Source organism: Carcharhinus amblyrhynchos, chromosome 1 (genome assembly GCF_965287045.1).
Source record: "Carcharhinus amblyrhynchos chromosome 1, sCarAmb.v2.hapA, whole genome shotgun sequence".
NCBI classification, from domain to species: Eukaryota; Metazoa; Chordata; class Chondrichthyes; order Carcharhiniformes; family Carcharhinidae; genus Carcharhinus; species Carcharhinus amblyrhynchos.
The window spans coordinates 21,160,556-21,304,734 of NC_137324.1; the positions used below are offsets into that span (position 1 = coordinate 21,160,556).

At 45.6% G+C, this 144,179-nt stretch overlaps 2 protein-coding genes across 2 annotated transcripts; one reads left to right on the forward strand and one right to left on the reverse strand.

The window, feature by feature from the left end:
- Positions 1 to 41,782: 41,782 nt before the first annotated feature.
- Positions 41,783 to 82,850, forward strand: adra1d (adrenoceptor alpha 1D). Its single transcript, XM_080197224.1, has 2 exons — positions 41,783 to 42,859; positions 82,183 to 82,850. The coding sequence occupies exons 1-2, from the start codon at positions 41,896 to 41,898 to the stop codon at positions 82,800 to 82,802; spliced, it is 1,584 nt and encodes a 527-aa protein (XP_080053350.1). The 5' UTR covers positions 41,783 to 41,895; the 3' UTR covers positions 82,803 to 82,850.
- Positions 82,851 to 117,258: 34,408 nt separating this feature from the next.
- Positions 117,259 to 118,332, reverse strand: LOC145348637 (trace amine-associated receptor 1). Its single transcript, XM_080196806.1, has one exon. It carries the CDS (start codon positions 118,330 to 118,332, stop codon positions 117,259 to 117,261), a length of 1,074 nt encoding a protein of 357 aa, XP_080052932.1.
- Between the last annotated feature and the right edge of the window lie 25,847 nt (positions 118,333 to 144,179).

The window sequence follows — 144,179 nt, forward strand, 5'->3', positions numbered from 1 at the left end:
AGTGACCTCTGAGACCTGAAGGCTGATAGCTAGCACAATGGAAACCCGCAAACATTTCCATGTCTGTCTTGCTACCCTTCATGTGTTTTATTCATATGTGGGACATGGGCATCGCTGGCTGGCCAGCATTTATGCTGGCTGGCCAGCATGGGTACATCCCTGGTTGCCCGAGGACAGTTGAGAGTCAACCACATTGCTGTGGCTCTGGAGTCACATGTAGGCCAGACCAGGTGAGGACAGCAGATTTCCTTCCCTCAAGGACATTAGTGAATCAGATGGGTTTTTCCATCAATCAACAATGGCTTCATGGTCGTTAGTAGATTCTTAAGTCCAGCTATTTTTTATTGAATTCAAATCCATCACTGCCATGGCGGGATTTGAAAAGGGGTCCCCAGAGCTGAGTTACTGGATTAATAGTCTAGTGATAGTTCCACTAGGCCGTTGCCTCCCCCAAGATGCTAGATTGTAGACTGTGATTTTGCTGCCAGTTTGATAAAGCTGTGACTTTGGAAGAGCAAATTTGGCCACAGGAGAGGGCAAGGGCAATTGGTTTTAGTTGCTCTCCAAAGTTGGAGTTTGGGATTCTGTTCAAAATGTGAATAGGGATTGTGTTGAGGGTTGAAGGCTTATTAATAAACTCACTGAATTGTCTAACTCTTAATCTGTTTAATGAAGATTGTGAAGCATTGTAAGAAGGCTCAGGAGAGGCTCAATTACATCAATCACATTGATTTTCATGACGCCTTCCTATTGGGCTGGGACATTTTGACCTCCCCTGCCGCAGCCCCCTCCCCCCACATTGCCCACCATTGGCCGACAGTGGGATCTACCAGTCCCAGTGAAGTTTATGCCATTATGTATGACTCACCTAACCCACCACCAGGTATTGACAACAGGACACTGCCTTCATTGGGGCTGGAACACTTGATTTGATTTGAATTGAATTATTGTTGGGTGGCACAGTGGCACAGTGGTTAGCACTGCTGCCTCACAGCTCCAGGGACCCCAGTTCAATTTCTGGCTTGGGTTACTGTTTGTGTGGCGTTCTCCCTGTGTCTGCGTGGGTTTCCTCCGGATGCACTGGTTTCCTCCCACAGTCCAAATATATGCTCATCAGGTGCATGCGCCATACTAAATTGCCCCTTAGTGTCCCAGGATGCATAGGTTAGAGAGATTAGTAGGGTAAAAATGTGGGATTACGAGGATAAGAACTAGATGTGATTGTTGTCGGTGGGGACTCAATGGGCTTAATGGGCTCCTTCTGCACTATAGGGATTCTATTGTCACATGTACTGGAATACAATAAAAAGCATTGTTTCTTCCACACTCTACAGACAAAACATACTGTTCATAGAGTACATAGGGGAGAAGGAAAGGAGAGCGTGCAGAATGTAGTGTTACAGTCATAGCTAGGGTGTAGGGAAAGATCAACTTAATAAATGGTAGGTCTATTCAAAGGTCTGACGGGCAGCAGGGAAGAAGCTGTTCTTGAGTCAGTTACTACGTGATATCAGACATTTGGATCTTTTCCCCAGTGGAAGATGGTGGAAGGGAGAATGTCCGGCATGGATCAGGTCCTTGGTTATGCTGGCTGATTTTCTGAAGCAGTGGGAATTAATAGATGGGAGGCTGGTTTGTGTGATGGACTAGGCTATGTTCACAACCCTTTGTAGTTTCTTATGGTCTTGTTCAGAGCAGGAGGCACACTAAGCTGTGATATATCTGGAAAGAAAGCTTTCTACGGTGCATCTGTAAAGATTGGTCAGATTCGTGGCTGGTGTGTTGAATTGCTTTTGCCTCCTGAGAAAGTAGAGGTGTTGGTGGGCTTTCTTAACAATAATATCAGAGTGGAGAGACCAGGACAGGTGATCTCGACATCTAAAAACTTGAAGCTCTCGACAATTTCTACTTTGTCCTCATTGATGTTGACAGGGGCATGTTCTCCACTACGTTTCCTGAAGTTGATGCTTATTGCCTTCGGTTTACTGACACTGAGGGAGAGATTATTGTTGCCACATCAGTTCACCAGATTCTCTATCTCAATCCTGTACTCTGCTTCGTCATTGTTTGAGATCTGACCCACTACAGTAGTGTCATCAGCAAAACCTGAAAACTGAGTTGAAGGGGAATTTGGTCACACAGTCATAGGTGTATAAGGAGTAAAGTAAGGTGCTGAGGTTACAGCCTTGTGAAGAACCAGTGTTGAGGACGATCGTGGACAAGGTAGTGTTGCCTATCCTTACTGATTATGATCTGTGGGTGAGGAAGTCTATGTTCCAGTCACAGAGAGAGGAAACACACTGGACAGGTGGGAAAAACCCATCCCAAATATTTCCTTCTAAAATAATAATAAGAAAACATGTCATTTTATCCATGATATGCCATCCTCCTCTGAGATCCATGCCAGGATGGTTCAGAGACACCATTTCCCTAGCCCTGCACTCAACCCTGGAACACTTAGATGCCAAGGACACCTATGTTAGACTCTTATTTATTGACTACAGCTCACCTTCAACACTATGATTCCCACAAACCTCATCTCCAAACTCCCTGGCCTGGGCATCAGCACCTCCCTCTGCAACTGGATTCTGAACTTCCTAACTTTCAGACCACAACCAGTAAGGATAGGCAACAACATCTCCTCCATGAGCATCCTTAAAACCGGTGTCCCACAAGGTTGTGTTCTCAGCACCTCCCCCCACCGCCGATACTCCTTATACATCGACCAAATTTCCCTCCAATTCGATTTTCAAGTTTGCCGACAACGCCACCTTGGTGGGTCTGATTTCAAACAATGATGAAACAGAGTACAGGAATGAGATAGGGAATCTGGTGAACTGGTGTTGAACAATAATCTCTCCCGCAATGTCAACAAAATGAAGGAGATTGTCATTGACTTCAGAAAGCGTAAAAGAGAACATGCCCCTGTCTATGTCAATGGGAATGAAGTACAAAGAACATAAGAACATAAGAAATAGGAGCAGGAGTAGGCCATCTAGCCCTTCGAGCCTGCCCCGCCATTCAATAAGATCATGGCTGATCTGTTGTGGCTCAGTTCCACTTTCCCGCCCTCTCCCCATAGCCCTTAATCCCCTCTCTTATCAAGAACCCATCAACCCGCTTCTTAAAAATATTTAGCGAGGCAGCCTCCACCACTTCAATGGGCAGAGAATTCCAGAGATTCACCACCCTTTGAGTGAAGAAGTTCCTCCTCAACTCCGTTCTAAACCGCCTCCCCTTTATCTTGAGGCTGTGCCCCCTAGTCCTACTGTCTTTTTTGAGCGGGAAGAGTCTCTCCACCTCTATCCTATCCATCCCATTCATCATCTTATACGTCTCAATGAGATCTCCCCTCATTCTTCTAAACTCTAACGAGTACAAGCCTAGTTTATTCAGCCTCTCCTCATAGCTCAATCCCCTCAACTCCGGTATCAGCCTAGTAAACCTCCTCTGCACTCCCTCCAGGGCCAAAATATCCTTGCGCAGGTGCGATCAATAGCTCAATCCCCTCAACTCCGGTATCAGCCTAGTAAACCTCCTCTGCACTCCCTCCAGGGCCAAAATATTCTTGCGCAGGTGCGATCAAAGGATCGAGACCTTCAAGTTTTAAGTGTCCAGATCACCAACAACCTGTCCTGGTCCCCCCCATGCCGACACTACAGTTAAGAAAGCCCACCAACCCCTCTACTTTCTCAGAAGACTAAGGAAATTCGGCATGTCAGTTACGACTCTCACCAACTTTGACAGATGCACCATAGAAGGCACTCTTTCTGGTTGTATCACAACTTGGTATGGCTCTTGCTCTGCCCAAGACCGCAAGGAACTCCAAAAGATTCTGGATGTATCACACAAACTAGCCTCCATCCATTGACTCTATCTATACATCCTGCTGCCTCAGCAAAGCAGCCAGCATAATTAAGGATCCATGCACTCCCGACATTTGCTCTTCCACCTTCTTCTTTTGGGAAAAGGATACAAAAGTCTAAGGTCACGTACCAACTGACTCAAGAACAGCTTCTCCCCTGCTGCTGCCAGACTTTTGAATGGACTTATCTCACACTAAGTTGATCTTTCTCTACAATCTAGCTATGACTGTAACATTACATTCTGCACTCGCTTGTTTCCTTCTCTGTGAACGGTATCTTTGTCTGTATAGTGCGCAAGAAACAATACTTTTCACTGTGTGGTAATACATGTGACAATAACAAATCAAATCAAATCAACTTGCCTGTGCCTATTTCAGTTGAAGGGTGAGTGAGACAAGATGTCTTCAATTTTCCACCAGGAATGTGGAGGAACTGCTTAACCCAAAGAAACACACACACCCCTACCCCTACCCCACAGACAGACAGACAGACAGACACACACACACACACACACACACACACACACGTATACACACAATACTGAGCAACAGATGTTCATTTTTGTTGCTGTCTTCAAGATATCTATCACATTGAATTACTGTGACAGCTGAGTCCAGCAAATAAAACAAAAAAATTCCTTTATAAAATGTAATCTGCGGAAAGAAAATCTGATTTCTTTATTTTGACATAGTTGAAACTATGATAAGTGCTTCAGATATTTACATTATTTCATTCCTTTTTACTCGCTTCAAAGCTACATATTTGGACACTGATCAACATTACATTCACATCGAAAATTCAACTTTGACGGGGAAACAAAGCAATCAATATTGGATGGAGCAGGAGGTAGCCTAAGCAGTGGCAGACTGGCGGCCTGTAAATCATCCAATCTGGATGGAAATTAATTCACATGAATTTCAGAGTCCAGCGAGCACTCCTTCACATTGGAATTAACTCTCAGGTGGGTGCAGGTAGCTGGAAGCAGGAGCTGCCAAATCCCTTTGGAGTTGGTGATGACACAGCAAGTTGAGACTGGTGTCCAGCAATTTGGTCCACTTGACTGGCTGAAATCTTTCCAGAGAATCAAGCTTTGAGGAGGTTTAGGCCTGAGACAGGCTTTGCTGAGAGCCTGAAGTCCTGCTTTGATGTTAACAGGCCAAATGTTTAACCATGGACTACTCTGAGAGTCCATGAATGTAGCATTAAAACATTACAAAAGCCAAAGGTGCTTAAGTTATGTGGTTAAATCACTGTGCCCACTGATGGACCAGTTTCAGAGTAACAATCAGTTTCCATGTCTCTGGTCAAAATCTACTGTTCAGTTTAGGAGATAGATAATGGTTATTGGCACCCTTACAAGTATAACAAGTTTTGATGTATCTGTCTTTATTATAAGTCCAGGCTGGTGTTACCAATAAGAGGGCAATTTTAATTTCAATAGCGTTTATTTTGCCTCTCACCGACAGCCATAAACAGAAAGGTGGTTGATTTGTTTCCCACTATGTAAGTGGTGACATATTTTCCAACTTAGGTTCAGTGAAATCCAATTTTCATTTAATAAGTCCATAGCAAACTCAAGATAAGATTAACTTAAAAGGTAACTCAAAATGTGAAAATAGGGTTCGCAATGTTCGCCTCACACTCAGATTGTAAAGGATACAAAGAAAACAAAGATTCCAAACACAGAAACCAGAGAGAAAATAAATATTGGCCATGATTTTCCCAAAACATTGAATAGGTGAGAAAGCTGTTCTAAATCCCGACTGTTTCCTCAGTTCAGCTTCTCATCTGAATCTCCACACTCTGTGCATTGCAGAGGTGAATATCAATAAATCCTTGGGGGCTGGGGTGGGGGCCTATTTGCGCCAAGGAGTCTGAAATTGGTGGGATGAGTGGGAACCTGAGCATGCGTACATCGCTGGGAGATCGTGGAAAAGACCTCCCAGCATCCAGATCACTGCCACCTAAGCCCCACACACACATCACTGGCCTCATCGCTGGCTCCTACAACCCCCCCCACACAGACATCGCTGGCCTCATCGCTGGCCCCCCATAGCCCCCCCACGCAGACATCGCTGGCCTCATTGCTGGCTCCTACAACCCCCCCCACACAGACATCGCTGGCCCCCCATAGCCCCCCCACGCAGACATCGCTGGCCTCATTGCTGGCCCCCATAACCCCCCCACACACACTGCTGGCCTCATTGCTGCCTCCCCTCCCCTCCCCGCCTAACCCACACACCCCCCCCCCACCCCACACACACACACACACACACACACACACACACACAGACATGGCTGCCCGCTCACCTCATGCCCCCGTGGATCCGGATAATGCGGGTATGCAATCCCTCCATCCCTTCAACATACTGTCCTCGCATGTCAGCACAATGCAGAGAACGAGCATTGTGCTGACATGCACAACCCCACCTTGTGATCATTCCCTCTCTTGAATGGGAGCCTTAAAAACTCATCATGGACATGGCAACTATTCGATTAGGAGTCCTGAATATTGCACCCGCTCTGGACACAGCAGCCTATTGAAGGTCAGCCAGTCAGCACCCTGGGGGATGAATGACACTCAACTGAAAGCAGCCTTCAAAATCTCTTGAATGGCCACACTCACGGCACTACCACTCCCCTTATAAGGCCCCGTACATAAGCTGCAGAAATGGACACACACGCTACAAAGATGGCTGCTGACCAGGAGCACCTGCTGATGCCTTGAAGGAGAGGCATGAGAGGATTATCCCAGCCAGGGGTCCTAACCCAAGGGGCGCATCTGCCACGACATTGTGAGAGGAGGTGGCAGAAGCGGTGAATGCCAGGAGCCTGACACCGCGCTCTGGCAGGCAGTGTCGCAAAAAAGAGAACAACCTTCTGCGAGCAGCAAGGATGAGCGAGCATCCCTCTTGGAAACTCACACATGCTTGGCACGGAACTCCAACCCTGCATAGACGGCTGAAGCTGACAACAAGTGACCATCCCCCCCAGGAACAGAATCTAACCCCTTCCCCTCGCCCCTCAATGAGCCCACCCTTCAGTGGTGACCGTTTTCCCCAGAACTGTCAACACAGCGCCCGAGACACAGGCACGCATTGCGCACCATGCGCTGCAATATGTTAATGCTTGAATTCACCTTATGTTCCTGCAGGAAAAGAACGTCCACAATGCACGGGATGTGACACAAACTGGAGGTGGTGTGCCTGACCTGCGACGGTTGAGTAGCATAGAGGAGCATACCATGGAACTGGCAGGGGGAGATGGGCCTTCCCGAATGGTCACCGACAGCCAGGTTGGAGTTCAGCGTGCAAGTGAGCAGAAACGCACCCTCAACCTTGGTCCTCCTCTCAGTAAGTGCAAAGCTGCGTGGAATGTTTTGCCTCCCTTCCCTGAATGTGAGTTAAGTTTATCCAGCTCTGGACCCAGAGGAGCTCGGCCCTTCAGGTGTCGCCGCCACCCCTGAGGCTCTGGAGCAAACTGCCCAAGACCCCCGGGATGACACCACGGAGGGAGGCACCGAGGAATCCTTCAAGGGCAGCACCTCTGAGGCGTCACCGGCATGTACCAACGCAGAAACCATCACCACAATGGGTATCTTTAGTGTTGAGGGTCACGAGCTGGTGAGCACACCACAGCCGCTGATGGGTTTCAGGTGGAGGCGGGCACATCAAAGGGCTCGGACACGCGGAGGTCTGCCGGAGGCCAGGATTCAGCGCTCCTCGAGCCAGTTACTGGCCCTCTGGGTTTGTTCCTCCCAAGGCTGGTGGAGAAGCTTCAGGAAACCCGGGGAGTTGCCAGCAACCCCATGCTGTGATTGCAAAGCTGTTTAGGGGAGTCAAGCAGAATGCTGTTGCAGGAGATGATGCCGACGCAGTGTGAGACCCAGGCCAACACTGCAATGGTGGCAAATGCAGTGGAAAGTCAAGCTTAGGGGGTATGTCCTTATGGGTGACAGGGTCTAGGCTATCCTGGGGACACAATGGGCCACGGGCGAGTGTGTTTCCAGGCGGCACAGCGTTCGATGGCCATGGGTGTCGGGGGGCATGTGGCTGACACTGCTGGCCATGGCTGAAAATCTCTCTAGCATCCTGGAGACACTGCAGGCTGTAGCTGTGAGCCTCGACAACTTAGCCCAGGCTCAAAGGACTACTGCTGAGGGGCTCCAGAGCCTGGCTTGCTCACAGAATGCTGTAGCGGAAAGGCTCCAGAGCTTGATCGAGTCTCAGAGGGCCAGAGATCACACACCATGGGACAGACATATCTAGGCCTCTAAGAATGGCAGAACCGGGTGACGGCGGAGCTTCTGGAGCTCAGTCCCGCTAAACTGGTGTCCCACCGAGTGCCCTGGGGCTTCTGGGCACCCCAAGGGAGGAGGATCAGCTTGAGCCCAATCCAGTGTCTTCCAACCAGGAGATCCCAGATGTTCAGAGACCTTGCGATTCCTCGTTTCCTCACGCCGGGGCAACTCAAGACTTCCAGCGATGGATGAAAAGCCGAGAGCCTGACCCTCCTGCTGTGCACGGCCCACATCAAAATTAATGAACTGCCCCGCATCTCTGACCTGCCGCATACATCTCAGGGCCAGCGAGATGAACAGGGTGGCACCGAAACAGTGCCATCCGCAAGTCAGCAGGGACCCTCCAGGTCCTGGCCATCCAGGGGACGTCCACTAAGGGCATCACAGGCAATGGGACGTGCATCACACCTCCTGGGATAGCACCGAGAAGAAGTAATAGACGGCACAAAGAAAGAACGGTGCAGTTCACTAGAAGGGCAGCATTCGTCAGGGTTTGATAATCATTTATGTTAAGGGCACAATAAACTGTTAATTGCACATCACACTGTGACTAATGTGTCTCTGATTCTCTTCCCCCCACCCCCACGCAGCTCAGTGTTCCTGACTCCCAAACATAGAGGTGTCAACTGTTGTACCTTACCTTACATGTTTCAGGGTGCGAGCCCTTCCTTCCCCAACATCCACCAGGCCCTTGGTGCAACTGTTCCCCACCCCCTCCACTCTCCTGACCAAAAAACATGTGCCCCCCAACACTTACGGTATGAGTATACGGTACAGTACGGTAATGGGCGGCACGGTAGCGCAGTGGTTAGCACTGCTGCTTCACAGCTCCAGGGTCCTGGGTTCGATTCCCGGCTTGGGTCACTGTCTGTGCGGAGTTTGCACATTCTCCTCATATCTGTGTGGGTTTCCTCCGGGTGCTCTGGTTTCCTCCCACAGTCCAAAGATGTGCAGGTTAGGTTGATTGGCCACGCTAAAATTGCCCCTTAGTGTCCTGGGATGTGTAGGTTAGAGGGATTAGCAGGTAAATATATAGGGATGTGGGGATAGGGCCTGGGTGGGATTGTGGTCAGGCCGAAGGGCCTGTTTCTGCACTGTAGGGTTCTATGTTCTATGATCTTACAGCTACATGGACCAGGGTGGCAACATGCATTTAGAGTACAGGTAGGAGTCAGACTTGAACTGCATCGGGGGCAGGGCCTCAGTTTGCACAACAGCAAGGCATCATCCTCCAGCCTCCAACCAAGACTCGCAACCGTCGCCAGCCCAGGAACATTAATATGGTCCGAGGTTTCTGGGGGATAGGGTGGTTGGATGACAGGAGCAGGGCAAGGGCAGTGTGGTGGTTTGAGGGCCCAGGTCGGTTTGTAGGGGGAAAAGCAGCTGCATTTGCTCCTGGGGTATGGTGGATGTGTGGTAGTTGCACCCCCCTCACTGCACAGCACCAGCCAAGTGAAGCGGACTCAGTCCGTCACTGCCCTTCCCTACTGGACACCTGCCATCACCGCCCGCCATCTTCTCTCTGGCTCTTCATATGGCGGGACGTCCACCCCACCCCCTCGCTGCTCCTCCTCCTCCTCCTCTTGCTCCAGCTGGTCTCCCCACTGCTGGACGATGTTGTGAAGAGTGCAGGAAACAATGAGATGATGCGTGAAGCACGCACAGGGTCATATTGGAGGGCCCCCCCCCCGCAGACCATTCCAAGCAATGGAACCACATCTTCAGCAGGCCGATGCACCTCTCAACGATGGACCGGCTGGCTGAGTGGGCCTCACTGTAGTGGGTCTTCGCCTTGGTCTCGGGCCTCTGCACAGGATGACCAGAGCAGGCAACCCCTTTTCATTCAATAACCATCCCGGGAGCCTGAGCTGGTCTTCAAAGAGCCTAGGGATGTCCGACTGCCACAAAGCTGTCATGGACACTCCCTGGGTGGCGTGCCTCGACCTGCATGATCTCCAGCCAATGGTCGCAGACAATTTGGACGTTCAGATTTTGAACTCTTTCCAGTTCAAAAATCGCTGCGGCCCTCTTGGGGGGGCGCCCACAAGGCAATGCGCGTGACATCCATTGCGCCCTGCACATTCAGAATTCCGGTGATGGACGCGAAGCCGAGAGCCTGGGCCTCCTGCTGTGCACAGCCCACTTCGAAATTAATGAACTGCCCTGCATCTGTGACCTGCCGCAGGCATCTGTGCACGGAGGCCTGGGAGACCCCAACTAGGTCACCACTGGGGACCCGGAATGATCCGGAGGCATAAAAATTGAGAGCTGCCATCACCTTCGCATTCACAGGGAGGGGGTGACCGCTAGTGCGTGTGCGTGTGTATATTGTGCAATTTGGGACATGTTTTTACCTTTTTAAAAAGACTTTTATTTTAACCTGCATGAGTTTCAACAATAAAAAGAACTCCTTAAACTTGTTTTCTTAAGAGATCTAGCTGGGCTATTTCTTTGTTTAATGTCACATACGGTCAGGTACATGCTGAATGGAAAAATCACCCTCTAATAAATTCAAACTTTATTATAACTAACCTTAGGAGTGGAAAAGAGAGAAATGCATTCAACCTCCCAGACTTGTTCGTAACAGTGAAGTTACCTTTAGAGGCAACAGTGCATGTGGTGGATATTTTACACAGAAAGGTGGTGGAGAATAAACACTTGACAGTCAGTCTATTGAAATGTAAGAGAAGATGGAGCATGAAATCTTTGCCACTTTAGTAAAAGTAAAAAGTGAAGTTTATTTATTAGTCACAAGTAAGGCTTACATTAACACTGGAATGAAGTTACTGTGAAATTCCCCTGGTTACCACAGTCCAGTGCCTGTTTGGGTCAATGCACCTAAACAGAACATCTTTCAGACTGCGGGAGGAAACCAGGGCACCCGGAGGAAACCCACGCAGACATGGGGAGAATGTGCAAACTCTACACAGACAGTGACCCAAACCAGAAATTGAGCCCAGGTCCCTGGCGCTGCGAAGCAGCAGTGCTAACCACTGTGCTACCATGCCGCCCCAATACATAACAAGAACATAAGAAATAGGAGCAGGAGTAGGCCATCTAGCCCTTCGAGCCTGCCCTGCCATTCAATAAGAATCCTAATGGAAAGAAAGTCTTCTCCAAACCTGTACAATACTGCGCACTGGAGGAACCTCAGTATTTGTCAGGGGTTGGAGGAGCTAAATACATCTGTTAATACATCACGGTGATAATGGCTTTCTGAAGCTCCCTTTACCACCTTAGGACATTAGGTGAGATCTCCCAGGATTGCTCTTGAAATTGGCCACCGATATTTTGTCTCTTATTTTTGCACCCCATTCAACACTCACTCACCCCCTCAGAGTTTAGCATTTGTAATGCTGAACAGAGAGTGATACATGAGGCCACTGCAGCAGTTACTGACAGTAAGCGTGCAGGTACAGCAGGCAGTGAAGAAGTCAACTGGTATGTTATCTTCAAAGCGAGAGGATTTGAGTATAGGGATAGGGATAGGGATGTTTTGCTGTAGTTGTATAGGGTGTTGGTGATGCCATACCTGGAGTATTTTGTGCAGTTTTGTTGTCCTTATCTGAGGAAGGATTTCCTTGCTGTAGAGGGAGTACACTGAAGGTTTACCAGGCTGATCCCTGGGATGGCAGGTCTGTCATATGAGGAGAGACTAAATTGGTTAGGATTATATTCACTGGAGTTTAGAAGAGTGAGAGGGGATCTCATAGAAACTTATAAAATTTTAACAAGGTTAGACAGGGTAGATTCAGAAGGAATGTCCCCAATAGTAGGAGAGTCCAGAACTAGGAGTCATAGTTTGAGGATAAGGGGTGAACCTTTTAGAACTGAGATGAGGAAAAATTTCTTCACCCAGAGAGTGATGAATGTGTGTAATTCACTACCACAGAAAGTGTTTGATGCCAAATCATTGTCTGATTTCAAGAAGAAATTAGATACAGCTCTCAGGGCTAAAGGGATCAAGGAAAATGGGGGTAGAGGGGATCGGGATATTGAATTTGATGATCAGCTGTGATCAAAATGAATGGTGGAGCAAACTCGAAGAGCCGAATGGCCTACTCCTGCTTCTATGGAACAGGTGCAGAGGGCTATTGATAGACTCATCATTTATTCTCATGCACTGCTCATATAACTATTGGTTTTATACAGCGCGAATCATCAAAATCCTTCTCAGCACAAGAGTTTGAATAACGGGAATTCTTCCAAACTGCATATGGATGAAAAGCTGTAGCAAATGCTGAATGTCAAAACCATGCAACGCAATGCAAACTCAGTGATAATCAATCTCAGTGATGACACATGAGGAAAAATTCTTCACTGCAGGCCAGCTGGATATCCCAGGAGTGCTGCTAATGCTCAGTGAGATAATGACTAAATCCCATTGTTAATAATGATATGGTAATTCTATCACATCACTTCCAAAATATCAAAACTATTTTATTCCCACAGTTCCTCCTGCCTGATGCTTAACGCTCAACACTCTCTATAGTTTGACTGGAAGGTAAAATGTTAATTATAACTTTACATAAACTGTAATCCATACCTTGTTTGAGAAACTGACTCTAAATGGCCAAGAGTTTCAGAGTTTGCCAATTTTCCTAATTATACTGTTGTTGAAATTTGTTCTGGACCCAGAACGCTGTGTTAATTTGATTTTACACAATAGTTGGGCCCAGACAATATCACTAATATAATAGTGTATTATTAGCCTGTTGTGATCTGAATTACTCTGGGTCTTAATTGTGTGGGAGTTCTCCCAATAATGGGAGGTTTGCAATTCCCAGGGAGGAAAGGTGTGGAATCTCTTTTTTCATCTCTTGTTGGCAGTGACATGAGCACAGAATCTGAGCTGGCACACTGGCTCTAATGTTTTTTGGATGAGAAGATAACCATGGCCTTGAGTGCCCCCAAAACATAGAAACTTAGAAACTCGAAGCAGGAGGAGGCCACTCAGCCCTTCGAGCCTGCTCCACCATTCATTATGATCATGGCTAATCGTCAAATTCAATCCCCCCTTCCCCCCATATCCCTTGATTCCTTCAGCCCCGGGAGTTATACCTAATTAATTTATTAAATCATGCAATATTTTGGCTTCAACTACATAGTGAATTCCATACTTTCACCACTCTCTGGGTGAAGAAATTTCTCTTCACCTCAGTTCTAACTGAGGTCCTCAAACTATGGCCCCTGGACTCCCCCACCATTGGGAACATTCTTTCCGAATCCACCCTGTCTAACCCTGTTAGAATTTTATAAGTTTCTATGAGATCCCCTCTCACGCTTCTAAACTCCAGTGAATATAACCTTAACCAACTTTGTCACTCCTCATATGGCAGACCTGCAATCTCAGGAATCAGCCTGGTAAACCTTCGCTGTACTCTGTCTATAGCAAGGACATTTTTCCTCAGATAAAGACACCAAAACTGCACACTATACTCCAGGTGTGGCCTCACCAATGCCCTTTACAATTGCAGCATCCCTACCCCTATACTCAAATCCTCTCACGATGAAGGCCAACATACCATTTACCATTTGCCTTCTTTACTGCCTGCTGTACCTGCACGCTTGCCTTCAGTGACTAATGCACAAGGATTCCAAGGTCTCACTGAGTATCCATCTCTCTCAATTTGCACACATTCAGATAATAATCTGCATTTCTTTATTGCCACCGAAATGGGTAGCATTACGTTTATCCATGTTATAGAAGGTGGTATAAATTATTTATTTAGTGAATACAGATCCATGGAGCTAACCAATTGCCCCCTCATGAGCTTAATTTAAGATAATTAGCCTGTCCCTTAGTCTGGAGAAGGGACGCTCCTCAGTAATGTGCAGCATTGATTGTACATAAGGGTTTGTGCTGAGGCTCCAGCAGTGGAGCTTGGCTGCATAAGGACCCCGACTTCTCATGAACCGAGTCGCAAAAACCCAGTCTGCAGGTGCAGCAGGTGATCAAGAAGGTGAATGGAACATTGGCCTTTATAGCGAGGGGGATAGAATATAAAAGTAGGGAGGTCTTGCTGCAACTGTACAGGGCACTGGTGAGAACATAAGAACATAAGAAATAGGAGCAGGAGTAGGCCATCTCGCCCTTCGAGCCTGCCCCGCCATTCAATAAGATCATGGCTGATCTGTTGTGGCTCAGTTCCACTTTCCCACCCTCTCCCCATAACTCTTAATCCCCTCTCTTATCAAGAACCCATCAACCCGCTTCTTAAAAATATTTAGCGAGGCAGCCTCCACCACTTCAATGGGCAGAGAATTCCAGAGATTCACCACCCTTTGAGTGAAGAAGTTCCTCCTCAACTCCGTTCTAAACCGCCTCCCCTTTATCTTGAGGCTGTGCCCCCTAGTCCTACTGTCTTTTTTGAGCGGGAAGAGTCTCTCCACCTCTATCCTATCCATCCCATTCATCATCTTATACGTCTCAATGAGATCTCCCCTCATTCTCCTAAACTCTAACGAGTACAAGCCTAGTTTATTCAGCCTCTCCTCATAGCTCAATCCCCTCAACTCCGGTATCAGCCTAGTAAACCTCCTCTGCACTCCCTCCAGGGCCAAAATATCCTTGCGCAGGTGCGGCGCCCAAAACTGCACACAGTACTCCAGCTGCGGCCTCACCAATGCCCTATACAGCTGCAGCAAGACCTCCCTACTTTTATATTCAATCCCCTTCGCTATGAAGGCCAGCATCCCATTCGCCTTCCTGACCACCTGCTGCACCTGCAAGCTGGGTTTTTGCGACTCATGCACAAGGACCCTGAGGCCCCTCTGCACCGTCGCCTGCTGCAGTTTTTCGCCACGTAAGTAATAGTCCTTCCTACCATTCTTCCTACCAAAGTGGACCACCTCACACTTGCCAACATTAAATTCCATTTGCCATTTCCTGGCCCATTCGCCCAGCCTATCTAGATCCTTCTGCAGACTCTCCACACCCTCCGCACAATTTGCCTTTCCCCCAATCTTGGTGTCATCAGCAAATTTCGACACCCTGCACTCGGTTCCCTCCTCCAGATCATCTATATAAATGGTAAATAGCTGAGGCCCCAGCACCGACCCCTGGGGCACCCCACTAGTCACCAACCGCCAATCCGAATAGCACCCGTTGACCCCCACTCTCTGCCTCCTATTTGACAACCAATCCTCTATCCACGCTAACACCCTACCCCCAACTCCATGTCCCCTGACCTTCTGCAACAACGCAGCTGGAGTACTGTGTGCAGTTTTGGTCGCCGCACTTGTGGAAGGATATATTGACCTTGGAGGGAGTGCAGAGGAGGTTCACTAGGCTGATACCAGAGATGAGGGGGTTCGGCTATGAAGAGAGACTAAATAGACTGGGTCTGTACTCGTTGGAGTTTAGAAGGATGAGGGGGGATCTTATAGAGACGTATATAAAATAATGAAGGGGGTGGATAGGGTAGAGGTAGAGAGATTCTTCCCGCTTACGAAGGATAGCAGGACTAGAGGGCACGGCCTCAAGATAAGGGGGGAGCAGTTTAGAACAGAGTTGAGGAGGAACTCCTTCATTCAAAGGGTGGTGAATCTCTGGAATTCTCTGCCTGTTGAAGTGGTGGAGGCTACCTCACTAAATATATGTAAGTCACAGGGAGATAGGTTTTTGATAGACAGGGGAATTAAGGGTTATGGGGAGAAAGCAGGAAAGTGGAATTGATCCACTTCAGATCAGCCATGATCTTATTGAATAGCGGGGCAGGCTCGAAGGGCTAGACAGCCTACTCCTGCTCCTATTTCTTATGTTCTTGTGTTCTTATGTTCAGGACTGGCACATTCCTGTAAGGGTGAAGGATAAGTATGGCAAGTTTTGAGATCCTCGGATAATGAGACATATTGTGAGCCTAGTCAAAGAGAAAAAGGAACCACTTGTCAAAGCTAGGAGGCTGGGAACACACAGAACAAGTGTGTAACACAAGGAAAGTAGAAAGAAGCTTAAGAAAGGAGTAAGAAGGGTTAAAAAGGGTCATGAAAAAGCATTGGCCAGCAGGATTAAGGATGATCCCAAGGCTTTTTATACATGTATAAAGAGCAAGAGGGTAGCCATGGGGAGGTTGGCCCACTCAAGGACAAGGGAGAGAATCTATGCATGGAGCCAAAGGAAATGGGTGAGGTATTAAATGAGTACTTTGTGTCAGTATTCACCAAAGAGAAGGATTTGGTGGATGATGAATCTGGGAAAGGATGTGTAGATAGTTTGAGTCATGTTGAGATCAAAACGGAGACATTGGGGTTCTTGAGAAGCATTAAGGTATACTTGTCCCCAGGGCCTGATGGGATATATCCCAGAATACTGAGAGAGGCAAGGGAGGAAATTGCTGGGGCCTTAAGAGAAATCTTTGTATCCTCACTGGTTACAGGAGAGGTCCCAGAGGATTGGAGAAAAGCCAATATTGTTCCTTTGTTTAAGAAGGGTAGCAAGAATAATCCAGATAATTACAGGCCAGTGAGCCTTACATCAGTGTTAGCAATATTATTGAAGAGGATTCTTCGAGACGGGGTTTATTCCCACTTGGAAATAAATGGATGTATTAGTGACAGCAACATGGTTTTGTGAAGGGGAGGTCGTGTCTAACAAACTTGATCGAGTTTTTCGAGTAAGTGACGAAGATGAGTGGTGAGGGTAGGGCAATGGATGTTGTCTTCATGGACTTCAGTAAGGCCTTTGACAAGCTCCCTCATGGCAGACTGGTGCAGAAGGTGAAGTTGCATGGGATCAGAGGTGTGCTGGCAAGGCGGATACAAAACTGGCTTGGTCAAAGAAGACAGTGGAACAGTGTGCTTCTGAATGAAGGGCTGTGAGAAGTGGTGTTCACTGTAAGAAGTCTCAGAACACCAGGTTAAAGTCCAACAGCTTTATTTGGTAGCACAAGTCACAAGTGGTGTTCCTCAGGGATCAGTGCTGGGATCTTTGCTGTTTGTAATATATTTAAATGATTTGGAGGAAAATGTAACTAGATTGATTCGTAAGTTTGCAGATGACACAAAGGTTAGTGGACTTGCGGATAACGATGAGGACCATCAAAGGATACAGCAGGGTATAGATCAGTTGGAGACTTGGGCAGAGAGCTGGCAGATGGAGTTTAATCTGGACAAATGTGAGGTAATGCATTTTGGAAGGTCTAAGACAGATAGGAAATATACAGTAAATGGCAGAACCCTTAAGAGTATTGATGGACAGAGGGATCTGGATGTATAGGTACACAGTCATTGAAAGTGGCAATGCAGTTGGAGAAGGTATTCAACAAGTCGTATGACATGCAGCCTTCTTCAGTCAAGGTATTGAGTTTAAAAACTGGTAAGTCATGTTGCAGCTTTATAGAACCTTAGTTAGGCCGCACTTGGAATATAGTGTTCAATCTGGTCGCCACACTACCAGAAGGATGTGGAGGCTTTGGGGAGGGTACAGAAAAGATTCACCAGGATGTTGCCTGGTATGGAGGGCATTAGTTATGAGGAGAGTTTGGAGAAACTTGGTTTGTTCTCACTGGGATGAAGGAGGTTGAGGGGCAACCTGATAGAAGTCTACAAGATTATGGACAGAATGGATAATTAGAAGCTTTTTCCCAGGGTGGAAGAGTCAATTACTAGGGGGCATAGGTTTAAGGTGCGAGGGGCAAAGTCTAAAGGAGATATACAAGGCAGATTTTTTACATAGAGAGAAGTGGGGGCCTGGAACCCGTTGCCAGGGGAAGTAGTAGAAGTGGATACGGTAGTGACTTTTAAGGGGCGTCTTGACAATACGTGAATAGGATGGGAATAGAGGGACATGGTCCCCGGAAGGGGAGGGGGTATTAGTTAAGTCAGACAGCATGGTCAGTGCAGGCTTGGAGGGCCGAAGGGCCTGTTCCTGTGCTGTAACTTTCTTTGTTCTTTATTCTTTGAACAAGCTCTTAGTTGAGCATTCTGCACTGGGGTACCACAAACCTCATTGCATCACTTTGCTGCTTTCTTCATCCCCGAAACTAAGATGATTACTTTTTTTGTTTGCCTTACAATTATAAAAGAGTTTTTTTGGCAGGAGCCTACCTCTCTCTGACCGAGCACGTTGTTGCACTCCCCCTACTCCCCTTCCCCGGCCCCCACCCTCCCCACCCTCCCCACCCCTCCAAAAACAATGATCCCAATGTAAGCTGATGAACCATACTTGGAGTGTACGACTGAGAACGGTTGTCACGTTACTCCAGGTCCAGGAAATTTTAATTTCCTGTCGCTCTCGGGTTAGCCCTCGGAGAAACATGAAGTGGTAGGGTGCAGCTGCAAACATGACAATAATCCCATCTTTATTCGGCAGCGGACGGGGGGAGAGCTGCAGTGAAAGAGAGCATATTCAAAAAGTCCTTTTGAATGCACTTGCAAACAAGGGTAACAGATTTTGGCAGGCGCACCAGATGTAAATCTATCAAAGAAGATATTTTTCTGCAAAAAGAAAATTGCATTTTTTTGGCCGCGGCTTCGTAAAGTTCAAAACATGTGTATTCAGGCTTCAACACTTAAGTTCCTGGCATGCTGAGAATGTACAGAATTAGCCCAGTCTGTTCGCACTCTGTGTTCAAGGAGTTCTACATCTGGGAAAATAACATGGACAGCAAGAGAGAAAATAAATTTCGACATTGTTTTAATCTGAGCCATCATCCTGTCAATGATGTGAAATGGTGTTCCTAATCAGCATTCAAATTCTCCCGGCACGCTTTGACAACATTACATTCATCTGTCTCACTGTCAGGGTCTTAAATCGCGGATTTAATTTGAGGGAAAGCATCTGCCGACAGCTTGCCAAGCTATTAGAATCGGAATACAATCCTCGCGTATCCTCTTCACCCCTGCTCCCTCCAGGTAGCTATACCGGAGTTAATATCAGGAAATGGGCAGTTGGGAGAGGAAATCGGGGACACTAATAATCATTGCTTAAAAACACTAAGCCAAACATAAGAACATAAGAACATAAGAAATAGGAGCAGGAGTAGGCCATCTAGCCCTTCGAGCCTGCCCCGCCATTCAATAAGATCATGGCTGATCTGTTGTGGCTCAGTTCCACTTTCCCGCCCTCTCCCCATAACCCTTAATCCCCTCTCTTATCAAGAACCCATCAACCTGCTTCTTAAAAATATTTAGCGAGGCAGCCTCCACCACTTCAACGGGCAGAGAATTCCAGAGATTCACCACCCTTTGAGTGAAGAAGTTCCTCCTCAACTCCGTTCTAAACCGCCTCCCCTTTATCTTGAGGCTGTGCCCCCTAGTACAAAGGAAGGGAGGAAACAAAGCTGGACGAGGAATGAGGCAACTGACAAAAATGTAGACAATAAATATAAAGTTTAAAGTTTTAAAGTTTATTTGTGTCACAAGTAGACTCACTGCAATGAAGTTACTGTGAAAATCCCCTAGGCGCCACATTCCGGCACCTGTTTGGGTACACTGAGGGAGAATTTAGCCTGGACAATGCACCTAACCAGTACATCTTTTGGATTATGCAAAGAAACTAGAGCAGACCGGAGAATGGGTGACCACCAGCTCCAGCAAGAGGACTAGGAAGGCAGTACAGAAATTTCCTGCAGCCATTCCCCTGCAAATTTATATACCATTCTAAATACTATTAGGAGCAATGGCCTCTCAGCAGAGGCAGCAGCAGCCAAATTGGTTGCATTCCGGTTGGTTCTGCTGCAGAGGGGAGGAGTACAAAGTGTGGGAATGCAGTAGTTATAGGGGATTCAGTTGTAAGGGGAAGAGATAGGCGTTTCTGCAGCCACAAACAAGACTCCAGGATGATATGATGCCCCTGTAGTACTAGGGCCAAGGATGTTTCGGAGCGGCAGCATTCTGAAGGGGGAGGGTGAACAGCCAGTGGTCATGGTATGCATTGCTACAAACAACGCAATTTTTAAAATGTCGAAGTAGAATATAGGGAGTTAGGAAGCAAGTTGAAAAGTAGGACCTCAAAGCTAGTGTACTCAGGATTATTACCAGTGCCACATGCTGGTCACAGCAGAAATAGCAGGATATATCGGATGAATGCACGGCTGAAGAGATGGTGCAAAGGGAAGGGTTTCAGATTCCTAGGACGCTGACACCAGTTCTGGGGGAGGTAGTACCTGTACAAACTGGATGGGTTACACCTGGGCAGGATCGGGACTGATGTCCTTGGGGGAGTATTTGTGAGTGTGGTTGGAGAGGGTTTCAACTAAAACGGGAACTTATGCAAGGACTCAGAGGAGGGGACTCAATGACAAGAGCAAAAGGCTGAAAGGGAAGATGCACTTCTGGAATAAGATTTTTTAACCATGTCAGCATAGGTTGGCTGTCTACGGACCCAATGTAATCAGCGATGTAACGTTGTGAGTAGTGAGGCATTTAAGTTAACAACATATTTTTTGTTTAAGGATTTGGACGGCCATAAGGATTCTTAGGGTTGAATAAGCTATTTTTTTCTCTTTTGACCTCAGGACATATTTTGAGGCTGGAGTTATGAATCGGGAATACAAACAAATTTCATTCAAACAGCACTTTGGCAGAATTTTTAAAAGCAGCTTCTCAGGACTGACCGCAGCCTGTAAGTTACAAAGATTTAGCTCACCCTTGTGGGCTCTGGACTCGGTATGCTGAAGCTGGACCTTCAAAGGACATTATGTGGAATTCTCTGCAAATTTCTGCCTTAAGTTCCCAGGTTCATCTTTCTGAAGCTTTTTCCAGCAAATTTTCTCAGCGTCTAGAGCTTTGGGCCTATAGCGAATACTGCACTACCCCTAGGATTGAGATCATGTGCCTTTGTACATCACAGTGTGAGTGGTACTGTACCTAGTCCTACATTAACCCTGTGTATACCAGCCTCTTATATTACATCTACCAGATCCTAACCACTTGCTGCTGAAAAAATGTTTCTTCATGTTGCCTCAGCTTCTTTTACAGGGTTCACAGCACCCTGTAAAATCGGCCCAGAATGATATTGGAACAAAGGGCCAAAAGCCTGGTTTTGAGGAGGATCTGAAAGAAGAAGTGAAAGATAGAGATCGGAGAAACTTAGAGGGTGAATTCCAGAATGGTGAGCTGAGGCCATGCTGTGGACAGTGGAATAATTAAAATTGGGGATGTGCAAATGACCAGAACTGGAGGAACATACAATGTCAGAAGGGTTTAGGGTTAGAGGAAGGTACAGGGTAGAAGAAGATACAGCAATAAGACAGGGTGAAGCCACGGGACTGAGAATTCAGATACAACTAAAAACAGCAACAATATGAAGCCGCAAAAAAAGGAAGGTAAAATCAGCTAACAGAATTCAGTAAACAACAGGAGTTCAAGGTAGATCAGGGGTGGCATGGTGGCACAATGGTTAGCACTGCTGCCTCACAGCGCCAGGAACCGGGTTTGATTTCTGGCTTGGGTCACTGTCTCTGCAGAGTCTTCAATTCTTCCCGTATCTGTGTGGGTTTCCTCCGGGTGCCCCAGTTTCCTCCTACAGTTTAAAGATGAATGGGTTAGGTGGAATGGCCGTGCTAAATTCTCCCTTAGTGTCAGGGGGACCAGCTCGGGTAAATGCATGGGGTTATGGGGATAGGGCCTGGGTAGGATTGGGGTTGGTGCACATTCAATGGGCTGAATGGTCTCCTTCTGCATTGTACAGATTCTGTGAGGGCAAATGTGACTGTTAGGGAGCTCACAAGCTGAAACTTGTATGAGTAACTTGCATTCCTGTTTCTTTCGCAGAATGGTGTTCATCTCTGCCAGACCTAAAGGCTGATTTATGTTGTGGTAACTCAATAATGTTACAGCCATTTCCTTCCAGAGAAATGAATCAGCCCAGAACTCTTAGACCTTCCATGTTGTCAGGTGAAGTGTGAACATTTGGAAACTCTGATTTCCTTCATTCGTTTCCTCAATCAATTCCACTCAATAGTGATCTAACCGGCAATGCCAGTACTGAGTGTAATGTGACACGCATTTAAACAGCAAGGAAAAGCCATTTAGCACAGATATTTCCCATTGAACGGAACAAATAGGTTTGATCGCACGTAGTCAATTATTTGAACTGGGCACTGCTCACCAATTTGGCAGTGGGGTGGACCCCATGCAAACCTTCCACAGGCACAGCTTACTGAAGTCTCACACTTAACTGAAAGAAATCACTGAGCTATGGTACATTGGGTGAGCTGGTAGGTCGTATGTGGATTAGTAATCATAAAGATCTACAAACGCCACAGAAAAGTGTCCGACACTGTCCCAACGACATGTTGGAACATCAAAAACAAATCATTGGCCTGACTTTTACAGAATGTGATCCTTCCTCTGTCCTTGGTCCTTGTCTTATGAACAGCAGAACCAGGTATCATAGAATCATAGAAACACTACAGGGCAGAAGGAGGCCATTTGGCCCATTGAGCCTGTACCAACAATAGTCCCACTCATTCCTTAACTCTGTAAACCCACATATTTATCCTAACTAGTTCCCCTGACACTAAGGGGCAATTTAGCATAGCCAATCTACCTAATCAGCAAATAATTGGAGTGTGGGAGGAAACTATTATTTAAATGGTAAAAAATTGCAGCACGTTGCTGTGCAGAGGGACCTGGGTGTCCTTGTGCAGGAATCTCAAGGAATTGGTTTGCAGGTGCAGCAGGTAATTAAGAAGGCAAATGGAATTTTGTCCTTCATTGCTAGAGGGATGGAGTTTAAAAACAGTGAGATTATGTTGCAGCTGTACAAGGTGCTGGTGAGGCCACACCGGGAATACTGTGTGCAGTTTTGGTCTCCTTACTTGAGAAAGGATATACTGGCACTGGAGGGGATGCAGAGAAGATTCACTAGATGGATTCCAGAGTTGAGAGGGTTGGCTTATGAGGAGAGTCTGAATAGACTGGGGCTATACTCATTGGAATTCAGAAGAATAAGGGGAGATCTTGTAGAAACATATAAGATTATGAAGGGAATAGATAAGAGAAGCAAGGAAGTTGTTTCCACTGGTGGGTGAAACTAGAACTAGGGGCACAGTCTCAAAATGAGGGGGAGCAGATTTAGGACTGAGTTGAGGAGTAACTTCTTCACACAAAGGATTGTAAATCTGTGGAATTCCCTGCCCAGTGAAGCAGTTGAGGCTACCTCATTGAATGTTTTTAAGGCAAGGATAGATACATTTTTGAACAGTAAAGGAATTAAGGATTATGGTGAGCAGGCAGGTAAGTGGAGCTGAGTCCACAAAAAGATCAGCCATGATTTTATTGAATGGCGGGGCAGACTTGAGGGGCCAGATGGCCTACTCCTGCTCCTAACTCTTATGTTCTAAACCCATGCAGACATGGGGAGAATGTGCAAACTCCACACAGACAGTCACCCGAGCCGGGAATCGAACCCAGGTCCCTGGTGCTGTGAGGCAGCAGTGCTATCAGCGTCAATCCATTTGAACCAGGAGTTGGCTCATTCATTCAGTCAATCTAAGCCTTCCCCACTCTAATCACTTCTTCTCCCCATATGCATAAATGCTTTGTGCATCAAACACTCCATGTAACATAGTAATTGATATTTTCACCACCCTGCATATATAAGAAACTTAATCTTAAATTATTTACTTGATGTGTTAGTCTGTTAATTTTATCTGTTAATCTGTATAGTCTTCCTGGACTCAGGAAGTGGAAACAGTTGTAACACTACATTCTTCACCCTCCCCTTCTCTGTAGTCAGAAGTCTCACAACACCAGGTTAAAGTCCAACAGGTTTATTTGATAGCACGAGCTTTCAGAGCGCTGCTCCTTCATCGCATTCACCTTATAAAGGGACAGTGCTCCAAAAGCTCGTGCTGCCAAATAAACCTGTTGGACTTTAACCTGGTGTTGTGAGGCTTCGTACTGTGCCCAGCCCAGTCTGGCATCTCCACATCATTCCTTCTCTATGAACAGTATGTTCTGTCTGTATAGCGTGCAAGAAACAATACATTTTACTGTATACCACTAGTTGTGACAATAATAAATCAAATCAGTTTCTCTACATCTATCCTGACAAATACTTTTCATAATTTTAAACACTTCTATTAGGTCTCTTTTCTGAATGCTTTCCAGAGAAAACATCCCTTGTTTTTCTCCATGTTCTGACTTCTCTCGTGATACATTGTTCATTCACATTTCTGGATAAATGGTTCAAGAGTATATTAACATATGGACACATGGGCCGGGAATGTTACCGTCCCACCCACCATGGAATTGTGGTGAGGGGTGGACAACGTCTGTTGATCTCGGGTGGAATTTTACAGCTTCAGGATGAGCGAGGCCGTAAAATCCAGTCCTTGGGGTTTGTGTCTGAGGACTCTGGCTCAGGAGTAGAGAGCCTCATCCAATAGACAGCCCTAACTGCTATAAGCCAATGAGTCCAGCCTCCTTGTTCCCCCATAGGCACTGGAACATCCAATGAAGTTGACTTTAGTGGATCCTGATTGGGCGGAATGGGAAGTTTATGTGGGGGTGGGTGGTTCATCAACGTATCTGAACTTACCTCCACTGTAGATTGAGAAAAGGCCATTGAACCCATCAAGTTTGTTTTTCCCAGATACCATGTATAATTTGTGAGGCAATTAATATGTAAATTCTGCTCCAGCTATTTAATCAGATGAGGGATACGTTCTGCATAAATATTCAGAGTAGTCACAATATGAAAAGAGAACTCTGAAATGTGCACCTAAAGTTAACTCATCCATTTTCCTGACTTGACCAGATAATTTTTCCACAAACCTACAGAAACAGGAACAATTACTTGCCTCGAAATATTTCATTATATCTGAAAGAGGGAAGATTTGTATTCACAGAGCACCTTGGATGTGTCTCAAAGCCAAACATAAAAATGATTTATCAAGTCGCCGTTGTGACGTTGGCAAAGCCTTGTCGCTAATTTGAGCACTGCAAGATCTCGCAAGCTGCAATGAAATGAATAACCAGTGAATCCATTTGGGTTGTGTTAGTTGAGGTAGGGATTAGAGCAACCTGATAGAATGGATAGGCAGAGACTTCTTCCCAGGGTAGAAACGTCAATTACTCTGGACATAGGTTTAAGGCAAAAGGGGGAAAGTTTAAAGGAGATGTGAGAGGCAAGTTTTTTTACACAGAAGGTTGTAAGTGTCTGGAATGCGCTGCCAGAGGAGGTGGTAGAAGTAGATACAATATAAAGAGGCATCTTGGCAGATACATGGATAGGCAGGGAGTAGAAGGATGTGGACTGCGTAATGTCAAAAGGTCTTTGGTTTAGAAAGGCATCTTGTCTCCCGCAGGCTTGATGGGCTGAAGGACCTGCTCCTGTGCTGTACTGTTCTTTGTTTAAACCAGGAGATCTCCCAGCCTAGTATTTAATGATCTTTAACACCCAAACTGGCACAACATTTACCACATCATTGAAAGGAGGAGGGACTCTTGACAATGCACTAGTCCCTCAAGTATCATCTTAGATATGTGACCAACCTAGAGATGTATATGACCCTGTAGCCTCATTACTCCTAATTTATGCTTTTATTCTGCATTTGTCCTTATTGCCTTCACTCCTTCCTAATTCTTGCTTTAAAGAACAAACTGTAGAAGTCTTAATTGTCTTTGCCGGGGTCTGTTCCAGGTGGGGAAAACATGCCTCTTCTATTCTCCAGAGAAGTACAAGACCCTGCCAGGTTTAGATAATATTGACAGAGAAAGGCTGTTCCCATTAGCTGAGAGTAGAAGCACTGGAGGACATGTTTCAGTGATTGAGTGACAAATACAGGTTGGAATGCAAGGAAGATCTCTTTAATGCAGCGAGTGGTAATGACCTGGGATTGTCTAACTACGAGGGTCATGGAGACAGGGACGATCAATTTCAGATTGGATGGGCACTTCAGGGAAATGAATTTGCAGGGCTGTAGGAATTGAGCTGGGGGTTGGGACTGAGTGAATTACTCTACATGGAGCTGGCATGGAGTCAATGATGACCTCCTGTGTCATAATGACTCCATGAACCTGACCCACTTCAGCATTTTGTACTTGTATCCTCGAGGCCTAAAGTCTGCATCATTTATGTAGTTCGAAGAGTTATAATGACATTAGAACATTCTTCCAGCAACAATTAGCTCTCACTGTGTGTAACACTAATGCACCTAATATTCAGCTTGGCTATCTTTGCTGCCGGGGAAGATTGGTCAATGCTGAATACACCTCAATGATTAAGAAATAGTCACTCCAGACCATGTTGTCAAACAAAATGTGAGAGCTAATATTTCTTGACAAATATAAAGATATTTCATGTTTTAAGCAATATGTAGAAACCATATTGTCTTCTAAAATTTCACTTGTCATTGAAGTTGCATTGAGGCAATAACTTGGGTCCAAACTGAGTTCTGCTTCAAGTTCTACCAAAACCAATTTTAATCCAAGCACAAATCATAGCCTTTGCCACAATATAAATGATCCAATATATAAAGTTCATTCATCAGTGTCACTAGTAGCCTTACATTAACACTGCAATGTAGTTATTATGGAAATCTCCCAGGTCACCATACTCTGGTGCCTGCTCGAGTACACTGACATGTGGGAGGAAACCGGACCACCCGGAGGAAACGCACACCGACACAGGAAGAATGTGCAGATGCTGCATAGACAGTGACCTCAGCAGGGAATCGAACCCGAGTCCCAGGCCCTGTTAGGCAACAGTGCTAACCACTGTGCTGCCATGCCGGCAGAAACAAAATAATAAGCGTGTTAGAAAATTACATTTATTTGCACCCTTCTATCCTTCTCTGTGTGGTGCTTACATTTCTTCTTCTGCTTTGCGTATGTTTTCTCATTGTTCCAACATTTGGAAAATATCAGTGTCAAATTGAATTCACAAGAGGTCTTTTACATGGATAAGATTTTCCCCAAGTGACCTTGGAGAGTGATCTCCAACAGACCCAGTCAGTTGAAAGGAAATGTGCATTAAATTGCGTCTGTCATGTGTCAACCGATAAATGGACTTGAAGGAACATAATAAAATAACTGCTGACCAGTGTAGACATGACGGACTGAAGGCCCTTTCTTCTGTGCTGTAGACCTCTATGGCTCTACCTTCTTATACTGGAACCCTAGAACTAATTTTCTTTCACTAAGATATAAGTGATAGAAAGGATCCCAGAGACCAATGAACAGGAGTGACTCCATTCATAGATCGGAATATACAAAGAAAATAGAAGAGGAGGAGGCCATTCAGACCTTCAAGCCTGTTCTGCCATTCATAAGGATCATGGCTGATCATCCAACTCAGTAACCTGTGTCCACTATCCACCGATATCCTTTAATTCCTTTCGCCCCAAGAGTTAAATCTAACTCCTTCTTGAAAACATTATTTTTTATTCATTCAAGCAAACTGCATGCAATTTGCTGGAATGCTCTGCCAAATTGTTTGTAGCTGATCTGCTCTAACGAGGGGCAACTCCATAGAAACCCCAAGGATGGACAGGCAGGCAGGACAAAATGAGCACATGACCAGCCTCCAGATTAACTGAAGGCAACATTGGGAGGCTGCTGGATGTGGCAGAGGTGAGGTGGGATACCCTCTGCCCGCCCAGCAGGAAGCAGACCCGGGGCGGGGGGGTGGGGGGGAGGGTGGGTGGGGGAGTGATGGCAATGCAACCTGAGAGGCTGTCTCGGTTAGTGCCATGGCACTGGCCCCCCAGAACAGGAAGAAGATCAATGACTTTATCCAGGCAGCAAGGGTGAGTGCTTAACCCCATCTAGCATCTTCCCCCAAATCATTCCCAGATCCTGGACTTGGTGGATGATGAGGCTGGGAAAGGTTGTGTAGATAGTTTGAGTCTGGTTGAGATCAAAAAGGAGGAGATATCAGGGTTCTTGAGAAACATTAAGGAAGACAGGTCCCCAGGGCCTGATAGGATATACCCAAGAATACTGAGAGAGGCAAGGGAGGAAATTGCTGGGGCCTTGGGAGAAATCTTTGTATCCTCACTGGCTACGGGGGAGGTCCCAGAGGATTGAAGAATAACCAGTGTTGTTCCTTTGTTTAAGAAGGGCAGCAAGAATAATCCAGGTAATTACAGCCTTACATCAATGGTAGGGAAATTATTGGAGAGGATTCTTAGACAGGATTTATTCCCTCTTGGAAATAAGTGGATCTATTAGTGAGAGGCAACATGGTTTTGTGAAAGGGAGGGAAACTTGATCGAGTTTTTCGAGGAAGTGATGTAGATGATTGATGAGGGTAGGGCCGTGGATGTTGTCTACATGGATTTCAGTAAAGCCTTTGACAAAGTCTCTCTTGGCAGACTGGTGCAGAAGGTGAAGTCGCATGGGATCAGAGGTGAGCTGGCAAGGTGGATACAAAACTGGCTCGGCCAAAGAACACACTAAGAGGTCTCACAACACCAGGTTAAAGTCCAACAGGTTTATTTGGTAGCAAAAGCCACTAGCTTTCGGAGTGCTGTCCCTTCGTCAGGTGAGTGGGAGTTCTATTCACAAACAGGGCATATAAAGACACAAACTCAATTTACAAAATAATGATTGGAATGCAAGTCTTTACAGATAATCAAGTCTTAAAGGTACAGACAATGTGAGTGGAGAGAGCATTAAGCATAGGTTAAAGAGATGAGTATTGTCTCCAGACAGGACAGTGAGATTTTGCAAGCCCAGGCAAGTTATGGGGGTTACAGATAGTGAGACATGATCCCAGTTGAGGCCACCCTCATGCGTGCGGAACTTGGGCATTAGTCTCTGCTCAGTGACTCTGCACTGTCGTGTGTCATGAAGGCCGCCTTGGAGAATGCTTATCTGAAAATCAGAGGCCGAATGCCTGTGACCGCTGAAGTTTTCCCCAACAGGAAGAGAACAGTCGGTCAAAGAAGGCAGAGGGTAGAAGTGGAAGAGTGCGTGTCTGAATGGAGGGCTGTGACAAGTGATGTTCCTCAGGGATCAGTGCTGGGACCTTTGCTGTTTGAAATATATATAAATGATTTGGAGGAAAATGTAACCGGATTGATTAGCAAGTTTGCGGATGACACAAAGGTTGATGGATTTGCGGCTAGCAATGAGGACTATCAGAGGATACAGCAGGAGAGAGATCAGTTGGAGACTTGGACAGAGAGATGGCAGATGGAGTTTAATCTGGACAAATGTGAGGAAATGCATTTCGGAAGGTCTAATACAGATAGGAAATTTACAGTAAATGGCAACACCTTTAAGAGCATTGATAGGCAAAGTGATCTGGTATACAGGTACACAGGTCACTGAAAGTGGCAATGCAGGTGGAGAAGGTAGTCAAGAAGGCATATGGCATGTTTGCCTTCATCGGCCGACGTATTGTGTTTAAAAATTGGCAAGTCATATTGCAGCTTTTTAGAACCTCAGTTAAGCCGCACTTGGAATATAGTGTTCAGTTCTGGTCGCCACACTACCAGAAGGATATGGAGGCTTTGGAGAGGGTACAGGAAAGATTTGCCAGGATGTTGCCTGGTATGGAGGGCATTAGCTACGAGGGGAGGTTAGAGAAACTTGGTTTGTTCTCACTGGAGTAACAGAGCTTGAGGGGAGACTTGATAGAAATCTACAAGATTATGAGGGACATGGACAGAGTGGATAGTCAAAAGCTTTTACCCAGGGTTGAAGGGTCAATTACTAGGGGGCACAGGTTTAAGGTGCGGGGGGCAAGGTTTAAAGGAGGTGTACAAAGCAGATTTTTTACACACAGAGTAGTGGGTGCCTGGGATTTGTTGCCCAGGGAGATAGTGGAAGCGGATACGGTAGTGACTTTTTAGACGAGTCTTGACAAGTACATAAATATGATGGGAATAGAGGGATATGGTCCCCTATTCTGTTGAAACTTTTTTTTCCAGAAGGAGGCCATTCAGCTCAACAAGTCTGCACTGACCAAATTCCACCCAGCCCCTATCCCCGTAGTCCTACGTATTTACCCTGCTAGTCCCCCTGACACTAAGGAACAATTTACCCTGGCCAATCAGCCTTGCTAATCTTTGGTCAGCGGAAGGAAATCGGAGCACCCAGGGGAACCCACAGAGATAGGTTGAGAATGTGCAAACTCCACACCGAGAGTAACCCAAGCTGGGAATCGAACCTGGTTCCCTGGCACTTTGAGACTGCAGTGCTAACCACTGTGCCACTGCGCTGCCCTGCCCTTAAGATTTCTTGAACTGCTGCAATCCCTGTGGTGTCAGATGTACACCCACTATGCTGTTGGGGGAGAGGGATTAGTTCCAGGTTTTTAACCCAGCGACAGTGGCAGTAGTTTCAAGTCAGGATGAGGTGTAAGTTGCAGTGGAACTTCCAGGCGGTAGTGCCCCCATGTCTCTGTTCCCCCCGTTGTCTCACTAGAAGAGGTTGCCGGTTTGGAAGGTGCTGTCACAGGAGCCTTATTGAGTTCCTGCAATGCATCTTGTAAATGGTACACACTGTTGCCAATATTCATTGGTGATGAAGGGAGCGAACGTTTGTGGATTGAATGCCAATCATGTGGCTGCTTTGTCCTGGACTTTGTCAAATTTCCTGCATTCATTTAGACAAATGGAGAGTTTTCCATCACAGTCCTGACTTGTAGCTTGTGGATGATGGATAGGCCTTGGGGAATCAGTTACTTCCTATGGAATTTCCAACCTCTGATCTGCTCTGATAATATTTATATTGCTGGTCCAGTTATGTTTCTCATCAATGGCAACTCCCAGGATATTTATGATAACAAAGAACAACACAGCACGGGATACAGGCCCTTCGGCCCAACGAGCTCACGCCGCCATTTCAACATTGTGAGTCCCCTCTCCACCCATGACCCTTGTCTGTGCTTATGACACTCCACATTGGAAACCAGATTGAGGGGAGACTAATTTAGGGACCATTTGTTACACCAATCAGCCTAAGAGCACATCTTTGGGGTGTGGGAGGAAACCAGAGCACCCAGAGAAAACCCACGCAAACATGGGGAGAATGCACAAACTCCCACAGACACTGGCCCAAATCCATGTATCTGCACAGCTAGCAGTGATAGTCACTGGGTTGTCGTGTTGCCCAGCATCTGGCCCAGTTTAAGCGTACACTAACGACGTGAAGTACTAGGCTACTCTCGAAACATCCAAGAGCAGCCCTCGTACGACCCACTGCGTGTATGCCCCTTGTTGGGCAACAAGGCGGACTGAAGCACCTGTGGATTAAAATAGAGGATCCAATTCTGTTGAACATCATGCAGACTCTTCCTTGTTGGAGATGGTCTTTTCCCGGCATTTGTGTAATGCGAACTTTACTTATCACTGGATATTGTCCTTTACTTGTCACTGGATGTTTGAACATATACTGCTTCAGTATCGGAGGAGTCATGAATGATGCTGTATTCACGAGCAAACATCCTCACTTCCACCCTTATGATGGAAGGAAGGTCATTGATGAGGTAGCTGATGCTGGTTGAACCTAGGACACTATCCTGAGGGACTCCTGCAGAAATGTCATGGAACTGAGATGATTGACCCTCCACAACCACAACCATCTTCCTTTGTGCCAAGAATGGCTCCAACCAGGCAAACCAACCAAAATCAGTTTTCCTCCTGATTCCCATTGACTCCAGTTTTGCTAGGCCTCCTGGTTTTGAGAGGACTAGAATACAAGAGCAGGGATATACAGCTGAAGCTTTATAAGGCTCTGGTCAGACCACGTTTGAAATATTTGTGAGCAATTTTGGGCCCCACAATTAAGGAAGGACGTGCTGGCCTTGGAGAGAGTCCAGAGGCAGTTCACAAGAATGATCCCAGGAATGTTTGAGGACTCTAGGTCTGCACATGACTGAGTTTAGAAGGCTGAGGGAGGATCTCATTGAAACTTATAGAATACTGAAAGGCCTGGTTAGAGTGGATGTAGGAAAGATGTTTCCATTAGTAGGCCAGACTAGGATACGAGGGCATAGCCTCAGAGTAAAGGGCAGCCCTTTAGAACTGAGATAAGTAGGAGTTTCTTTGGCCAGAGGGTGGCCGAAGAAATTCACTGCCTCAGAAGGCTGTGCAGGCCAAGTAATTGAGTGTATTTCAGAAATAAATAGGTTCTTGATTGGTAAGGGGATTAAAGGTTACGGGGAAAGATGGGAGAAGGAGGTTGAGAAACATATCATCTATGATTAAAAAGCAGAGCAGATTCGATGGGCCAAATGGCCTAATTCTTCTCCTATATCTTATGGCCTTACGCCAGTCAGTCAAAAGGTGCTTTGCTGCCAAGAGCAGCTGCTTCCACTTCACCCCTTGAATACTATGAAGTACCAAATATTGGAAACAAATTGGAGGCAGAAATACTGTGGAAAATCTGTAAACTGAGTGGCAGGCACAGCATGATGCTCATGGGAGAATTCAAGTACCCTCAAATAAACTGGCAGGAAGAAGTAGTGCCTATAGAAAAGGGAATTAAGATTTTCCCTGTAACCAGAACTGATTTCTCCCTCAGAATGTGAGAATTTCAACAGGTAGCCTTTCACAGTCTGATATTGTAATGGACAATGAACTTGAACAAATAAATCAATAGTGCAGACCATCTTAATAATAGTGATTACAACACAGTAAGGTTTAAAGTCTCAAGAGTGACTAAAACGGGACACATACTAATTGGATTAGAAAGAGAAAATTTGTGAAGAAATGAGAGCAGAATTTAAGAAGGTAAACTGGGGTAAAAACTTGAAAAAGCAAAAAAGGAAATCCTTAGAAATGTAATCAATAGAGTTCAAGAGAAATAAATTCCACTAAAAGCCAAAAACAAGCAAGTTAATTATAGGGCATTGGTGATTAATAAAGTACTGAAGGCAAAATTGAATCTAAACAAAAGACATTTAAAAAGTACTTAGACCCTGAAGGAAAAGAGTGCAAAGAGGAATATGAGGAACTTTAGAGACTTTTTTTTAAAATCTATCCAGAAGTCAAAGCGAAATCCTGCATTGAAATTATCAAAAAATATCAAAAGAAATAATGGTGTTTTATGGAACTTTACAGAATTGTTACAGCACTGAAGGAGACCATTCAGCCTGTCATGTCTGCACCAGCTCTCCACAAGAGCAATTCACCAAGTTCCACTCCCTATTGCCTGTGTCGAATTCACCACCACCAAATATAGTAGAGGACAAAACGTCAAGAAGAAATCAGATATCGCTCTTGGGACTAAAGGGATCAAGGGACATGGAGCAAAAAGGGGGGAATCAGGATATTGAATTTGAAGATCAGCCATGATCAAAATGAATGGTGGAGCAGGTTCGAAGTGTCAAGTGACCTATTCCTGCTTCTATTTTCTATGTTTTTAAGCTTCCCCCCACCCCTGCCCTCCCTCTTCTCCATAGCCCTGCAAATTCTTCCTTTTCTCAGAACAAAAACAGCACCTTCCAAACCCATGACCTCTGTCATTTAAAAGGGAAGAGCTGCAGATACATGGGAACACTATCCCTGCAAGTTCCCCTCCAAGCCACACATTATCCTAACTTGGAACTATATTGCTGTTCCTTCGCTGCAGCTGGGCCAAAACCCTTGAACTCTCTTCGTAACAGCACCGTGGGTGTACCCACAGCACATGTACTGCAGCAGTTCAACAAGATGGCTCAAGGGCTATTAGGGATGAGCAATAAATTCTGACCTGAGACTGGAATTGAACCTGGGTTCCTGACATTTTGAGGCAACTGTGAAGCAACAGTGCTAACCACTATGAGACAACAGGGCTAACTCCTGTGCCACCGTGCCACCCTCTTTGCCAAGGAAAACAGTCCCAACTTCTCCAAATTATTTACATAACTGAAGTTCCTCATCTCTGGGACCAGTTTCATGAATCCATAAATAACAAAGAAAATAAACAGCAGGATTAGTGCCACTAAAGGCTGAAAAAAATAAATACACAGATAATGAAAGCAAAATGGCTGGAACATTAAATAACCACTTTGTATCACTTTTGACTAGAGGAGCTATGAAATTGTGACAGAAAGGGAGAAAAATATTAACAAACTAACAAACCAAAAGAGGATATAACCTCAGGATGGTACGCACCTGCACATACTCGAGTGAATTATGAAGGAGATAACAAGAGTTTATTTAAATAAAAATTCTTTAATACTAGGGATAGTGCCAGAGGGCACAACAGTGGCAGAGTGGTTAGCACTGCTGCCTCACAGTGCCAGGGACCCGGGTTCAATTCCGGTCTCAGGTGACTGTCTGTGTGGAGTTTGCACATTTTCCCTGTGTCTGCATGGGTTTCCTCCGGGTGCTCCAGTTTCCTCCCCCAATCCAAAGAAGTGCCAATTAGGTGGATTGGCCATGCTAAGTTGCCCCTTCGTGTTCAAAGATAAAGCAAAGTTTATTTATTAGTCACAAGTAGGTTTACATTAACACTGCAATGAAGTTACTGTGAAAATCCCCTAGTCACCACATTCTGGCACCTGTTCAAGTGCACTGAGGGAGAATTTTGCATGGGCAATGAACCTAACCAGCATGTCTTTTGGATGTGTATGTTCGGGGGATTAGGAAGGTTACAAGGATAGAGCCTGGGTAAAATCTGTTGGAAAGTTAGTACAGATCCAATGGGCCAAATGGTCTCCTTCTGCACTGTTGGAGTTCTATGACAAGTAAACAATGAATATTTCTTCCTGTATACAAAAAGGAAGAGGAATCAAAACCTGGGAATTTAGAGATCAGTCATTTTAACATCAGATAGAAATATTATTGGAATCCATGTTAAAATCAGTGATAAAAGCGTATTTACAGACAGAAAATGTTATCAGTAATATTCAGTGTGGATTTTGTAAAGATAAGTCGTGCTTAAGTAACCTGAGCGAATTCTTTGAAGAGGAAATTCAATGGGTAATGCAATTGATGCCACATTCTTGGATTTTCAAGAGGTTTTTGATGAGGTACAACATGTTAGGTTTAGAACAAAGAAAAACTTTGTTATCCAGATTGCAGGAGGATAGAAAGCAGTGTTCAACAGGAATCAGTGCTGGGATCACTATTGTTCATAATTTGGATTTCGGGATGAGTAACCAATGTGCAGATGGTGCCAAACTAGGAGATAACCATGAAGTTAAGTGGTGAAGGAACTTTAAAGTAGATAAATATGAAGTGACGGCAAAATAGAAATATCATCCCGATCTTCGAAAATAAGAAGCTACTTGCTGTGGAAGAGCAAAGGGACCTGAGATACAGTGGACAAATCAACTCTGCAGGTCAACAAAGTAATTAAAAATGCTAACAGCCACTAAGGTTTGTTTCTAGGGTAGTGGAATCCAAAATCAGTGAAGTAGCATTAAATTCATGTACGGCTCAAGGCTGATGTACGTAGAACATTAGGACATAAGAGCACAATAAGAACATAAGAACTAAGAGCAGGAGTAGGCCATCTGGACCTTCGAGGTTGCTCTGCTATTCAATAAGGTCATGGCTGATCATTTTATGGACTCAGTTCCATTTACCTACCTGCTCACCATAGCCATTAATTCCTTTACTATTCAGAAATGTATCTATCCTTGCATTAAAAACATTCAATGAGGTAGGGAATTCACTGTGCAGGGAATTCCACAGATTCACAACCCTTTGTGTGAAGAAGTTCCTTTCAGCTCAGTCCTAAATCTGTTCCTCTTATTTTGAAGCCATGCCCCCTAGTTCAAGTTTCACCTGCCAGTGGAAACAACTCCCCTTGCTTCTATCTTATTTATTCCCTTCATAATCTTATATGTTTCTATAAGATCTCCCCTCATTCTTCTGAATTCCAATGAGTATAGCCACAGTCTATTCAGTCTCTCCAGAACCCTGAAGTCCAGAACATTGGATTTCACATTATAAAAGTTTAAAATTTATTCATTTGTATCATAAGTCAGCTTTCATTATCACGGCAATGAAGTTGCCACACTCTGGTGTCTGTTTGGGTAAACTGAGGGAGAATTTATCATGGCCAATGCACCTAACCAACATGTCTTTTAAACTGTGGGAAGAAACAGGAGCGCCTGGAGGAAATCCACGCAAACATGGGCAGAACATGCAAATTTCACGCCGACAGTGACCCAAGCCGGGAATCAAACCCGGGTCCCTGGCGCTGTGAGGCAGCAATGCTAACCACAGTGCCACCATGCCATCCATTAAAGTGTATGAAAGTATAGGAGATGAGAGTGTATGAAAAGAATTTGAGTATAGTATCTGAAATGAGAGATTACAGCTACCAGGAAGGTTTTAACATGTTGGGGAATGTCTTCTGTAGAAAAGACGAGACTTTTTGAGTTGACTTGTTCAGAGTTTGTACAATTATGGACTGAGCAATCTAAGCAGCGAACGTTTCAATTTCATGGAGAAAGCAAAACTAGGGCCATAATCACAAGAATTGGAAAATAGTGAGCTATTTATTTACCCGGAGAGTGGTATTCATTAGTGGTCAAGCAAAATTACTCAGACACTTGCAAAATGAAACTAGATATGAACGAGAGAGAGGGAAGGGAATAGAGAAATATGCTGAGAAGAGGTAGGTGGAATGGAAAGGCGGGTGATAACAACCTGGTTGGATTGAATTGTCTAGATTATATGTTATTTTAATGCAATTGAGTTTGGATTCATTCTGCAGAGAAAATAATAATCTCAACCCAAAGTTTACCCTCTTTACCCAGAGGGTGGTGAGGGATTGGAATGCCCTGCCTGCTGCAGTTGTAAATGCGCCTAGTTTGGGGGCGTTTAAGAGGTCTGTGGACAGGTTTATGGACGAAAAGGGTTAGGTTTAGGTTAGTGGGTCATTGTTGTTTTTTTTTAACTGGTCGGCGCAACATCGTGGGCCGAAGGGCCTGTTCTGCGCTGTAATGTTCTATGTTCTATGTTCTATGTTCTTTACACATGGAACTTGAGGACAAATGGTTTAATTTTATTTCCATCTAGTCTAAATGCCCTCCCCCATGAAAAGCACAGCTTGAGGTATTATTAAACCCTCTTTTTTTTATTTTGGACTGTGGGAGAATTTAAACTCCTTTTGTTTTGGGTGGAGTCAGCACAGCATTGAAACACATCAACCTCAGGGGAAATAAACTCCTCTGCACAGTTTCTGGACAATTCCAACCTTCAGTTTCTCAGATGTGGAGATGTCAGCGTTGACTGGGGTGGGCACTGTAAGAAGTCTCATAACACCAGTTTAAAATCCAATAGGTTAATTTGGAATCACAAGCTCCCAGAGCAGTGCTCCTCCCTCAGGTGAGTGGCTCAGTCACCCGAGGAAGGGGCTGCGCTCCAAAAGCTCGTGATTCCAAATAAACCTGTTGGACTTTAGCCTAGTGTTGTAAGACTTATTTCAGTTTCTAAGCCCTCTGTGTTTGGATAATTATAACCCTGAGGGGCAGTAAACAGAACACTAGGGTCACTTTGTTTTCTGGGTAGTTCTGTGAATGTATGATCTTAAGCAAGAGGCAGGGGAGCAGGGGCTTTCAGAAATATTGTAACTTAGCACAGCATTAATTTCCCACTAACACTTAGTGATTTGATTGATTTATTATTGTCACATGTATTAATATACAGTGGAAAGTATTGCTTCTTGTATGCTATACAGACAAAGCATACTGTACATAGATAATATATGGAGATGCCAGCATTGGACTGGGGTGGGCACAGTAAAAATTCTCACTGCACCAGGTTAAAGACCAACAGGTTTATTTGGAATCACAAGATTTTTGAGCACTGCTTCTTCATGAGTTGTGTCATCTAATTCACCTGATGAAGGACCAAAAGCTCATGATTCCAAATAAACCCGTTGGACTTTAACCTGGTGTTCATAGAGAAGGAGAGGATGAATAATGTAATGTTACAGTCGAGGCTAGGATGTAGAGAAAGATCAACTTTTTCTATAAACTATAGATTGTGTTCAACCCTGACAGTTCTCAACACGGAGAACGAAGGGAAGAATTTTTTTAAATAACTGGAACACAACAAATAAATATTAGGCAGCACAATGGCACAGTGATTAGCACTGCTGCCTCACAGTGCCAGGGACCCAGGTTCAATTCCTGGCTTGGATCACTGTTTGTGTCGAGTTTGCACGTTGTTCACGTGCGTTTCCTCTGGGTGTTCCAGTTTTCTCCCAGTCTGAAAGACCTGCTGGTTAAATGAATTGACCATGACTAGGGGAATTTCACAGTAATATCTTAATCTGTCACAGCTTAACTTCTCATTTTAGCTTCTTTGCCGTTTGGCCATTCATACCCTTTATTCTCTCTATGGACTGCCATTAGCAGTCTTTTCCCCTGGTCTCTGTGGCTATGACTCATGTTTTATTCTCTCCCCCTGCAGTATAAATAGCTCCCACTTTCTATATCTTTGAGCTTTGACAAAGGGTCATCTGGAGTCAAAACGTCAGCTCTCTTCCCTCTTTAACAGATGCTGCCAGACCCGCTGAGATTTTCCAGCGTTTTCTCTCTTCGGGATTCAAAGTAACTTCATTACAGCGTTAAATGTAAGCCTTACTTGTGACTAATAAATAAACTTTAATTTTATTCCCGAGCAGCTGCCTCCAGGATTAACGATTTGAGAATGAATTGGTGAATTAATGAATGAATCTGCACACATCAATCGCTGGGTGACCTCTGGAATTTGGCTCCCCCTCCCGTGTCCTTCTGAGCGAATGAAGCTACTCTGGGTCAAATGATTATTCTCCTCTCCGCCCCCTTTAAATAAATGAGACAGTTTGTTATCAAACGGTCTGACAATTCTGATGGTAAAATCCATCCCCTTAAACAGCCAACTCTGTATGAGTAAAACGGACAGCACAAGGGTGGGGCAGTCTAATCTTTAGCAAACACTGGGAAAGCTCAGCTGCTCCGGCAGTTTCTGTGCAGAGAATGTTTCATTGAATTCCCGACTAATCGATTCCCTAATTTAATGTCTCCCCTCCGCCTTTCCCGAAGTTTGTCAAGATGCAACGTGCGTTATAAGAGCTTGCTGCAGTCACTTATTACCAGCCTGCGATGGTATTCAGTGCTGTGGTTGGTGACTAATGTCACGTATGGTGTTAATCACTCAATGCAAAATATAACCCTGACCTGCCAGGCAGAGCGCGGTTTCATTCCCCCCTCTGTCTTATTTATTAGCGTCAGTCCCGTTGCTCTTGCAATGATCCTTGTAAATTGGACAGATTGGATTGGAGTGTGGCACGGCACACAGTCCCCGGGGCTCATATAAACAGAAGGTGTGTGTGGGGAGGGGTAGAAAGAAGTGGGATGCATACAGAGGTAACAAGGTGTTACAGACCTCTGGCGGTCTATGATCCAGCTGTAAAATAAGCAGCTGAAAGGGACGGGCTTGGGAGTCTAGTAACTCACACGCACACAGAACGACAGCAGCATAAACTAACAGTGAAAGAACGAATGCAAGTTCAAGAGGGTTAAAAAAAACGCCAGTGAGTAAAGGGAACACAGAGAGCGGAATCTGGAGTCTGAAACAGAGAGAGAGGGAGAGAAAGAGCGCGTGGATTGGGAACCCGAGATGGGTTTAGCACACAGAGAGGAATAGAATGAGAGCTGGAGACTGAGATAGAATCCTACAGTGCAGAATGAGGCCATTCGGCCCACCGACTCTGCACTGACCGCAATCCCACCTAGACGCGATCCCCATAACCTCCTGCAGTTACCCTATCTAGTCCCCCCTGACAAGGGGCAAATTAGCACGGCCAATCCGCCTAACCCACATGTCTTTGGACTGTGAGAGGAAACCGGAGCATCCAGAGGAAACCCATGCAGACACAGGGAGAACGCACAGACAGCAACCCAAGCCAGGAATCGAAGCCAGATCCCTGGCGCTGTGAGGCAGCAGTGCTAACCACTGAGCCACCACGCTGCCCCAGTTTGGATCCCCAATATCACACCTCAACTCCCGCACCCCTTTACCGTCCTATCGCTCCTCCCGCCCACCCTATTGTTAGATGCAGTAATTCAGTGAGCTAGAAACAGAGAATTGAAACAGAATAGTGTGTGAGAAAAAAACAGGGCTGTCAGGAAAAATAGGATTGGTTAGAAAGGTGTGGGCACAAAATAGCCCAGTGAGGGGGACAGAGAGAGGACAGAAATAGGGAGAGAGGGGGATAGAAATCAAGAGAGGATAAAGACAGAGGAAATATCAAATCAAACCAGAGAGCAGAACATTGTTACAAATTGTTTTCTTTCAGTTCAAGAATTTGTCACTTGTAGTCAATAGTAAATCAAAATACGTAAATGGAACTTCCCAAAAAACTACTTTGTAAAACAGTAAGAAGTCTCACAACACCAGGTTAAAACAGAGATGGCGTTATTTCCATCTGTGGAAGGTACTCGGTGCTGCCTAGGGTACATGTACCTACAGGATTCAGAGCGGTACTGCTAACTCGCATTGCTAATAGTCCAAATTGAGATTCTGTCTCTGCTTAATGTAATGTTTTACAGGGCCGTGTCATGACTGGAGTATTTCAGGTCAATGTGCGTTACCATAGAAACCAGTCGGGCCCCAAAACTTGTTGTAATGGTTTAATTTATTAAAAATGAGGGGCATTGGCACCTGCGACATTTGCATGAATTTGGCGTCACTTCTATATATTAAAAAAAACTCCCATTTTCAGTTCAATTCGGACGATTAAAACTGGAAGTTAATAATTTCCTTCCGAACTGAAACTCTCCTCGTGTTCTCCGCATGCCTTGAGAACACAGCCGGAGCCAGTGTGCTAATGGACTTCGCAGTAGTGGGCATCCTTCGTATTATTAAAGTATTGAAGTCTTATTAAAATAGAAACAGCCCGGTGGCGGGGGGGGGCAGAGGCCATTTAACAGTCAGCTTGTCACCCAGGGACTGGGGCGCTCTATGCGGCGGCGAGGAACAACTTAAGAGTCGTGAATTAGGGTTAGACAAGGATTATTGAAAGATAGAAACCATTGTCAATATTTATAGTACCGTCTGAAATCTCAGTTAAACCAAACAAAAACTGAAGAGATGTGGGATTAAGTTGGAAAAGCTAACAGAAAGGATAAGGTTCAAGATTGACATAGTGGCCACTACAAATACTTCACAAGAGAGGAGAATATAAATGAAAAACACCTTTCAGGTTTCACAGATGGCCATTTGAAAACCTGTTGATCTGTTGCTTGTCCGGCTCCACAGTCAGATCTCTGCTGCCCTCTATCAGTGCTCTCTCTCTCTCTCCCTCTCTCTTTTCTCTCTCTGTCTCTCCCCAGTCGCTCAGAATCCGTGACGTCTGGACCATCCCGAGGAGGCGAGGTTTAAAGTGATTGAAAAGTGATATTGAGGGTTCCAGCATCCAACTGTTTGGACAGATTTTCATTAGTGGTCAGTCTGCGCGGTATTTCTTACGGGTGTGCGTGTCTGTGGGTCTCTCTTTGTGTCTCTGTGAGTCTGTATGTGAGTGTGTGTGAGAGAGAGAGAGTGTGGCGGGGGGGGGGTGCATTTATTAACCTGGGATGGTTTGGAAGATGCTGACATTTCAGACCGGGTAGCGGACGAAACAAAAAAAGTTTCAGGCGAAATTCCATGGAAGATGGAATGGAGGAAGAAAATGTAACGGGAGCTGATGTCCATGCCGAGCAAACTGGGAGAGAGGGGAACTTGGATAAGTGTTCCACCAGATCATGGTGGTGTCTTTTTTTGAATCTGCCTGCACTGGGGGGGATTGTGGATACTGCTTGGAGGTGCTTTGTACAGGGTGCCATGCAGTGAGTGTGGGGACATCGCCCTGAACTTGCTCAACTCCCGTTCACATGGAGAAGGCAGCTGGTCTAAGATGACTTCTTCTCCGTTCACTAATCAGAGCTCCAGTGGAAACTACTCGAGGGACGCGGGCAACGCCACGGTGCTGATCTCCGCCCTGCCCCCCGGCTATGCCCAGAACCGGTCGGGGGGCGAGCCAGGCGAGCGAGATGCCAACCAAGCGGTGGCGCTGGGGGTGGTCCTGGGCGCCTTCATCCTCTTCGCCATCCTGGGCAACATCATGGTCATCTTGTCGGTGGCGTGTAACCGGCACCTGCAGACGGTGACCAACTATTTCATCATCAACCTGGCCATCGCCGACCTGCTGCTCAGCACGACCATTCTGCCCTTCTCTGCTAGCCTGGAGGTGTTCGGCTACTGGGCTTTCGGGAGGATCTTCTGCGATGTGTGGGCTGCTGTGGATGTGCTGTGTTGCACCGCCTCTATCATGAGCCTCTGTATCATTTCCATCGATCGATACATCGGCGTACGCTACTCTCTGCGCTACCCCACCATCATGACTGAGAAGAAGGCGGTGTGGATTCTCATCCTCCTCTGGGTCTCCTCCATTGTCATCTCGGTGGGTCCCCTGCTGGGCTGGAAGGAGCCAGCTCCTGACGATGAGACAGTTTGCAGCATCACCGAGGAGCCGGGCTACGCCTTGTTCTCCTCGCTCTTCTCCTTCTATCTCCCCCTCATGGTGATCCTGGCCATGTACTGCCGGATCTACATCGTGGCCAGGAGGACCACCAAGAGCCTGGAGGCCGGGGTGAAGAGGGAGAGGAGCAAGACCATGGAGGTGGTCCTCAGGATCCACTGTAAGAGTGTGATGGACGAGCCCAGCTCCACCTTCAAGAACAAGGGGCAGCAGTTCCGCAGCTCTCTCTCCATGAGGCTCCTCAAGTTCTCCCGGGAGAAGAAAGCAGCCAAAACTCTGGGCATCGTGGTGGGCGTCTTCATACTCTGCTGGCTTCCCTTTTTCACCATCTTACCGCTGGGTAGGTAGAGCCAAGCGCTCCAGTAGCTCACCCCAGGCGATGTTAAGATGCTGTAACATGCTTTCATCTCACAGATTTGCCTTTCTCCTTCATATTGTCATAGCATATTATAGAAAAGCGTAGATATAATAGCATATTATAGAATATGGTAGCATATAATAGCATATCATTGACTATCATAGAATATCGCAGCAAATCATAGAATATCAGCATATCATAGGCTATCTTAACATGCCAGAACATCATAGAATATTATAGCATATCATAGAATATCATAGATTATCATAGCATATCATAGACTATCATAACATATAGAATATCATAGACATGATAGCATATCATAGATTTAGAATGTCGTAGCATACGGCATATCATGGAATATCATGGTTTATCATAGAATATCAATATATATCATGGAATATTATAAAATATCTTACAATCCCGACAGTGCAGAAGGAGGCCATTCGACTCAATATTAAATTGGGTTTATCAGAGAGATGGAGATAGCTTCAAATCCAACTAATCTTCAGTGACCGCAGTGTAGAGCAGCTGGATGTGAATCTGTTATTGCAACATCCTCCGATTCTAGACTTTCAAACTCTCATTACTCTTTTTTTTTGCAGCCCATTATTCAAGTGTCACCAGCAGACACAGCAAGGGGCTTATCAACTATTCCGCCTCTACTGCACCTTCTAACCTGAGTGAGAGATATCCGGGCCACGAGCCAAAACTCAGGACCCAAACACTGCCCAATGTGCATGTCACCATTCCAACCTTCCAACCCTCACTCCAATGCCAAAACTCATTTGGAAGCCTCACTATTTCCCATTACGTCCTGTCACTTTGACTAATTCATGAGATCCAGCTCCGTGCCCTAGTTCCGCGGAAGTGTCAGGGGCTGCGGTTCACTTATTTTAAGGTCTGCTGTGGACTTTTTCTCCCCACACAAATGTGCAGTTGGATTGCAACTACGGCTGGGCACCCGGCAAGGGATGGCACACATTTCACTGCAACAGTTTCATCCGCTCAACTTTAAGCGCAGCAGCCGAGAGGAAGCATTCAGCACCCACCCCCCACCCCCCGCCCCGACAACATGGTATTAAAACATGCTCACTGGCGCGATTGATACTGACTGCACACACACACACACACACATACACGCCACCCCTTCGTTAGCTCCAGACCCCAGCCCAATCCCCGCAATGAATGCAGGAGCGCGGAGGACAGATTCGGGATGGCTGACATGGAGACACACGTGCACCTCTGAGGTGGAATACATACAGTATATACATATAGAGAGAGAGAATATATACACTGAATATATAGAGGGAACAGCACTTGCTTCTCATGTTGAGAATGAGACGCCGAGTTACTATCATGTGAAGGCTCGGCGCACGGGAAGATAAGGAATATAGAAACAGAAGGGTGCCTTAAACTTGTCCCGCCTGTCTCTGTGTCTTAACTCCATCTTCCCACCTCCGTTCAGTATTTTTTTTGCCTCGCTGAACACATTCCAATCAAACTCCTCTGCTATTTTAACAGGGAAATCTGCCTGTTTGCAGGTCACAATGGCAAACATTTCTGTTTTCCTAATCTGGTATGTTTATGTTATGTCATTCTATAATTTATATTGTACTGTGTTTGACGGCTATGTCTCCCGCACAGATACCAATCAGGACAATTGGGCAGCGCTGGCGTTTATTCTCCACAACAACCTCATCCCACTCTAAAATCACTCATCTATCTTCCCCTGAAATGTAGCAATGCTATCCGCTTCAACTATTGAGCTATGTCTTCCGCGTTCTTGCTGAATAAATAACATTCTCCACTGGATTTATTAATGACTATTTAGATAAAAGTAAAATTTTCCAGCCTTGTTTGTTCATTTTATTTCTAACTTTTATTCTGGTACTCCCCGCCCCCACCCCCACAAGTAGAAACATTTTTTCTACATCAAACCGTTTTACTAATATAAATACTTCTAGAAAGTTACCCCCTCAGCGTTTCATTTTCTGGATCAAATATCCGTTCAGTTCTGTTGCCATTGTAGAGAATCTCGCCTGTACCCATCTCCAATGTATCTGGTCTTTCTTATATATAATACGGAGGGCAGAACTGTAGAGTTATGTTTTCTCATTAAACTTTGAAACGAGTCGAACGTAATTCCAAATTCTGTTTCGCTACAAATTAATCCCAGCGCTTGGTTTGCCTTACTAACTAGAATCACTAATTTTAGTAGTTTTTTTTAATCCTTTAGTGATTTATGCATCTGTGCTCCGGATTTCCTCAGCTCCCCGACCCCATTCCGAACCTTATTATTCTTTGGGAATTACATAGAAACACATAAGCTAGAAGCAGGAGTAGACATTCATTTTGATTATGGCTGATCATCAAATTCAACGTCCTGATCCCCCCCCCCCGCCCCCCGCCTTTATTCTATATCTCTTGATCCCTTTAGCCCCAAGAGATACATCTAATTTCTTCTTAAAATCACACAACCGTTTTTTCCTCAGCTACTTTCAGTGGTGGTGAATTCCACACATTCGCCTCTCTTTAGGTGAAGAAATTTCTCCTCACCTCAGTTCTAAAAGGTTTACCCCTTATCCTCAAACTATGACCTCTAGGTTTGGATTCCCCCACCACTGGGGACATTCTTTCTGAATCTGCAGTGTCTAATCCTGTCAGAATTTTATAATTTTATAAATTTCTGAAATCCCCTCTCACTCTTCAAAACCCGAGTGAATATAATCCTCCTTATTTTTCCTTCCAAACTACACAACCTCACATTTAGTTACACTGAAACTACTTTCTCAGTTTGTGCCCATTCTGCGAATTTATTAATGTCTTCTTTGATTCAAATATTTGGTGACTTTTATCCTTTGTGTTCGCTATACCTCCCAACTTGGTGGCATTCCAAATTTAGGAACTGTTCTTTCAATACCCAACACGTTAACTAACAGAGGTCCCAGCACTGATCCCCGTGGAACACCACATCCCATCTCTTGCCTCGTTGAGTTAACCGCACTTATTCTGTTACTTGTTCTGGTACCACCTTGCTATTCATTTTGACTCCACGTGCTCCGACCTAAACCTACAATGTTGGACCTTATCGCACATCTCTTGAAAATCCAAGTATATTACACGAGGTATTAGGACCTTTGCTTACACTTTCTATTAAGCTTTGAAGAACCCAGTAAAGTTGGTTAAGAGGACCCCTTCTCTTTTGAAATCCATTTCCCCTACTATACTATATATTTTAGTCTCTAGATTCTTTTACCCATTACACTTTTTAGTAAGGATCTTAATTTCTTTCTGAACAAATCCAGACAGGTCTTCACACGAAACGTGTTTTAGCAGAGTTACAGATATTTAGATGCCCTCTGTTAACAGATTTTTATTTCCGACATTAGAAAGAGATGGTACTTTATATACGTGTCAATATTCACTATGTAATTTTGATACAGTCTATCAAAAGTATTTCATAGATTGTAACAGAACCTGTGATCTTAAAATGTGCTATAAACGTACAAGTATTTTCTTTAATTATCCATTATGGGGTCCTTCTTAATGTGTATTTTGTCCATTGCTGGTTTCAGGTTAGTCTAATTGAAGTACAATAGGAGACAAGCGGTGCATTAGACATCCAGGCGAGAAGTAACATTCATATTTTGGCGATCGGAACTCCGAACTTCATTATTAGGTTTCAGTTTGTTACAATTGTGGCACCAAGGAGTAAATATTGAATTACAGACATTCAAAAATATGTAGATAATTTAGAAGCAAATCAAAGTGACTTGTTATCCGACGTACCTGGATTGGAATCTAATTGACCATGGGAGTGAAACAGTCGGTACATTTTGGGATTAGTTAACCCTTCATAGCTTGGATTCCAATTCAATATTAATAGGATTATAGTGCTCAACCCATACTGCATGTAAGGATTATATCTAAAGCACGTTTGGAGAAGATTAGACTGTACGCACGTAGCATGGAAGTCGCTATGACACAGTGCAAAGTTCTCAATCTTAGGTAGATGGTTCAAAAGAATAACGGGTGAGAAAAGTGATGTAGTCATATCGATGCAATGATGCAGCTCTTCAGAATTTCATAGGATCGAACAGCGGATTCGGAGGCTATTCGGTCCATGGTGTCAATGCCAAAATATGAATGTTACTTCTCGCCTGGATGCCTAATGCACCTCTTGTCTCCTATTGTACTTCAATTAGTCTAACATGAAACCAGCAACGGATAAAATACACATTAAAAAGGACCCCATAATGGATAATTGAAGAAAATACTTGCATTAATTGGAAGACATATCCAATCAGTCCAACTCTTACATAAGAACATAAGAACATAAGAAATAGGAGCCGGAGTAGGCCATCTAGCCCTTCGAGCCTGCCCCGCCATTCAATAAGATCATGGCTGATCTGTCGTGGCTCAGTTCCACATTCCCGCCCTCTCCCCATAACCCTTAATCCCCTCTCTTATCAAAAACCCATCAACCCGTGTCTTAAAAATATTTAGCGAGGCAGCCTCCACCACTTCAACGGGCAGAGAATTCCAGAGATTCACCACCCTTTGAGTGAAGAAATTCTTCCTCAACTCCGTTCTAAACCGCCCCCCTTTATCTTGAGGCTGTGCCCCCTAGTCCTACTGTCCTTTCTGAGTGGGAAGAGTCTCTCCACCTCTATCCTATCCAAACAATTCATCATCTTATACGTCTCAATGAGATCTCCCCTCATTCTTCTAAACTCTAACGAGTACAAGCCTAGTTTATTCAGCCTCTCCTCACAGCTCAACCCCCTCAACTCCGGCATCAGCCTAGTAAACCTCCTCTGCACTCCCTCCAAGGCCAAAATATCCTTGCGTAAGTACGGCACCCAAAATGCTCTGCAGAAGGCACTAACATTGGCAAGTAAAATAAATAGAGAATGCCACCGTCTTTTTTTTTTGGCAGTTTAACATTGCGAAAAAAAAGATTTAGTTTGGACACTCCTTAGCTCTACATCATCTGCTCTAATATCTCCTCACCTGATTGTTGCTCCATCTTGCTGTTTTGATTTGATTTGATTTATTATTGTCACATGTATTAGCATACAGTGAAAAGTGTTTCTTGCACACTATACAAAGCACACTGTACATAGAGATGGAAAGGAGAGGGTGCAGAATGTAATGTTACGGTGATAGATAGGGTGTAGAGAAAGATCAACTTAATGCAAGGTAGGTCCATTAAAAGTTTGATAGCAGCAGGGAAGAAGCTGCTTTTGAGTCAGTTGGTACATGACCTCAGACTTTTCTATCTTTTTCCTGACAGAAGAAGGTGGAAGAGAATATGTTTGAGGTGTGTTGTTTGATACAAAGTCCAAAGATTGACCATGTTAGATGTATGAGGTAACAAGGAGAGGGCCTGGGTAAGATATTCTGTCAGAGAGTCAGTGTAGGCTTGATGGGCTGAATGGCCTCGTTTGCATTGCAAAGATGCTATGATTCTATTCTACGATGATAATGCTTCTGAGAAACACCTGGGGACCTTGTTAGAGGCACAACAGTGTAAGCTGCCATGGTGGCTATCATTGGCTGCCTTGCAAGTTTAATTGTACGAAAAAATTATAAACACCATATTGACACCAAAAATTCAACAATCAGCAATGATCTATTAAAAATATACAATTTGAACTTTAGTAAGCCACATAACTTAAAACTGTGATGAACAGAATGAAAAGTAGCTGACATCTTTAGTATCTAAGTAGTTTGTTGATATTGGGTTCCAGCAATCATCGCTGTTAATGGCAGCAGATAACGATAAGATGAATTTGAGAGAACTCTGTCATTCAAACCTACGGCAACTGTTAGTAACAGAATCACATAGAATACTACAGTGCAGAAGTGGACCCTTCAGCCCATTGAGTCTGCACCAATGCATGAAAGGCCATGACCTGTCTACCTAATCCCACTTACCAATACTTGGCCCATAGCCTTGAATGTTATGGCATGGCAAGTACTCATTCAGGTACTTTTTAAAGAATGCGAGGCATCCTGCCTTTACCACCCCTCTAGGCAACGCATTCCAGACCATCACCACCCGTTAGGTAAAAAAGTTTTTCCTTAAATTCTCCCTAAATCTCCCACCCCTCACTTTCAACTTGTGTCCCTTCATAACTAACCCTTCACTTAAGGAGAACAGCTGCTCCCTATCCACCCTGACCATGCACCCCCCCCCCCCCCACCACCACCACCACCACCACCACCCCTCAGCATCAGTAACCAGCATCACCTAAACTCTCATGGCAGAAGCTGCCCGTGATGTGTTTTGGTTGACAAAACCCACAAAGCTACACTTTAAAAACACATTTACTACCTTATTGTAATAGATGCCCAGAGAAAAGTTTCACCTCTTCAAACAATTGAGACAAAGATGCAAAAACCTCCTTCAATATAGTGTGTGTTCCATTCTCAGGACATCCCCAACCAGCTCTCAACCAAGGAATTATGTTTGAAGTATTGTCTCTGTTATTACATAGGCAAATACAGCAGCGAATACAGGTGACCAGCTAATTATGATTCTTGCAGGTTTGAGTGTAGGAACACAGGAGCAGAAAAAACCCATTTCATCCCTGAAGCCCATTCCAACATTTAATGAGAGCTGGCTGACTTATCATCTAACACTGGATACCCACCTTCACCCTATATCTCTTATTCCCTTTGGTTAACACATTATCAGTTTCAGATTTCAAATTGAGCTGCTCCATCATTTAATACAATCATGTCTAATCAGATTGTGATCTCAAATCTACATTCCCATCTACTCCAGATACTCGTTGACTCACTTGTTTGCTCCGGATCTATCTACGTCTGCCTTGAAAATATTCAATGACCCTGCCTCCTCCACCTTCTGTGAAAGAGAGCTCCACAGATTCACACCCCTCTGCAAGAAAACTAAATTACCCTCATCTCTGTCTGAAATGGGAAACCCCTTATTTTTAAATCGTGTTCTGTAGCTCGGCTTTCTCCCACAGGGGAAGCATCTTTTCAGGATCCACCCTGTCAAGTGCCCTCAGGATCTGCATTGATTGGGTATCAATTGCAATTTAGGGTCATACAGTCATAGAGGTTTAGAGCATGGAAACAGGCCCTTCGGCCCAACTTGTCCATGCAGCCCTTTTTTTGAAAACCCTAAGCTAATCCCAATTACTCGCATTTGGTCCATATCCCTCTACACCCATTGTACCCATGTACATGCTTTTTAAAAGATAAAATTTTACCCGCTTCTACTACTGCCTCTGGCAGCTTGTTCCAGACACTCACCACCCTCTGTGTGAAAAAATTGCCCCTCTGGACACTTTTGTATCTCTCCCCTTTCACTTTAAACCTATGCCCTCTAGTTTTAGACTCCCCTACATTTGGGAAAAGATATTGACTATCTACCTTGTCTATGCCCCTCATAATTTTATAGACCTCTGCAAGATCACCCCTCAGCCTTCTGTGCTCCAGAGAGAAAAGTCCCAGTCTATTCAGCCTCTATTTATAACTCAATCCATCAATTCCCAGTAGCATCATAGTAAATCTTTTCTGCACTCTTTCTAGTTTAATAATATCCTTTTCTATAATAGAGTGACCAGAATTGTACACAGTATTCCAAGTGTGGCCTTAACAATGTCTTGTACAACTTGATAGAAAAGGAAGGGAGAGAGTGCAGAATGTAGTGTTACAGTCATAGCTACGGTGTAGAGAAAGATCAATTTAGTGCAAGGTAGGTCCATTCAAAAGTCTGATAGCAGTAGGAAGAAGCTGTTCTTGAGTTGGTTGGTACATGACCTCAGACTTTTGTATCTTGGAAGAGAGTACGTCCGGGGTGTATGGGGTCATTAAATTTGCGGGCTGCTTTTCTGAGGCAGTGAGACACTAATGGGCAATTTAGCATGGCCAATCCACCTAAACTGCACATTTTACGATAAGATTGGTGACAACATTGTGGGGGCTTCTTCTACTCATCTTCAAATAGTTTCATGGGATCTTCCACTTCTACTGGGGTGACACAGCAACACAGTGATTAGCACTGCTGCCTCACAACGCCAGCAACCCGGGCTCAATTCCCAGCTTGGGTGACTGTCTGTGTGGAGTTTGCACATTCTTCCTGTGTCTGCGTGGTTTCCTCTGGGTGCCTGGGTTCCTCATTCCAAAGATGTACAGATTAGGTGGATTGACCATGCTAAATTGACCCTTAGTCTCAGGGGGACTAGCTAGGGTAAATATGTGGGATTATGGAGATAAGGCCTGGGTAGAATTGGGTGCAAACTCGATGGGCTGAATGGCCTCCTTCTGCACTGTAGGATTCTATGATTCCATGATTCTATGATACTCATAAGACAAGATCTCCACTGATCTCACAGTGGTGCACTAGATGAAGACTTGTAGGGCACTCCTTGACAATGGTGATCAGTATGTGGGTTTAATATTGATGGCATTTGTTGAGAAGTCAAATGCTAGACCACCAGACTTTTCCAAGTCAAATAAATAAGCTGTGATATGTACGTTATAAAGAAGAAACTTGAATTTTGCATTAAGTTCAATATAGTTCCAAATCTAAACAGCAGCTTATAGAGAAAGACTTGCATTTATATAATGCTTTTCTGAAATAAGGACATTCCAAAGTACAGCCAACTAAATATTTTTGAAATATGATCATTGCTGCAATGCAGCTGCTAATTTGTGCACAGCAAGATCCCCAAAACAACACTGCAACAATGTCCAGACATTCTGTTTTTGTGATTCTAGTTGTGGAATTAATATTATCCCGGACCATAACCAAAACTCTCCTTTGAAAGAGTACCATAGGATCTTTTGCATCCACTTGAAGGAGCAAAGCAGGCCTTGGTTTAAAATCTCACTCACAAGACAGCACCTCTGACCATGCAGCACTGCCTCAGTACTGACACTGGAGTGTCAGCCTTAATTTTTATGTTCACTTTCTGGAGTGGGATTTGAACCCCCAATCTTCATAAGGGATAGTTTGACTAAGCTTCTACTAACCAACCCACATCTCACATAGAAAGCAAAGCACATGGGAAGTGGAATACAGGACATTGTTATCTACCTTGGTGAACATTGTTGGATATTAAAGGTATGGAAGGAGATTTTTTTCTCAGTGATTCATACCATCTTGTAATACAATTGTAGGCCCTTTGGTCCATTAGATCTCTTTGTTGGAACAATCCGCAACTAATGCCCTGCTCCTCTTATAGCTCTGCATCCTCCACTGCTTCGAAAAACTAAGACTTGCATTAAAAGGTATAGGGCTCTCAGCCTCAATTAATCCCTTCAGCAAAGCACTGCAACCTACAATAATGTGAGCAAATGAAGTGGGGTTGGCACGATACAAATTAATGGTTGAAATGATTGTCTTTGACAAACATTACACATAATTTAAGTGCCTGTACTAAGGTCCTCTGCATGCACTTTAATCATCTGAAATGTGTATATTCTAAAACTTTTTGTTGATTTTGGATTTCTAGCACATTTCATTTATTGTACTTTACATTGTGATCTAACCATTACTGATAAAGAGATTTCAGAATCTCACTGCAGCTTTGAATGGAAACTTGCCACCACCAAGGTCTGATAGTGATAACAGAAAGAAGCCTTTAGGAGGGCACAGTGCGAGCTAGCATTTTAATAATGTGTGTCAAAGAGTATCGTGTGTGTGTTGTTGACCCCTTAATTGTTCATGTGTTGACTTCTCAATATTGGTCATGACATGAAAGAGATGACAAAGAAAAATCTCATGATAACCATACAGAGGCAGGAGGGAAAAAGCTGGACTGAATCAATACATTCACTCACCCTGACCCCAGTGTGAATAGAGTGACAACAAAGAGAAGGCAGACTGAGAAATTGATGGATTACCTGGCTTCTCACTTAACAAGGAGATGGAGAAAGGCAGAGAAGAATTGAAAAATAAAGTAACTAGGGGGGAAAAGAAGTAACTGAATAAGAAAACTTTGAGACCACCTCTCAAACCATTCATTTAATTTGATTTATTATTGTCACATGTGAAAAGTATTATTTCTATACAGACAAAACTTACCATTCATAGAGAAGAAAAGGAGCTTAGAAAGCTGAGAAAGGATAGCAGGACTAGAGGGCACGGCCTCATGATAAGGGGGGGGCACAGTTCAGATCAGAGTTGAGGAGGAACTTCTTCACTCAAGGGGTGGTGAATCTCTGGAATTCTCTACCTGTTGAAGTGGTGGAGGCTACCTGAAGTGGTGGAGACAAGGGAATTAAGGAGAGAAAGGAGGAAAGTGGAACTGATCCACTTCAGATCAGCCATGATCTTATTGAATGGCACGGCAGGCTCGAAGGGCTAGATGGCCTACTCCTGCTCCTATTTCTTATGTTCTTATGAGAGTGTGCAGAATGTAGTGTTACAGTCATAGCTAGGGTGTAGAGAAAGATCAACTTAATGCAGGGCAGGTCCATTCAAAAGTCTGATAGAAGCAGGGAAGCTCGGTTGGTAAATGTCCTCAGATTTGTGTATCTTTTTCCTGACAGCAGAAGGTGGAAGAGAGAATGTCCAGGGTGCATGGGATTCTTAATTATGCTGGCTGATTTTCCAAGGCAGTAGGGAGTGCAGATGGTGTCAATGCTTTGGAGGTTGGTTTGAGTGATAGACTGGGCTTCGTTTATGACCCTTTGTACACATTTATATATCCACATATATATACATTTAAATTATTCTTGGAACATGAGCATTGTTGGCAAGTCAACATTTCTTGCCCATGAGCAGATGGTAGTGAGCTGATTGCAACTGAATGGCCAGAGGGCAACCATATTGCTGTGGTTCTGGAGTTATCTGTAGACCAAACCAGATAAGGATGCCAGAGTTTGCCTCCTGAAAGATACTAGTGAACTGCATAGGTTTTGCATGAATTTGATAGTATTATAATTGTTATTAACAAGATTAGCATCTTCTCACAGATTTATTGATTCAGTGCATTTAAAATTACCCTCGTTGCCATGGTGGAATTTGAACTCCTGACTCTGGGACATTAGTCTGGTTCTTTGGATTGCTAGTCTAGTAACAAGCAGCTCCCAGGGCACTCAAGAAGCTTGACACTATCCAGGACAAAATAGCCTGCTTATTGGTACCCCTGCCACACACATTCACTCCCTCCACTACCAACACACAGTGGCAGTAATGTGTACCATCTACAAGATGCACTGCAGAAATTCACTAACACTCCTTAGGCAGTATCTTCCTAATCCAGGACAACTACTAAATAGACAACAAGAGCAGCAGAGACATGGGCACAACTCCACCTGAACATTCCTCTCCAAGCCACTCACCATCCTGACTTGGAAACATTTTGCCATTCCTTCTTTAAGTCAAAATCCTGGAATTCTCTCCCAACAGCCCAACACCACCTAGACTACAACAGTTCCAGAAGGCAGCTCACCACCATCTTCTCAAGGGCAATTAGAGATGGCCTGTAAATGTTCGCCTTGCCAGTGACACCCATATCCCTTGAATGATGTTTTCAAAAAGTACACTACAATGCCGCTCCCCTGGAAATTTACCATTGTTCTTCTATTGCTGCTTGATCAAAATCCTTGAATTCCTGACTGAATAGCACAATGGAAAAACCATAACGACACATTCTAAAATGGTTCCAGAAGAAGACACTTATCTGAGAAAGGATGTCCTTTCTATTGAGGGAGCACAGCAAAGGTTTATCAGACTGATCTCTGGGGTGGCAGGTCTGTCATATGAGGAGAGACTAAATTGGTTAGGATTATATTCAGTGGAGTTTAGAAGAGTGAGAGGGGATCTCATAGAAATTATAGAATTTTAACAGGATTAGAGAGGGTAGATTCGGAAAGAATGTTTCTGATGGTGTCCAGAATTAAGGGTCATAGTTTGAGGATAAGGGGTAAACTTTTTAGAACTCAGGTGACAATAAATTTCTTCACCCAGAGTGGGGTGAATGTATGGAATTCACTACGGCAGAAAGTAGTTGAGGCCAAAACATTGTGATTTCAAGAAGAAATTAGATATAGCTTAGGATCTGAAGAGATCAAGGGATATAGGAGGAAGGGGGGGATCAGGATATTGAATTTGATGATCAAAGTGAATGGCAGAGCTCAAAGGGCTGAATGGTCTACTCCTGCTTCTAGTTTCTAAGACCCAAAACCATCTTCCCATGGATAATGAAGGATGGGTTTAATATGTTGGCTTTATCAATAATGCCTCTATCTGCAGAGGAGACATTGAATAAAAGTCAAAAATGAGCACTTACAAATAGCAGTGGTGCATATAAAAAAGATCATATCATGTGAACCATCTCAAATTGCCTCGCTCGTTACTTTTCAAGTTCATTAAAGGTGGCCCCTTCCCATGAGAGTAAGTGTGTGAATCTGGGTATTAATTCTTCAGATGCTGCATGATGATTGCAAGGTCAAAATTCTTGCCCCACGATGTGAGTTTGTCTTGTTCAATTATTGTTATTTTGTGCAACCATGTAATAAGATAATATAAACAACATGTGCAGTGAAATGGCGACTTGCCAAAAATTGGCAAAGATTTCAATTCAGCATATCAGTGCTTCCGTTGTGCTGACAGTTATTAAACTGCGGTTTACAAGGTTGTTTACATTGGCTTCAGACATTGACATTGGAACAAAAAAAAAAGCATTATCTGAAAAACAGAATAAGATACTGCACTTTGATGTAAATTTCATGCAGTGTGTTTTATAGATTTATGTTTGTAATTCTTCAAGTATAGAAGATTAAAGCTTGACTTATTAAAAAACTTTTTTGCCTTATCCTACTCTGTATGCAGGTACAGCAGCTGTAAAGAAGGTAAAATTGTATGTTGGTCTTCATGGCAAGAGGATTTGAGTATAGGAATCTTGCTACAATTGTATAGGACGTTGGCGAGGCCACACCTGGAGTATTGTGTGCAGTTTTACCTGACTTTATCTGACAAAGAATGTCCTTCCTATAGAGGGAGAACAGCAAAGATTTACCAGGCTGATTCCTGAGATGGCAGGTCTGACATATGAGGAAAGACTAAGTCATTTAGGATTATATTCACTGGAGTTTAGAAGAGTGAGAGGAGATCTCATAGTTAGAGTTAGATAGGGTAGATTCAGAAAGAATGTTCCCGATGGTGGGATGCCCAGAACTGGGGTTCATAGTTTGGGGATTTGGGGTAAATCTTTTAGGACTGAGGTGAGAAGATATTTCTTCACCCAAAACATGGAGAATCTGTGGAATTCACTACCACAGAAAGTAGGTGAGGCCAAAACGTTGTGTGATTTCAAGAGGAAGTTACAGTCAGAAGTCTCACAACACCAGGTTAAAGTCCAACAGGTTTATTTGGTAGCACAAAGTTTTGGAGCACTGCTCCTTCATCAGGTGAGTCAATTGAAGGGCCTGATGAAGGGGCAACTCTCCAAAAGCTCGTGCTACCAAATAAACTTGTTGGACTTCAACCTGGTGTTGGGAGACTCCTTACTGCGCCCACCCCAGTCCAACGCCGACATCTCCACATCAAGGAGAAATTAGATACAGCTCTTGGGGCTGAAGGGATCAAGGGATATTGGGTGGATGGCAGGGTCAGGAGATTGAATTTGATGATCAGTCATGATCAAAATGAATAGCTTAGCAGGCTTGAAGGGCTGAATGGCTTACTCCTGCTTCTAGTTTCTTTGTTTCTATATTTCTATGTACGTTCTTTGACATCTTGAGTGGGGTGGACTGGGATGGGGGTCGTCTAGATTTGGGCGTCCTACCATTTTCTTTTATGAGAACATATTTGTTCTGATCCCTCTCTGTCTCTTCCTTGAATGCCTCTCACTGCTCTGACACTGACTTATTTTGGAGTGGCTATTTTCCAGTGTACTTTTATCAAATTGTATTCCACTTAGTGAAGTTTCCCTTTCCTGAAATTTAAAAATTTTACTCATATATCCTATATTATCTTTTTCAACAGTGCATCTAACTGAGTTATGATCTGTATCACCAAAATGCTGTCCTGGTGATATCCCTCCCTCCTGCCAACTTCATCTCCTAAACCCAAGTTCAAAACTGTCCCTTGTTGCACAGCAAGAAGTCTCACAGCACCAGATCAAAGCCCAACAGGTTTATCTGGTATCACGAGCTTTCGGAGCGCTGCTCCTTTATCAGATGATGAAGGATTCACCTATCCGAAACCTGTTGGACTTCAACCTGGTGTCGTGAGACTTCTTACTGTACACACCCCAGTCCAATGTCGGCATCTCCACATCGTGGCTTCTCTTGCTTTGTGCTGCCTGAAATAAAGCCTCCTAAAATTATTTTTTAAAATTCAGCACTTTGATTGCATTTTTTTTTAATATCAGGGTAGTTGAAATCTCCTGCTGTCCCTGCTTTATTGTTACTGTACATCTCAGCATTTTGTTGAAACATTAGCACTTCAATCATCCTCTATGAATATTTGGAGGTCTATAATTTACTCCCCGCAGTCTGATTGCCCCATTTTTGTCCCACATTTCAACTTTTATGGCTCTAATTTGATGACCCTTTTAGAAAATCCTTCTTCCTGGTAGCTGTGATTTTTTTTTCAATCAATTCTACAATGTCACTCCTGTTTTGATTCCCCCCCCAACAACACACCAGCCCAACACCAACCCCCCCATCCTATCCTTTATGCATTATGAAAGTCCTTTAACACGAATGGTTTGCTTGTTATTAACAATACTGGGCTGCCATTCCTGCCTTATTTTAAGCTGTTTCAGTAATAACCATGATATCCAACTTTCCATCAACCCTTGTCCTGACTCTTCCCTCCGTATTGTCTTATTCAGTACAACCTGTGCATTGAAATGTAGATCACCGAACTACTCCTTTTAAATATCCCATGTGCGAATTTTAAATCAGTTCCTTGAATTGGGCAAAAACATTACTTTGGTCTCCACAATGAAGGCTTGGAAGAGCAACATGTAATAACCTGTGCAATTAAGTGGAAATATTACTTAAGTATACTCTATATTTAGAGAAGTGATGACAAGGCAGGGACATGGACAACGGTCCAGGTGGCATTGTAAACTGTAAAGGCTGTGGCCTCGAGTTTCAAAGTTTAGTAATCCTTTTTGTTTATTTATTCTTTAGAGGATGTTGGTGTCACTGGCAAGGTCAGCATTTGTTGCCCTTCCGAATTGCCCTTAAACTAAATATTTTGCTAGTCTATTTCAAAGGATATCGCTGTGGGTCTCATACACAGTAAGAAGTCTCACAACAACAACAACAGGACACTGATTGGGAGGGTCTGTTAGCTGGCAAGTCCACGGTTGGCAAGTGGGAGGCTTTTAAAGGCAAAATGAAATGGTTGCAGGGGAGGTATGTTCCGGTTAAGAGGAAGGATGGGAAAGGTAGGATTAGAGAGCCGTGGATTACAGGGGGTATCGAAGACTTGGTCAGGAAGAAGAGGGAGGCGTATGTTAGGTCGAAACGACTGGGTACGGAGAGTGCGCTGGAGGAATATAGAGAGAGTAGGAGGGAGCTAAAAAGGGGAATTAGAAGGGAGAAGAGAGGGCATGAAATGGCTTTGGCTGGTAGGATTAAGGAGAATCCAAAGGCATTTTATTCCTATATTAGGAGCAAGACAGTAGTTAGAGGGAAAATTGGTCCTCTTAGGGACAAAAGCGGGGAGTTATGTATTGAGTCGGAGGGAATGGGGGAGCTCCTGAATGAGTACTTTGCGTCGGTATTCACGAAGGAGAGGGGTTCGGAAGCGTGCGGTCTGTTAGAGGGAGCTGAGGATCAGCTGCAGGAAATATCTATTACGAGGGAGGAAGTGCTAGGGCTTTTAGGTAGCGTAAGGACGGATAAAGCTCCGGGGCCTGATGGTATTTATCCCAGGCTGCTTAGGGAGGTGAAAGATGAAATTGCTGGGCCTCTGGCGCAAATCTTTGTCTCTTCTTTGGACACAGGTGAGGTCCCAGAAGACTGGAGGGTGGCAAATGTGGTACCGCTGTTCAAAAAAGGTAGTAGGGATAACCCTGGGAATTATAGGCCGGTGAGTTTGACATCGGTGGTAGGGAAATTAATGGAAAAAGTACTTAGGGGTAGGATGTATGAGCATTTGGAACGTTGCGGTCTGATTGGGGATACGCAACATGGCTTTGTTAGAGGGAGGTCTTGCCTTACGAATCTGGTGGAATTCTTTGAGGAGGTGACAAAAACGGTTGACGATGGGAGAGCCGTTGATGTCATCTATATGGATTTCAGTAAGGCGTTTGACAAAGTCCCTCATGGTAGGCTGGTAGAAAAGGTTAAGGCGCATGGGATACGGGGTCAGGTAGCTAGGTGGATTGAGAACTGGCTGGGCAATAGGAGACAGAGGGTAGTTGTGGAGGGGACTTTGTCCAGCTGGAGGCCAGTGACCAGTGGTGTGCCGCAGGGCTCGGTACTGGGACCTCTCCTCTTTGTAGTCTACATAAATGACTTGGAAGAGAGCGTAGGTGGTGTGATCAGCAAGTTTGCTGATGACACCAAGATGGCAGGGTTGGCGGGTACCGAAGTGGATTGTCAGGTGATACAACAGGATATAGATAGGTTGGTGCATTGGGCAGATAGGTGGCAGATGGAATTTAATCCTGACAAATGCGAGGTGATGCATTTTGGAAGGAATAATGTAGAGAGGAGCTATATGATTAAAGGTAGACAAATTAGGAGTATAGAAACACAGAGCGACCTGGGAGTGCAGGTTCACAAATCCATGAAGGTTGTGACACAAGTGGAGAATGTTGTCAGGAAGGCTTATGGAATGCTAGCCTTTATAGGAAGAGGTATAGAGTTTAAAAGCTGCCGTCTAATGCTTCAGTTGTATAGAACGTTGGTTAGACCGCATTTGGAGTACTGCGTCCAGTTCTGGTCACCTTACTACTGGAAGGACGTGGAGTCTCTGGAAAGGGTGCAGAGGAGGTTTACCAGGATGTTGCCTGGCATGGAGGGGTTGGGTTACGAGGAAAGGTTGGAGAAACTGGGACTGTTCTCTTTGGAAAGACGGAGATTGAGGGGTGACATGATAGAGGTATATAAGATACTGAAGGGAATAGACAGGGTCAATAGTGAGAGACTGCTCCCTAGATTGGTTACGAATACAAGAGGACATGATTTAAGGGTGAGGGGGGAGAGGTATAATTTGGATATGAGAGGAAGGTTCTTTACGCAGAGAGTAGTGGGGGTATGGAACGCGCTACCGAGTGGGGTGGTGGAGACGGGAACGTTGGACTCGTTTAAGGTTCAGTTAGATAGGCACATGAGTGAAACGAGGATGGAGGGTTATGGTAGGGGTTATTGAATAAGGGTTAGAACCTCGGGAGACACCGGAAAGGCAGGCTTGTGATTAACGTTTTTGTCTTTTCACTCCGCAGGTGGAGGTCCACCTCGTTGTCAAGCGAGGGGCATGCACACAGTGGGTTGTGCGTGGGCTGCTCCTGGAGGTTCCGGGAGTGGCCTAGTACTTCGTGTCGGTGTGTGTGCTTAATCCTGGACCGGTAGACGGGCGCCGCAACAGCTCGGTGACTAGCACTGCTAGCTGTGCAGATACATGGATTTCGGCCTGTGTCTGTGGGAGTTTGTGCATTCTCCCTGTGGTTGCGTGGGTTTCCTCCGGGCGCTCCGGTTTCCTCCCACACCCCAAAGATGTGCTCTTAGGCTGATTGGTTTTACCAAATTGACACTATTCTCCCCTGAATCTGGCTAAGTCAGGGGTTCTATTTGTAGATACGCAGGGTAGAATAGGTGTAGGGTGATGCGGCGGCGCGGGCTTGTTGGGCCGAAGGGCCTGTTTCCCGTGCTGGGTTGTTCTTTGTTCTTTGTTTTTGTAACAACAGGTTAAAGTCCAATAGGTTTATTGGTAGCAAATGCCACTAGCTTTCGGAACCTGCTGTTCATTCGTCACATCAACTTCCACCCACCTGACGAAGAAACAGCGCTCTGAAAACTAGTGGCATTTGCTACCAATAAACCTGTTGGACTTTAACTTGGGGTTGTGAGACTTCTTACTGTGTTTACCCCAGTAGAACGTGAGCATCTCCATATCATCTCATATGAAGGCCAGACCAGTTAAAAATGGCAGATTTCCTTCCTTAAAACTAGGGCCTCAGTGAAGGACATTAGTACTTATACAATAGTGCAGAAGAAGGCCATTCACTAACACATCGAAATAGCACTTTACCCAGGCCCTCCCTCCCACCCAATCCCCATTACTCTGCACATTTACCACGACTAATCCACCTAACCTACACATCTTGGGACAATTTAAGGGGCAATTTAGTATGCCAGTCCATCTAATCCACATAACTTTGGACTGTGGGAAGAAATTGGAACACAAATGTGAATTTGCCCACATTGTACCTAAAAAAAAATTATAGAACAGAGTACTTCCTAAAGAGTGAAATGCTGTAAAAATTCCTCCTCATCTTGGTTCTGTGCTCTCAGATCCTAATCTCTCCTACTAATGGAAACATTTCCTCCATGTCCACTCAATCCAGGTCTTTCATGTAGCACCATTCACGACACAGACTGTCCCAATGTGCTTGTCAGCCAATTAAATGTTTTTAAAGTGTGGTCCTGTTGCACTGTGGGGCCTCCAATCAGCAGATCATGATACTGCAGCTAGCAGTGCCATAAGTCTGAGATTCTTCTCATCTAACCAATCCCAAGCCCTGGTCCTCCCAAAGGTCACTGGTAATTGGGGACGTGGGGGTTTTAACTGTGCCAAGTGGGCCTGCAGTGGGAATAAAGGAACTTCCTGTGCAGGAAGCAAACCCATCTGAAATTTTAATCTGCTCGCTGAGTGTGGCCAGAAAGAACTAAATTAAAAAAGGAAGGACAAGTTGGAATGTCATCATTTCTTTTTCTGATAATCTGTGGATTGGGGAAGTCGATTTTCGAATACAATTTCAGAATAAACCAACATTTCAATGCAAAGATTAGGTTGATTAGCTATGTTAATTTGTCTCTTAGGCCTTGATTTTACTGGCACGCCTGCCCAAAATCAGGGCGAGAATGACTCACAGAACGGCATTCTCCATTTTCTCGGGTGCGATCTTACGAGCCTCCGGCCTTAGTGTCCAATATGGGTAGGGGGAGGAGTGGGGTAAACATGGAGTTACGGGGATAGAACCTGGGTCTGATGCTCTGTCAGAGAGTTGGTGCAGACTTGATGGACCAAATGCATTGTATGATTCTATGAAACATTTACTGGCTCAATCATTGACTGAATGTGAGTAAAACATTTTACTATCATCATGGTGGGAGGTAGCCTCTTCAATTATATCAGTGGTGGCATCAGGTAGGCCAACTGAGCTCCTTAAATGGGCAATTAATTCCCACTAAGTGGCCTCATTCTGCCTCCGCTGGGATTTAACCAACAGTGGGAAAAGGCTCGGTGCCAAATGCTCAGCTGAAAGAATTTGCCTGCTCAGGCTAACAGCAGGCAGGGGGAGTGGTCCCATACACAAAGCTTCTCAAATCCTCAGACCCCCAAACATATCCTCAAATCCCAATGCAATGGTGCCCATTTCTGTCCCAAATGTGGCAGGGAGCTGTTTCTCTCTGATTGGCTGGCAGCTCTCTGACGCATAACTTGTTGATCGAAAAGTCCCACCACCAACCTACTAATTGGCCATTAAATGGTTGTGGGCGGTCAACGTTGCAGCATGCTGTGACAATCACATTGTTAAGCTGATTGACTGGTAATCCAGGGACCACAGGTAATGATCTGAGGACCTGGGTTCAAATCCCACGACAGCAGATGGTGGAATTTAAAAGTCCAATGATGGCCGTGAAATGATTGTCGTAAATGGTTAAGAGAAAAGCAGAATCATTGCCCTGCCAAAATTGCAGGGCTGTGGTATGGAGCTTTTCATTTCCTTTGCACAGCCTCATGCCAAAGGGTGACACAGTGGTTAGCACTGCTGCCTCACAGTGCAAGGGGCCTGAGTTCGATTCCCAGCTTGGGTGGCTGTCTGTGTGGAGTTTGCACATTCTCCCCATGTCTGCATGGGTTTCCTCCCGGTGCTCCAGTTTCCTTCCACAGTCTGAAAGACATGCTGGTTAGGTGCATTGTCCATGTTAAATTCTCCCTCGGTGTACCCAAAAAGGTGCCAAAGTGTGGCAACTAGTGGATTTTCACAGTAAGTTCATTGCAGTGTAAGTGTAAGCCTACTTATTACACTAATATATAAACTTTAAGCCCAGAATCTTAGGCTCCCCTGGTAGTGGAAGTTCAGGTACACAGATCACTAAAACTTCATGAAACTAAGTAAAATAATCCAAAAGTGTGTGATGTAATGCTGACCATTATCCCTCAAGGACAGGAATACAGGAGATACAAGTTATGCCTCAGCTGTGCAAAGCCCTGGTTAGACTCCACCTTCAAATCTTAGAAACTTTGATTGTATAACCTGTTAACCGACCAAATTCCAGGGAATAGAACCCTAGTTTGTGTAGCCACCTCATATTTTGAACCTGAGAGTCCAGGAGTGAGATTTTTCAGCCACACTCGCCCAAAGACTGGAAAATTCCACCCGAGGTCAACAGACCTTTGCATACTCTGTGTCCTGCCTGCTACAGCTCCCATGGTGGGCAGGATGGTAAAATTCCCTCCAAGCCCATTTTATCCTTCCAATGAGAGGGTGTCCAGAACTGCTTGTAGTGCTGCTGGTGTGGTCTAACCAGGACTTTGTATCACTCAAGTGTGACTCCTACCCCCTAGCATTCCAGTTCTCTAGACATAACGGTCAGCATTCCATTAGCCAATGGGTGGGATTTTCCTCCCCCTTTGTGGCATGTTTTGTAGGTGGGGGAGGCGGCATGCCGCTCGCTGGCTAGAGAACCTTAAGGTCTCACCATTGTCAATGAGATTTCCTACTGAATACACCCCTCACTGTCAGGGAACATGTAACAGGAGTGTACCATTGGCAGGACTGTAAGATTCCACCAGTATAAGCAGCAATGTATTGGCATTTTTTTGATTATTTTCTGTTCCGATACATGATGTTTTAACAATCTATGTGGAGTCCTAAATCTCTTTGGACTTCCATTTTTCCATCAATTCGCAATTTCAGAAGTACAATATACTATTTTTTGGAGTTTAAAGGAGGTGGTTGCCCTCACATCTTTCTACAGTGAAATCTGCCTGTCATGATTTAAGGACCTCTTTGTACCAAAGGTATTGTTTGCAAGTATCCGCTAACCGGACTGATGAACTTGAGTTATACTGCCAGCTCCACATTGTTTCTTTTTTATTCATTGATGGGATAAGGGCATCATTGACCAGGTCATCATTTATTGCCCATCACTATTTACCCTTGAGAAGATATTGGTGAGCTGACTTCTTGAACCACTGTGGTGCACATGGTGTAGGTACGTCCATAAGGTGTTAGGAAGAGAGTTCCAGGATTTTAACAGAGAGAATGGCCAGTGGAGTTCTGAATGTTAGCTCCAGTTCATGGAGTGATGCTCATGTTAACATGTTAAAAACACGGTTAACTGGTCAACCAACTCTCTGTGAATATTAAAAGAAAAGTCCAATCTGCAATGCTTTAAAGAACTTTTATTCATTCAAGAGATATGGGCTTCATTGCAGAGTTACTAATGACAGAAAGTACAAGACAAACAAGCAACACAAAAAGCTGATCTACCAGTCTTTCATTCCCTCCTTTAAGTTTACACTTATTAACTTCAGTTTCCGATCCACCTAAGAAATTGTCAACAGACTCACCTGGTTCCTGACTCAGGCTTTGACATTCATATCAATTCGTCCATTGATTTGACTTTGACTGGAGATGTGTGCTGAATGTCTCTAAAATTTTGTCTGGCTTAATTTATGGTGTCCTCATTGATTTCCCGGCTAATAAATAAATTGAGGATAAAATTACTGCTGATGCTGGAATCTGAAAGCAAAAGAGAAAATGCTGGGGAATCTCTGCAGGTCTGACAGCAAAGCTTTGACAAAGGGTCACCTGGACTCGAAACGTCAGCTCTTTTCTCTCCTCACGGATGCTGCCAAACCTGCTGAGATTTACCAGCATTTTCTCTTTTGGTAATAAATGAATCTAAATTGATCTCTCCTGCTCACAAAAGGCAGTAGCTGGCGCTTTCCTCTTTGTCAGTGCCTTTGAGAAAGGTCAAACTTTTGGTTGAATTTCTCAAATGCTTCTACATCATTGGCCTCCAGGTCCACCCTGGGCTTGTGCTGTGCCTTCATTTCTGCTCCTGCGGCAGCAGCCATTTTGTCTCTGTGCGGCTAACTCGGTGTCTTTCTTTCTCCCCGCGGTTGATTCTCATTCTAATTCTGCACTTACTTTGTCTCTAATATCTGGGTTTTTTCACCCGCAGGCCTGCTAACACCATGCTATGTCTCGTGGTTCACCCAAGTCCAAAATAATCACACTCTTAGATTGAAACGTTTCTGTTTCAGCAAATGTGTTTCTCAGATCACACCATGTGCTCTGAATCATAGACTTAGAATCCCTATAGTGCAGGAGGAGGTCATTCGGCCCATTGAGCCTGCACCAATATGGGAGGGCAGCATGGTGACATAGTGGTTAGTATTGCTGCCTCACAGCTTCAGGGACCTGGATTTGATTTCTAGCTTGGGTGACTGTCTGTGTGGAGTTTGCACATTCTCCCCATGTCTGTATTGGGTTTCCTCCGGGTGCTCCGGTTTCCTCTCACACTCCAAAGACGCGTGGGTTAGAACATAGAACATAGAACATTACAGTGCAGTACAGGCCCTTCGGCCCTCGATGTTGCGCCGACCAGTGGAACCAATCTAATGACCCTCTAACCTAAACTAATCCAATGTTATCCATATGCCTACCCATTTGAATGCCCTTAAAGTTAGCGAGTTCACAACTGCTGCAGGCAGGGCATTCCACGACCTTACTACCCTCTGAGTAAAGAACTTACCTCTGACATCCGTCCTATAATTACCACCTCTTCATTTAAAGCTATGTCCCCTTGTGTTAGCTATCACCATCCGAGGTAAAAGGCTCTCACTGTCCACCCTATCCAATCGTTTGATCATCTTGTATGCCTCAATCAGGTCACCTCGTAACCTTCTTCTCTCCAATGAAAATAACCTCAAGTCCCTCAGCCTTTCCTCATAAGACCTTCCCACCATACCAGGCAACATCCTAGTAAACCACTTCTGCACCCTTTCCAATGCTTCCACATCTTTCTTATAATGCGGCGACCAGAACTGTACACAATACTCCAAGTGCGGCCGCACCAGAGTTTTGTACAGTTGTAATATGACCTCACGTCTCTGAAATTCAATCCCTCTACCAATAAAAGCTAACACACCGTACACCTTCTTAACAACCTTATCAACCTGGGTGCCAACTTTCAGGGAGCTATGCACATGTACACCGAGATCTCTCTGCTCGTCAACACTACTAAGAGTCCTTCCATTAGCCCTATATTCTGTACTCCTGTTATTCCTACCAAAGTGAATCACCTCACACTTTTCCGTATTAAACTCCATCTACCACCTCTCGGCCTAGCTCTGCAGCTTATCTATGTCCCTCTGCAAACTGTAACATCCATCCTCACTGTCTACAACAGTAGGTTGATTGGCCATGCTAAATTGCCCCTTCATGTGTAAGTTAGAGAGATACATGGATAGGGCCTGGGTGGTATGTGGGGAGACAGGGATGAGGCCTGGATGGCATTGTTGTCAGTGCAGACTCAATGGGCCAAATGGCCTCCTTCTGCACTGTCGGGATTCTATGACAAAAATCCCATCAGGCCCTATCGCGCCGTAACCCCACCTATTTACCCTGCTAATCCCCTGGACATTGAGGTCAATTTAGCATGGCCAATCAACCTAACCTGCGTATCTTTGGACTGTGGGGGGAAGCTGGAGCACCCCCAGAGGAAACCCACACAGACACGGGGAGAATGTGCAAACTCTACACAGTCATCTGAGGTCAGAATTTAAAGCCGGTCTCTGGCAATGTGAGGCAACAGTGCTAACCACTGTGGCACCATGTGCAAACTGATACATTGTTACTTCAATACACAGACTGTTGTGCATGATGGAGTACCTGGACGCTTAAGTATACATACACTTGAACATACGTTTCTAAATCATATTGCAATTATATAACAATGGAACAATTAGCAGCAGGGCTTTTTATCTGAAATTGTTTAACTCCGTGTTGAGTCATACTGATCTAAAATGCCTATTCAAATGACTACGTGCTGTTCCCTCGGCTTCCACTGAGTTCATTCCAGCAGTGCCGGAGGTTAAGCTCTGAGGTGGGAGTGGGTTGGACAATTAGACCCGTAATGTCAATGTTCTTCTTCTAACTGATGGAAAATGGCCAATTATTGTTCATTATTTCCAAACGGTTGAAACCATGTCTTTCAGTGTTAATACGCAAGAAGTATTTTACATTCAATCTGACCTGCATGGTCAAATTACTGATACAAATGAAGGGTGCAAATGTTGTTAACCTACAGTGAATTACTTTGAATACTAAGTGGTTTTCCTTTTTACCTGTCAACTGTTCCACTGACCAAAACCATCCTGAGAATCCTTATTCACCAATACCAGGAAATACTCTGAAGGAAATAAGAAATGGCAATTGACTGAGAGCTGCTGAAGTTGCCAGTCATTTAATCATAGAATCCCTACAATGTAGAAGGAGTACATTTGGCCCATCAAGCCCACACCGACAACAATCCCACCAAGGTCCTATACCCGAAATCCCATGTATTTCCCCTGCTTGTCCCCCTGACACGAAGGGGCAATTTAGCACGGCCAATTAGCCTAACCTGCACGTTTTTGGAGTGTGGGAAGAAACCGGAGCACCTGGAGGAAACCCACACAGACATGATGTGGGCGCTGCACATGCCTGTGAGCTTTTCTCCAGGAGACCCTGCACTATTCTGAGGTAACAGTCACTTTCCTCTTCAGGGTGTTGGAGAGAAAAGCAGTATTTCCAAAGGGCAAAGGGTCATCCAGACTCAAAACGTTGGATCTACTCTCCCTCCACAAATGCCGCCAGACCTGCTGAGATTTTCCAGCATTTTCCGTCCTTCAGTCACTTAGCCGGGTAGCCCTGGGCCTCCTGTTGGATTAGGTCCCCAGTGGGGTAGAAATCCCAGCCCCCGAAACTACTGGTCAATCAGATGCTGACAGTGCAAGAAGTGCTACCAGGAACAATGACCACTGCCTGTATTACAGTGGGGCCTACCACAGAGGTCGCCCAAATGGAGGGTAGTGTGGGCGGGGTAGGGGTTGCGAGAAGGGGTGGGGGATATGGGTCAGAAGCAAGGGGAGGGAAGTGGTTTTTAGGCCCCCCCCCGCCCCACAGCAATGCTGGTTCCCTCAATCAGGTGCTCACTGCCTGTGGATCTCCAGCCTGCACCCTCCCACCTGACAGCAGATCCTGCTCCCCTACTTTTGAACTCATCCATGCCAGGTGGATATCAAATCCTGCCCTGTATCCCTATATAAATGTCCTCTCAGTATTGATGTACAGCTATTCTTTATCTGCTGACGTTTCCTTGGCAGTCATTATTTAAAGCCTTTCACTGAAGATGTAACTTTAATTCACTAAAACAGCAAACAGATGTGCTGAAGGGTACCAGGCTCAAGAGTCTCTGCCAAAGACTGTCTGCCCTTTGTCTATTTTGCAACTGTGACGACACTTCAAAAGTATTCAACTGGCTGTGAAGCCCTTTGGGATGTCCTGATGCGCCAAGTCAAGCACGTTAAACCCAAACTCTTCTTCTGATTCAGATAGTGCACAGAGAAATTCCAACCCTTCACAACAACTTTATTTCCACACTATAATTTTTTTTTGATTCATTTGTGGGACCTGGCTGTCTGGCCAGCATTTATTGTCCATTCCTAGTTGCCCCTGAGAAGTTGGTGATGAGCTGCCTTCTTGAATCGCTGCAATCCATGTGCTGTACAATGCCGTTAGGGATGGAATTCCAGGATTTTGACACAGCGACCGTGAAGGAATGGCAATATAGAAGGTACACTAAGAGATAGGATTTACAGGCATTTAGAGAGGCAAGGACTGATTAGGCACAGTCAGCATGGCTTTGTCAATTGAGAATCATGTCTCACAAGTTCGAGATTTTTGAAGGGGTAACCAAGAATGTAGTTGAGGGCAGTGCAGTTAAAGTTGTCTACATGGACTTTAGCAAGGCATTTAACAAGGTACCACATGAGCTACTTTGTCCTGGGTGGTATCAAACTTCTTGAGTTGTTGGAACTGCACCCATGATAGGTTGTGGCATAAGGTTAAATCTCACAGGATCCAGGGTGAGGTAGCCAATTGGATACAAAATTGGCTTGATGACAGAAGTCAGAGGGTGTTTATAGAGGGTTGTTTTTCAAACTAGAGGCTTGTGACCAGCGGTGTGCCTCAGGGATTGGCGCTGGGTCCGCTGTTATTTGTCATTTTTATTAATTACAGGATGAGAATTTAGGAGGCATGGTTAGTAAGTTTGCAGATGACACCAAGATTGGTGGCATAGTGGGCAGTGAAGAAGGTTATCTGGGTTTGGAAATGGGATCTTGATCAATTGGGCCAGTGGACGGATGAATAGCAGATGGAGTTTAATTTAGAAAAATGCGAGGTGATGCATTTTGGTAGATTGAACCAGGCAGGACTTATTCACTTAATGGGGGTCACTGGGGAGAGTTGTAGAACAAAAAGATCTAGGACTACAGGTTCATAACTCCTCAAAAGTAGAGTCACAGGTGGACAGGGTGGTGATGAAGGCATTTGGCATGCTTAGTTTCATTGGTCAGAACATTGAATATAGGAGTTGGGACATCTTGTTGAAGTAATACAAGACATTGGTTAAGGCCATACTTGGAATACTGTGTACAGTTCTGGTCACCTTATTATAGAAGGGATATTATTAAACTAGAAAGATTGCAGAAAAGGTTTACTAGGATGCTACCAGGACTTGATGTTTGAGTTACAGGAGAGGCTGGATAGACTGGGACTCTGGAAAGTAGGAGGCTTAGGGGTGATCTTATAGAGGTCTATAAAATAATGAGGAGCCTCGATGAGGTAGATAGTCAACATCTTTTCCCAAAAGCAGGGGAGTCGAAAACTAGAGGGTATCGGTTTAAGGTGAGGGAGAGGTACAGAAGGGTCCAGAGGAGCAGTTTTTCACACAGAAGGTGAATGTCTGGAACAAGCTGTCAGAGGCAATAATAGAGGCAGGTACTGTTTTGTCATTTAAGAAGCATTTGGATAGTTACAAGAATAAGATGGATGTAAAGGGATATGAGCCAAATACAGCCAATTGGCAATAGCTTAATGGTAAAAACTGGCTGGCATGGACAAGTTGGGCTGAAAGGGTCTGCTTTCATGATATAAACATCTACAACTTTGTGACTCTATTTCCAAGTCAGGATGGTGAGTGGCTTGGAGGAGAATTTTTAGATGGCGATGTTCCCATGTATCTGCTGCCCTGGCCCTTATTAGAAGTGGTCATAGGTTTGGCAGGTGCTGTCTAAGGATCTTTGGTGAATTGCTGCAGTACATCTTATAGATAGTACAGACTGCTGCCACTGAGAGTCGGTGGTGGAGGGAGTGGATGTTTTTGGATGTGGTGCCAATCAAGTGGGCTACTTGGTCAAACAAAGAACAAAGAACAAAGAACAACCCAGCACAGGAAACAGGCCCTAATCCCATCGAGCCCGCGCTGCTGCATCACCCTACACCTATTCTACCCTGCATGTCTACGAATGGAACCCCTAACTTAGCCAGATTCAGGGGAGAATAGTGTCAATTTGGTAAAACCAATCAGCCTAAGAGCACATCTTTGGGGTGTGGAAGGAAACCGGAGCGCCCGGAGGAAACCCACGCAACCACAGGGAGAATGCGCAAACTCCCACAGACACAGGCCCAAATCCATGTGTCTGCACAGCTAGCAGTGCTAGTCACTGAGCTGTTGCGGCGCCCGTCTACCGGTCCAGGATCCAGCACACACACCGACACGAAGTACTAGGCCACTCCCGGAACTTCCAAGAGCAGCCCACGCATGACCCACCGTGTGCATGCCCCTCGTTTGACACGAGGTGGACCTCCACCTGCGGAATAAAAAGACAAAAACGTTAATCTTACAAGCCTGCTTTTCCGGTGTCTCCCGAGGTTCTAACCTTATTTAATAGCCCCTACCATAACCCTCCATCCTCGTTTCACTCATGTGTCTATCTAACTGAAACTTAAACAAGTCCAACGTTCCTGCCTCCACCACCCTACTCGGTAGCGCGTTCCATACCCCCACAACTCTCTGCGTAAAGAACCTTCCTCTCACTTCCAAATTATACCTCTCCCCCCTCACCCTTAAATCATGACCTCTCGTGTTTGTACCCAGTTTAGGGAGCAGTCTCTCACTATTAACTCTATCTATTCCCTTCAGTATCTTATATACCTCTATCATGTACCCCCTCAATCTCTGTCTTTCCAAGGAGAAAAGTCCCAGTTTCTCCAACCTTTCCTCGTAACCCAACCCCTCCATGCCAGGCAACATCCTGGTAAACCTCCTCTGCACCCTTTCCAGAGACTCCACGTCCTTCCGGTAGTAAGGTGACCAGAACTGGACGCAGTACTCCAAATGCGGTCTAACCAACGTTCTGTACAACTGAAGCATTAGACGGCAGCTTTTATACTCTATACCCCTTCCTATAAAGGCTAACATCCCATAAGCCTTCCTAACAACCTTCTCCACTTGTGACGCAACCTTCATGGATTTGTGAACCTGCACTCCCAGGTCCCTCTGTATGTCTATACTCCTAAACGGCCTACCTTTTATCACATAGCTCCTCTCTGCATTATTCCTTCCAAAATGCATCACCTCGCATTTGTCAGGATTAATTTCCATCTGCCACCTATCTGCCCAATGCACCAACCTATCTATATCCTGTTGTATCACCTGACAATCCAGTTCAGTACCCGCCAACCCTGCCATCTTGGTGTCATCAGCAAACGCCACCTACACTCTCTTCCAAGTCATTTATGTATACTACAAAGAGTATAAAGGTCCCAGTACTGAGCCCTGCGGCACACCACTTGTCACTGGCCTCCAGCCCAACAAGGTCCCCTCCACAACTACCCTCTGTGTCCTATTACCCTGCCAGTTCTCAATCCACCTAGCTACCTGGCCTCGTATCCCATGCGCCTTAACCTTTTCTACCAGCCTACCATGAGGGACTTTGTCAAACTGAAATCCATATAGATGACATCAACGGCTCTCCCATCGTCAACCGTTTTTGTCACCTCCTCAAAGAATTCCACCAGATTCGTAAGGCAAGACCTCCCTCTAAGAAAGCCATGTTGCGTATCCCTAATCAGATCGCAACGCTCCAAATGCTCATACATCCTACCCCTAAGTATTTTTTCCATTAATTTCCCTACCACCGATGTCAAACTCACCGGTCTATAATTTCCAGGGTTATCCCTACTACCTTTTTTGAACAGCGGTACTACATTTGCTACCCTCCAGTCCTCTGGGACCTCACCTGTGTCCAAAGAAGAGACAAAGATTTGCGCCAGAGGCCCAGCAATTTCATCTTTCACCTCCCTAAGCAGCCTGGGATAAATACCATCAGGCCCCGGAGCTTTATCCGTCCTTACGCTACCTAAAAGCCCTAGCACTTCCTCCCTCGTAATAGATATTTCCTGCAACTGATCCTCAGCTCCCTCCAAGAGACCGCACAATTCCGAACCCCTCTCCTTCGTGAATACCGACGCAAAGTATTCATTCAGGAGCTCCCCCATTCCCTCCGACTCAATACATAACTCTCCACTCTTGTCCCTAAGAGGACCAATTTTCCCTCTAACTACTCTCTTGCCTCTAATATAGGAATAAAATGCCTTTGGATTTTCCTTAATCCTACCAGCCAAAGCCATTTCATGCCCTCTCTTCGCCCTTCTAATTCCCCTTGGTCCTGGATGGTATCAAGCTTCTTGAGTTGTTCGAGCTGCACCTATCAAGGGAAGTGGGGAGTATTCCGTAACACTCCTGCTTTGTGCTTTTTAGATGGTGGACAGGCTCTGGGGAGCCAGGAGGAGAGTTAATCTCTGCAGTATTCCTAGTCTCTGACTTGCTCTTGTAACCACTATGTTTATGTGGTGAGTCCGATTGAGTTTCCGGTCAATGGTAACCCCCAAGGACAGTGGGGCATTCAGTGATGGTGACACCACTGAATTTCAAGGGGCAATTGTTGGAGTGTCTCTTATTGGTGATGGTCATTGCCTGGCATTCAGTTATTGTTCACGGCATTTAATTTTAGCGGTTATTCAAGTAAACAATGTCACTTTCAGCGAAGCAGATCCTTCAACCTATTTGAACCAAAAAGTCAACGTTTGCCAGTATTAGTGAAAACCCATTATTTTGGTATTTCCCTTGTTATTTTAATAACAGCATTAACCCAGCTTCTTTAAGAGAATTAATAACTCCATTAAAAAGTCGAATTTGATACAAATGTGTAAGAAGGGAACACAAGCTTCACTTCATGTTCCCATTGAGTACAGCTTGCTGTTGTGAGCAAGGACCAGTACACAATCTATGGACCTTCAACAGACAGTTATTGCTGACCTGAAACATGATAAATTGTTCGAAGCAAAATTCTAAGTCTCAGCAAAAGACTGCATCATCGCACTGCGCAAAACAAGAAATAACTTTCCATTTGTGTGTCTCCTTTCGCATCAGGATTCTTCAAAGTATGCGACAAGCCATTGATTACTTTTGACACAGAGTCGTTGTTGGACTTTTGGCAACACGGCAGCTAAATTGCACACAGCAAGATCCCACAAACAGTAAATCATTAACTAGTCAATTAATTAATTATTCCTTGACATGAAAATAGAAATTTCAGACTGCAATTTATATGCTGGTTTAAGTTCAATTTTGCCAAGTATACAGTATTTAATTGTATGGTACTAAACTTGATAAATGACATCCCACTTCACAATTGCCCCCAAACTCCCCAAATACCCCCATTCACAACCTGCATTCTCACCCCCCACCCCCCAACCTTCCCCAACCCTCTTCCCCCACCCCCTCACCTACCCACGAACGCCCCCAACTAATCCACCAATTCCCTAAACTCCACCTGTACCCCCCACCTAGCCTCCACCCAATTCAAGCACCTCAACTATCTCCAAACATCTTACCCTCCACATGTCCCCAGCCTCTTGAAACCTCCCACCAACTGGCCAAACTCCCAACCCCACCTACCCCACACCTAACAACCACCCCCATACAATCTCAAACAGCTCTAAAATAATGAGAGAGAGATCTACAAAATTGATAGAGGTCTACAGGATTATGAGAGCCATTGACAGGGTGGATAGTCAAAGGCTTTTTCCAAGGGTGGAACTCTCAATTACAAGGGCGGTTCAAGGTGAGAGGGAGAAAGGGAGATGTGCGTGGGGGGGAGGGGGTAGGTTTTTCACAGAGAAAGTGGTGGGTACCTGGAATGTGCTGCCAGAGAAGATGGTAGAAGCAGGCAACATTTAAGAGGCATCTGGATAGGTTCATGAATAGGGAGGGAATAGAGGAATAAGGACCATAAGGGTAGAAAGACTTTCTTTCGGGCATCATGATTGAGTAAAAAGTCTGACAACACCAGGTTTTAGTCCAACCGATTTATTTGATAGTAAACTCATAAGCTCTGACACAGGCTTGGAGGGCCGAAGAGCTTGTTCCTGTGCTGCACTTTTCTTTAAGAAATCATTCTCACGCACCAGGTTAAAGTACAACAGGTTTGTTTGGAATCACAAGCTTTCGGAGCACCGCTCCTTCACCAGATAGATGCTCACCTGATGAAGGAGCAGTGCTCCGAAAGCTCGTGATTCTAAATAAACCTGTTGGACTTTAACCTGATGTTGTGAGATTTCTTACTGTGCCCACCCCAGTCCAACACCCACATCTCCACATCATGTACTTGTCTTTGTTCGATGGTTCCACGTTTCTTTGCTCTATGACCATTTTGCAACCAAGAAAACTCTCAGTTGATGCCCTGCTGCTTCCAGCCTTTGGGAAGCCTTGTGCTTTTTTGCAGGATTTTCAAAATGAAATTGGAATCACAAAGCTTCCCGAAGGTTGGAAGCAGCAACACGGTGCTACTGATCTGAAAGACCGGCTTTAAAAAAAATCAAACCAGTTTGGCTGACAGCTCTGGGTTTTTTCTAAGCCAGTCTTTCTGATTTGAAACTCACCTAAAGATGAGAAGAAATTACGTTTAAAACAAGAATCACGGGCCCTCCGTTGCCCCAGGTCCCATTGTTTGGCATCTTCTGCACCTATCTTTCCTGGTCCCGAGGACACACCATTAGCATATACAAAGCAGGTGAATGGCCCAAGTGCTTTATATTATAATAGCAGTGAGGCAGTACCATAACACAGAAAAGATCTGCTCAATTCTAGCCTGTGCTTGGTTTAGTGTCTATTGAATGAGGGGGTTAAAATTGCCCCTTAGCAAGGTGGTTTCCAAGGGAATCAATAAATACTCCTTGTTTATGAAAGCTACCAATGGTTATTCAGATGGTAAGATTGGTTAATTATTGCCTTCAGTTACAGGGCATTCCTAATAGCTGTATTTAGAGAGCACCTTGTCACGCTGAAACAACATAAAGCACCCTACACTGTGAACTATTTTCAGACTGCTGAGTCAGCTGGGTTGTCACAGAATAGTTACGGTGCAGAAGGGGCCATTCGGCCCATTGTGTCAGCAACAGCTCTCCAAGCGAGCATCATGACTTGGTGTCATTCTCCCTGTAACCACCCCCTCCCCCAGCTTCGATCCAGCTAACTACAGTTTGAGCTCCTGCTGATACTGAAATTCACTATTGACTTCTCAACTTTGAGCTTGGCATCAGTGAAACATAACCTCTCCATTATCTCATCTGCTCCTCCTATTCTTTCCAGCCTTATCCAGGCTTTGGCCCAATACCAAAGTTTCACAATCACAAACCTCATTGAAGGTCCATCCATGGATTAATAAGTCCAAATGTTTACATCTTCTTTATTCATTTGTGGGACACAGGCATCGCTGACTTGCCAGCATTTATTCCCCATCCTTAGTTGCCCAGGACATAGAACATAGAACACTACAGCACAAACAGGCCCTTCGGCCCATGAGTTGCGCCGATCATATCCATACCTACCAGGCCAAAGAACTATCTATAACTCCCAACCCCATTAAATCCCATGTACTCATCCAGAAGTCTTTTAAAAGACCCCAGTGAGTTTGCCTCTACCACCACCGATGGCAGCCGATTCCACTCACTCACCACCCTCTGAGTGAAAAACTTATCCCCGACATCTCCTCTGTACCTGCTCCCCAGCACCTTAAATCTGTGTCCTATCGTAGCGACCATTTCAGCCCTGGGAAATAGCCTCTGAGAATCCACCCTACCCATACCAGTTGACAGTTGAGAGCCAACCACATTGCTGTGGCTCTGGAGTCACATGTAGGCCAGACCAGGTAAGGACGGCAGATTTCCTTCCCTAAAGGACATTAATGAACCAGATACGGTTTCCAAAAGTAGACAATGGTTTCATGGTCATCAGTTGATTCTTAATTCCAGATGTTTTTTCTTGAATTCAAATTCCACCAGTTGTGTGGTGGGATTGGAACCCAGGTCCCCAAAACATTAGCTTAGTTTCTGGATTAATGGTCTACCGATAATACCACTTGGCCATCGCCTGCCCCGATTGAGGGAAGTAAACCAGTGGTACACCAGCAGATCACTGGTGTGACTGGATTTTCTCCAGTGATCCATACAGTGCAATTCTGGCAATGGGAAAACCATCATTCCACACTGTAGAAGGTTCAGTGTGCTCAATGTGTGTGAAGTCAAATAGATTTAGTAGAGTTCAATAGCAGACTCTCACTGTCAGTGACACCCCATAATATAATGCAAGGAAATAGCAGAAACTGAGTGGTATTAAACTCCCTGGTGTCATTCACCACTTAAAGCTAATGAAGTGGAAACATTCACTCAAATCGCTGAACATAAACCTCTGGCGTGTAATAGGATTTGATCTGGAGAAACAGCAAAAGGGGAAAGTGTATAGGAGATAATCCTACACTAATTATAAATTTAAGTTCAGAGGTCTGTAGCTCTCAAAGGATCTCCTGTTTGAGTTCAAGTGTTTCTATTTGAGTGCCGATACCCGAGGACTTGGATGTACAAAAGACAGCTAATGAGTTCACTCCCCTGGTACAAAGTTTCACCTATCTTGCACACAACATGGTGGTTAGTACTGCTGCCTCACAGCTCCAGGGAACCAAGTTCGATTCCCATCTTGGGCATGGTCTGTGCTGGTTTGGTGCATTGGCCATGCTAAATTCTCCCTCAGTGTACCTGAACAGGTGCCAGAGTGTGGCAACTAGGGGATTGTCACAGTAACTTCATTGCCGTGTTAATGTAAGCCTGCTTGTGACACTAATAAACTGAATGTTAAGGAGCTTTAAGGCACACAGGTTCTGCCGGATTTTCAATCTGTGTCTTTGGTGCTTGGTATGTGCTCCCAGCAGTTGCAACACTTGCTGGGAGAATGCATTAGTAAAACGTGCCATGTGTTGTAACAAGGATTGTAGAATCTTTTTAAGCAGCAGTTACTCAGGTCACAGACCTGAGTACATCGCCTGGGGTTAGTTAGCTCAGTTGGCTAGTGGTATAGAATAATGCCAACATATACTCTGTGGGTTTAATTCCTATTCCAGCTGAGGTTGACTTGGAAACTGCATTCTCACCTTACACCTCAGAATGTAAAAAATGACAAACCACAACTTCCAAAAAAATGGCCAAGGATGAAGTATCAGCAGACAATGAGCCAAGAAGCTTGCTTTGGGCAAAGCATGCATGAATGCATTGATTATAGTCTTGGCAGGGCTGGGGAGATGGGGTTACAGATGGTGCCAAACGCTGGGGGCTAGGGAGGACCCCGGGGCTTAGTGTCTTAAACAGAGTTTTTCATTGTTCTTCAGCTAAGCAGAAAGATCTGCTTTCAAACAAAAATCCTTTGACAAGGAGACTGTTAAATAAGTTAAATGCCCATGGTGTTAAGAGTAAGGCCCTAGCATGGATAGAGGGTTGGCTGACTGGCAGAAGGTAGAGAGTGGGGATAAAGGAGTCTTTATCAGGATGGCAGCCAGTGACTAGTGGTATGCCTCAGCGACCAATGCTGGGACCATAACTTTTCACAATATACATTAACGATTTGGAGGAAGGAACTGAAGGCACTTTGTTAAGTTTGCGGTTGATACAAAGATATGCAGAGGGACAGGTAGTATTGAGGAAGGAGGGGGGCTGCAGAAGGACTTGTACAGGTTAGGAGAGTGGGCAAAGAAATGGCAGATGGAGTACAATGTGGAAAAGTGTGAGGTTATGCACTTTGGAAGGAGGAATGGAGGCATAGACTATTTTCTAAATGGGGAAATGCTTAGGGAAACAGAAGCATAAAAGGAGTTGGATCCTTATTCAAGGTTCTCTTAAGGTTAACGTGCAGGTTCAGTTGGCAGTTAGGAAGGCAAATGCAATGTTAGCACTCACATTGAACAGGGTAGAATACAAGAGCAAGGATGCATTTCTGAATCTGTATAAGGCTCTGGTCAGAACCCATTTGGAGTATTGTGAGCAGTTTTGGGACCCATATCGAAGGAACGATGTGCCTGGATTAGACGGTATTAGCTATAAGGAGAGGCTGGACAATCTAGGGTTGCTTTCTCTGGAGCGGCAGAGACTGAGAATGGACCTAACAGAAGTCTATAAAATTAAGAGAGGTTTCGATGGCGTTGACAGTCGGAATCTTTTTTCCCCAGAGTTGAAATGTCTAATACTAGGGGGAATGCACTTAAGATGAGAGGGGGAAAGTTCAAAAGAGGTGAGGGGCAAGTGTTTTACATACAGAATGATAGGTGTTGGGAACACACCTAAGGTAAGAGGGTAAGTTCAAAGGAGATGTGAGGGGCAGGCGTTTAACACAGAGAGTGGTAAGTGTCTGGAATGCGCTTCCAGGGGTGATGGGGCAGGCAGATCAGATAAGCGTGTTTAATGGGATTCAGGATAAGCACCTCAATATACAAGGATAGAGGATACAGACCAAGGTTAGGCAGCAGGGATTAGTTTAATTTGGTGCCATGTTCAACACAACATCATGGGCCGAAGGGCCTGTTGCTGTGCTGTACAGTTCTATATTCAATGTTCCACTTCCCTAGCATTAGTTAATTGCTCTGTGATTTATTATCCTGAGACAATCATTGTTACAGTCACTGCCTACTACGTGCAGCTGCAGTGAAAAAAAAGACAAAACTCCATTTCTGCAGCACATTTCACAATGTCCCAAATTGTTCTGCAATCAGTTAAATACCATTGAGTTGCAGCCACTGCTATAATGTAGGCAATATTGTTAAATGGAGCAGGCTCGAGGGACCAGATAGTTTACTCCTGCTCCTAATATGTATGTCTGTCTGGATGGATCAGCTGAGCTGGGCTAGGTGGTCTTTGTCCTCCCGTAATTATCTTGTGAACACGGTACGATCATGGTTAGCGTTGCTAATGAAAGTTTACTGTGAACAGGATTTCTGGGTGAAATTAAAGGGGCCTTTAGCTACCTCTTCCTGGCGAAGGGGTCAATCTGTAACCTGTTCTACATTGCACATGATTCTCAAGGATCTTTCCTTTGAGAAAAATCTTTTTCACCCACACGATGATGGGAGTCTGGAACTGAAAGGATGGTAGAGGCAGAAACCCTCACAACATTAGAGAAGCATTTTGACAAGCACTCGAAATGCCACAGCGTACAGAGCAAGTGCTGGAAAATGACATTGGTGAATCATGGCCAGCACACGATGGGCTGGCCATGAATGGGCTGAAGGGCCTCATTCAGAGCTGTAAAAATCTATGACTCAGAAGTAATCAAAAGGAATCTTTCTGGGTCAATGTCATATATTTTATATGTCTCAAAGCAATGCAGGAATGTGGATAGCTTGTAGTTGTGCAACAGGTTAATTTGCAAGATTTTTAAAATATCCTTGTAATCACACAATGTTTACTACACTCACGCTTATTGCTTCTGGTGGTTCTATGCAATATGTTTACTTTGCTCTGAGTCAACACCCAGGCTTAGCTAATCAAGAGCAGTGAGCGTAGAACAGTTACCAGACTCACACAATCAGACACAAAACCACAGAACATGACAGGCGGCACGGTAGCACAGTGGTTAGCACTGCTGCTTCATAGCTTCAGGGACCTGGGTTCAATTCCTGGCTTGGGTCACTGTCTGTGTGGAGTTTGCACATTCTCCTCGTGTCTGCGTGGGTTTCCTCAAGGTGCTCCGGTTCCTCCCACAGTCCAAAGATGTGTGGGTTAGGTTGATTGGCCATGCTAAAATTGCCCCTTAGTGTCCTGGAATGCATAGGTTAGAAGGACTAGTGGGTAAATGTGCAGGGATATGGGGGAGGGCCTGGGTGGGATTGTGGTCGGTGCAGACTCGATGGGCCGAAGGGCCTCTTTCTGCGCTGTAGGGTTCTATGATTCTATGACAGTCAGTCCAGAGTTGCAGAGGTGTTTCTCTGCATCCAACCAGGAATGTCTGGGTCTTCTCTGCCTTGTAGGGAATATCTCCTCGTTACTATTATGTCTCTCACTCCTGCGGAGTGGCACTGACAGCTTTCTGTGCTGTCACATCTCTGCCTACTAGTGGCAAATCAGAGACCTGTATCAGGCCAATTCTTGGGGACTGTTTCTCAGCTGGATGTTAACATAGCCCAGTGGCTAAAATCAATCAGAACTCATATGACAGCTGCCTGGCAAGAATTTCAAAGTCTCCTTACCCTGGCATCCACCCACCGCCCCATTCCCTCATCCCTGGCTTCCCCCGACAATTAAAATCCCCAACCCGACTGGGCTTCTGCACACTTACAGCTCCCTTCATTAGTTTAACTTTCTGGTGTCCCTGGTTCCCTTCTCAGGAATATCCACTTTAATTACAGTCATTATACTTGGAACAGAAGGGGGTAATTAAGCAAAAGACAAGTGTTTTGTAGTATCTCTGAGGGCGCCCAGAAAATCGGGGCTTCTTTACTAATTTTATTCAAGTGGAATGTGACATGATGAATGTTTCCCTCACAACTGAACAAACGAGAGTCTGGAAATTGGATTCAAATGCATTTAGTCAATCATTCTGAAGTGGTTAATTCACCATTCTTTGCAATCGGCTTCTGGCAACAGATGTGGATCTACCAGATTAAACATTGAGAAGACATTTCCACTTGTTGTCAAGATCAAAACAAGATGCCGTAAATATAAACACACCAGCAGCAAATTGAATAGGGAATACCGAAGAGATTTCTTTATCCAAAGCGTTGGGGCATGCACAGTGGCACAGTGGTTAAGCACTGCTGCCTCACACTACCTGAAACACAGGTTCGATTCCCGGCACTGGGTCACTGTCTGTGTGGAGTTTGCACTTTCTCCCCATGTCTGCATGGGTTTCCTCCAGGTGCTCCGGTTTCCTCCCACAGTCCAAAGATGTGCAGGTTAGGTTGATTGGCCATACCAAGAAATTGCCCCTTAGTGTCCAGTAGGTTAGAGGGAATAGTGGGTATAATATGTAGGGATATGGGTGTAGGGCCTGAGTGGGATTGTGTTCGGTGCAGACTCGATGGGCCAAAGGGCCTCTTTCTGCATTGTAGTGATTCTATGATTCTATAATGAGAATGTGGAACTCTCTGCCAGAGGAACAATTGAGAGGAATACCTTTAAGCTTATTTATTAGTCACAAGTAGGCTTACTTCGATGAAGTTACTGCGAAAATTCCCTCATCGCCACATTCCGGCACTTGTCCAGGTACACTGAGGGGGAGAATTTAGCATGGCCAATTCACCTGACCAGCATGTCTTTCGGACTGTGGGGGGAAAACGGAGCACCCGGAGGAAACCCACGCAGACACGGGGAGAACGTGCAGACTCCGCGCCGACAGTGACCCAGGCCGGGAATTGAACCTGGGTCCCTGGCCCTGTGAGACAGCAGTGCTAACCATTGTGCCACAGTGCCACCCCATTGAATACCGTAGATGGTAGGTGGGAGATAGGCAGCAGGAGAGGGAGAGAGTAGCAGAAGGGTTTGCCAATGGTAAAGAGTGGGAGGATGCTCTGGTGGAACATAAATGCCTGCCTTGACTGGATGGGTCAAATGGGCTGTTTCTATACAAATTCTAAATCATGATGACAGACTATTTCACCAATATTTTTAAATGTATTTTAGGTGCTTTCTTTCCATCCATCAAGCCCTCTGACGTGGTTTTCAAGGTGATCTTCTGGCTGGGTTACTTCAACAGCTGCATTAATCCCATAATCTACCCCTGCTCCAGCAAGGAGTTCAAGCGGGCCTTCATCAGGCTGCTCAAGTGCCAGTGCCGGAGGCGACGGCGCCCAGCCTGGCGGGTTTACGATCACCGCGACTGGAGGACCTCCACCCACAGCTCGGAACGTGGCTCCGAGGGTGACGCGCTGAGCAAGTCCATGGTGAGCCGCAGGACCTTGTCGGTGAACAGCTCCTTCGGCCTCAGCCACCGAGGGAGCACCGCCAGCTCGGGCGAGGGCGTCGGCGGAGGGGGCAGCGCCAGTCGGGCGCTCAGCCTTCACGGCTGGAGACTCTTCCCGTCCCTGTCCAAATCGCCCTTCCAGCTGAGAGAGAAAATGAACAACCTCTCCAACAAAATCAGGATGGGGCAGCACAGGCCCTGTACATCTACTGTCAGCAAGATAGACAATGTTGCAGTGGAGTCCATCTCCATCGGAGTATGCCAGGAGTTCAATGAGCACACCGCTTATCAGATATATGAAGTTACTGACTGTTTTGGACTGAAAGAGACGGATATTTAAGGTGGGGAATGAACAAAGTGTATGTTCTGTAAATGTGCTTGACGTGGATCGGTGTTGTGTCTGCGTTGCCAACTTTGGCAAGACTGAAGAAACTAGTTTTCAAAACACAGGCTGGGAATTTCCTTGTGCTGTTGCCTTCCCCATGTTCCTCAGGACGTTGCCAGATCACTGCCCTCCCTCGGTCCCCGCCCCTCCCCCACCCTGCCCACCCATGTTCCACTCGGCTGGAGTAACTTTCACCAGGAGAGCAGTGGACCCCACCCGATGAGGTCGTGTGAGCAGGGTGCCCTGCAAGCTGTGGCTAATGTTACAGTAGCCATTCCCTGAGGAAATTCCTGGCAACAATGTCCAACCTATGAGCGTGGGGCAGAGGGACACAAGCATCATTCATCGGAGCTCAGAGGATTGAGAGGGGATCTCATAGAAAGTTATAAGATTCTAACAGGATCAAACAGGTTAGATTCGGAAAGAATGTTCCCAATGGTGGGGGAGTCCAGAACTCAGGGTCACAGTTTGAGAATAAGGGGTAAACCTTTCAGGACTGAGGTGAGGAGAAATTTCTTCACCCAGAGGAGAAGAATACGTGGAGATCACTATTACAGAGTAGTTGAGGCCAAATCATTGTGTGATTTCAAAAAGGAATTAGCTATTGCTCTTGAGACTAAAGGGACCAAGAGATATGAGGGGGAGAGGGGTTCAGGATATTGAATTTGATAATCAGCTATGATCATAAGGAATGACAGAGCAGGCTCGAAGGGCCGAATGGCCTACTCCTGCTTTCCATGTTTCTATGTTTCTATCCCAGCTAATTTTGTTTTTGATCGATGTCCTCATTCTTCTACTCTGAAAGTGGCACTCAAGTGGCACTCAAATCTAGCTCAGCATACGTGGTGATACCTTCCCATTGATGGCTTATGTGAGTTTTTTTTATTCATTCTTGGGATTGCATTGGGATTTGAAGAATGCATCCCTAATTGCCCTTGGGAAGGTGGGAGAGTCATGGATGATTTGAAATTGAACCAAATGATGTTAGCACAAGAGTACATTGTCAGCACTATCTCTCGGCGAATTCAGGAGGTGGGGGGTGGGGTGGAATTGGGAGGAGGAAATGGAAATGGCACACACTTGGGCATAGCCTTCTCGAGTGGGAATTCAAGTGACGGATGGAGCAGAGAGATTCATCCTGCAACCAACTGTGCTGGGAGAATTTAGCGTGAAGCACTTGAGATGGAAAAGCATCTTGATCCGCAGTGTGCTGACATCCCTCAGCTTGTTCAGCAGAAGATAGGCAGAAGAGATGGAATCTATCCCCAACAAGAAATCTCACAACACCACGTTAAAGTCCAACAGGTTTATTTGGAATCACGAGCTTACAGAGCGCTTTCAGAGACATTCACTCACCTGATGAAGGAGCAGCACTCTGAAAGCTTGCGATTCCAAAAATAAACTTTAACCTGGTGTTGTGAGACTTCTTATTATTCCCACGCCAGTCCAACATCAGCATCTCCACATTATCTGTTCCCAAAACATGCCAAAGGATGGTTATCTTATAGGACACTAATGTTTCCATGTTTAACAGGATAGCCAGGTTTTGCTTTGAAAATAACTATTCTTTAAAGAAAATTATTCTTGGATTTTGAGTGTGGCATCCTGCGTGATGTTCTGGAAAAGAACCGCCTGTGCTCGTTCATAGTCAACCTGCCCTGTTCTGGTTCCCATGCATTCTATTGATGTTATGCCAAATCCCCAGCAGCCTTAAGCATTCCATCTGACTGAAAATAGGAGCTCCACACAAATTGGAGCACTAAAGTTAAAGTTTATGGATTAGTCACAAGTAAAGCTTACATTAACACTGCAATGAAGTTTTTTTAAAGAGATGATTGAACATGTACAAGATGGCACAATGGTTAGCACTGCTGCCCTCACAGCGCCAGGGACCCGGGTTCAATTCCGGCCTTGGATAATTAACGTGTGGAGTTTACACATTCTCCCCGTGTCTACGTGGGTTTCCTCTGTGTGCTTTGGTTTCCTTCCACAATTCACTCCCAAATATGTACAGGTTCGGTGAATTGGCCATGCTAAATTGCCCCTTGATGTGGGGGGATTAGCAGGGTAAATGTGTGGAGTTATGGGGATAGGGATTGGGTGGGATTGTTCATCAGTGTAGGCTCGATGGGGCAAATGGCCCCCTTCTGCACTGTAGGGATTCTCTGATCAAACTCCATGCCAAATTCTATGACTGCCATGGGGTGTTGTTTATGTGGACTTCCCAAAGGTCAAGTCCCTCATAAGAGACTGTTAAAATAGTTTAAAGGCCATTGAAAGGTCAAGTTATTGATCTAGTTAGGTAGTTAATTGAGCAGATTAAGAGAGAGTGGATAATTGGGCAGTTACTCAGGTTGGCAGGATGTAGCAAGTGTTGCCCCCCCAAGGATCTGTGTTGGAGCCTCATCTATTCACCATCTTTATTACTGGCCCCCATAACAATATGAGAAGTCACAAATCCAAATTTTCATTGGGCTGAATATAATCATCCCCACGGAGACAGTTTTGGAGGAAACGGAGTGAGGAAATTCCGAAAGTTGCACATCAGGTAAGCTTCTCAAGGCCGTCCCACCTCTGGCTGAGTTCCCAGGGGGAGGGCTGCCATGGGAATTGGCAACCCGTTCCATGGAGGCAGGCAAACAATTTTCCTCTATTCATTCATGGGATTTGGGTGTCGTTGGCAAGGTCACCATTTGTTGTCCATCTCTAATTGCCCACAAACTGGGCGCCCGTTTCAGAGGGCAGTTCAGAGTGAATCACATTGCTGTCGGGCTAGAGTCAATGTCGGTCACCCTGGGTAAGGATAGCAGATTTCCTTCACTACAAGGCTTGACTGAACCTGATGGGTTAATTAGGCCAATTAAGGCCTCACTTGGATGTCATTTTTCCCATTTTAGATGAGCCCCCTGCTTAGTTTGGACCTTAGGAACATCGGAATTAGAACATAAGAACATAAGAAATAGGAGCAGGAGTAGGCCATCTAGCCCTTCGAGCCTGCCCCGCCATTCAATAAGATCATGGCTGATCTGTCGTGGCTCAGTTCCACATTCCCGCCCTCTCCCCATAACCCTTAATCCCCTCGCTTATCAAAAACCCCGCGTCTTAAAAATATTTAGCGAGGCAGCCTCCACCACTTCAATGGGCAGAGAATTCCAGAGATTCACCACCCTTTGAGTGAAGAAGTTTCCCCTCAACTCCGTTCTAAACCGTCCCCCCCTTTATCTTGAGGCTGTGCCCCCTAGTCCTACTGTCCTTTCTGAGCGGGAAGAGTCTCTCCACCTCTATCCTATCCATCCCATTCATCATCTTATATGTCTCAATGAGATCTCCCCTCATTCTTCTAAACTCTAACGAGTTCAAGCCTAGTTTATTCAGCCTCTCCTCATAGGAGCAGAAGTAGGAAAATTGAGCTCTTTGTGCCGACTCCACCATTCAATTAGACCATGGCTGATCTCTCCCTGGTCTCAAATCCACCTCCTCACCTGTTCTCCATATCCCCTCATTCCTTTTATTATTAGAAATATGCCTATCTCCTCCTTGAAACCATTCGACAATTATGACTCCAACGCGCTATGGAGCAGTGAGTTCCACAAATTCTCCACCCTCTGCTAGAAGCTCAGTTGTGACATGAAGGCACCGCCCCAACAGAGGGCTGAGGGTTTTGGGTGGGGAGGAGGATACCAGAAAGCCAGGTGGAGGGGTGGGGGGGTGGAAAGAGATCTAACCCCTGATCACAGAGCCACACGGATGAAAAGGATACTGGTGGCCTTAATAGCTGAGGGCCTTCTTTACTTCAAAACTCCCAGCAGGCTGCCAAGAGCCATTATGAGGCACCCTAATGCTCTGCTGCCTACCTCAGCAGAGGTAGCTACCCACCTCTCCCAGTGTGGCTGACAACCATTGCCATGCTCAGTGCCCTCTGATTTGCCTGTTGAATTGGCAACCCGCCAGCTGGATGGCAAATGCAGAGGCGGCCTCCTAATTGGCTGCCTCCAGCCAGATGGTTCCAGAGGGCATGCCGCCATTGGGTCAGGATGTGGGAAGGGTCCAAATGCCTGAGAACATTTAAAGTTGAGAAGATTCCATCCATTATGGGCAATCCAGATGGGAGATGGAACGGCGTGGTATCACAGTGGTTAGCACTGCCACCTCACAGCATCAGGGACCCGGGTTTGATTCCTGGATTGGGTCACTGTCTGTGTGGAGTTTGCTCATTCTCCCTATGTCTGCGTGGGTTTCCTCAGGGTGCTTCAGTTTCCTCCCATAGTCCAAAAGATGGTTAGGTGCATTGGCCATGCTAAATTCTCTCTCAGTGGACCCGAACAAGCTCTGGAGTGTGGCGACTAGGGGATGGCAACTTCATTGCAGTGTGTAATAAATAAACAAGCTTTTAAAATGGCAAGGAAATTTATGGATTAAGTGAAGGGGCCAGGTACATAAATCACTAAACTGTCATAACACAGGAAATAATCAGGAAAGCTAATTGAATGTTGAACTTCATATCTAAAAGCCTATAATACAAGAGGACAGGAAGCATGATCCAGCTCTACAAACCCTAGTTAAAACCTGTCTGGAGTATCGTAAATGCTTCTGGGCATCATAGGAAGGATATAGCCTTAGAGGGGGCACACTGTAGATTTTCCACAATGGTAATAGGACTTTATCAGTTAAAACATGAGGAGGGATTATAAAAACTCGAATGGTATTTCCTAGAATTTAGAAGGATTATTTGAGCGAATCATACCTGAAGAACAAATAGAAGAGATAGAGAATACTATTCAAGGATGAGGGGAGATCAGGTCAAAATGAGGACCAGTCCCTTTAGGAGTAAAATTGGAAAACACTTCTACACCAAAGTGTGGAATTTTACAGCTTCTCCCCTCTTCGGGATCAAACCGAAGTCAATGGAGCAGACTCGATGGGCCGAAGGGTCTCTTCTGCACTGTATGATTCTATGAGCAATAAAAGCCTTTTGTGGCCCTGCTCACTGCCATGACAGGGCTGTAAACTCTTGTCCTGAGGATGGTGGAAGATTGGAATTCCACCTTCCAAAAGGCAGAAGATGATATTCAATCGATTAATGTTAAATCTGAGACCGATAGATCTTTCTGAACAAAAAGGGTAAGCGGACGTGGGACAAATGTGAGCTATATAGAGTCACAGATCAACCCTACTCCCTCTGAATGGCGTGACAAGCTTGTTGAACGTATCTCTGTCCCTGTGTGCCTTCACTATAAAGACTTGCAGTGATTTTAGACAGCAGCTGGCTTCTTTCTTAAGAAGGAGCAACTAGAGATGGGTATTAAATATTGCTTTTGCCCACATCCCAAAAATAAATAAAGATTAAATTGGATAGGTGGGTGAAAGATAGAGTAGTATAGGAAAACAGGGAGAAAATGTAACCAGGACTATGTGCTTGCATGGGGGATAAGTGCTCACACAGAGTGGTTAGATTGAATGGCCTGTTTCCATGTTCATAGAATCATAGGAAGCTTACTGCACAGGAAGAGGTTCTCGGCTCATCATGTCTGTGGATTTACCTGAAAAATGAGCCATCCGGCCTAATCCCACTATCCAGTATTTGCTCTGGAGCCCTGTAAGTTAGGGCACTTCAGGTGCATTTTCCAGACAACTTTGAAATGAGATGAATGTTTCTGCCTCAACCACCATTTCGCACAGTGAATTCCAGACCCCACAACCCACTGGGTGAGCAACCATTTTCCCTCAACCTCCCCATAATCCTTCTCTGAATCATTTGAAATCTGAGCCCCGTTAGTCATTGTAAGAAGTCTCACAACACCAGATTAAAGTCCAACAGGTTTATTTGTTATCTCGAGCTTTCAGAGCGCTGCTCCTTCATCAGGTGAGTCCTTCATCCACTCACCTGATGAAGGGGCAGCGCTCCAAAAGCTTGTGATACCAGATAAACCTGTTAGACTTTAACTTGGTGTTGTGAGACTTCTTACTGTGCCCACCTTAGTCCAACGCTGACATCTCCACACCATTAGTCATTGACCTCTCTGCCAAGGTATATAGACCCATGCCATCCACTCTATCCAGACCCCTCACAATTTTGTACATCTCAATCAAACCTCCCCTCAGCCTCCTCTGCTCCAAGGAGAACAAGCCCAGACCATCCAATCTGTCCTCGCAGATGCAATTTTCCAGTCCTGCCAATGTCCTCGTAAATCTCCTCTGTACCCTCTGGCATGCAATGATATAGTTACAAAAGGTCATGCTTGCACACTTTGATGACTATCAGGCATGGGAATACTTGCTGCTCTTCATTACCCCCTTCGGTACTCCAGGAGCACAAAATGTAGCATTCCCGACCACTGCCCCATCTGAAATCAGATGACAGCACACATGGGCGATAGAAGCGTTGCATGTGCTATACAGCTTAGTGGAGCTTTGCCTCTTTCTCCTCTTTCTCCATCAAGGCTGCAATTGATCAGTGCACAGCACAAGCAGATTTATTTCAGGATCAGCTTCAGTTAATGGCTAAGTGCCAATGTGGAACTGAGCATCAACGGAAGGTAACAATTTATGGCCTTATAAATCTAAACAGGCTCAGGTCAATCAATCCTGCTCACTTGTCAGGAAGGTATAGTGAGGCTGAGTTTTCATTACAGCGAGTCTCCACGTTGAGTTTGCTGTGACTGTTTTTATAGTATTTATCAATGCCGTTCTTTCATCAAAATAGCACAAGTCTGGAGCAGGGTATAAATCAGATTTTACAAGTTCTGCAGGTAACCTGTGCTCGCTGCTACCTCCGGTACATCACCAAACACAGAAACCCTTCTGTAACTTTTCCTGAAAAATTAAAAAGACAATGAAGAAATGCAGGAGAGGCTGAAGGATGTGAGTCATTAAAAGTACATTAGCCAACGTTAGCATCTGAACAGCTAAGGTCTGATATTTCATTCACTGTGATGAGTCTTTCACCTCCGTGACTGCCCGAAAGTGAAATCCATCCTTCACCCATGGTAAACTTAAAAACTTCAAACTCGCTAACCAATCGCCTGCCTGTATATCTAATCACTGCATTTGAACACTCACCAGTTACTGCAGGCCACAAAAACTAAGGCGATAAAAGCAGCAGCTTGTTCCTCTCTGCATTGAATTCCCACCTCACTAAATTCCCAATTTCACACGCATTCCTTATTTACACTCTGCACGGTCACCAAACCGGTCTGCTTTTATAGGGAGCTGGTGGCTCACATCCGCATTGTAACCGTGATGCCAGCTTCCTGCTACGATCATTAACACCTATTTTGGCAACCACTTTCAATTGTTTGACAGATAACTGCCTCTGCCAGACAGTTTCTGTGAAAGCTATGTTTTGAACAAGGTTGCAGTCTTAAAGTCTGACTGTTAACCTAAATTATGGCTAGAATAAAACTTACCAGAGTTAGACCATAAGATATAGGGGGCAGGATTAAGCCATTCAGTCTCACGAGTCTCCATTCTCATCCCCATTCTCTTCTCCTCTTTCTCAATCCCCTTATTGATCAAGTTCAATGATCTGGCCTCCAGGGCTGTCTGTGGCAATGAGTTCCACAGATTCACCGCCCTCTGGCTGAAGAAATTCCTCCCTCATCCCAGTTTTAAAGGAGCGTCCCTTCACTCTGAGGTTGTGCCCTCGAGTTCTAGTCTCTCCCACTAGTGGAAACATCCTCTTCACACTCGAACTTGGCCTCTCAGTATTTTGTAAGTTTCAATTCGATCCCCCCGCCCTCATTCTTCCAACCTCCATCAAGTACAGACTCAACTGCTCCTCATTTGACAAAGCCTTCACTCCTGGAATCATTCTTGTGAATCCCCTTCTGGACCCCCTCCAAGGGCAGCACTTCCTTCCTTAGGTATGGGGTCCAAAACGCTCACAATATCCCAAATCAGTTATCCCGCTTCACCACATTCCCAAGCATGTGTCATTTCTCCGTGTACACAGGCCTCGTATGCTCCCATTCCAGTTAAAAGTCAGCAGTGCAAGGGATGTTAAACATAGTGGGTGAAGTGATGGCAGTTGAAAAAGAATTGTCCCAATATGCTGCATAAGTTGGACATTGCTTTGTTGTGGTTTAAATGTATTTTGAATATTGAATGCTCACGTTTTTAAGAACTAAAGGTGTATGAGGTTTCAGATTAGAACACTCTGGAGGGATAAATCCCTCCATACTAGCTCTGGACACTCAGTAAAGATTGTTTACAAACCGGAATATCTTTTTGGCCTGGTGCATCATTTGAAAAAATAATCCACAAGTATTTTGACGTTAATCTGCCTCTGTTTGTCTCGTCTCCACACTACAGATGCTAGGTAGGGGGGGGATAGAGCTTAACTTCCTCTGGTTGACTAAGTGTAGCATCATCATAAATGCATTGGTGAAGATTCCATTTGTTCAGTCTTTCTGCAGAAAGAAAGCATTTATAATTCCGTTGGAATTCCCGAGGAAAGTATTACAAACCCATTTACGATACCGCTCCACATGGCCACTTCTGAGTTGATAAATTATTGTCTATATACAGCCTCCTTAAGTTAAATTGTTATTCCAGGTTTATTATTTTTGTAAGTCCACCAAACTTCATATTTGATGTTAAATTATATTTTTGTTTCAAATGTACTAAAAAAAACACCACAGAGTTTAATCCGCATGATTTCCTCCTTTTGAAGTGAAGAAGGTGTTGTATAATGTTCCACCAATGCACCAATAAAAAGGGAATAAATTGCTTCACAAGACTCGTGATTGAAGAATGTGTTGGTACAGAGCCATGGCCCACCCCTTCATGGCAGACTGGTGCAGAAGGTGAAGTCACATGGGGTCAGAGGTGAGCTGGCAAGGTGGATACAGAACTGGCTCGGTCATAGGAGATAGAGGGTAGAAGTGGAAGGGTGCGTTTCTGAATGGAGGGCTGTGACAAGTGGTGTTCCTCAGGGATCAGTGCTGGGACCTTTGCTGTTCATAATATATATAAATGATTTGGAAGAAAATGTAACTGGTTTGGTTGGTAAGTTTGGGGTTGACACAAAGGTTGGTGGATTTGCGGATAGCTATGAGGACCATCAGAGGATACAGCAGAATATAGATCGGTTGGAGGCTTGGACGGAGAGATGGCAGATGGAGTTTAATCCAGTCAAATGTGAGGTAATGCATTTTGGAAGGTTTAATAAAGATGGGAAATATATAGTAAGTGGCAGAATCCTTAAGTTTATTGATAGACAGAGAGATCTGGATGAACAAGTACACAGGTCACTGAAAATGGCAACACTGGTGGAGAAGGTAGTCAAGAAGGCATAAGGCATGGTTGCCTTCATTGGCCAGGGCACTGAGTTTAAAAATTAGCAATTAATGTTGCAGCCTTATGGAACTTCAGTTAGGCTGCACTTGGAACATAGTGTGCAATTCTGGTCACCACACCATGGAAGAATGTGGAGGCTTTGGAGAGAATATAAAAAAGATTTACCAGGGTGTTGCCTGGTATGGAGAGCATTAGCTATGAGGAGAGGTTGGAGAAACTTGGTTTGTTCTCACTGGAACGACAGAGGTTGAGGGGTGACCTGATAGAAGTCTACAAGATTATGGGAGGCACGGACAGAGTGGATAGTCAGAAACTTTTTCCCAGGATGGAAGTGCCGATTACTAGGGGGCACAGGGTTAAGGTCCGAGGGTCAAGGTTTAAAGGAGATGTACGAGGCAAGTTTTTTACACAGAGGGTGGTGGTGCCTGGAACTCATTGCTGGGGGAGGTAGTGGAAGAAAATGCAATAGTGAGTTTTAAGGGGCGTCTGGATAAATACATGAATAGAATGGGAATAGAGGGATACGGTCCCTGGAAGGGTAGGAGGTTTTAGTTCACATGAACAACATGATCAGTGCAGGCTTGGAGGGCCGAAAGGCCTGTTCCTGTGCTATAATTTTCCTTGTTCTATTGGGGAGAAGGGGCTAAGAGACGAGTAAAAATGCTCCATGACTGTAGTGAAAGTTGCCTCTGTCTGTCACAGGGTCATAATATCCCTACAGTGCAGAAAGAGGCCATTTGGCCCAGTGAGTCTGCACTGACTCTCAAAGTAAGAAACCTCACAACACCTGGTTAAAGTCCAACAGGTTTATTTGGTAGCACGAGCTTTCGGAGTGCTGCCCCTTCATCAGGTAAGTGAAGAATTGGGTTCACAAACAGGGCATATATAAACAAAGATTCAATTGCAAGATAATGGTTGGAATGCGAGTCTAAAAAAGACATACCTGTTAATATTCACATTCCAACCATTATCTTGTAATTGAGTCTGTGTCTATATTTGCCCTGTTTGTGAACACAACATTCCACTCACCCGATGAAGGAATAACACTCCGAAAGCTTGTGATTCCAAATAAACATGTTGGACTTTAACCTAGTGTTGCAAGACTTCTCACTGCGCCCACCCCAGTCCAATGCTGGCATCTCCACATCCTGACTCTCCAACAGAGCATCCCACCACAGTGTCTAACAATTTCCCAATTTCGTTGGTCCATTGTTTTTCATTCAATGGCATACTTTCTTTAAAAAAAAGAGGAAAGCTTCAGCGGAGATGCGCGGTTGAAGTTTTTTTACACAGAGGATGAAAGTGGCCTGGAATGCACTGCCAAGTGACATGATTGAGGCAGACGCGTTAGTGCCATTTAAGACTTATCTGGATAGACACAGGAACAGGCAGGAAACAGAGGGATATAAGCGATTGGTCTAGATAGGACCATGTGATCAGCGCAGGCTTAGAGGGCCGAAGGACCTGTTCTTCTGCTGTATTGTTCTTAGCCCTTTGTTCACTTATGGGATGTGGGCATCGCTAGCTGGGCCAGCATTTATTGCTCAGTTTTAGTTGCCCTTCAGTAGGTTACGGTGAGCTGCCTTCTTGAACCACCAGCTATGCCAAAACCCTGCCACCGGTTGCTAAGTCATGATCTTAATCAATCAGAATGGAGGAAAAGTATTTTCAGCAGACATTTTCCTTTTGGGTTGTTGCCACCGTTCTACCTCCAGCCTCAACATTTCAGGATTCTTGGTGTTCTGATTCTTAGACCAGCTTCATCTGTACAGCACTCAGTCCAGTCCATCACCCTGCAATACGTTACAACTGTATAAATTCAGCCCAACTTTATTTAGATTCATGCCCCTCAGTACAGAACTAAATAAATGACTTGAAGTTGGCTAAATGGCAACCAGAACAGGAGGAGGCCATCCAGCCCTTTGCTTCAACACCCTTATTCAGTTAGGTGCTGGGTGATCTGCATCTCAACTGAATTTGCTAAACGTTTGCACCATATCCCTCAACAGCAGAGATCTATCAGACTTGTGAGCTCACACTGATCTGCCGTCCCACCCAGCATAAACTTGAGCTCATCGAAGGAATGTGAATGTCTGGAACGTACTGTCCGGGAAGGTGGTGGGAGCAGGCACAATAGTGGCAATTAAGGGACATCTAGATCACTACATGAGTAAGTCATGTAGTCATGAAGGGTACGGACTCCTTAAGTGCATACCGTTTTAATTTAGGCAGGCATCATGATGGGCGCAGGTTTGGAGGGCTGAAGGGCCTGTTCCTGTGCTGTGCTGTTCTTTGTTCTTTGTAGACATTAAAAGTGCTATATAAATGCAAGCTGCTGTTGTTATTGACAGAGTTCCAGATTCCTCCCATGCTTTGTTGTAAAAATCAATGAAAAAGACCTTCAGGATTTCACCCCTCAATGGTCTGGCTCTAATTTCAACCTGGGTTTAATGCCAGGGCTTTTCTGTACCTCCAATCAAAGCCCTTTAACATTTGCAATGCCTCAATCAATTCACCCTCCAAGCCAAGGTCATTTGGCTTGTTTCATTGATTCTAGGCTCCCGCAATCTTCATTGCTTAACAGGATTTTCCTCCCTGCAGTTTACCCTGATGTGCCCTGTTTTGTATTTCAATTTGTTTTATTTTTTTCCCCTTTCGAAGCATTCCGCCTCTTCTGATCTGTTTTTTTTTGTTTCACTCATGTTGGTGCCTTCTGGAATCTTTGACCTGAAAATTCCACAAGGTATTTCTCTCAGTGCCCTCAGATAACTCTGAGAGCGTCAAGAACAGCAGAACCTAGAGAAACAGCACCCACAGCAAAGCAGAGGACACCAAGTCAAACTCAGAAAGAAGAAGTGCAGATGATGAAATTCTGAGCTAAAAGCAGAATCTGCTGGGAGGCAGAAATGTGGAATTCTCTCCCCATCCACACCTCGAAAAGGCTGTGGAATCATAGAATCCTTACAGTGCAGAAGTCAGCCATTCGGCCCATTGAACCTGGACTGACCGCAATCCCAACCAGGCCCTATCCCCATAACTCCACTGATTTACCCTGTTTATCCGCCTGACGCTAAGAATCAATTTAACACGGCCCAACAACCTAACCCAGGCGTCCTTGGAATCACACATCAGTCAGTCCTGGGGCAATTGAAGCTGGCAAGACCAAAGGCTGAGATTAATGGGTTTTAGTTCAGTAAAGGTATTAGGTGATGTAGAACAAAGGCAGCAAGATGGATTTAAGGTTTAAATTTAATTGTACTGTGGAGCAGGCCCAGAAGGCTGATTGGCCTAACCCTCTGTCCATGTTCCTATATAATTCACAACGGGGTAATCTGGGTCTGGATAGAGAAGAAGAAGTTGATATATCAAATGGGAACATTCCATTAGAACCGTTTTAAATTAATACTATGCTTATATTGCTAAAATGTTAAAACACTATCACCAAAATTTTCTCACCGCTCTCACTGGTGGGATTTCTGATCCTGCCCAACCTGTAATGAAAAAGAATTATAGGAATAAATTGGTCTGCTGTTCCATTCTTCACAGGTCTGTTGATTTACGTACATTGTGATGCCTTTTTCCAATGTTTATTTTCAGTCCAGCATTGGCTTGAGGTCAGCAATTTAAATTCTGAGCAACCATATAAAATGGCTGTTATTGTATTAGTCACCCAGGAGACATCTGTATTTCCACTGAACTCCTTTGAATCACTTTCTTCACACTTCTGGCCAAAACGACTCCCTGATAAATTTTCTTTCATGTTTTCATGACCCTAGTTTTTGTTGGCAGATCACTCGATATTCAGTCGCATTACCATCGCTGAATTCTGCTCCCCCACCCCTCCACCAAAGTCAACAACCTAGAGGTCACCATTGACCAGAAACTGAACTGGACTAGCCATATAAAACTCTAGCTACCAGAGCAGGTCAGAGGCTGGGAATCCTGTGGCGATTAACTTATCTCCTGACTCCCCAACTTCTGCCCACCATCTACAAAGCACAAATCAGGAATGTGATGGGATATTCTCCACTTGCCTGGATGAGTGCAGCTCCAACAACACTCAAGAAACTCAACACCATCCGGGACAAAGCAGCCCACTTGATTGCTATCCCTTTCACAAACGATCCCTCTGCCATAAATGGACAGGTAGGGCCATGTGTACCATCTACAAGATGCACTGCAGGAACTCACCAAGGTTCCTTAGACAGCACCTTTCAAACCCATGAGTACTACCATCTAGCATTTAGAAGGACAAAAGCAGCTTAGCAACACCACCACTAAGAGTTTTCCCTCCAAGCCATTCACCATCCTGACTTGGAAATATATCATCGTTCCTCCACTGTTGTTGGGTCAAAATCCTGGAACTTCCTCCCTAACAGCACTGTGGGTGCATCTACCTATACCTCAGGGACTGCAGCAGTTCAAGAAGGCAGCTCGCCACCACCTTCTCAAGGGCAACTAGAGATGGGCAATAAATGCTGGCCTAGCCAGCGAGACACACATTCAATAAAATGAATTTTAAAAAGCTTCACTTTTAACAATCTGATAGTATTAACTGTTCTCCCAAAATTCGATATCTGGACGGTCCGTGTGATGTCTGGGGCTTCCACTAAAAACTCTCTGGCCGAGGGACAGTTTTTCTATATTTCCACTAACATCAGCGTTATGTCTCCCATTTTCTCCCATTCAGTCCACTGATGTTGGGTACATCTCTCAGGCTAAAAGCTGCAGCTGTGTCACACAGCGGGTCTTGGTCCAAAATTGCCCTTGATTTCTTGAATTGCTCTTGATAGAGACTTGAAAGTCAGCAGCTCAAGTCTCCTGGATCAACTCCAGCAGTTTGCTCCTGGCCCATAGCCACAGGGGGAGAATCATTTGCAGAGAGATGGCCTTTCCCACACAGCCTGCGCAGGAACCTTCAGGTCAACGGATTAACCGGAAATGGAATGTTTAAGTTCACATTGGTGGGATTTGGCTTACGTGATCAGTCAATGCAAAATGCTGCTATTTTATTATTAATTTGTACTTGATTTATATTTCCTGCCTTGTGGGATTGGGACAGACAAATCAGGCATAATAACACAATTATAACATCAAATTGTGTTTTACTGTGGGAGGATAATGGATTGCCAATTAGTCTCTTGTTTGCATTTTCTCTTTTGTTAGAAGGTAATGTGTTTGAAACTCAAAGAGATAAGAATGCTACCACTTCAGCGCAGTAATGAGAGGTTGCTACATTTTTGAAGGTGTCATCTATCAAGCATTGAACTATGAACCCCTCCTTGCTTCCTCTGCAGTTCAGATACCATGGATGACCCTGTGACAGGGAGTTCTCCAGACCGAAAGTTCTTCCTACGATTAACACAATGAAAACAAATCTGAACTGATCGATCATTTGTATAAGTGTTTGGGGCCACAGCCATGTAAAATTGCTGTTGTTTGTTCTTGCATTAAAAGGATAACTGTACTCAATGCAACCCATTGTTTGTGAAAAGTGCTAGTATGTTCCCAAAGGAATTGACAAGGCGCTAGAGAGGTTCAGTCTTTATAATCAACCACAGACAGGTGGCACAGTGGTTAGCACTACTGCCTCACTACACCACGGACCCGGGTTCAATTCTCTCACTGTCAGTGTGTCACTGTCTGTGCAGAGTCTGCATGGGTTTCCTTCAGGTGCTCAGGTTTCCTCCCACAGTTGAAAAGATGTGCTGGTTAGATGCCATGGTCATGCTAAATCCTCCCTCAGTGTTTTTGAACAGGGGCGGGAGTATGGCGACAAGGAATTTTCACACTAACTTCATTGCATTGTTAATGCAAGCCTATTGGTGACAATAATAAATAAACTTTTTAGATGTCCCAGTAACCTTTTCGATTTGTTCCTGCTTTGGGCACCCACGAGTGGATCAAGTGATCTACTGAACTGCGTATCTCCAGTCTGTTGACCATTAACGTCGGGCGCTGTAAGATGATAGGAAAGGATATTAGGCCCAATCAGACAACAAATGTTTGTCACCTAATGAGGACTGACCTTTCTACATTGCAACAGTAATGGTCACTTCATTATAGGAAGGATGGGATTGCACTAGAAGGGGCACAGGGGAGATTGCCCAGGAAGGATCATTTGAGCTAGAAGGAGAGACTGGATAGGCTTGGATTGTTTTCTATTGAGCAGAGAAGGCCGAGGGGGTGGGGGGGTGGGGGGGTGGGGCGGGGTGGGGGGGGGGTGGGTTGGGGGGGGCAGGTTTGGTGGAGGGGGGACATGATTGAGGTGTGTAAGATTATCAGAGGTATGGACAGGGTGAGCAGGGATTAGCTGTTCTCCTTAGCTGAGGGGCTCAATCACAAGAGGGCATGGTTTTAGGGTAAGAAGCAGGAGATTCAGAGGGGATTTGAAGAAAAACCTTTTCACTCAGCGGGTGATAGGAATCTGGAATGCACTGCCTGGGAAGGTCGTGGAGGCCGGAGAACTTACAACCTTTAAGAAGTATTTGGACGAGCACTTGAAATATCATAACATTCGAGGATATGGGACAAGTGCAGGGAAATGGGATTAGTATGACTTTAGTGGTAGATGTTGTCAGTCCAGACTCAACGGCCAAAAGATCTTTTCTGCGCTATGTAACTTTATGACTCTATGATACATGCACACACATGCAAACATGCACAACCATGCACTGACCAGGGTGCCTGTTATACCTGAGGGGAGAGAAAGTTTTTACAAACATAAAGAAGAAACTAAACAAAGAATAAGGGATGGGAAACCTGGACAGCAGCCAATAATCCTTCCAGTCTCTCCAGTTCTCTTTTCAGTTGCTAGGAAGGTGAGGTGGTCCTGTCATGACTAATGCCATGGATTGATAATCCAAAGATGTTCGGGTTAGGTTGATTGGCCATGCTAAATTGACCCTAGTGTCGGGGGGGGCGGTGGGGAGGTGTTAGGAGAGTAAATATGTGGGGTTACGGGAATAGGGCCTGGGTGGGATTGTGGTCAGTGCAGACTTAATGGGCCAAATGGCCTCCTCCTACACTATAGGGATTCTATGATTATCTAATGATCCTGCCTCCAATGCCCTCTAGGAAAGAGGATTGCAATGATTCAAGAATTGAACAGGTTGAATTGTAAGTGGAAGTGAAACAAATAAAGCTGTAACTTATCGATTAGAGCCAAACAGAACACAATGTTGAACAAATTCTATTCTGTAATCATTAATCCAATTAGTGGATTGACAAATATGGAATCAACAAAAGAACATTCTACAAGGCCAAGGCATGCAGTCTTTTTTTTTATTTATTCAAGGCTGGCCAGCATTTATTACCCATTCCTTGTTGCTGAAGGGCATTTAAGAGTCAACCACATTGCTGTGGCTCTGGAATCACATGTAGGCCAGACCAGAACTGCAGATTTCTTTCCCTAAAGGACATTAGTGACCAGATGGGTTTTTCCTGAGAATCGACAACAGCTTTATGGTCATCAGTTGCTTCTCAGATTTTTTTTTCATTGAATTCAAATTCCACCAACTGCTGCGGCAGGATTTGAACGTCAGTCCCCAGAGCATTAGCTGAGTTTCTGGACTAATAGCCTAGTGATAATCCCACTAGGCCATCACCGCACCACTGAACTTTCAACTTTAAAAGTAAAACTTCCACCTTAATTTTCAGCGTCAACGGTGCACAGGTCCCTGAGCCTCCAATTATGTGTATCCTGTACATACATTCCAACAATCCGCAATTCTTAGAAAGGAACCTTTAATTGGGAAAGAGCTTGTGCACAGACCACACTCTGAAAACACCACCACTCAGCAACTAGGTGGAGATGATTGACAAGGTGTAAGAAACTTCAGGAACAATGTCACCATTCCTTGCTGCGTCAAATTTTGAACAAAGGTATTCTTTCACATGATGTGGGCATCACTGGCAAGGCATTGCCCATCCCTACTTGCCCTTGAATGGCTTGCTAGGGCATTTCAAAGGGCAGTTAAAAGTCAACCGTATTGCTGTGGGTCCAGACTCACTCACAGGTCATAAGAACATAAGAACATAAGAAATAGGAGCAGGAGTAGGCCATCTAGCCCTTCGAGCCTGCCCCGCCATTCAATAAGATCATGGCTGATCTGTCGTGGCTCAGTTCCACTTTCCCGCCCTCTCCCCATAACCCTTAATCCCCTCTCTTATCAAGAACCCATCAACCCGCTTCTTAAAAATATTTAGCGAGGCAGCCTCCACCACTTCAACGGGCAGAGAATTCCAGAGATTCACCACCCTTTGAGTGAAGAAGTTCCTCCTCAACTCCGTTCTAAACCGCCCCCCCTTTATCTTGAGGCTGTGCCCCCTAGTCCTACTGTCTTTTTTGAGCGGGAAGAGTCTCTCCACCTCTATCCTATCCATCCCATTCATCATCTTATACGTCTCAATGAGATCTCCCCTCATTCTTCTAAACTCTAACGAGTACAAGCCTAGTTTATTCAGCCTCTCCTCATAGCTCAATCCCCTCAACTCCGGTATCAGCCTAGTAAACCTCCTCTGCACTCCCTCTAGGGCTAAAATATCCTTGCGCAGGTGCGGCGCCCAAAACTGCACACAGTACTCCAGCTGCGGCCTCACCAATGCCCTATACAGCTGCAGCAAGACCTCCCTACTTTTATATTCAATCCCCCTCGCTATGAAGGCCAGCATCCCATTCGCCTTCCTGACCACCTGCTGCACCTGCAAGCTGGGTTTTTGCGACTCATGCACAAGGACCCCGAGGTCCCTCTGCACCGTCGCCTGCTGCAGTTTTTCGCCACGTAAGTAATAGTCCTTCCTACCATTCTTCCTACCAAAGTGGACCACCTCACACTTGCCAACATTAAATTCCATTTGCCATTTCCTGGCCCATTCGCCCAACCTATCTAGATCCTTCTGCAGACTCTCCACACCCTCCGCACAATTTGCCTTTCCCCCAATCTTGGTGTCATCAGCAAATTTCAACACCCTACACTCGGTTCCCTCCTCCAGATCATCTATATAAATGGTAAATAGCTGAGGCCCCAGCACCGACCCCTGGGGCACCCCACTAGTCACCATCCGCCAATCCGAATAGCACCCGTTGACCCCCACTCTCCGCCTCCTATTAGACAACCAATCCTCTATCCACGCTAACACCCTACCCCCAACTCCATGTCCCCTGACCTTCTGCGTCAGACCAGATAAGGATGGCAGATTTCCTTCCCTGACATTGGTGAATCAGATGAATCTTTACAACAATCAATGATAATTTCGTGGCCACCATTACTGAGACCAGCTTTCAACCGTAGCCCTTATGAAGTGAATTTAAATTCCACCAGCTGCCTTGGTGCGATTTGAACCCATGTCCCCAGAGAATTTGCCTGGGCTGCTGGATTACTAGTTCACTGACCTTACCATTGTGCTGCCATTTCCCCTGGAACTGCTTCCCACAGCACTGTGTGTATATCTACACCACAGAGACTGCCAAGGTTCAAGAAGGTTTCACCTTCACCTTCTCAAGGGCAATTAGTCTCGTCAGCAATGACCATATCCCTTGAACAGATAAAGAAAATGTTAGAAGAGGGGTAATTAACTCCCAGGTAAGGTAGAATTACACTGATATGAGGAGGGTAAACATTGCCAGAAGACAGTCCCAGGGCAATAGGGTTGACAATTCTGGTTGGCTACACTCGTGGATGTTTCATTAAGTGGCTTCTCTCTTCCAACTCTTCTGTCAAGTCAAACAAACTTCTTCCCCCATCTACGAAGAAAAGCATTCAAACAAAATGGAAATAAATGGTTTTTGATGCCCCTATAATTTTCTCCTGGGCAGTTGGCTGGAGATTCATCTTCAATTTATAGAGACACCAGTTTAATCCTTGGTGGGCTGGCAACCCTACGATATAGTCATCATTCCTGGAGCACAGACTGGAAAAAATTTACACTAAACAAAAAGCAGAAAATTGTGGCCGCTGAAAACTCGAAGTAATGTCCTAATTATACCTCTCTCTTTATGGACAATATGGAACATTCCTAGTTACAGTCTATCTCTGGTCGCCTTCCTCAGCTCTTTTTCTATTATGAGGTAGCGTCCCAATAATGTCACTGGATTGCTAATCCAGAGGCTAAGGCTACATCTCTGGGGACACAGGTTCAAATCCCAGCACAGCAGCTGGTCAAATTTTAAATTCAATTAAAAAATGCATTTGAAATTTTTTTGAAAATGCCTTTAGAGATGGAAACACTGATTGTCTAATTTCCCTCCTTCTCTCAGTTTCACATAGTCCATCATTCTCGTACTTGACTTCTCTGTCTCTATTTCTAATGAAAGACTAGCATCTAATATTCACGGCAAGTGTCTGACTCCCACAGTTGCCACTATGTTTCCTTACACCCTGTTTTTTGTTTCTTGTAAGGATTCCATTGCGCTCTCCTAATTCCTGGACATCCATTGTATGTGTTCAGACGATGCAATCTTCTGTATCCGCATTTCTGAGCTGTTTCTTCTTTTGCCCGCAATCAAGGATTCCCCCACCCCCACAATGGTTGACAGGGTCCACATTTCTTGCGTGTTCCTGCTCTCACCCTTTCCCTCCTCCCCAGAACTATAATAGAGTTCCCACTGTTGCCACCTTCTACCTCCCCAGCCTTCCTATTCAAAGAATCATTATCTGCCATTTTTGCATGATGCCACCACCAAAAAACATTTTCCCTCCCCCTTCATCATTCCGAAGGGGCTTTTCACTCTGTGATAGCCTAGTCCACACTTCAGTCACCCCCAACACCCTGCTCCTTCCGACAGTACCTTTCTGTGCAAACACAGAAGATATTACACCTTGCCCTTTAACCTCCTCAGCCCTCATTGCTCAAGACCCCAGACACTTCTTCCTTGTGAAGCAGTGATTTATCTGTACTTCTTTCAATCTATTTTACATTTCTCACAACGTGGTCTCTTGTGGCCAGGGGAGGCCAAATGCAGATTGGTGATCACTTTGAGGAACATCTTTGTTTAGTGAACAAGCATAACCTTGAGCTTCCGGACACTTGCCATCTTAATTCACCTCTTTGCTCTCACACTGATATCAGCTTTCTGGATTTTCAGAAGGCGTTTGATAAGGTACCTCACAAGAGGTTACTGCAGAAGGTCAGAGGACATGGAGTTGGGGGTAGGGTGTTAGCGTGGATAGAGGATTGGTTGTCAAATAGGAGGCAGAGAGTGGGGGTCAATGGGTGCTATTCGGATTGGCGGTTGGTGACTAGTGGGGTGCCCCAGGGGTCGGTGCTGGGGCCTCAGCTATTTACCATTTATATAGATGATCTGGAGGAGGGAACCGAGTGTAGGGTGTCGAAATTTGCTGATGACACCAAGATTGGGGGAAAGGCAAATTGTGTGGAGGGTGTGGAGAGTCTGCAGAAGGATCTAGATAGGCTGGGCGAATGGGCCAGGAAATGGCAAATGGAATTTAATGTTGGCAAGTGTGAGGTGGTCCACTTTGGTAGGAAGAATGGTAGGAAGGACTATTACTTACGTGGCGAAAAACTGCAGCAGGCGACGGTGCAGAGGGACCTCGGGGTCCTTGTGCATGAGTCGCAAAAACCCAGCCTGCAGGTGCAGCAGGTGGTCAGGAAGGCGAATGGGATGCTGGCCTTCATAGCGAGGGGGATTGAATATAAAAGTAGGGAGGTCTTGCTGCAGCTGTATAGGGCATTGGTGAGGCCGCAGCTGGAGTACTGTGTGCAGTTTTGGGCGCCGCACCTGCGCAAGGATATTTTGGCCTTGGAGGGAGTGCAGAGGAGGTTTACTAGGCTGATACCGGAGTTGAGGGGGTTGAGCTATGAGGAGAGGCTGAATAAACTAGGCTTGTACTCGTTAGAGTTTAGAAGAATGAGGGGAGATCTCATTGAGACGTATAAGATGATGAATGGGATGGATAGGATAGAGGTGGAGAGACTCTTCCTGCTCAAAAAAGACAGTAGGACTAGGGGGCACAGCCTCAAGATAAAGGGGAGGCGGTTTAGAACGGAGTTGAGGAGGAACTTCTTCACTCAAAGGGTGGTGAATCTCTGGAATTCTCTGCCCATTGAGGTGGTGGAGGCTGCCTCGCTAAATATTTTTAAGAAGCGGGTTGATGGGTTTTTGATAAGAGAGGGGATTAAGGGTTATGGGGAGAGGGCGGGAATGTGGAACTGAGCCACGACAGATCAGCCATGATCTTATTGAATGGCGGGGCAGGCTCGAAGGGCTAGATGGCCTACTCCTGCTCCTATTTCTTATGTTCTTATCTTTGGCTTTCTGTGCTGTTCCAGTGAAGTTCAACGTAAACTTTTTCAATTTTTCAGATAGGCAATACAATTGAGGCTTTCCAGACTCAGCATTGGGTTCAACAATTTCTTTGCTTCTTTTAGTTTTCCTCTCATTTCTACTTTCAGACAGTCACACTCCTACTCCAGACACATTCATTAGAGTCACAGAGGTTTACAGCATGGAAGTAGGCCCTTCAGCCCAACTTGTCCATGCTGCCTTTTTTTTAAATCCCTAAGCTAATCCCAATGCCCACATTTGGCCCATATCCCTCTATAGAGGTCAAATCCATTGATCTGTTGATTCTTTATGTTGCCCCATCATCATCCCCTGTGGCCCTGCGAGACTAACTGTTCTGTCATTCAATCCCCCACATCTTCCACCTTCTCAAAGGACAAAGAGAACAAAGAACAGTGCAGCACAGGAACAGGCCCTTTGGCCCAGCAAGTCTTTGCCAACACAAATGCTTCTCTAATCCAATATTTTCTTGCTTCTACGTGGTCCACGTCCCTCCATTCTCTGCCTATTCTCACAGATTTTCCTTTTGTCTTTGTTCTACACACTCTTAACTATCACATCTCTAACTTTTCCCAATTTTGTGAAAGATCATTGATATTAAGGATGAAAACAAGAGGGCGGTACAGTGATTAGCATTGCTGCCTCACAATGCCAGGGACCCAGGCTCGATTCCCGTTTGGGTCATTGTCTATACAGAGTCTGCACCTTGTTTGCGCGGGTTTCCTCTGGATGCTCCAATTTCCTCCCACAGTCTGAAAGACATGCTGGTTAGGTGTACTGGCTGTGCTAAATTCTCCCTCAATGTACCTAAACAAGCACTGGAGTGTGGTAACTAGGGGATTTTCACTTCATTGCAGTGTTAATGTAAGCTTATATGTTAAATTAATAAATAAAAACTCTCTTTACAAAATGCAGCTGAATATTTCCAGCATTTTCTCTTTGTACTTTGAAAAAAAAATGCATCTATAATTTGGTTCAAAGCGCAATTATTTAAAAAGCTTTGGGAGTCAGGACACTGGATGGACCACATTCAGGCGGATAAATAGCCTCTATGGTCCTTGGCTTCCCTTATAAAACTCTGGTCCGGTCACTTTAGACGAGACCGATTGTCTCTGAGTTGCTGTCAGTCTCCTGTGTCAAACGGGAAGCTTGGACTCTGAGAGACTGACGTTTCTACCTGTCTTAATCTCCCTGTTGACATGTGTGGCCCATGTGGTGCAGATGGAAACAAGGGTGAATTTACGAGGAAAACCAGTGGGAAACAAATCATCTGCACATACTCTTGACATAATCAATGGAGATGTCAGAATGGATGTAAATGTGGAATGTTTGCATGGGGATAAGTAATGTGCGTGGGAGGGAGGGCCTCATGCTGAGAGAAGATGAAAGAAGCCTTGATGTGCCTTTGACAAATAAACAAGGACTACATTCCCAACAACGCTGATGGTGGAACGGACAATGAGTCATAAATCTGCAGCCCGGGAACACCCGGAATGTGGAGCAAAGTACTGACTGGTCTGTCTCTGATCAGTGGAATTTACTTAGTCGTTTGAGGTTGTTGTATCCTCCCTTGAAGAAGAACGCCAAGTAGTGACAGGGTTCAAAGACTGAAAGGCCACAAAGCGAAATTCCTAAGCTAGTCCAGGAATGCCCTCAGACAGTCTCATTGGGACCTAAGGAGATCAGGTTTAAGAAGTGTCCTCGTCCTCTCTGAACCCACACAAGCTCCTCCTCAATCAGTGACTTGGATTCCATCCTAAACTTTGGCACAAACCTTGATTTTAGCCCTTCCGCAACTCAGAAACACTGGGAAGGAATTCTCCAACCGCACTGGTCTAAATGTTGGAAATTCCTGCCCAACCATCAATGGCGTTTCATATTTTCCACAACCCACCCACTAAAATTTCGGTGGGGGGGGCGGGATGGGAGAATTCCAGGCACTGGGTCCCATATCCCCCTTTCTTCCTCTCTCTCTTTGTCGATCATTGTGACCTCCATTCATCTGATGAAGGAGCAGCACTCCAAAAGCTCGTGATTCCAAATAAACCGGTTGGACTTTAACCTGGTCTTGTGAGACTTCTTAACATGCCTGTTATTAACACTTTGGAGTGTTTATCCTGGTTTTCACATCAGTGTTAGTCATTCAGGGCACGTAACGGGAACTCTTTGTTTCAGCTGTATAGTCCTCACCTTCCCAACCATCTCATTATTTTCCTCTGGGTGTGTAATTATTTAACACAGAGGAAGCACTTCTTTGTATCCTGGAAACTCGGAAGCATTGAGGAGATCAGTGTGGAACTTCAGGAGGACGTAGACTAGTAGGTGAAGTGGGCAGGCAGGGGGGCAAATGAAGTTCAATGGGGAGGCGGCTACCCAGCAGCAGGAGGAGGAAGAGGAGGGGGAGCATGCCGAGCAGCGCCACCTAGGTGCTGGAGGGCTGGCGGCGAGGATCAGGCATGCGAGGGCGAGAAGGAGGCCCTGATCACCATGTGCTTTGGTCACTAGGGGCCTGTGTTGCCGCATGTAGGGTCCATTCGCCCTCCCCCCACCTGGGAGTCCTACAACTTCCTGCAGCGTTGTAACACCAGCTTGGTAAGCCTGGCTGTGTTAGTGAGTTTCTGTGGCAGGCAGGCAGGAGGGTGCTGACGGCTTGCTATGCATCATTGTGATGATGCCCTGTTGCAACCTCGTCTGACACCGACCTGAGCTCCGTATGCACGCTGGCACCTGGACCCAAGTCTGGGTGGTAGGCAAGGGAGCACTAACCACCCATGCAGAGCCCCAGGGCACGTTGTGGGGGTGGGGGGGTGGGGGTAGGTGGTGAAGGGCAGGGAGTTTCATATAAGTTCTGGGGATGCCATGCCACTTGCTGTAGCCAGTGAATTATTTGAGCGCCTTGATTTTCTCAGTTGCTGCAATCATGGACATTCTTTCTCTTGAGGGGACAGAAGGAGCCGTGTAAAATGCAGGGTTTTGGGGGTGGCCCTCAGAGGCCAAGGTTTATGATACTCTTGGGAGAAGGAGGGAGGTGCTAAGGGGTCAGGGGCTAAAAGCATGCAGGGGGGTTGGGGGTTGGGGTGATCTGGAGGTTGAGCACTCAGCCTTGCTGCCCGGATTGGGTCATTCAATTTCTCGCAGCACTGCTCCCCGGTTCTCCTGGCCAGTGCCCTGGTGCTAACACACGCTGCCACCGTCCCCCAGGCTGCGTTTCCATCCCTTCCTCTGGAATGGTGTCCTGCTGAGGGGAAGAGGGTGCCCCGCCTGGCCCCCACCATCTTCGACAACCTGGCCAGGTCTGCTTCTGAAAATGGGGGAGCCGTCTTCCTGGAGGCCATTCTTCCCTGCAGTGCCTGCCTGTCTGTCCATCCTTGGGGGTATTTTTTATGGAGCTCTCCTTTGTGAGGGCAGATCGGCTGCAGGCAGTTTTGGGCAAGTCACAAAACCCATTCGACCATTCCAGCGAGTTTAATGCTAATTTTCTCCCCTCTGACTCCCTCTCTTTCCCACTCTCTCTATTTGTTTTCCTCAATCTCAGCCTCTCTGCTTGTTGAATTTTCCCTTGAAACATTGTTAGAACCCCTTGAACGGAATTCCTTTCCAGGAAGTGAAAAAGAGACAGATAGAGCTTTGGTTTCTGATTGCTGGCCGTTGACCCCTGCTATCAGAAAAGGTTTACGTGTTTTGTACAAACTCAGCACACCTTCAGAACAAATTAGAATCCCAACAATGCAGAAGGAGGCCATGCAGCCCATCCAGTCTGTACCGGCAACAACCTCACCCAGACCCTATCCCCTTAACCCCACACATTTACCTTGCTAATGCCTCTGACACGAGGGGCAACTTAACATGGCCAATCAACCTAACCTGCACACCTTTGGACTGTGGGAGGAACCCACATCACCTGGAGGAAACCCACACAGACACGGGGAGAATGTGCAGACTCTGCATAGACAGTGACCCAAGGCTGGGATTGAACCCAGGTCCCTGGCGCTGTGAGGCAGCAGTGCTAACCACTGTGCCACCCACCCCGGTATTAGACCCTTAAGGCTCTCCTCTGGAATGCTGTTGAGAGATCTTTCACATCCTCCCGAGAGGGCAGATGAGAACTCAGTCTAATATCTAAAACGAAATAGGGCAGTGTTAGGGTCACCTCCATGCAACAGACACAAGGGAAAAAAAACTTGCCAAGAGCAGTCTATGTACAATAGACTGTCTCCCTCTGCTGGCGGATGCTGGTAGCAATGTGATTTTTGAACCATTTGTAAGCAGCCAGCGACCTCAGCTGGTTAAAAACCAGAAGGGAGACAGTAAGTGAAAGCTGTGACTGAAATTTCTCCTTTCTTCTTTCACACTCACACGTGGTTCCATTTTTCTTCCCACGTTTTGTGAATCAGAAATACTTGCATTGTTAAACCGAAAGCATCTCAAAGTGCTGAACAACCAATGGAATTTAGCTGTGGTTGTAATGCAGGTAACACAGCAGCCAATACGCACACAATCGATTACGGTTTCATGGTCATCATTAGATTTTTAATTACAGGCATTTTATTGAGTAAATTCCAGTGGGATTCGAACCTGGGTCCACAGAAGTTTATTTTGGACCTGGATTACTAGCACAGTGACAATACTGCTGTCCCACCATCTAGCTTCCCTCGGTGAGGTGGGGGAGTGGGGTTCCTTCCCCAAGTCCATGGGAGGGAGTGGTTCCCCCCATCACCTTGGGGGGGATCTCTGCGTCTGCGAGAGTTGGGGGGAGGCATTTCCTGTGTTTTCTCTCCGTTAAAGGAAGCCCTGCTTTTGGGATTCACGGCTGCCAGTTTTTTCCAGCCCCATCAGACCTGTGTGGAGAGCTGGATTAGCTGGAGAAAAAGCTGCGCTGAGCCGCCTGCACGCCTACTTTCCCACCTCAGCCCAAACTCTGTGCAGGGAATGGAAAATTCCACCCTCAGTCTTCACGTTTTTCAACGTTTGTCAAAATTATTCACTGGATTTCATGTCACTTGGTAGACCAGCAACGAACGTCCATCCCTAATTTACCCTTGGAACGTTGCTGGCGAGTCTCTTCCATAATCACAACCCAGAGGACAGATAAGAGTTTAAAGTTTATTTGTTAGTGACGCAAGTGGGCTTACATTAACACTGCAACGAAGTGACTGTGAAAATCCCCTAGTTGCTGTTTCATCGGAAAGAACTCTTCAAAATGCAGCTAATGAAAACTTATTCCAACTTATAAATCAAAGAAAGGGTTTAATAAAGAAGCATCATTATTCCAAACTTGGGGCCTTGCCCTGGGCTACTCCAAGCTTCCCACAATTCTACATAGTTCCTTATTTATAGTGAATCAGATGGTCAGCTGACTATTGCACCACTCTGTAATTGGTTCCATGGTTTACTGGGGTCAGCTGACCCTTACATCTTGTTCCCATTGGTCACATTACATCCAACACAAAGTTGTCACCAGTTACATTCCTACAGTCACCACACTCTAGCAGCTGTTCAGGTACACTGAGGGAGAATTTAGCAAGGCCAATGCATTTGACCAGCATGTCTTTCAGACTGTAGGAGGAGACCAAAACAGACACAAGGAGAATGTGCAGACTCCGCAAAGACAGTCACTCAAGCTGGGAATTGAACCTGGGTCCCTGGTGCTATCAGGCAGCAGTGCTAACTACTGTATCACCGTGCCACCCCTAAGGCAGCCTCAATGCTGTAGGCCTGAAGTCACACATAAGCTAGGCAACAGTAAACCAGATAGGCTTTGACAATGACCTGGTAGCTATATGGCATTGTTTCTGATTTTTTCATGAACTAAATTAATTAGCTTTTTTAATTTAACTTTTAATTTTAATTTAGCTTTTTTCATGAACTAAATTAATTAAATTAAAATGCTCCAAGTGCCGTGGTGGGATTTGAACCCGCATCGCAGGACAATTGGGGATGAGCAACAGCTGCTGGTCTTGCCAGCAATGCTTACACAGAATGATTGAATTCCTGCAGTGCAGAAAGAGCTGAAACCAACAACAGCCCCACACAAGCCCTATCCTATACCCGTGACCCCACATGCTTATCTCTCTGACACTAAGGAGCAATTTAGCATGGCCAATCCACCTAACCCGCACATCTTTGGACTGTGGGAGGAAACTGAAGTTACTGTTAAAATCCCCTAGTAGCCACACTCCAGCGCCTGTTCGGGTACACTGAGGGGGAATTTAGCATGGCCAATGCACCTAATCAGCACGTCTTTTCGACTGTGGGAAGAAACTGGAGCACCCGGCGGACACTCACGCAGACACAGGGAGAATGTGCAAACTCCACAGACAGTTTCCCTGAGGCCAGGATTGAACCCTGGTCAATGGTGCTGTGAGGCAGCAGTGCTAACCACTGTGCCACCCTTGAAAGAATGAAAAAAATCTCCAAATCATTGGTCCAGATTCTGCAAGAAAGATGATCCAATGAGAAAATCTTCCCAATTGCACTTAGAACACACAGGCACTCACACCTAGCAGTGGCTCTGACCCAGCACTGACACACAATGAGATCAACCTTGACATTGTGTGATAAGACAACACAAGGTGGCAGTGAATGAGCATCTCAGTTACATTTGCCCCAATTTTTATTTTGCACTGTGAGCCCTATATGCAATGACCACTTTGTTACCTTGTCCTTGTGGGTATCCCTACTGTTATTATCGCCAGAGTATTAATCCAGAAACTTTGCTAAGTCTGGGGACTCGGGTTCGAATCTCACCATGGCAGATGGTGAAATTTGAACTAAATTTTAAAAAAAGCTGGATCTATTGATGACCATGAAACCATTATTGATTGTCAAAAAAAACCCATCTGGTTCACTTTTTGTCCCTTTCTGGCCTCCTCCAGTGGTCCCCAGCATTTCAGATTTCAGATTTCAGATTCCAGCCTCCAGCCAGTTCGACTTGCTCCCTGTGAGATCAGGAAATGGCAGGATATAGCAAAGGCAATGGGCCCTGATGACATTCCAGTAATAGTACTGAAGTCTTGTGCTACAGAACTTGCCACTCCCCTAGCCAAGCTCTTCCAGTACAGTTATGACACTGGCATCTACCCAACGATATAGAAAATTGCCCAGGTATGTCCTGTATACAGAAAGCATGACATATCCCACCTGGCCAATTACCGCCCAGTCTACTCTCAATCATTAGTAAGGTGATGGAAGGGGTCACCAACAATGCTATGAAGCAGCACCTGCTCAGCAATAACTTTCTTAATAACGCCCAGTATGGGTTTTAAAACATAAAACATAGAAGACCACTGCACAAACAGGCCCTTCGGCCCACAAGTTGCGCTGATCATATCCCTACCTACTAGGCCTACTTATAACCCTCAATCCCATTAAATCCCATGTACTCATCCAAAAGTCTTTTAAAAGACCCCAGTGAGTTTGCCTCCACCACCACCGACGGCAGCCGATTCCACTCACCCACCACCCTCTGAGTGAAAAACTTACCCCTAACATCTCCTCTGTACCTGCTCCCCAGCACCTTAAACCTGTGTCCTCTCGTAGCAACCATTTCAGCCCTGGGAAATAGCCTCTGAGAATCCACCCAATCTATACCCCTCAAAGTCTTATAAACCTCTAGCAGATCACCTCTCAGGGTCACTCAGCTCCTGAGCTCATTACAGCCTTGATTCAAACATGGACAAAAGAGCTGAATTTCAGAGATGAGGTGAGGGCTGTTGACATCATTCGACCGAGTGCGGCATCAAGGAGCCCTAGCGAAACTGGAACCAATGGGTTACAGGAGGCAATTCTCCGCTGGTTGGAGTCATATCTGATATATAGAAAGATGGTTGTGGTTGTGGAGGGCCAGTTATCCCAGCTCCACGACATCTCTGCAGGAGTCCCTCAGGGCAGTATCCTAGGCCCAACAATCTTCAGCTGCTTCATCGATGACCTTCCCTCTGTCATAAGGACAGAAGTGGGAATGTTCGCTGATGATTACACTATGTTCAACACCATTCATGTCTTCTCAGACGCTGAAGCAGTTCATGTTCAAATGTTGATTCTCAGAGGCTATTTCCCCGGGTTGAAATGGTTGCTACGAGAGTTCACAGATTGAAGGTGCGGGGAGGTAAGTACAGAAGTGATGTTAGGGGTAAGTTTTTCACTCAGAGGGTGGTGAGTGAATGGAATTGGCTGCCGTCAGTGGTGGTGGAGGCGAACTCGCTGGGGTCTTTTAAAAGACTTCTGGATGAGTATATGGGATTTAATGGGATTGGGAGTTATAGATAGGTCTGTAGGTTGGTAGGTATTGATGTGATCGGCGCAACTCGTGGGCCGAAGGGCTTGTTTGTGCTGTAGTGTTCAATGTTCTATGTAGCAAGATCTGGACAATAACCAGATTTGGACTGACAGGTGGCAAGTAACATTCACATCACACAAATGCCAAGCAATGGCCATCACCAATAAGAGACACTCTAACCACCGCCCCTTGACATTCAATGGTGTAACCATCACTGAATCCCCCACTGTCAACATCCATGGGGCTACCATTGACCAGAAACTCAACTGGACTCACCACATAAACATACAAGAACAAGCCAGAGGCTAGGAATACTGCGGCGAGTAACTCACCTCCTGATTCCCCAAAGCTTATCCATCATCTACAAGGCACAAGACAGGAATGTGATGGAATACTCCCTGCTTGCCTTGATGGGTGCAGCTTCAACAACACTCAAGAGGCTTGACACCATCCAGGACAAAGCAGCCCGCTTGACTGGCACCACATCTACAAACATTCAATCCCTCCACCACCGACGCTCAGTAGCAGCAGTGTGTACTATTTACAAGATGCACTGCAGCAATTCACCAAAGATCCTTAGACAGCACCTTCCAAATTCACGACCACTTCCATCTAGAAAGACAAGGGCAGCAGATAAATGGGGAACACCATCGCCTGCCAGCCACTCACCATCCTGATTTGGCCGCACTTGGAGTACTGTGTGCAGTTCTGGTCCCCACATTACAGGAAGTATGTGGAGGCTTTGGAGAGGGTGCAGAGGAGGTTTACCAGGATGTTGCCTGGTATGGAGGGGAGGTCCTATGAGGAGAGACTGAGGGATTTGGGGTTGTTTTCGCTAGAAAGAAGGCGGCTAAGAGGGGACCTTATTGAAACATATAAGATGATTAGAGGTTTAGATAGGGTGGACAGTGATAGCCTTTTTCCTCGGATGGAGAAAGCTAGCACGAGGGGGCATGGCTTTAAATTAAGGGGGGGTAGCTACAGGACGGATGTCAGGGGTAGGTTCTTTACCCAGCGGGTGGTGAGGGATTGGAATGCCCTGCCTGCTGCAGTTGTAAATGCATCTAGTTTGGGGGCGTTTAAGAGATCTCTGGATAGGTTTATGGACGAAAAGGGATTGGTATAGGCTAGTGGGTCATTGTTTTTGTAACTGGTCGGCGCAACATCGTGGGCCGAAGGGCCTGTTCTGCGCTGTAATGTTCTATGTTCTATGTTCAGATGGAGAAAGCTAGCACAAGGGGGCATGGCTTTAAATTAAGGGGGGGTAGTTATAGGACGGATGTCAGGGGTAGGTTCTTTACCCAGAGGGTGGTGAGGGATTGGAATGCCCTGCCTGCTGCGGTTGTAAATGCGCCTAGTTTGGGGGCGTTTAAGAGATCCGTGGATAGGTTTATGGACGAAAAGGGATTGGTTTAGATTAGTGGGTCATTGTTTTTTTTAACTGGTCGGCGCAACATCGTGGGCCGAAGGGCCTGTTCTGCGCTGTAATGTTCTATGTTCTATGTTCTATATATCGCCGTTCCTTCGCATTTGCTGAGTCAAAATCCTGGAATGCCCTCCCTAATGGCATTATGGGTCCACCCACAGCACATGGACTGCAGCGATTCAAAAAGGCAGCTCACCACTTCTCAAGGGCAACTGGGGATGGGCAATAAATGCTGGCCAGCCAGCGATGCCCATGCCCCACAAATGAATAAAAAAAGTGAACCCTGGGCTCACCGGGACACAGTGGTTAGCAATGCTGTTTCAAAAGCGCCAGGGGCCCAGGTTCAATTCCCGGCTTGGGTTACTGACTGTGTGCAGTTTACACATCCTCCCGGTGTCTGCGTGGGGTTTCTCTGGGTGCTCTGGTTTCCTCCCACAGCCCAAAGATGTACGAATTAGGGGGATTGGCCATGCTAAATTGCCTTTAATGTCAGGGGGGCTGGTTAGGGTAAATGCATGGGGTTATGGGGATAGGGCCAGGGTGGGATTGTGGCCGGTGCAGACTCAATGGGCTGAATGGCCTCCTTCTGCACTGTAGGATCCTATGATTCCATGATCAGAATGATCAAGTGATCTATACTAGGCCTTCAGCACATACCTCCAGATGTGGCTCTAGTATTTTTTGAAGGCAGGCTGAGAAATCATTTGACAAGAAGAGGCGAGACGCAAACCATGAGATAACTTTATTTCACTGGCAGCACATTCAGAGCAACATTTTTGTCAGTCAAGCTCTTTGCTTAATAGAACAAACTGAGCAAGCACACAATGCGTCCTCCATACCATCAGGAAGTTTTGTCTTCACAATAACGATATAAAATTCTGAATGAGCTATGCTTCCCCCTCATCTTGCTTTATTGAAACAAAATTCCATCTAATTATCTTCCTGCATTCACACTTTCTGAGGCAGAAGAGCTGCCAGATTAGCTGGTTGCGTGGGGCAGGCAGATGCAAAAGATATGTTCCCTTTGTGGTGTTTAAAACTGCCTGCACCATGCAAATTACCTGCCCTCTTAATGACTTTGTAAATTTCAAAATCGAACAGGCTCAATAATGGAGGCGCTGGTCAGCATTGCTGGCTGTATAAACCATTGGTGAGGCCATAGCTAGAGTACTGTGGACAGTTCTGGTCACCACAGTATAGGAAGGATATGACTGGACTGGAGATGGTGCGGAGGAGATTTACTGGGACACTGACTGGATTGGAGCACCTGAGCTATGAGGAGAGAGTGTGTAGACTGGAACCGTTTCCCTTGGGGCAGCAAAGGTTGAGGGGGAACCTGATAGAGGCGTATCAGTTTATGAGGGGCACAGATAGTGTGGCTAGGAAGGCACTTCTTCCATTTGTAGATGGGTCAATAACCAAAAGGCATAGATTTAAAATAAGATGCAGAGGGCTGAGGGGGGGGGCAGTTGAAGAGAATCTTTTTCACCCAAAGTGGGGCAGGAGTCTGAAACACTCTGCCTGAAAGGGTTGTTGAGTCAGAAGTGCTTGTAATATTGAAAAATTATTTAGATGCGTACCTGTATTTTCACAATATCACAGTGTTAGCACTGCTGCCTCACAGTGCCAGGGACCCGGGTTTGATTCCCAGCTTGGGTCACTGTCTGTGCAGAGTCTACACGTTCTCCCTGTATCTGCATGGGTTTCCTCCAAGTGTTCTAGTTTCCTCCCACAGTTCGAGACATGTGCTGGTTAGCTGCATTGGCCATGCTAAATTCACCCTCAGTGTACCCGAATAGGTGCTGGAGTGTGACGACCAGGGGATTTTCACAGTAACTTCACTGCAGAGTGAATGTAAGCCTTCTTGTGACTAATAAACTAACTTTACAACCTCTAGGTCCAAGTTCTGGAAAATGGGAATAGTGCAGTCAGAGTTTTGTTGATTGGCGTGGACATGTTGGGCCGAATGGCCTCCTTTGGTGCTGTAAGCATTTTTGAATCTATGTCTATGAGTCAATTGCACCCTCAGGATTTTCAGGCCACTGTCTTCTAATTATCCTTCTGCCAACTCGAAGTCCAGCAAGAACCTGCTCTAGCAACTCCTTGCTTAAAAAAAAATGCCCAATCTCTGTGCGCTCTGTACCTATCTTTATTACACTGTGCTCACAACCAGAGGGAAACTTTGAGGCCAGAAACTGGTACCGGAGACTGCCCAGCACAGCGGGTAGAAGGTGATTACCAGTTACCAAGACAAGCTGCTCGGTTCCGACTTGACAGAAAGTTTCAACGCCTAGCCCATTGTTTTTTAATTTCAGGATTGTTTAAAGGCTGTATAAATTTGTGTGAATGCGTTTTGTTGTAAGGTGCCCAATCTTTAAATATAACTCCAATCCCAGTCCTTCGGGTGGGTGGATGGTCAAGAATATCAAAACGTGACATTTAGCATTTTGTTTTTTAAATCCTAGGATCCTGCGAAAAACACAGATCTGAGAAAAATCTTCTCGATTGCACTGATGTCAGGAGAGATCTTTCAAAGTCACATTTAACTTTGAAGCCATACTTTCAATGTAATAGGAATAAGAGACTATGATATAACAAACAATTCTACTGAATATTCACTAATGCTTGTAATAATGCTTATAGTGAAATGGTAACTACAGCTGATAATATATTTAAAAAAGAAAAATAAGTCAAAGGTATACCCAAACAGGTGCCAGAGTGGGGGGTTTTCACAGTAACTTCATTGCAATGTTAGTGTAAGCCTACTTGTGACACTAATAAATCAACTTAAACTTAAGCATGGCCAATCAACCTAACCAGTACATCTTTTGTCTGTGGGAGGAAATAGGGGCACCTGAAGGAAAATGCAGACACAGGGAGAATGTGCAAACTACAAGCAGACAGTCACCCCAAGGCTGGAATTGATCCCAGATCCCTGATGCTGCAAGGCAGCAGTGCTAACCACCGTGCCACCATACCACCCAGTGTTACATTGAATGTTACAGTGGCACACAGCGGAATGTTTAGATGTGATCTATAAGCCATTGAACATTATCATCATCCATCCTCCGCGCACACATCTTCATCGTGGTCAAGGCGCGCCCTTTCAGTGCACTGACTCCTGCGCAGCATGCCCCCTGCTGTTGGACAAGTGGAAGTTTTGCAGAGATTGGGGGGCGCAGACTTTACATCTGATAATGGTGCGGAACGCCCGTCTGAATGAACGGTTGAAAAAGGCATAGACGAAGGGGTTCATGGACGAGTTGCTGTAGCCAAGCCAGACCAGCACTTCCCAAGTCACCCTGTCTATCTTGTAACCCAGGAAAGGATCAACGATATTCGCTGTGAAGAAGGGGAGCCAGAAGATGAGAAATGCGCCAATAATGACCCCCAGCGTTTTTGCCGCCTTCCTTTCCCGCTTCATGGATTGTGTGTGCGTGTGAGCCGTTACCAAATCAGAGGAACAACTGTGGATTTGATTGTCCACAGCATCAATCTGAATGGCCTGCTTCCTAGCTACCTTGTATATCTTCCAGTACACAGCCAGCATCATAAACATAGGCAGGTAAAAGGATATTAGAGACGCACAGATAGCATAAGCTATATTCACCATGAGAACACAACTGCTCCTGGTTAACAGGTCAGGAGCAATGCCTAACTTGTGTAGCTGCAACATTATGGGGATGAATGACATCACTGCTGGGACAATCCAGCAGACTAATAACAGGATGCCAACCTTACAAGGTGACATCTTACAGCGATACACCAGCGGGTCGCAGACGGCATAGTAACGGTCCAGGGCAATGCAGCTCAGGTGAAGAATGGAGGCAGTGCAGAACATCACATCCAGGCTTGAATGGATTTGGCAGAAGATGGGTCCAAAGTACCAGCATCCTTCGACAGTTCTGATCATACTGTAGGGCATCACTGTGATTCCAATGAGGAAATCAGCCACGGATAACGACAGCACAAAGGCATTGGTTGCAGAGCGCAGCTGCTTGAAGTAGAAAACAGCGAGGACCACGAAGCAATTGCCAACCATTGTGGTGGCCACGATCATCGTTATAAAGATGTAAAGTCCTATCTTGCTTGCAGACGTTCCCACGCTCGGTAAACATTGGCTGGCCATTGTCCAGCCTGTCGAGTTAGTGATGTTTAAGGAACTTGAGATGTTCGCCATGCTCTGAGGAACTCCAACCTGGAGAGAAAGGGAGATATCATTAGAAAAGACATCGGAGTGCTGTTCATTGTCAGACACAACCTCAACAACTTTTATTCTTCCATGTAATTCATCCTGAGAAAGCCTAGTCTCTGTAATCAGTGGGGTGCTCCTTTTAAACACCTCCTGAGCACTTGTCCTGAGTTCAGTCGGGGGAGGGGGGGGGTGGGGGGGAAATGACTACCTGGAAGACAGCACCAAGTTTCCCAGAAGGATTCCTTACCAAAACCCTAGAGGGGGTAGCAGAGGCGTGACATCCTGGTTCCGTGATCAGTCAGACATCCAGGAAGCAAGGTCACCACCCCCTGCCTGGGAGGCTGTGGTTACCCATAGTAAGTGACAGGTCACTCCATACAAGGATGGAGCTATGGTGCTGAAAGAAGCTGAACGACCTTCTTCACACAACCAGGGTAAGTTTGCCTCCTCTTGTCTCCTGCTGCATGGGACGGCATGGTGGTTAACACTGCTCCCTCACAGCACCAGGGACCCGGGTTCAATTCCCAGCCTCGGGTCACTGTCTGTGTGGAATTTGTATGTTCTCGCCGTGTTTGTGGGGGTTTCCTCCGGGTGCTCCGGTTTCCTCCCACAGTCCAAAGATGCGCGGGTTAGGTGGATCGGCCAGGCTAAATTGTCCCTTAGTGTCAGGAGGACTAGCTAGGGTAAATGTTTGGGATTGTGGGGATGGGGCCTGGGTGGGATTGTGGTCAGTGCAGACTTGATGGGCTAAATGGCCTCCTTCTGCACTCAATGATTTTATGACTCTACTCCTTCACACAGCCTTCACACCTTCCCTGTGGTCTCTCACTCAGCCATCTTCACAGATTCCCAACACTTGTCATGCTGCGATCGCCCGCCCCATACCCCATGGTGCCCTCAGTTGCCAAACTGTTCCTCACATCCCCGTTCCCACTCACCTCCCACATTATCACCATCAGACCTACACTCTCCCCATCTGTCTCATTGCAGGACAAACTGGAGCAAAGCACGGGCACAGCCTGGCGGAGTCATGCCCGATCTGAGATGCCAATTGGGCTGGCCACGAGGAGTGGGATCGCACTTGTGCAGAGAGCCAAGTGAGCGCAGCAGATAAAGGCAAGAATCCTCACCACACACAGTCATGGCTCAAGCCTCAGGTCTGTAACCTTTCTCCCATCATTCACCCCTCCCCCCGCACCTACACACTGCTCCCCCCCCCACAATATTTCACCAATGTCATCTCCATTGTTTTGCAGGTTAATCAACCGACCAGCCCAGACCATTCTCATGCCCCCTGGGCACCACTGACCCAGAGCAGCTCCGAGGGAGACATCTCAGAGGCAAGAATCATCGTAAAGCTGTCACCCGCACCCTCCACCAGCACAGATACTCACACCTCAGTGGGGTCAACTAGTCGGCAGACATCTGGGTCACTTCGCTGGTGGGCACCCACAGGTGGTGATCCGCGGCAGATGGAGGCAGTAACGTCTCAAGGAACCGGCACTCAGAGAGATGCCAGAGCACGGGATTCTGCCAAGCCCCTTTGCTGATGATGTGTCCCTGGGTCCGGTTGTCCCAGGGCTGCTGGAGCTGCAAAGGCAGACCCGCAAGCATGAGGAAGGGATGACAGAATCCATTCTCAGACTGCACAGCTATCTGGAGGAGTCGCATCACCTTCCGTCTGAGGAGATGGTGACATTACTCTGACACAATGACACTGCAAGGGTGGCAATCAAAGTGGAGATCTTGATGCGGGAGATACAATCCACAGCGGGGTGTGTGCACTCCATGGCACAGCTCCTGACCTCCATGTCTGAGGGCATGAGCTCCATGGTGCAGAAATTGAACTCTATGCTCCAGGCACTGGTGAGGATCCATGACTGTGAGCACCAGAAAATGGTGGGACTTCCAGATCTCACTCCAACAGTCCCTCCATTCCATTGAGTAACACAGATGCCTCGGAGACTTGAATCATAGAATCATAGAACCCCTGCAGTACCAAAGAAGGCCATTCGGCCCATCGAGTCTGCACTGTCCACAATCCCACCCAGTCCCCTATTCCCTTAACCCCACACATTCACTTTGCTAATCGCCCTGACAGTAGGGCCAATTTAGCACAGCCAATCAACCTAACCCGTATATCTTTGGAGAGTGGGAGGAAACCGGAGCACCTGGAGGAAACCCATGCAGACATGGGGAGAAAGTGCAAACTCCACAAAGACTGTGACACACACCAGAAGGCCAGAATTGAACCAGGGTCCGTGGCGCTGTGAGGCAGTAGCGCACACTGTTGTGCCACCTGAAGGGAAGAGGGTTGACAGAGGAGGCAGATTCAATCAAAGTATCCAAAAGGAAATTGGATTTCTCTCCGAAAGGAAAGAATGCACAAGGATACGGGGAGTGGGACCAGATAGAATAGTCTTTCAGAGAGACAGTGCAGAATTGATGGGCTTAGTGGCCTTCTTCTTCAATGTAAAGCTTCCGTAATTCTAATTGGACATAGTCAGGATTTATGAATGGGAAATCATATTTAACAAATCTATTGAGATTTTTTTTGAGGATGTTACTGAGTATTGATAAAGGGAAGTCAGTGACCATAGTGTACTTGGATTTTCAGAGGTTTTCAATAAACCTCCCCCACCCCGCCCCCAACCCCAGTGGAAGCTGGTTAGTAAAATTAAAGCACATGGACTAGGAGGTAATATATTGGCAATGGTTAAGGATTGATTATCAGGCAAAAAACTGAGAGTATGAATAAATGGGTCATTCTCGCATTGATAGGCAGTGACCAATAGGATCCCACAGGGATCAGTACTCAAGCCCCTGCTGTTCACAATATATATTGGGGGACGTCGTGGTGTAATGGTATTGTTGATGGACTCAGAATCCTCTGGGGATCTGGTTAGAATTCCCACCATGGTAAATGGCGAAATTTGAATTCAATGAAAATTTGGAATTAAAAGTCTAATGATGACCATGAAACCATGACTGATTGTTGTAAAAGCTCCTTGTCCTTTAGGGAAGGAAATTTGCCATCCTTACCTGGTCTGGTCTATACGTGACTCCAGATCCACAGCAATGTTGTTGACTCTTAAATGCCCTCAGGGATGCCAATAAATATTGGTCCAGCCAGTGACACACACATCCCATGAACAAACTATGAAAAAAATCAACAATTTGGGACCAAATGTAATATTAAGAACATAATAAGAACATAAAGAATAGGAGCAGGAGTAGGCCACCTAGCCCTTCAAGCCTGCCCCGCCATTCAATAAGATCATGGCTGATCTGAAGTGGCTCAGTTCCACTTTCCCGCTTTCTCCCCATAACCCCTAATTCCCTTGCCTACCAAAAACCTATCTACCCATGTCTTAAATATATTTAGCGAGGTAGCCTCCACCACTTCAATGGGCAGAGAATTCCAGAGATTCACCACCCTTTGAATGAAGAAGTTCCTCCTCAACTCCATTCTAAACCGCACCCCCCCCACCTTTTCTTGAGGCTGTGCCCTGTAGTCCTGTTGTCCTTTCTGAGCGGGAAGAACCTCGCCACCTCTATCCTATCCATCCCTTTCATTATCTTGTACGTTTGCAAGTTTGCAGATTATACATTTGCAAGTTTGCAGATGACACAAAGCTAGGCGGGAATGTGCGTTGTGAGGAAGATGCAAAGTGGCTTCAGGGGATTCGGACAGACTTAGTGAGTGGGCAAGAACATAGCTGATGGAATATAATGTGGAAAAATGTGAGATTATCCAATTTGGCAGGAGGAATAGATGCACAGAATATTTCCTAAATGTTGCAAGATTAAAAAGTGCAGATATTCAAAGAGATCTGGGGGTCCTTGTCAATGAATCACAGAAGGCTAATATGCAGGTGCAGCAAGATATTAGGAAGGCTAATGGAATGTTAGCCTTTACCACGAGAGGGTTTGAGAGCAGGAGTACACCTTAATATGGGAGACAGGTGACAGTTTGGCGGGAGAGCAGTAGGGGGGCTACCTGTTATATTTTAAATTCATCAGCAGAGCAGCTGTAAAATCCAGCTTCCCATCCTAAATCCCAATCATGGCAAATTCCAACCCCTTGAAAGGGTGATCACAACACATTTAGCTCAACTCAGACCAAAAACCCTGATGAGTTTTGTTGGTGAAACCTTACTGAGCCGAGCTGACTTTGTAACAAGAAAATAGCAAGTGGTTTTACTTTCAGTGCTAACCACTGTGCCGCCATACCGCCTACGCCCCTCGATCTCTTTGTTCCATAACTCTCCCCAGCACCTTACCATTAGCTGAGTAAATCCTGCCCTGGTTCTGTTGTGCCTGCCACACAGTCTGTTTTAATCCTTAAATGGTGGACAAATAACTGCGAGTAGACGTCTTGTTAGTACAACCAATATTTATTTAAGGCTCGCAATCAAAAATCACCCACCCAACCAACAATAAGTTATCTTACAGAAAGTGCTAGAGTTCAAGTCAAAAACAAGACCTTGACTTAAACTTTGCATAACTGGCAAGTACCCAAGCAGACATTGGCCTCAATCTTTGCATTGGCCTCGGCCGTCCTCTGTGTAGCCTGGTCCTTTGGTCTGGTCTGGCACTCTGGCTCTGATCTTCCTTCTTTCTCGGGTAAGTGGCCCTCCTCGTGCTGGTTGTTGTTGGCGATGGTCACCGGTGTTGTAGCTCATTTGTGGGCTCACAGAGAGAGAGAGAGAGAGAGAGATTCCTGGTTGTGCAGCACCCTTTATACCCCAAAAAAGGTTTTGCGCTCCTTTCGGCCATTGCCAATCAATCGATCAGGATTTGATCACTCTGATCGATAAAGTCCAATCGGGGGCTGCCACACCGATCTCTGGGTGTGTCCCCAATGGCCACGTCTGCAGGTGCTGCGAGCACACAGGGTTCACACCTCCCTCCCAGATATGGGGTTACGGTGCCCTTATGTCTGGTAAACAACCTAGTTTGACCAGAATGTCTCTTTCATCCTGGAGATGACCGATATCCTGGGTATTCACCCATCAGAGTTGCAGCCTGTTTATCGCTGTCTTTTAGACTGCAGCCTGTCATTTTAATTCTTGCCCAATTGTCCCAAGTGCTTCACAGTTCGCCATTTTAGGTGGCCTGTTTGGCCACAGTTCAACCTACCAAAATGTATCATTTCACATTTATCTAAGTTAAACACCATCTGCCATTCATCAATCCACTAGTCCAATTGGTCAAATCCCATTGCAGTTCTGGATAATCTTCTTCAAAGTCCACTATGCCAACATTTTTGGCATCATCTGGAAATTTAGTAACCACACCTCCTAAATTCTCATCCAAATCGTTAATATAAATGCCGAGTAACAGTGGACCCAACAACAATCCCCCGAGGCACACCACTGGTCACAGGCCTCTGGTTGGAAAACAACCCTTGACAACCATCCTCTGTCTTCTGTTGTCAATCAAATTCTGTATCCAATTGTATCCTTCTAGCAACTTACCAACTACAGACGTTAGGCTCACCGGCCTGTAGTTCCCAGGCTTCTCCCTGCAGCCCTTCGTAACAACATTTGCAACTCTCCAATCTTCAGGCACCTCACCTGTGGCTGTTGAGGTTTCAAATATCTCGGCTAGGGGACCTGCAATTTCCTCCCCAGCCTGCAACAACATCCTGGGATACACTTCATCAGGTCCCAGGGATTTATCAACATGAAGCCCTTTAAGACCTCCAGCACCTCCTTTTCTGTAGTATGTACACTCCTCAAGACTTCACTAATTACTTCCCCAAGTTTTCTCAACAGTAAGTACCAATGAGAAATGTTCATTTGTGGATCTGCACATAGATGACCTTGTTGATCCTTAAGAGACTCTACTTTCTCCCCAGTTACTCTTTTGCCCTTTATACATTTATAGAAGTTCTTTGGATTTTCCTTTACCTTATCTGCCAAAGTGTCTCCTTTTGCCCTCCTGATTTCTCTCTTAACTCTACTCCAACAACCTCTGCACACTTCAAGGGATCCACTTGATCCCAGCTGCCTATACATGTTACATGGCTCCTTCTTCTTTTTAACAGGACCTCAATATCTCCAGTTATCCAGGGTTCCCTACCTCTACCAGCCTTGCCCTTCACTCTAAGAGAAATGTGCTTACCTCAAACCCTGGTTAACACACTTCTGAAAGCTTCCCACTTACCAGCTGTCCCTTTGCTTGCCAACACACTCCCTCAATCAACTTTTGGAAGTTTCTGTCTAATACCTCTTTGACCACACCTTTGATCATCTGTTTTATACCTTAGCCTAATATCACCTAATACTGGTGAATAATTTTGCTTTACAACACTCCTAAGGCACGTTGGGATATTTCACCACATTATAGATGCTGTGTAAAATATAAGCTAATATAATTGTTGAAAACTGAAGTTGAATAGATTTTTGTCAGCGGTAAGTATTCTGGGATAGGGGCCAAAGGTGGGTTTGTGAAGTTCAGTCGCAGATCAGGAACTATCTCATTAAATTGTAGACAGGCCTGAGGGACTACAGGGCTGAAGGAACTTGTTTTTCCAACCTTATCTTGTAGCTAAATCCCTCATCCCTGGAATTATTCAGAAACTTCTTCTCCCCCCTTCTCAAAGAACCTCACATGCTTCCTAAATTGTGGTGACCAGAACAGAACACGATGCTGTGGTTGTGACGTAACTAGAGCTTTATAAAGGTTCAGCCTAATCTCCCTGTGCTCAATACCTCTATTAATGGAGTCCCACATCCCATATACATTAAAAATTGCTCTCACATATGCCCTGGCACATTAATAGATGTGCACATGCAGCCCCAGTCCCTCCATCCCTGCACACCCCTTTGAACTAAAATTGCCTCTCAATCCCACCTGCCAAAGTGCATCACCTCACTCTTCCCTTATTCCGTTAACCCCTTGTTGCTGGTTCTGTTGGCCTATCAATGTCCAATTGCAGCCAGTTGGTATCAAAGAACAAAGAACGAATAAAATTATGGCACAGGAACAGGCCCTTCGGCCCTCCATGCCTGCACCAACTATGCTTCCGGACTGAACTAAAACACCCCCTACCCTTCTGGGGACCATATCCCTCTGTTCCCATCCTATTCATGTATTTGTCCAGATGCCCCTTAAAAGTCACTACCGTATCAGCTTCCACTGCCTCCCCTGGCAGCGAGTTTCAGGCACCCATCACACTCTGTTTAAAAAACCTTGCCTCGTACATCTCCTTTAAACCTTACCCCTCGCCCATCACCCTCACTGCAGGCCATAGCTCCAAGCCTGGTATCGTCGGCAAATGTTGTAATTGACTTGATATTACTTCTTCCGATTAGTGATTTAATTTTGATTGCAATGAGTTCCAGTCTTGGGTGGACGCCTGGTTTTCCTGGATGCTTGCGTGTGCTCTTTCTGACAAAATAATTTATATTTTAATGATGGCAATTTGAAGCTTTTACGGTGGGGAAGTCGAAGGAGAGTAGTTTAGTCTCCACACTCCTCTGTAACATCCATTTCCAGGGCGCGCACACACACCCTGTACGTAGATTACTGCACACATACACATACATGCACATCCTCACACAAACCCATCTTCAGCTACAAATATTCAGAAAGAAACACATTTGTACCATAACATAAACACCGCCCCCACCACCCCCCCCCCCCCACCCCCCGCCCCACCCCCCCACATAAACCACAACAAACCCATCTCCACACTTGTACTGCTGCCTCACCGTTCCAGGGATCCAGGTTCTTGGGTCACTGTCAGTGTGCATTTGTACACTCTCCCCGAGTCTGCGTGGGTTTCCTCCTTGCGCTCCGGTTTCCCCCCACACTCCAAAGATGTCCGGGTTAGGTGGATTGGTCACGCTAAACCGTCCCTTGGTGTCCCAAGATCTTTAGGTTAAATAGATTAGCCATGGTAACTGTGGGGTTACAGGAATAGGTGTGGGATAGGGACTGGGTAAGGTACTCTGTCAGAGAGCAGACGGAATGGCCTCCTCCTGCATCGTAGGGATTCTATGATTCTACACATGTACAGAATGTTTCCACATTGCCATCCAAATAAAATATCGCCCAAACTCCGTGCACACAGCCCTTTCTCTACATGTGTTTGTGTAGAAATCTTTCTCACAAAAGGACATCCCTTTCTCTCACACACAGATCACTTTAACCGAGCACCTTCAGAGCAGCAAAGAGAAGGTTTTCTGTGCGCGTGTGTTTGTAGCGTATGCATGTGTCTGTGTGTGTGTGTGTGTGTGTGTGTGATTGTGTGTGAATGTGTGAGAAAGTATGTGTTGTGAGTGTGTGTGTGTGTGTCTGTGTGTGTGAGTGTATGTGTATGTGGGTGTGTGTGTGTGTGTAACTTTGTGTGTATGCGTGTGTGTATGAGTGTGTGTGTGTTGTGTGTGTATGTGCTGTGTGTGACTGTATATGTGTGTGTGAGTGTGAGCATGTGTGTGAGTGAGTGCATGCGTGTGTGAGTGTGTGAGTGAGTGTGTACACGTGAGTGTGTGTGAGATGTCTAAGTGTATGTGTAGTGTGTGTGTGAGTGTGCGTGAGAGTGTGTGTGAAAGTGTGTGAGTGTGTGTGTGGTGTGTGTGAGTGTGAGCATGTGTGAGTGTGTGTGTGGTGTGTGTCTGTGTGTGAGAGAGTGCGTGTGTGTGTGTGTGTTTGATGTGTGTGTGGTGTGTGTGTGTGTGAGAGTGTGTCTGTGTGTGTGGTGTGTGTGCAGTGTGTGTGTGTGTGCACAGTGTGTGTGTGGTGTGTGCGTTTGTGTGTGTTTGTGTGTTCGTGTATGTGTGTGTGTGAGGGAGAGTGTGTGTTTCGTGTGTGTGCATGTGTGTGTGTGGTGTGTGTGTATGTTTGTGTGTGTGTATGCTTTTGTGTGTTTTTGTGTGTGTGTGTCTGTGTGGTGTAGGTGTGTGGGTGCATGTGTTTGTGAGCGTGTGGCATGTGTGTGTGTGGTGTGTGTGTGATGTGTGTGTGAGTGTGTGCTGTAGGTGTGTGTATAATTCAGTGCTCTGACGTGTCCCTGACTATGACCGCTGGACATGTAACGCTGCTTTCCTCCAACATTACCATCAATCCCAGCCGGGATCGCAGAGTAAGGGAGATAAGCTCTTACCCTGCAGTAGCCCTCAGTCCTCCGGCACCTGTCTCTGCTTCCTGGGAGAGTGATGCTGTGAGCAGCACATGGCTCTCTTGTCTGATATGTAAATGTTGGGAGCACTGCTCTCTCAGATGTGCAGAGACTGATTAAGACGGTTTGCGAAGTGGATAATGGCTCAGTCCTCGCTCAATCCGAATTCCAGCTCCAGATCCAGTCACAGCCTGAAGTTAAAGTTTGTTTATTAGTTGCAGGTGGGCTTACATTAACACTGCAATGCAGTTATTGTGAAAAACCCTAGTTGCCAAACTCCAGCACCTGTTCAGGTACACTGATAGAGAATTTACACCTAACAATATACCTAACCAGCACGTCTTTTGGGAAACTGGAGCACCCAGAGGAAACCCATGCAGACACGGGGAGAACATACAGACTCTGCACAGACAGTGACCAAGCCATGAATTGAACCTGGTCCCTGGCACTGTGAGGCAGCAGTGCTAGCCACTGTGCCACTGTGCCGCCTCACGAGCACCTCTCAGGATTCAAGATAGAATTTCATTGGACTTGGAATGAAATGGTCTAGTCCATGACTAATTGTAATCTGGGGCTTCGAGCTGCTGACCAGAACGAGAGAGAGAGGACAGTCTCAGTTTTTTCACCGTCTAGATCTTGCTATCAGGTGGGCAATTTGAGAATATAGCATCAAGCTTTGAGTCAGTGAGGTAGGTCACACATTGTACTTCAATAGGTCACTAAGGATAACAAGTATATGGTGAAGGGGAGGGACCCTGGATGAACCCCTGTTATATTGGTGGTGACCGTGTAAGCAAAGATTGGAGATGCGTACACAGGAGAACTCTGCTGCCGGCTGTATTGCTGGGAGAGAAAGAGAGACAGAGAGAGAGGGAGAGGTTGGATAGGGAGCTTAGAACTTGGAAGAAGAAGGTAAAATCTCAGAGAGGGCACATTTTGAGGCCAATCACCCTCGACATTACTGCAGGAGTTCCTCAGGGTAGTGTCCGAGGCCCATCCTCTCCCTCCTAAGGTGTGACAATGACAGGAAATTATGATTGAGTGAGCGCTACTTGTAACTTCCCCAGCTAATCAAAAACATACTGAAATGTTTAAAGGCCATTGGTTTCTAAAGACAAAAATAGACATTGATCAAAGACGGCTGCAACAAATCACCTGATGCTTGGAATTGTAAGAGGAACTCCTGAATATTTACTACGCAAGTTGCACTGCCAACATGCCCTGGTGTGTTTTTTTTCATGAAATTTCACACCTGGGGGTGTCAAAATCCACTTCAAAAAAGGGTTATTGAAATGAATGGGCCAGTAATTTGTATCTTTATGAGCTTACCTCACCAGTCACCCAAGGCCGGAATCGAATCTAGGTCCCTGGAGCTGTGAGACAGCTGCGCTAACCATTGAGCCACCATGCTGCCCAAACACTGAAATGATTGTTTTGTGTGTGTGTGTGTGTGTGTGTGTGTGTGTGTGTGTGTGTGTGTGTGTGTGTGTGTGTGTGTGTAGTAGGGCAAACCCAGGGAGTATGGGCTGCAACAGAAAAGGAATGAATGGAAAGGGTTAAACAGACAGCCTGACTATAGTATTCAACTCACTGTGAGCCACATTACCATATCCAAGACAGTCACACCGCAGGTGAAATCTTTCTGAGGTTACAGCAACAATAAGAGAATCACTATCTTATCAAGCCTCCACAATGTCTAGAGGAGCCATTGTGTTTTGTAATGCGAAGAAGTATCAGAATGTCTAAGAACCTATGAGTAACAGAGTAGCTTGGAAGCAAGCTGGAATTACAGCCACGAGTTCTGCCCTCCCTCATACATGTTAATAAAGCCATTTTTGAAGACTTAATGTGTTCATTCCCTCCAACAGTGTGTGTGAGAGAGACGTCACATATTATTTTTTGCCCCAGTTTTAGTAGGTAAAATCTCACTCTTCTCTTGACACAAAAAAATGAATCAAGCATCAGGACAATTAACACACCATCAAAATCAGTTTGACAAACACGATGCATTAATATTGTGAACAGGTAGACAGAGACGTCCAGAAAGTGATAAAGTTAAAGCACACAGGACAGTGGGTTGATGTAATGTGATCGAAAGAGAAGCAATTTAAAGTATCAATCTGATGACTTAATCAAAATGTAGCAGTTTGTAATGCAGAAAAGTATCAGAATATGTAAAAACCTATGATTAGCTTGAAGCAAGCTGAAATTACAGCCATGAGTTCTGCTCTCCCTCATAGATGTTGAATAAAGCCATTTTTCAAGACTTAATTTGGTCATTCCCTCCAACAGTGTGTGTGTGTGTGTGTGTGTGTGTGTGTGTGCGTGTGTGTGTGTGTGTGTGTGTGCGTGTGTGTGTGTGTGTGTGTGTGTATGTGTGTGTGTAACATAAGAACATAAGAAATAAGAGCAGGAGTAGGCCATCTAGCCCCTCGAGCCTGCCCCGCCATTCAATAAGATCATGGCAGATCTGTCGTGGCTCAGTTCCACACTCCTGCCCTCTCCCCATAACCCTTAATCCCCTTGCCTATCAAAAACCTATCAACCCGCGTCTTAAAAATATTGAGCGAGGCAGCCTCCACCACTTCAACGGGCAGAGAATTCCAGAGATTCACCACCCTTTGAGTGAAGAAGTTCCTCCTCAACTCCGTTCTAAACCGCCCCCCCCTTTATCCTGAGGCTGTGCCCTCTAGTCCTACTGTCCTTTCTGAGCGGGAAGAGCCTCTCCACCTCTATCCTATCCATCCCATTCAACATCTTATACGTCTCAATGAGATCTCCCCTCATTCTTCTAAACTCTAACAAGTACAAGCCTAGTTTATTCAGCCTCTCCTCATAGTTCAACCCCCTCAACTCCGGAATCAGCCTAGTAAACCTCCTCTGCACTCCCTCCAAGGCCAAAGTATCCTTGCATAAGTGCGGCGACCAAAACTACACACAGTACTCCAGTAACGTCACATATCTTATTATTTCTTGCCTAGTTTTAGTAGATAAAAACGCGCTCTTCTCTTGAAACAAGTAAACCATATGAATGGTTCTTATTGCTCACTGCCTGAATATATTTGGAAAAAGTATCCTCTGGGGAAAAGAAAATTAAAAAACCATTGCTGTGACCGGCAAAGGTGATTGAACCAGTTCACTCTCCCACACCTGGTCATAACAAAGGTCAGAAGAGGGGATCTTTGTTGAATTTGCACTATGTCCAGAACAATTCGTGATTATTCAGATAGTGAGGTTGTTCCTGTCCATATGCAGCAAGACCTAGTTAGCATTGAGACTTGGACTAATCAGTGGCAAGCAACATTTGTGCCATAAATTGCTATCAATGACCACCTCCAACAAGAGAGGTTCAAACCATATTCTCTTGACATTCAATGGCATTATCATCATTGATTCCCCCACTATCAATATCACTATTGGCAGAAACTGGACTAGCCATATATACTGTGGCTACAAGAGCAGGTCAGAGGCTCAAAAGAGAGGTTTTGTGGCAAGTAACTCACTTCCTGACTCCCCAGAGCCTATCCTCCATCTACACGTCAGGAGTGTGACGGAGCATTCTTTACTTGCCCGGATGAGTGCAGTTCCAACATTCCAACGTGCTTGATTGCTTTCTCTTCTACCATCTTCAACATTCACCCTCTCCACACCAGCACACAATGTCAGCCATGTGCACCATGTACAAGATGCACTGTAGTGGCACAGTGGTTAGCACTGCTGCCTCACAGCGCCAGGGACCCAGATTCGATTCCCGAATTGAGTCACTGTCCCTGCGGAGACTGCAGGTTCTCCCCGTGTCTGAGTGGGTTTCCTTCGCGTGCTCCAACTTCCTCCCACAGTCTGAGAGATGTGCTAATTAGCTATGCTAAATTCTCCCTCAGTGCGCCCGAACAGGTGCCAGAGTGTGGCGACTAGAGGAATTTCACAGTAACTTCTTTGCAGTTTAATGTGAGCTTACTTGTGACACTAATAAATAAACTTAAAAACCTGCAGTAACTCACCAAACCTGCTTAGGCAGCATCTTCTAAACCCACACTCTGATTGTCTCCTCCCCCCATTCCCACACTCCAACACCCCATTCCCACACTCCAATTCCCGTCTCCAATACCATGGAGAAGGAAAGGGACAACAGATTCATGGGGACATCACCACCAAGAGGTTCCCCTCCAAGACATTCACCATCCTAACTTTGAAATATATTGTTGTTCCTTCACTGTTACTGGGTCAGAATCCTGAAACTCCATCCTTAGAAGCACTGTGTTTGTACGTACATGTGTTTATATCTGTATATGCCCTGTTTGTGAACACAGCTCTTCAGTGATGAAGGAGCCTGAGAGTCCTAAAGCTACTGCTGCCAGATAAACCTGCTGGACTTTAACCTGGTGTTGTGAGACTCCTTACTGTTTGTACCTACACCACATGGACTGCAGCAGTTCCAGCATCTTCTCAAGGGCAATTGGGGTTGGTAAATAAATGCTGGCTCAGTCAGTAACACTCACACCCCTTGAATTAACAAAAGTAGACCCGACAATGTTTAAAAGTTGTTTAGTGTTATTTTTGAAAGCGATGGGGATTGACAGAGAGAAAAGATGATGGTGGTGGAAAACACGGTCAGAGGAGTTAAAATTGGATGGTTAATAGAAAGGATGGGAGAGTATCAAGGAAGCAAATTGAGCTCTTCATGAATGAAATCACTCAATGGGGGAGATTTCCAGAGAATGGAAAAGCCCAGAGGAGCCTGACACCAATGTCTTTTACATTACACTGACTATACTTCGGAACAAGCTGAGATTGGGAAATGAGTTTATATCTAAAAAAACCCTTCCCAGGTCACTCCGTGGCCCTCTTCCGCTTTTCAGTTAAAGTAACTGGTAAAAAGAAAAACGCACAACAAACTAAAAAAAAAGTCTATCGCTTACCTTCACACTCCAGCCACAAATCGAGCCTCCTCTCAGCTTGCTCCAAAGAACAATGTCTCTGTCTCTCTGTTTCTCTCTCTCCAGAGGCTTTCTGGAAAGTTCCAGCATTAGGAATCCTCGGAAATTGAATTCAACATTCAAAGGATCAATCCACAACAGGTGGTTAAAAACCTGGGAATTCAGCATCACATAAGCATACGTGTCTTTGTGCTGCGTCTGGATAAGGCTGGATTTCTGTTGGATGATGTTTGACTTGGAACAACAGAGATAGCTAGCTGTTAAAACTATACTATGTTATTTCTGAATCTTGTAATTGGCAAAAGATATGCTAATTATTTTTATTATATTATGTTCTTGAGTAAACTTTGTTTGATAAAAGCTTCCTAGTGGGTTCCTTGAATCATATCTGGACTGAAACACTTCATGTTCCTCCTTGCTAAATTCAGATGTAAAACTTGGGGCCTGGGCTAACTTCATAAAACACCGTGGAGTTTCAGGCCTGGGTCTTAACACTGGGAATTGATGTGAAGCTAAATCTCCCTCTCCTAACCCAGGAGCACTGAATCCCACCCCCTGCCCCCTACTGTTATATCACCCTGAATGAAAGATCTGATATTCAGTGATACTGAGGTTTATTTTCACATCATGCTCTGTATATAATTCAGCCCCGTGATGTCCATTAGGCAACAATATGATGGGTTTACTGATTAGCATAAGTCTTTTGTTACAGGAAAAGCAAAAATAATCTCTTTGTAGTCGACAAGATTTGCATAACGTGATTTTTAAATAAATTTCTGACTACAAAAAGGGAATTACTTTCAACAAAGCTTACTTTTTTTTGCATTTTCCATGCTAGTCATCAAAGCTAAACATGAGTAATTAACTGGAGCAAGTAGTGGGTCTCCTCCATGTTAATTAAAAGTGTTTAATGGAGCAGGTTTTTAAGACGCAGAGATTCCTTGTCTACCACTTGCCGTCACCAAGCTGGTTGCATTCTCCAGTCACTGATTTACATTTACAATGCGATGCTCTCAGCCGCAATATCTGGCAGGGTTGTGAGTTGAGAGTGTGTTCAGTATTAAATACTGCAGTTCCCCTATTCATTCCAGAGCCAGTGCGAAATTAGCACAAGATCAAAGCTCGCGTTAACAGTGAGAATGATCAGACACTATATTAATATGGATCCACTCTGGGGAACCATGGGGCGTATTGTTGGGGATGGCAACATTCATAATTAGCTGCTGCTCTTTTAACTTTGTTTACCTCGCATCAGTGGTTTCCCATTCACCTTCTCCTTTCTCAAACTCCTGAAAAGGCTTATTCATGTCAAAGCATGGTTTGGATTAAAATACCACTAAAATGTCACAGTGATCGGGGAAATTTCTCTGCCATAGAAACTAGAAGCAAGAGTAGGCCATTCAGCCCTTCAGGCCTGCTCCCCCATCCATTTGGATCACAGCTGATCATCAAATCCAATACTCTGATCCCCCCCTTCATATCTGCTGATGCCTTTAGCACCAAAAGCTTTCTGTATTTTCTATGACGTGGAGATGTCGGCATTGAACTGGATAGACAAGTAAGAAGCCTCACAACGCCAAACTAATGTCTAACAGGTTTATTTGGAATCACTGGTTTTCAGAGCGCTGCTCCTTCATCAGGTGAGTGGAGAGGTACCTACCGATAGATTCCAAATAAACCTGCTGGACATTAGCCTGGTGTTGTGAGACTTCTTACTATTCCATCATACAATCACACAATGTTTTGGCCTCAACTACTTTCTAGGGTTGTGAATTCCACACAATCACTACCCCCTACGTGATAAAATTTCTTCTCACCTCAGTCCTAAAGGGTTTACTCCTTATCGTCAAACTATGACCCCTAGTTCTGGAGTCCCCTCACCATCAGGAACATTCTTTCTGAATCTATCCTGTCTAACCCTGCTAGAATTTTATAAGTTTCTATGAGGTCCCCTCTCACTCTTCTAAACGCCAATGAATATAATCCTAAACAATTTAGTATCCCCTCATATGAGGGGTCTGCCATCCCAGGAAAATATTTGCTGTGCTCCCTCTATAGCAAGGACATCCTTCCTCAGATATGGACACCAAAACTGCACAAAATACTCCAGGTCTGGACTCAGCAAAGCCCTGTACAATTGCAGCAAACCATCCCTATCCCGATATTCAAATCCTCTTTCTACAAAGGCCAACCTATCATTTTCCTTCTTTATAGCCTGCTGCACCTCTGCATGCTTATTTTCAGTGACTGATGCATGAGATCCCAAAGATCTCACTGAGTATCCACCTCTTTCACTTTACACTCATTCAAATAATGATCTGCCTTCCTATTATTGCTTTTGAAGTGGATAACTTTACATTTATCCACATTATGCTGCATCTACCATGAATATGCACATTCACTCAACCTGTCCAAATCACGCTAAAGCATCTCTGCATCTTCCTCAAAGCTTAACTTCTCACCCAACTTTGTTGCATCTGAAAATTCGGAGATAATACATTCAGTTCCCTTAATGTCTAAACCGTTAATATATAATGTGAACAGTTGGGGTCCTAGCACAGATCCTTGTGGTACTCCACTTGTCACTTCATGCCAATTGGAAAAAGGCCCATTTATGCCAACTCTTTGTTTCTTGTCTGCTAACCAGCTTTCTATCCACCTTAAAATACTACCCATCAATGGTCAGGAAACCATTGGAGAGAATTCTTAAGGAGAACATTTATCTCCACTTAAAGAAGCAAAGCTTGATCAGGAATAGTCAGCACAGCTTCGTCAGGGGGAAGTCATGTCTAACAAAGTCGATTGAATTTTTGAGAAGGCGACCAGGTGTGTAGATGAGGGTAGTAGAGTTGATGTAATTCATTATGATTTCAGCAAAGCCTTTGACAAAATCTTATATGAGAGACTTGTAAAGAAAGTAAATTCTTTCCTGGGATACAGGATAATTTGATAAAGTGGATTCAAAATTGATTCAGCTGTAAGAGACAGAGGGTGATGACAGAGGCTGTTTTAGTGATTGGAAACCAGTGTCCAATAATGAATTACAGGGATTTGTGTTGGGCCCCCCATTATTCAGCATTTATATAAATGACATAGATAGTTATGTGGGGGGTAAGATTAATAAGTTTGCGGACAACACAAAATTTGGCCGAGTAGTTAACAGTGAAGCGCTGTGTCTTGGGTTACAAGATATAGATGGAATGGTAAAATTGGCAGATAAGTGGCAGATGGAATGTAACCCTGAAAAGAGTGAGATGATACACTTTGGCAGGAGTAATTTGAAAAGGAAGTAATCAATGAGTGACAGGACACTAGGAAGTTCTGTGGAACAAAGGGACCTCGGCGTGTTTGTCCACAGATCTCTGAAAGCAGAAAGACGTGTTAGTAGGGGGTGAAAAAGGTATATGGGACACTTGCCTTTATTAATTGAGGAATAGATTACAAAAGCAAGGAAATCATCTTGGAGTTGAATAAAACTTCGGTAAGGCCACAGCTGGAGCACTGTGTGCAGTTCTGGTCACCACATTAATGGAAGGATGTGATTGCACTGGAGAGGGTGCAGAGGAGATTCACCAGGATGCTGCCTGGAGAGGCTGGTTAGGCTGGGGTTATTTTCATTGGAGCTGAGAAGGCTGGGTGGGGAGAGGGGGGAACCTGTCTGAGGTGTACACAGTTATGAGGAACATGGATAGGGTAGATAGGAAGGAAATTTTCCCCTTAGCAGAGGCGTCAATAACCAGGGGACATAGATTTAAGGTAAGGGGCAGGAAATTTAGAGGGGATTTGTGGAAAACATTTTTCACCCAGAGAGTGGCGAGAATCTGGAACTTGCTACCTGAAAGGGTGAGAGAGGCAGGAACCCTCACAACATTTAAGAAGCATTTAGATGAAACGCCATAGCATACAAGGCTATGGATCAATTGCTGGAAACTGGGATTGGAATGGGATAGGTATTGGATGACTAGCACAGGCACGATGGGCTGAAGGGTCTCTTTCTTTGCTGTAAAACTCAATGACTGGAATTATACTGCCCTGCCCACCAGGGAAATTGGAGCGGGCGAGGGACGGAACATGGAAAGGTCTGTTGATCTCAGGTGGGATTTTACAGTTTAGAGGTGCCATAAAATCCCACCCAATGACTCCATAAATATCTGTTCGTAATTGGAATGCAGGGATGAAATTAAACAGTGGTGAGGGCAGGGAGCAGGATTTTCCACCCATTCCATACTCCGCACGATTCTCCCCCTCATTAACTCCAAACTATTTGGATAAGAAAACTACAGGATTAAGTAAGAAACAGCCACATCCAATTAGCATCAGTGTCACTGGACTGAACTGTGTGAAAAACTCACTTACACAATTCATGCTGCAGACACTTTTCAGGAAGTGATTAATCGGTCCAGAGATTAACAGCAACAACCTCAATCGGATGTGTTTAATCATCCATTCATCTTCTTCACTCGCCGTGTTAAACGCACTGCTTATTCACTGTCAGCAAGTGGTTACTGGAAGCTCCCGTGAATTATCTGATGTAAATCTGGTATTTCAACTGCTCAGAATCTGTACAGTGCAGGAGGAGGCCATTCAGCCCATCGAGTTTGCACTGACTCTTCAAAGGAGCATTTTACCCAGGCCTCATTCCCATAACTCCGCATATTTACCCCGCTAACCCTCCCCCTGCCTACACATCTTTGCACACTAAGGGTCAATTTAGCATGGCCAATGCATCTAACTGGCATATCTTTGGACTGTGGGAGGAAACCCACGCAGACACGGGGAGAATGTGCAAACTCCACACAGACAGTGATCCAAGATGGGAATCGAACCCGGGTCCCTGGCATTGCGAGCAACAGTGGTAACCATTGTGCCACCATGCAGTTGTAGCAAAAGTGCCAATCCTGGGATTCTGAAACAGAAATAGAAAACATTGCAAATTTAGGACAGGTCACATGTTAGTTAGAAATAAAACTTGCACTGAATTAAATTTAAACCAAAGCTGCTGGTTAGATATTAAGGACCCTCTGGCTTTGTGTCAAAGAGGGGCCGGGGAATTCTTGCAGCTATTCTGGGCAATATTTGTTTCTCAACTAACATCATTAAAGCTAATAGTTTATCTGTCCATTGGCAGGCTGCTCTTTGTGGGGGTACGTGGTATTTCCCACCCTCTCGTTCCAGGTGAATATACACTGTCTCAATCATTTTACCCAATTCTCTTAATGTAATGGACAGCAGCCCGCCCTCACCCCCACCCCTCACACTCTCTCCCCCACCCTCACACACTCTTCCCCACCCTCACCCACTTTCTCCTCCCCCCACACTCTCACCCCCCGCCCCTCACACACTCTCTCCTCACCCCTCACACACTCCCCCTATCCTCACACACTATCTCTCTCTCTCTCTCTCTCCCTCACACCCCTCACACATTCTCTTTGTCCCCCACACTTCACACATTCTCTCTCTCCCAACCCTCACACTCTCTCTCCCCTCACCCCTCACTCTCTCTCGCCTCACACCTCACACTCTCTCTCCCCTTGCCCCTGACACTCTCTTCCCTCACCCCTCGCACTCTCTCCCCTCATCCCTCGCACACTCTCTCCCCTCACCCCTCACACTCTCTCCCCTCTGCCCTCACTCCCTCTCCCGTCACCTCTCACACTCTCTCTCTCCTTGCCCCTCACACTCTCTTCCCTCACCCCTCACACTGTCTTCCTGCACTCCTCACACTCTCTCTCCTCTCACCCCTCACACTCTCTCCCCTAAGCCCTCACTCACCCTCCCCTCACCCCTCACATTCTCTCGCCTCACACCTCACACTTTTTCCCCCACCCCTCACACTCTCTCCCCTCAGCCCTCTCTCTTTCTCTCTCCTCACCCCTCACACTCTCTGTCTCTCTCTCTCTCTCTCTCTCTCCCCCTTCACCCGCACACAAATGACGATTGGCTTTTCCCGACACCAACCCCCTACCCTCAATGCTGAAGGAAGGGGAAGGGATGCCGAGGGGGGACTTGGGGCCTTTGGAGGAGGAAGGATGGGGGGATGAGGGGTGAAGAAGGAGGGTGGATCCCTCTATTCCCTCCCTATTCATGTACCCACCCAGATGCCTCTTAAAGGATAGAGCATGAGTGGTGAAGGAGGGGGTGGGGATGGGAGTGAGGGAGAAAGGTAGGGCTAACTGAAGGAGGTAGGACTGAGGGAGAGGAGTGGGGATGAGGGAGGGGGTGAGGGAGGGGAGTAGGGGTGAGCGGGTGGGGCTGAGGGAGGGGAGTGGGGATGAGGGGAGTGGGGGTGAGGGAGGGGAAATGGGGCTGAGGGAGGAGGGTAGGGTGAGGGAGGGTGGATGGGGGTGAGGGAGGGGGTTTGGGTGAGGGAGAGGGGTTGGGGTGAGGGAGGGGCAATGGGGGGATGGGGGTGTGCGAGGGGGAATGGGTGTAAGGGAGGTGGGTGGGGATGAGAGAGGGGGTGGGGGTGAGGTAGGCAGGCAGTGAGGGGGGTGGTGAGGGAGGGCACTGGGAGTTTAGGGAGGGGGAGACAGGGATGAGGGAGGGTGGAGTGGGGTATTGTGATTCTGGGTCTTTATGCGCAGTGCTAAGAGCTTCAGTGGATGAGATAAGTTTCAGCCCCTGATCTGTGCTTAGCTGAGCTCAGTGACAGGCTGTCAATTATAGCTGGGTTAGCAATGTGTGTGTCTGGATCTGACTCGCTGTGAGAGACATTCACCACAGAGCCTGCATTTTGCCTGCACACTGCCCCACATGCCCACCCACCTCACCCCCTCACCCTTGCCTTTGGGGGCCCCATTGCCAGGGCATGGTCTGTTTGGGGAGTGGCAAGTTCTACAGCACAAGTTACCTAGTCTGGTCAACATGTAACTCTAGAGCCGCAGCAATGTGGCTGACTCTCAACTGCATCCTGAACAAGGGCAATAAATGCTGACCAGCCAGTGGCACCTATATCCCAGGAATGAATAAATAAAATGTCAATGGATGGGAGGCTGGTTTGTGTGATGGACTGGGCATCAATCATAATCCTTTGTAGGTTCTTGCAATCTTGGTCAAGGCAGGAGCCATACCAAGCTATGATACAACCAGGAAGAATGCTTTGTTGGTGATCGTTGTAGCTGACATGCCAAATTACCTTAGTCTCCTGAGAAAGTAGAGGTGTTAACTATAGTGTCGGCATGGAGGGGACCAGGACAAGTTGTTGGTGATCTGAACACCCAGAAACTTGAAGCTCTCGACCATCTTAATTCATCCTCTTTGAAGTAGACAGGGGCATGTTCTCCACTACGCTTCCTGAAATCGTTGACTATCTGCTTCAATTTGTTGGCATTGAGGGAGAGATAATTATCGTGGGCCGAAAGGTCTCTTCCTGCAATGCAGGGATTCTATGGTAAGGACCTGAATCTGTCTAAAACTGGCCCACAGTTAAAACCAGGGCCAATAAAGGCTTTCTTGTCCGCTAACAGCTGTACAGTAAAGATGTTGTGACATGATGTTACCACAGGATGGTGGTGATGTGCTGCTCGATGCTGCTTCAGCAGGCAGCCTGATACAGGGAAACCTCCTGGCACAGATCAGGCTGCCTTTATTCCTGATTTAAATCGAACAAAATCATTCTTAATCTCCCTAATTAATGAATACTCTTGCCTGATGTATCTGCCGATCTAGAGCTGCCTCATCAATCTCAGTGTCTCCAACTGACTGGAAAGGTGTTTGGAAAGACTGGGATGTTTCTTCAAACATTAAACGTTATCAATCCGTGTGTATAGATCTCCGTCTGCTAAACATTCATAATTCTCAAGGTAAAGGATGTTTGCAATATAGGAACAGCAGTAAGTTAATGGACTAAAGGGACATGGGCGGAAGGGGGGGATCAGGCTGTTGAATTGGATGATCAGCCATGGTCAGAATGAATAACGGAGCAGGATAGAAGGGCTGAGTGGCCTCCTGCTGCTTCTATTTTCTTTATTTCTGCACTTCTAATCAGGCCCCCAACCCCGCCCCCACCATCTGCACATTAACATCCTTACCTACCACACTATCACACAATCTACTATCCGGGCAGTATGGTGGCTCAGTGGTCAGCACCGCTGCTTCACAGTGCTAGGGACCTGGTTTGGGTGACTGCCGGTGTGGAGTCTGCACGTTCGCCCCATGTCTGCACGGGTTTCCTCCGGGTGCTCCGGTTTCCTCCCACAGTCCAAAGATGGTCATGCTAAAATTAACCTTACTGTCAGGAGGATTGACAGGGTATTTATGTGGGATTACGAGAATAGGGCCTGGGTGGGATTGTGATTGGTACAGACTGGATGGGCCGAATGGCCTCCTTCTGCACTGCGGGGATTCTCTGATCTCAGTCTTGAGCATTTAGGGGAGCAGTTTTCAGATATCTCTCATCCATTGCCTGAAAACGTGTTTGCTGATTTCACTCCTGATTTCTCATTTTAACTCTCTGCCCCCTCACGATTCATTGCCTCACCAGAGGAAGTAATTTAAATGCATCTGCCCTATAAGAGCCTTCCAATATTCTGAACAATGTTATCAGATCAGCCCTCAATCTCCTAGACTCCAGGTCTTGTGTTATCCTGGTGGATCTGTTGGTTCCCTGATGTCAAAACCAGTGTATCTTCTGTGGGTTCCTTAAATCACCCACATCCAGAACTTCCAGTAAAGGTAGTTTATTAGTGCCAGAATCAAGCTTACATTAACACTGCAATGAAGCTCCTGTGAAAATCCCCTAGTTGCCACACTCCTGCATCTGTTCAGGTACACTGAGGGAGAATTTAGCATGGCCAATGCTTTTGTTAGCACCTAACCAACACGTCTTTCAGACTGTGGGAGGAAACCGGAGGACCCGGAGGAAACCCATGCAGACACGGGGAGAACGTGCAGACTCTGCACAGACCCGCAGCTGGGAATCGAACCCAGGACCCTGGCACTGTGAGGCAGGAGTGCTAACCACTGCACCGCCCACTTTACTCAACAGCTTCATTCAGTACTTGTGCTGTTCGAGATCCCCAGGGATAACCCTGGTGCCCCTGGCGTGTGACTTCCTGTGTAGCCGCGTCATCAGGTTCTCACATCCTCCCCGAGGTGCCTTTCCCAAAGTACTGAAGGCAGTTAAATGGGGTTTGAGCAGCAAGGCTCAGTGCAACTCAACATTCACTTCCTCCGTTTGGTGCTCCAGAGAAATGAAGCATTTTTTCCCAGCTGGTGGCGTGTATGGTGGGGGCAAGCTGCAGGTCTGTCTCCCACCCTAACCCAACAATGTAATCATAACTCCAACTGCAGAACCCTGCCTGTGTGACACATTTCCTAACTCAGTCATTCTCCACATCTCTCTGAATGAGGTTACCAATTCCACCTTTGGAGATCCGGGACGAACTGGCAAACTGAGTTGAGATTAACAAATTTCACGCAGAATGTTGCAGGGAGTGAATGCCATTGATTGGAAATGACAGCAACGTAATTAAAGTTAAAGTTTTCTTTATTAGGCACAAGGAGGCTTACATTAACACTACAATGAAGTTACTGTGAAAATCCCCGAGTCGCCACACTCCAGCTCCAGTTCGGGTTCACTGAAGGGAGAATTTAGCACAGCCAATGCACCCAACCAGCACATGGGTGGAAATCGGAGGAAACCCATGCAGACACGGGGAGAATGTGCCGACTCCGCACAGACAGTGACCCAAGCCAGGAATTGAACCCAAGTCCCTGGTGGTGTGAGGCAGCAGTGCTAACTACTGTGCCACCACGCATAGGGACAGGCATGAGCCACTTACTCCCTCCTCCCTCCGGCTTAGACCTTTATCCCTCAATACCCTCACTCGAAGTTCTCAGAGCTGAAAGGGAGGGCAGCATCCAACTGGTCTCTCCTACACCGTTAACCTGGTGTCAGGGGATAAGTCCACATGAGAACATCTGCAGACAAAAACCAGCACATCTGGCCCTGACTTCCTTTAACACTGCTCCTCTGACACTAATAGAAGCCATTCCAGCTGTTTGCACCGTGGGTGGGAATTCAATAGCAATAGCAACAGTAGTAGCTCTCAAACAGTGTTGAGGAGGAACATTCGCATCCAGGCCAATGGCAGCCTGGAATGACGAAAAGCCCAGTCATTGTTCCTAGGAGCACGGCACCCTGACTGAGTACCTTCTCTTCAAAACACACGAGGCTACCTGAGAATTTGCCTGAGTGCCGTTAAGGGCCGTCACATTTGAATTTGGACTTGTGTTAATATTGGGGATTAGGCAGAACAATGCAACGAGAAGATATGTTAGCAACTCCCCATGTCAGTTGCAAGTATTGGAGATTGGCAACAACAGTGGCAGCGCCCAAGCACTATCGTAGAATCTTACATACAGAAGGAGGCCATTCGGCCCATCAAGTCTGCACCAACAATAATCACCCCATCCCTGCTTAGTTACCCTGCAAATCCCTCTAATTTATCCCATCCTGGGACACTAAGGGTTATTTTAGCATGTCCAATCAACGTACCCTGCACACCTTTGGACTATGGGAGGAAACCGGAGCGCCCGGAGGAAACCCATGTAGACACGGGGAGAATGTGCAAACTCCACACAGACAATGACCTAGGCTGGGAATCGAACGCAGGTCTCTGGAGTTGTGAGGCAGCAGTGCTAACCACTGTGCCACCGTGCCACCCTATCACTTCAATACAAAGAACAAAGAACAATGCAGCTCAGGAAACAGGCCCTTCGGCCCTCCAAGCCTGCGCCACCCATTGGTCTAATTAGACCATTCGTTTGTAATACCTGGAATTACCTCGATCATCCTGTTCCCTTTAGGATATTAACTCCTTAATCTGTCTCAGGGGAAGAGAGGGTGGTGTAATGGTAATGTCACTGGGCTGGTAATCTAGTGGCTTAGTCTAAAGCCCTGGGGACATGAGTTCAAATCCCACAGGGACTTCTGGTGGCATTACACATTCAATTGTGACAATTCAATTCTTGTTTACAAACAAACATTTTTCACTAATGCCCTCCTTAGGAACGAAATCATTTGCCTGTACCCGGTCTGGCCTACATGTGACTCAATGCTGATTGAATCCCAAATGGCCAAGTATGCCACTCAACATCAAGGGACGGGCACAACTGTTGGCCTTGCCAACGGCACCCACATCCCACAAATGAATAAAGGAAAAAAAAATCAGTTAAGTCATTGATTTGGTCATTACCTCAAATCTGGATGCGAAGGAACTCACTTCAATATACAGTCTAGACATAGAAAATAGGACAGGAGGAGGCCATTTGGCCCTTGGAGTCTACTCCGCTGTTCATTATGATCATGGCTGATCATCCAACTCAACAACCTGACCCCACCTTCCCCCCCAAATGTCCTTTGATCCCCTTTGCCCCAAGAGCTATATCTAGTCAGTAATAGATGTTTACAGCACGGAAGCAGGCCCTTCAGCCCAACTTGTCCATGCCGCCCCTTTTTTTAACCCCTAAGCTAATCCCAATTGTCTGCATTTGGCCCATATCCCTCTATACCCATTGTACCCATGTAACTCTCTAGATGCTTTTTAAAAGACAAAATTGTACCTGCCTCTACTACTACCTCTATCTAACTGTTTCTTGAAATCATGCAATGCTTTGGCCTCAGCTGCTTTCTGTGGCAGTCAGTTCCACAGAAAAACCACTCTCTGGGAGAAGACATTTCTCCTCTCCTCTGTCCTAAGTGATCGACCATATATCCTCAAACTGTGACTCTTGGTTCTGGATATCCTCACTATTGGGAACAT

Excerpts from the sequence above, each read along its gene's own strand:
- adra1d (XM_080197224.1), top strand. The coding sequence starts at position 41,896 with ATGACTTCTTCTCCGTTCACTAATCAGAGCTCCAGTGGAAACTACTCG. Across the intron at positions 42,860-82,182 it reads TTTCACCATCTTACCGCTGG|GTGCTTTCTTTCCATCCATC; the intron begins GTAGGTAGAGCC and ends AATGTATTTTAG.
- LOC145348637 (XM_080196806.1), bottom strand. The coding sequence starts at position 118,332 with ATGGCGAACATCTCAAGTTCCTTAAACATCACTAACTCGACAGGCTGG.